At 44.0% G+C, this 144179-nt stretch overlaps 2 protein-coding genes across 6 annotated transcripts in view; one reads left to right on the top strand and one right to left on the bottom strand.

Moving 5' to 3' along the window:
- The first annotated feature begins 42600 nt into the window (after window positions 1–42600).
- On the top strand, window positions 42601–111337 carry CFAP36 (cilia and flagella associated protein 36). 2 transcript variants are annotated; one of them, XM_077486037.1, is made up of 10 exons: window positions 42601–42788; window positions 60303–60367; window positions 62046–62147; window positions 88667–88781; window positions 100224–100311; window positions 101376–101418; window positions 101502–101577; window positions 104283–104440; window positions 106692–106841; window positions 110887–111337. In XM_077486037.1, exons 1-10 carry the CDS (start codon window positions 42686–42688, stop codon window positions 110974–110976), a joined length of 990 nt encoding a protein of 329 aa, XP_077342163.1. In that variant the 5' UTR covers window positions 42601–42685; the 3' UTR covers window positions 110977–111337. The 2 variants fall into 2 exon arrangements, with proteins under 2 accessions (XP_077342163.1, XP_077342162.1); XM_077486036.1 differs by having other exon boundaries at window positions 42602–42788; window positions 104280–104440.
- Window positions 111338–123059: 11722 nt separating this feature from the next.
- PPP4R3B (protein phosphatase 4 regulatory subunit 3B) overlaps window positions 123060–144179 on the bottom strand; it is a 61319-nt gene continuing 40199 nt past the window's right edge. For 2 of the 4 annotated variants that reach the window (XM_077486041.1, XM_077486039.1), the window contains exons 14-16: window positions 141383–141567; window positions 140387–140589; window positions 123060–124692 (exon numbers count right to left, since the gene is read on the bottom strand). In XM_077486041.1, coding sequence (XP_077342167.1) covers window positions 124597–124692; window positions 140387–140589; window positions 141383–141567 — 484 coding nt within the window. In that variant the 3' untranslated portion in view covers window positions 123060–124596. Of the gene's footprint in view, window positions 124696–140386; window positions 140590–141382; window positions 141568–144179 lie in introns of all 4 variants that reach the window. The other 2 variants (XM_077486040.1, XM_077486038.1) reach the window with 1 other exon arrangement.

The following is a 144179-nucleotide window of genomic DNA, read 5'->3' on the forward strand; positions in this document are numbered from 1 at the left end:
CATGCGATTTTATGGTTAAATTATTTCTGATCCTTGGTTGTTCTGACCTTTAGTTGCTTTTTTGTACTTTTTTTGCACATGTTTGCACAATCTGTTTTACACTAACATACTGTTGAATATTAACATTATTTCCACTAATTTGCACATTTAATGAAGGTTTACATGTTTTTAGTAGGCTGATACGTATATGATAATTTAATACTCATTTTTTGTTTTTATTATAATGGAACATGAATGCTGACTCCACATTAATCACACACAATTTGTTTTGGATAAAATTGCTTTAGGATATATATTTTTTTCACGGTATCACCAACAGCTTTTTTCTTTTTCTTTCTCTTTTTATATAAAAAATCAAACACTAGGATTTGATAAGTTAACTCACCTCATCACTAATAGGGTTTAGCGCCATAACCTTTTTATTTCATATATAGGGACATCACCGGATGATGTCCCCGCCCATTATGGTGTCACAGTCCCAGAGGATGCTGGGACTGTGACATCATAATAGGCGGGGACATCATCCGGTGATGTCCCTATATAAGTCGCCGCGGGCCTTGTCCCCGTCATTGTGAGCAGAGAGAGCGACGAGGCAACATCTGAAGAGAAGAAGAGAGGAACAGAAGAACAGAAGGCGGCGACAGCGGCGACAGAAGGCCTGTAAAAGAGCTAGAAGAAGGCGCGGTGGCCCGGCAAGAAGAACCGAAGAGGGGAACAAGACCCCCGAAGTCGGAAGAAGAGGGCGGCAGCGAAGAAGAAAGCCGGGCTCCTCCGCTAGCAAAAGAGCTAACAGAAGATAGCGAAGGAGTCCAGCGAGAAGACCCCCGAAGACGGAAGACCCCCGGAGCTGTGCAATAAACTATTTTAACCCTTGTGTGTTGTGTTTTTTTTTACTTTTTTTTTGCAGGTGAATGGGTAGAGGTACATTGTACCCCATACTCATTCACATAGGGTGGGGGGCCGGTATCCGGGGGCCCCCTTATTAAACGGGGCTCCCGGATTCCGATAAGTCACCCCCCATGCGCTCGCTCGTCCCCCCCCTTTGCTGGCCGGCTGGGTAGCATGCTCAGACAAGGGTCTGATGTGGACCTGGGGGGGACCCCCACGCCGATTTTTTTCGGCGTTGGGGTTCCCCTTTAAGTCCATACCAGGTGACTACCTGGAGACGCGCTCAAAATGAGCGGACTTTCCTCCGCATGTGTGGGCGAGTCCGTTCATTTCAAAAGTACGGCGGATAGTCCGGCGGACTTAGTACGCCGTATTAGTCCACTGAAAAAGTGCCGTGTGTGGGCAAGTAGCCCGTTCGTAAAGTCCGGTGGACAGTCCGGCGGGAAGTCCGCCGGACTAAGTCCGCCACGTGTGTATGCGGCATTATGAATACCATTCCATATTTTAAGTAGCATCAGTCATCATTTGATCCAACCCTGAACCTCAGTGCTGTTGGGAATTTTAGCATGGCCCTCACAGGGTGGGTCAACCAGTCTGACTTTTCTATTCAAGCTAATGGATTTTTCCATTGTAATTTCTGAGAGCTTACACAGACAAAAATGTGGTCACTGAAAAGAGCTGTCAATGTATCATGGGCATGGTGGAAACCACTGAGACCAGCCAGGGACCAGCAATGTAAAAGGGAACTTTAACACCGATCACAAATATAAGGGGACACTTCCCGGTTACATTAATGGACTGTGGCAAAGTGGCCCCTATACATTGGTGGCCACTGGTAAAGTAGTGGCACAATATGGACACCAGGCAATCAGCCTGGAAAATGTCCGTAACTGCGTATTTTCGGTGCCAAAACTGTACAGTCCCAGTTGGCTGGTGGTAATGCACTAGTCAATGCTGAAAATCCCCTGGTGGTTCTTTTGTCATTTAATGTGATGTACAACCTTTCCAACCAATAGGGAGGCTCAGGAGTTATCTGTCAATCTGTAGCCATCCTTAGGTTCCACTAACCAATCCAGTGGCCAACACAGGCACCAATGAAGTTTTGAAGCTTAGTCCAATATGAGCAATTCCTGATTCCAAGCTGCTGTAATATCAACATTTGCCACAGCACAGGCAGGCAGATTACTAAAAACTAATCAGCCAACCCATGAATATACAAAGTGGGCATGTTGATACAAGAAGGCCCAGCAGCCACACATGAGGCATAGAGTCCATAGAAAGCCCAATGGAAATCAGTCACAGCAATATGACACAGGGAGATCCTAGGGCCATATAATATGGACATCGGCTACAATTATCATAATAGCACACCTCCCAACTTTTTGAGATGGGAACGAGGCACACCTATTAGCAAAAGTATGTAGGCAAAGGACAGACCCCTGGCATGCCACATGCTGACCAGGCCTTTTCTGGAACTTTTTGTTTACAAGTTTAAATTAGTATTTTTTGCTAGAAAATTACTTAGAACCACCAAACATTATATATGTTTGACCCTAGAGAATAAAATGGAAATCGTTTCAATATTTTATGTCACACTGTATTTGACAGCGGTCTTTCAAATGAAATTTTTTGGGAAAAAATACACTTTAACCACTTGACCACTGGGCACTTAAACCCCCTTCCTAACCATACCAATTTTCAGCTTTCAGTGCTCTCACAGTTTGACAATTACTCAGTCAGGCAACTGCATGTTGCCCATATGAATTTTTTGCCCTTTTTCACACAAATAGAACTTTCTTTTGGTGGTATTTGATCACCAGTGGGTTTTTTATTTTTTGCGCTATAAATGAAAAAAGACCGAAAAGTTTGTTAAAAAAAAGCATTTTTCTTTGTTTCGGTTATAAAATTTAGCAAATTAGTAATTTTTCTTCATAAATTTTGGCCAAAATTTATACTGCCACATATATACAGAATGGGATTTATTTACTAAAGCTGGAAAGTGCAAAATCAGGCTCACCTCTGCATAGAAACCAAGGAGCTTCTAGTCCCAGCTTGTTCAATTAAGCTTTTATAATAAAACCTGGAAGCTCATTGGTTTCTATGCAGAAGTGAGCCTGATTTTGCACAATAAACCCCATTGTGTACTTAAAAGTGGGGTATGCCTGTATATTATTTGGTATGTGTGAAAGTTATAGAGTCTACATGCTATGGTGGCAATCACTGAAAATGGATCTCACCTGATCACACCTGATGTACTGATGGCCTATCTCAATTCTTGAGACACTAACAAGCCAGGAAAGTACAAATACCCCCCAATGACCCCTTTTTGTAAAGTAGACAATCCAACGTATTTAGAAAGAGGCATTGTGAGTTTTTTAAAGTTGTAATTTTTTCCCACAATTCTTTGCAACATGAAGATCTTTTTTTCTTTTTTCCACAGAATTGTCATATTAACAGGTTATTTCTCTCACACAGCATACCACAAATTATACCCCAAAACACATTCTACTACTCCTCCTGAGTATGGCGATACCACATGTGTGAGACTTTTACACAGCTTGCCCACATACAGAGGCCCAACATACAGGGAGCAACATCAGGCGTTCGAGGGACATAAATTACACATTTCATTTTTTGACTACCTCCTTCACTTTGGAAGGCCCTGGAGTACCAAGACAATGGAAACTTCCACAAAATGACCCCATTTTGGAAAGTAAACACCCCAACTTATATTCTATAAGGCATAATGAGTCTTTTGAATGTGTCTTTTTTTTCCACAATTTTTCAGAATACGTGGAAAGAAAATGAAAAAGCATATTTTTTTTTTTTACAGAAAGTTGTCCATTTAGATATTTCTAACACATAGCATGTACATAGCAAAAATGACACCCCAAAATATCCTGAGTATGGCGATATCACATGTGGGAGACTTTTACACAGCCTGGACACATACAGAGGCCCAACATGCAGGGACATACATTTCAAATCTAATTTGACTACCTATTACACTTTTGTGAGACACTGATGGGCATTGTAGTGGCAAGGATGCGGCATGGATGATAACTGAGGTGGCATGGATTTGGCATGGATGAGCACTGATGTGGCACAGATGAGCACTGATGTGACATTGCTGTGGTAAGGATGAGCACTGCTGTGATATGGATGAGCACAGATGAGGCATGGAAGGACATGAATAAGCCATGGAGGAGCATGGATGGAGCATGGCTAAACATGGATGAGCATGGATGGAGCACGGATGAACCAGTGATAGCTGGAGCATGAATACCCTGTTTCCCCTAAAATAAGACCTAGCATGAGTGTCGGTGATGGCTGCAATATAAGCCCTACCCCCAAATAAACCTCATCCTCTTTCCCCAAAAATAAGCCCTACCCTGAGAATAAGACATAGAAGGACTTTAACTAGGGCTTATTTGGGGGGTAGGGCTTATATTGCAGCCATCGTCAACAATCACACTAGGTCTTATTTTAGGGGAAACAGGGTAAGCATGGATGGAGCATAGATGAGCACAGATTGAGCATGGATTGAGTATGGATGAGCATGGATGGAGCATGGATGAGCTAGGGATGGATGGAGCACAGATGAAACAGGGATGGATGGAGAATGGATGAGCACGGATGGATGGAGCATGGATGAGCCAGGGATGGATGGAGCATGGATGAGCCAGGGATGGATGGAGCATGGATGAGCCAGGGATGGACCACGGATTGAGCACGGATGAGCCAGGAATAAATGGAGCATGGATGAGCACAGATGGAGCACAGATTGAGCATGGATGGAGCACAGGTGAGCCAGGGATGGATAGCGCATGGGTGAGAATGGATGGATGGAGCATGGATGAGCCAGGGATGGATGGAGCATGGATGAGAATGGATGGGTGGAACATGGATGAGTCAGGGATGGATGGAGCATGGATGAGAATGGATGGATGGAGCATTGATGAGCCAGGGATGGATGGAGCGTGGATGAGAATGGATGGAGAACAGATGAGCCAGGGATGGATGGAGCATGGATGAGCCAGGGATGGATTTAGTATAGCTAGGCACATATGGAGCATGTATGAGCACATATGGAGCATGGATGGGCACACATAGAGCATGAATGGGCACATATGGAGCATGGATGGGCACATGTGGAGCATGGATGAGCACATATGGAACATGGATGCGCAAGGGATGGATGAATGGATGTGGCATGGATGGGCACAGATCAGCACTGTGGGCACTCCAGAGACAGCCCACAGCGCTACTGCATCCGGCTCCCTCCTCTCCTCGTACACTGTACCGATCGGCGCAAGGAGAGGGGAGGAGCTGCACCGGACAAAAGGTAAAGGGGCACTGTCATTGGCCTTTTACCCCATTCCGTGACGCTCCGGGTTACTTTTTATTTTGACACTACCCCTTTATTTATTTATTTTTTTAATCATTTACAGTCCTATTACAAGGAATGTAAACATCCCTAGTAATAGAAATAAGCATGACAGGTCCTCCTTATTGAGATATCTGGGGTCCAAAAGACCCCAGATCTCTCATTTATCTTTAAAAACAAAAGAAAAAAAAACACTTTTTGACACTTTGACTTAAAAAAATAATAATATTAATTTCATTAAGCCCGATAACCAGAAGTGAGGTCAGAGGTCGCATTGGTCCTCCAAGGGCATAGAGCCGAGTGGGGGCCATCTTGCCCTCACTCGACATCCTGCCTAGCCATTAACCAGATTGGATCACCTTTGGGTTTACTGACGGCTCTGATAAACCCCCCGCTGTCTAAAAGTGATCCTGTGGTGAATCCATCGCCAGGATCATTTTTAGCAGATGCTGAAGCGCCCACAAAAAAAAAAATATATATATATATATATATATATATATATATATATATATATATATATATATATATATATATATATACACACACAAAAATATGTGAGATACTAATGCGCACAACCTAATAGCTAATACCAATAAAAAACATCGGGAAGCTGCCAACATATAAAAGTGATCTCAGCACAGTGTCAAGAATATTTGTAAATGATATGTGGCGCTACCTCACCTACTACACTCCTTAAATTTATGAAAAAAAATTCCAATAAGTGAAAAATAATAATACCATTAATCACATGTACATAGTGAAATACAGTATATATCCTTAATAAGGATGAGCCGATTCAGCCGAACACCCCCCACGGTTCGTTTTGCACCAGAACCTGCGAACAGACCTAAACTTCATGTGAACTTTAGAACCCTATTAAAGTCTATGGGACTCGAACGTTCAAAATCTAAAATGCTAATTTTAAAGGCTAATATGCAAGTTATTTCCTAAAAAGTGTTTGGGGACCTGGGTCCTGCCCCAGGGGACAGGGATCAATGCAAAAAAAAGTTTTAAAAACTGCAGTTTTTTCGGGAGCAGTGATTTTAATAATGATTAAAGTGAAACAATAAAAGTGTAATATTTAAATTTCGTACCTGAGGGGTGTCTATAGTATGCCTGTGAAGGGGTGCATGTTTCCTGTGCTTAGAACTGTCCCTGCACAAAGTGTCATTTCTGCAGAAAAAAAGTAATTTAAAATCACTTGCGGCTATAATGAATTGTCGGCTCCCGTAATACAGAGAACACTCATTGAAAGTCATTGATTAAAAAAAAAAGTGTGGGGTTCCCCCAAATTCAATTACCAGGCCCTTCAGGTCTGGTATGGATATTAAGGGGAACTCCGCCTCAAATTTAAAAATTGACGTGGGGTTCCCCCTAAATATCCATACCAGACCCTTCAGGTGACCCCGCCCCCCCCCTCTGATGTAATGCAGGTTTCCGTTACATCAGAGGGGGCGGGGTCACCCATACGTCATTGGGGAAGCCTGGCCTCCCCCACTACGTCATAGGGGGCGGGGTCAGGTGACTGATGGCCCTGCCCTCCTCATATAAGAAACGTCAGGCCGCCGGGATCCCGCAGTGTCTCCGACAGTGGAGACAGAGGATGCATGGATGGACTGTGCTGGACTGAGAGATCACCCGTCGCTGGATCAGATCAGCCATCGCTGGACCCCAGAGAGATATCATCCGTCGTTGGATAGCAAGAGTGGATTACCACCGCTGGAATCTTTTTTTTATTTTTTTTATTTTTAATAAAGGAATTTTTCAAAGTGTGTTTGTCTTATATAACTATTTTTTACACTTTATTTGTGAAATGGTAGGGGTACTTTTGTACCCCTTACCATTTCAAACAGGGGGGGTGGGATCTGGGGGTCCCCTTGTTAAAGGGGCTTCCAGATTCTGATAAGCCCCCTGCCCGCAGACCCGCACAACCACCAGCCAGGATTGTGGGGATGAGGCCCTTGGCCCCATCAACATGGGGACATGGTGCCTCGGGGGGGCCCCAAAGCATCCTCCCAATGTTGAGGGCATGTGGCCTGGTACGGTTCAGGAGGGGGGGGGCGCTCTCTCGTCCTCCCTCTTTTCCTGCGGCCTGGCAGGTTGCATGCTCGGATAAAGGGTCTGGTATGGATTTTTTTTTTAATTTGACGTGGGGTTCCCCTTAATATCCATACCAGACCTGAAGGGCCTGGTAATTTAATTTGGGGGAACCCCACGCTTTTTTTTTAATTTTTTTATCAATGACTTTTAATGAGTGTTCTCTGTATTACGGGAGCCGACAATTCATTATAGCCGCAAGTGATTTTAAATGACTTTTTTTTTCTGCAGAAATGACACTTTGTGCAGGGACAGTTCTAAGCACGGGAAACATGCGTCCCTTCCATTATCACTATTTGCACTTTATTTACAATATTAAGGATATATATTGTATTTCACTATGTACATGTGATGATTAATGATATTATTATTTTTCACTTATTGGAATTTTTTTAATAAATTTAAGGAGTGTAGTAGGTGAGGTAGCGCCACATATCATTTACAATATATATATATATATATATATATATATATATATATATATATATATACTGTGGGCGGTCGGCAAGTTAACGAGAATTAAAAAAAAAAAAAGATTAATTAAACCCATAAGTGTTTTTTTTCTCCACTACTATTCCTTTATACTGGATTTTGACATTTACAAATGCAGCAATTTAGAATTTGGATGAAAGGTTTAGCACTGGGAAACACTTTTTGAAAGATGAAATATGCATTTTATATACAACTATATAGATCAGACCAAAATGAGGGACAAATTACTACATACTGCAGACTTATCTATTATTTAGTAAGTTGTTGGAAAAAAATAATAATGGGTATGGGCAGTGGTGGTTACTGACTATGAGATATCACCTTTCCAATCTGACTGGTAATTTAGCAGGTGGTTAACATGCATTTTTGCACTTTTTTAATGCATATTTTGGGGCAGTTTTTTTTTTACGTGCGTTGTGGGGAGCACTCTTTAAATGAGCACTTTGGCCCTTTTTTAAAGTGCATTTTGACGCAGGTTTTATAATGTGCATTTTGGTTCTTTTTTAAACACACATTTCAGTGCCTCTTTTGACATGGCTTTTGGCGCTTTTAATGCACATTTTGGCGTGTTTTTTATGTGCATTTTGGCAAACAGTGCATCTGCTAGCCATGTTTGGGTTGCCATTAGCAATTAATGGCACCACAAGCATGACACGTGTTTTACATGTGTTTCCAGAATTCTCTCAAAAATGCGTATTTCTCTAGATTCCTGGAATGCACAGGTGTGAATGGGGTGTTTAAAAAATGAGCCAAAATGCATGTTAAAAAAGGACCAAAATGTGTGTTGTAAAAAACGCCAAAATGCACGTTACACAAACTGCACCAAAATGTGCATTAAAGTGATTGCAAAGTCTATTTTTTTTAGTTAAAAATAACAAACATGTTATACTTACCTGCTCTGTGTAATGGTTTTTCACAGAGCACCCCAGATCCCCCTCTTCTCGTGTCCCCATCCGGAGCTCCTGGCCCTTCTCTCCTGTTGAGTGCCCCCATAGCAAGCAGCTTGTTATGGGGGCACCCGAGCCGAGCCGCTGCTCTGTGTGTCCATTCAGACACGGAGCCACGGCCAGGCCCTGCCCCCTTTCTCTCCTCATTGGCTGACTGACTATGATTGACAGCAGTGGGAGCCAATGGCGCTGCGCTGCTGTCTCAGCCAATGAAGAGGAGAGTCCTGGACAGCAGAGACTCTCGTGCAACATCGCTGGATCTAGATGGGCCCTAGGTAAGTATTAGGGGGGCTGAGGGGGGCTGCTGCACACAGAAGGCTTTTTATCTTAATGCATAGAATGTATTAAGATAAAAAACTTCTGCCTTTACAATCACTTTAACCACTTGCTTACTTGGGACTTAAACCCCCCTCCTATCCAGACCAATTTTCAGCTTTCAGCGCTGATGCACTTTGAATGACAATTGCGCGATCATACAACACTGTACCCAAATTAAATTTTTATCATTTTCTTCCCCCAAATAGAGCTTTTTGTTTTTTGTTAAAAAAATGTAAAAAGACCGAATTTATTCATTTAAAAAATAAAAAGTATTATAAAATTTTAAAACGGGTAATTTTTGTCCGTCATTGATGTATGCTGATGAGGCGGCACTGATGGGCACTGATGAGGCGGCACTGATGGGCACTGATGGGCACTGATGGGTGGCAGTGATGGGCACTGATGGGTGGCAGTGATGGGCACTGATTGGTTACACTGATAGGCAGCACTTCTAGGTGGCACTGATTGGCACCACTTGTGGGCTTTGATAGGTGGCACTTGTGGGTATTTATAAGTAGCACTTGTGGGCACTTTCAGATGACATAAATGAGGCATAATTGCCTCTTCCTTTTTGGGACCGATGTCCCTTTAACATGAGCCGGTGATCGGCTTTTTTTTTCTCCTCCGCTGTCAGCGTGAGAAGAAAAAAAACGAGATCACCAAGCTTTTGTTTTGATCATGTGATCAGCTGTCATTGGCTGACAGCTGATCACATGGTCAGGGGCCGGGCCGACCCCTTACTCGGATCAGTGATCATCTGAGTCTCAGTGACTCAGTGATCACAGTGCGCACCCAGTAGGGGGCACGCAGGGAGCGTGCACAGGGGAGGCCTTCATATGACGGCCTCCCGGGAATTCACATCCGTGCTGTGGCCATCATTTGACCATATCGCGGATGTCAAGTGGTTAAGAAAAGCAACAAAATGTCAAATTGAATCTATTTGGGCACGGTGTGTCGTGTGTTTGTTCAATGCACATTTTGTCATGTTTGTAGCGCATGACAAAATGCATCGCTCCCAACTGTCCCTGATTTTACGGGACTGTACCTGATTTGAAGCAAAGTCCCTCAGTCCCTCATTCCTCCTCATTTGTCCCTCATTTTGGTCTGATCTGTATAGTTGTATATAAAATGCACTATTTATCTTTCAAAAAGTGTTTCCCAGTGCTAAACCTTTCATTCAATTTCTAAATTGCTGCATTTGTAAATTTCTAAAGTCAATTAAAGGAATAGTAGAGGTAAAAAAAAAAGCCCTTGTGGGTTTAAAGTGGTTGTAAACCCTTACAGACCACTTTGACAAGCAAGAAATATCTCCTAAATCTACACGTTTAGGAGATATTTGCAAAAGACAGGCACCGATGGCGCGTAGGCGCACTGAACGTGCCGTTTCTAAAGGCGATCGTGCCATTAGTGGCAGCTACCGCGCGCATGTGCGGGAGTGACATCATCGTGGAGCCACGATACCCGGGAGGAAGATGGATGCTTCATGGAAGAGGGGACAGCAGTGACATCGCAGGCTCCTGTGTCAGGTAAGTGACACATAATGGGCTACTATGCGATGTATAGTAGCCCATTATGCTTTACCCTTGCAGGTAAACAAAGAGGAAGTAAAACCCATCAGGGTTTACTTCCTCTTTAAAGCGGAGGTTCACACAAAAATTGAACCTCCACTTTTCGGAACCCTTCCTCCGGTGTCACATTTGGCACCTTTCAGGGGGGAGGGGGGTGCAGATACCTTCTAAGATAAACGGGTATTTGCACCCACTTCCAGGCATAGACTCCCAGGGGAGTCTGTGCCTCTTCCTGTCTGCTGGGACGCTGCGCTGCGCTGTCTGCTGGGACGCACACGGGTCACAGAGACAGCAGGGACCATTCTGCGCAGTAGGGAACAGGGAAATGAAGCCACAAGGCTTAATTTCCTGATTCCCTTACCGAAGATGGCGGCAGCAGCATCCGAGGACCGAGGTACGGTTCGCCCTCGGGTGCCAACATCGCTGGACCCTGTGACAGGTGAGTGTCCTTATTTTAAAAGTCAGCAGCTGCAGTATTTGTAGCTGCTGACTTTTAAATTATTTTTTTTTTGCAGGACTCCCGCTTTAATATTTTATTTTTGTTTATTTCTCCTTTAAGGGGGCATGACAGGGGGCATGTCCTTTGCCTACATACTTTTGCTAGTAGGTGTCCCTCATTCCCATTTCAAAAAGTTGGGAGGTATGCAAAACGTGTGGCAAAATGCATGTCTGCTAAATTCATTTGAGGTGCCATTAGTAGTGAATGACAGCCAAAAGCGCATTACACATATTGATGCGATTTCTGCATTGCTCAGATTTGAACAGGGCCTAAAATATAGTGTTATTATGTATACCAATTTTTAACCCACACTTTGCATCAGCTTCTCTCCCAGATTCGCCACCTCTGAGCTGGAGAATCTAGGATGGAGATATTTCACACTAATGGCCAGTGAGATCTTCAGATCTCACCTTCATAAAGCGGCCGTCTGTATAAGGTGAATGACAAAATGGTTGTTGCGTCCTGTGATGAGGGGGGAAGAACACGTTCGCCGATCCTCATCTCAACTACATAAACTGATATACATGAGAGATAAGCTGTGATCATCAGGATAGTGGCTTTTCTCTCTTTCTTAGAAATTGACACAAAAGAAAATGTATCTTTTTTTTGCAATCACAGGGAAAACAATAGCAGGCAGGTCTTCAAATGCAGCAATACTGAAACATCCACAAGGTGGCAATGCTTGATAAATCATATGGTATGTAACACTGAATTCTGTGTAATTATATCATGTATGTTTATCCATTTATTAGGCATGTGTTGATACTGTATGTCTAAATGTGTACATGATAACACATGCATATGACCTAGGATCATATGCTTTGTACTCTTTCACACTGGCAACAGTGCTTATTTACCTCTGAACAGTGATCTGCAGTGGATTGCTTTTCGGAGGGCAGTATTGCAGTGGCTAGAAGACGTTCAGGAGGCACTACTACCACCTCCTAACACCTTTTTTTTTGGCCTAACTGCAATTTTATATTGAGGGACCGCATAGCAACCGCAAGATATGTTTGGGGTGCAGTCCCATTGATCTCAATAACCAAGTTTAACAGGTGGTGTTGCCTATGAAATGCTGCAGCCCAAGCTAAAATGGCCGAGCCTACCAAGCAAAGCATCGCGGCAGCGACATGTATACAGCCCAGGCTGAACTGTTATGCCCTGTACACACGATCGGACATTACGACAACAAAATCCATTTTTTCCTGACGGATGCTGGCTCAAACTTGTCTTGTATACACAGGGTCGCACAAAGTTGTCGGAAATTCTGATCGTCAAGAACGTGGTGACGTACAACAAGTACGACGGGACTATAAAGCGGAAGTTCAACAGCCAGTAGCCAATAGCTTCTGTCTCGTAATTTATTCTGAGCATGCATGGCACTTTGTGCGTCAGAATTGTCTACACACGATCGTAATTTACGCAATCAGATTTTGTTGTCATAAAATTTTATATCCAGATCCCAAACATTGTGTGTTGGAAATTCCGATGGAAAAAGTCCAATGGAGCCTACACACAGTGGGAATTTCCAACTATACGCTCCGATCGCACATTTTCCGCCGGAAAGTCCAACCCTGTGTACAGGACATAAAAATTATAGCGAGCAGTCAGACAACGGTACTGCCCCCTATCTGCCAGTGTGAAAGAACCCTTAGCCCTTGTACACACGGTCGGATATTCCGATGGACAATGTCCGATAGGACCGTGTTGTCGGATAATCCGACCGTGTGTGGGCTCCATCGGACTGTTTCCGTCGGAACATCCGACGGACCAAGTTTTACAGCTTGGCTATAAAATTTTCCGACAACATGATCCGATCGGACTTTGTCCGATTGTGTGTAGAGAATTCCGATCGGATAAAGTGCCACGCATGCTCAGATCAAATTCCTAGACCAAAGCTATTGGCTACTAGCCTGAACGTAGTCCCGCCGTAACTAAATAACGTCATCACGTTACGTACGATCAGATTTTCCGACAACTTTGTGCGACCGTGTGTATGCAACACAAGTTTCAGACAAAATCCGTCGGACAAAATCCGATGGATTTCGTTGTAGGAATGTCCGACCATGTGTACAAGGGCTGAGGGATGAGCATAATTGTACTTGGGTTCAGTTTGCGGTAGGTTCAGCAAACTTTACAGAATTGCAGGTACCAAATCCGAACTCCACTGAAGTCAAAGGGAGCCAAATGTTAAAACAGTAATGATAATTTTCTTGGTTAATGGGCAAGGGCATTGGTGTGTGTAGCCTATTGCATTAGGGTGGGCACCCCAGAGCTCAAACATACGTGCGTGTATATGAGCAGAGCAGTGGACGGTGTCAGTCATTTTTAGTTTTTATTATTTTTGACAATATTATTTTTTTACAGCTTTATTTTTTTCACAGACTTGTTGGAGGCATTGGTGAAATATCGAGAGTCTAAACAGACCCCTGATGTCTCACTTCTGAGACAGAGAAAGGGACTATGGACAGAGATTCCCCAGTCCCTTTCTCTGCAGCCTCAGCTGCACTGAACAGTGAAGGAATGGGAAGTGTTATGCCAAGGGGCTTCTTTTTCATTCACAAACTGAAGCCTAGTAAACATAGTTTACTAGGCTTCAGTTAAGAATGAACACAGGAGCGATCAGTGCAGAACACTCACTGTGCTTCCTCAGAAAAGGAAGGGGGTGATAAATTAAATATTTACTGACCCCTTCCCTTGCTCTCCATCCTGAAATATCCTCCGTGGCAGCCAGTGGGTGAGAAGAAGAGGGAAGCTGGTAGCACTGCAGGAGGAAGACGGGGAACCAGGAAGCAGGGGAAATCCACACCACACAAGGTGATTAGGGTGTGCCCAGGCACACACTGTGTGCATGCCTATGGGCAAGGAATTGCCACATAAGTGGCAAGGAGGGCATACGATCCTGTACAATGCCCTACGATACAAAGTAGCATGTCTGCATTAAATCACAGCTTGCTGTGAATGGGACACACAGAAAATAATTGTTGACCGGAATTTTACAATACAGTAAATTGATGATTACTTCACATGGTTTGAATACAGCCTAAGCCTTGTTCACATACTTTACAGTGCCTAGAAAAAGTATTCATACCCCTTGAAATTTTTCACATATTGTCATGTTACAACCAAAAACGTAAATGCACATAATTGTGAAGTGGAAGGAAAAGTATAAATGTTTTTCAAATTTGTTTACAAATAAATATCTGAAAAGTGTGGCATGCATTTGTATTTAGTCCCCCTTTACTCTGATACCCCTAACTAAAATCGAGTGAAACCAATTGCCTTCAGAAGTACTAATTAGTAAATAGAGTCCACCCGTGTGTAATTTAATCCCAGTATAAAGACAGCTGTCCTGTGAAGCCTTTAGAGGTTTGTTAGAGAACCTTTGTGAACAAATAGCATCATGAAGGCCAAGGAACACACCAGACAGGTCAGGGATAAAGTTATGGAGAAGTTTAAAGCAGTAGATTATAAAAAAAAAATATCTCACGCTTTGAACATCTCACGGAGCACTGTTCAATCCATCATCTGAAAATGGAAAGAGTATGGGACAACTGCAAACATACCAAGACTTGGCTGTCCACCTAAACTGATATGCCGGGCAAGGAGAACATTAATCAAAGAAGCAGCCAAGAGGCCCATGGTAACTCTGGAGGAGCTTCAGAGATCCACACCTCAGGTGGGAGAATCTGTCCACAGGACAACTATTTTATTTTATATTTATTTATATAAAATATTTATTTTATATAAAATATTTTATATTTGTGCACTCCACAAATCTGGCCTTTATGGAGGAGTGGCAATAAGAAAGCTATTGTTGAAAGAAAGCCATAATAAGTCCAGTTTACAGTTTGCAAGAAGCCATGTGGGGGACACAGCAAACATGTGGGAGAAGGTGCTCTGGTCAGATAAGACCAAAATGTAACCTTTTGGCCTAAAAGCAAAATGCTATGTGTGTCGGAAAACTAACACTGCACATCACCCTGAACACACAATCCCCACCGTGAAACATGGTGGTGGCATCATCATGGTGTGGGGATGCTTTTCTTCAGCAGAGACAGGGAAGCTGGTCAGAGTTGATGGGAAGATGGATGGAGCCAAATACAGGGCAATCTTGGAAGAAAACCTGTTATGCCACGTACACACGGTTGGACTTTTCCCGGCAGAAAAAGGACGGAATCATTTCATTGGATATTCCGATTGTGTGTGGGCTTCATCAGACTTTTTTTTTTCAAAAATTCTGACGGCCCTAGAAATAGAACATGTTTTAAACCTTTCCGACTAAATCAATTCCTATCCTGGGTTTTTTTATTTTTTCCTAAAAAAAAGACCAAAAATTATGAAAAAAAGGTTTTCTTAGTTTCTTTTCTGTAAATTTCCTTCACTGATAGGTGCTGATGAGGCTGCACTGATGGGCACTGAGGAGGTGGCACTTATTGGCACTGATTAGGCAGGACTGATGAGGAGGCACGAATATGCCGCACTTATGGGCACTGATATGTGGCAATAATGAGCACTGATAGGCGGCACTGATGGGTGGCACTGGTGGGCACTGGGCACAGATAGGCGTAAATGTTGGGCACAGATAGGCAGCATGGATAGGCGGCACTGATGGGCACTGATGTCCATTGATGGGTGGCATTGATGGGCAGCAATGATAAGCATTGTTGGGCATTGATGTGCAGCACTGATAGCCAGCACTGACTGGCATCACTAATGGCAACTGATTGCTGGCACTTGTGGGCACAGATTGGTAGCAATTGTGGGCACTGGTTGGCACTGATTTCTGGCAGCGTTGGGCAATCACTGCTGACACTGGTGGGCACTTAATTGTAATCAGGGCACTGATGATCAGTGCCCTGATTACATACCTAGTTGTCCCCTGTAGAGAGATGCCACTGATCGGCTCTCCTCTACTCACAATCTGTCAGTGTGAGACGAGTGGCGCCGATTACCAGCATCTCCATGATTACATGTGACCAGCTGTGATTGGACACAGCCGATCACATGGTTAAAGAGCCGCGGCTCTTTACACAAATCGGGGTAGCGTATCCTAGCAACACGGCGCAGCCGTGACCAGGGGTGCGCAAGAGCGGTCGATTGGGGAAGCCGTCATATGACGTCCACCCAGAAAGAGAGCCACATGGCAAGTTATTAAAAGGGGCCCCACAGGCACTATATTGGAAGGAATTTTTCATTTTTATGCTTTCACTTTAAAAATCAAACAATCACTGCTCATTTAGAAATTACGTTTTTCACAAACTTTTTTTTATTGGACATGTCCCCCAGGGCAGGACCCAGACCCCTATAACCATTGTATGCCCAAATTACCTGCATATAAGCCTTCAAAATGGGCACTTTTGATTTTGTACATTCGGGTCCCAATCCCATTGACTGGGGTTCGATATTCTGGTCCGAACTTTCAAAAAAATGTGAAACCTATTTATCATTTACTTCCACTTCACAATTATGTGCCACTCTGTGCTGATCTATCTATTGCATAAAATCCCAATAATATAGATTTATATTTTTAGTTGTAACATAACAAAATGTGGAAAATTTCAAGGGGTATGAATACTTTTTCAAGGCACTGTACATATGCCACGATCTACTGAGAGCAAGCCGGGATCCACTTGATTGTTTGATGTAGCTCTATCACTGCCATGAGGTTACCATGCCCATGTTTGCGATCCATCATCATTGTTTAATCAGAGGTTTTTTTGACAGTCCTGAATAAGAGGGGGGGGGGGGGGGGTAGGTTACTGGCATTCCGGTAAGTCTCTGGTGTGTGGATTGATTTTGGGTGTCACATTGGTTATCCCTGGATTTCTTGCTAAGCACACAGGAAGTCATTTTTGTGACTTTTCTTTTTACTTATTTTATTCTCACGTTGGAGGTGTATATCTATTATTGCATTCCATTGTATAGTACTGGGGCTTCTTCTTTGAATTTTTGCTGCTTATGATTGTTACACACTTATGTTTATAACATTGATGCATGCACTGAACTTTTGTTTTATTCTAACGGTATAACACTATTTGGAGCAGCGCATATCTTTTTTTACATGCTGTTTGGGTACAATGTGATGTTACAGCAAAGAACTAATAGAGGTTTGATACCCCCAATAAAAGAGCATTGGACCTGAAATAGTAGTAAGGTCACATACTGCACTTCTGGCGAGAGGATCATTTTACTCACAGTGTTAAAGTTTGGCACGTTTTCAAGAGGTTGAAGAATAGAAGGAAGATTTATGGACACTGTTTAATCTAATAGACTTTTCAGATATAATTTTTCATTGTAGGAGTTCCTTTTACTTTGTGGAGGGTTTATTATTATTTGGTTTATAACACTGCACAGACTAATTTTTATAGGGTGTCATGCTTACCTGACTTTCAGAGTGATGGTTGGGGGACAGCGTGATGGGAGGGGGGCAGAGGAGGGCAGTATGGGGGTGGCAGTGTGATGAGAGGGGGCAGTGGAGGGCAGTATGGGGGGTAGTGTGATGGGAGGGGGGCAGCAGAGGGCAATGTGGGGGCAGTGTGATGGGAGGAGAGCAGTGGAGGGCAGTATGGGGGGCAGTGTGATGGGAGGGGGCAGTGCAAGGCAGTTTGGGGGGTCAGTTTGATGGGAGAGAGGCAGTGGAGGGCAGTATGGGGGGGTTAGTGTGATGGGAGGGGGGCAGTGTAGGGCAGTATGGGGGGCAGTGTGATGAGAGGGGGCAGTGGAGGGCAGTTTGGGGGGTAGTGTGATGGGTGGGGGCAGTGGAGGGCAATATGGGGGCAGTGTGATGGAAGGGAGGCAGTGGAAGTGCAGTATGGGGGTAGTGTGACGGGAGGGGGGCAGTGGAGGGCAGTATGGGGGGCAGTGTGAGGGGAGGGGGCAGTGGAAGGCAGTTTGGGGGGGTCAGTGTGATGGGAGGGAGGCAGTGGAGGGCAGTATGGGGGGTTAGTGTGATGGGAGGGGGGCAGTGGGGGACAGTATGGGGGGCAGTGTGATGGGAGGGGGGCAGTGGAGCTCAGTATGGGGGGTAGTGTGATGGGAGGGGGGCACTACAGGGCAGTATGAGGGGAAGAGTGACAGTCAGTAGGACACCTGGACACACTATAACTTGCTGGGCAGTGCACTGTGTATTCTTTTATTCTGCTGTTGCAGAGATTGTATTTGTGGCTTACCAGGCAGAGCTGCCTCGGCGAGAAAGCCTTTCCCCTACCGTGCCCAGCGACAGGAATAGTCTTGAGGCAAGAAGCGGGGGCCAGAGTCGGAGTCAGGGGGAAGGGATGGCGGTCCTAGGTATTAAAGGCTGTTTGCCTCTTGTCAAAATTGTGGATACAGCTAGCACCAGGCGGATAGGAGGGCCAGCGGGGCGGCATATAGAAGAACTGATCTCACTCCATTTCCTCCTATCCAGGTGTACATAAATGTGACAGGGGAGCCACACGGGCCCCCTGCAGCATGGGCAGGGTCGCAATTGCGACCCTTGCGACCCTTATAGGTTACGCCCCTGGTAACAGCAGATCTATACTAGCCTCTCCTGGTTTTGTACAGTATTGTCTTGTGCAGCACGTCTTTAGGGCAAAAATGTAGCATGTGCACAGTCTCTGACCATCGTTTCATCTATTAGGTCTTCAGTCTGGCAGTACTCTCAAGCATTACACTTATTGAACATTATGTGCAGCCTAGAGTCGCACTGTTTTTTTACTGGCAAATACAAGTACTGGTACTTTTGGTCAAGTACTTGCAGATGCTGAGTACCAATACCTTTACGGTGCGATTTGAGCCTATACAAAATGAATGAGCTCAAATTTCACTGCAAAGAATCACATGCGATTTGAACAGGAATGTGGTGCAATTCCTGTCCAAATCGCATGCGGTTTCCTGGACCGCCGTTGTGTGAACCTAGTCTAAAGTCACTATGACAAGCCTTGGTTCACACAGGAGTGGTAGGGGAAACCCTGTGTGATTCTGCCAGAAATCGCACCATATTCCTATTCAAATCACATGTGATTCTTTGCAGTGCAATTTGACATGGTAATACAAATAACAGCGCCACAGATATGTGCTCTAATGGACAGCTGCTACTCTAATTATTGCTGGTCCGAACATCAACCCAAAAATCCTCAATCTTAAAGTACAAGTAATCAGAACATATATATATCACATATGTAATAAACAATAGAAGGAAGGAGGCTTCCATAGTGTAAAAAACATCTCACAGGCTTGTTAAAAGAATGTATGTAATCCACTCACATTTGAAGATTGCTTGCCCGGCACTAGGGCGGAACGTGTTCAGCTATTATTAGCCGTTCACCTCCAGACCTATCATAGACTGCGACTGTAAGCCAACAAACCCGATGTCATCAGCGTCCTTGCCCCGACCAAGGATGCCTTTTTTATCTATACCATGAACTACTGTGACGTGTGAAAGGGGAATCTGACCATAAAACTGTGATGTATGGGAGTTGGAGATCGTTTGGAGATATTGTGGTCTTCTGTCTGGTTTATCTGGCGAGTCCATTTTAGTGAGAGCGATGAGGGATTCACACAGTGGGGGGGCACTTGGTGCACTTATAAGCAAAGACTCTTTTACTTCACAAGTTTGAAATATTGTTCAATATTTTCTCTTTATATATTTGTTCATTTTTCATTTGAGTTTTTTGATTTAATGGACTGTTATATACTGTTAGCACTTTAATATTATTGCACAAAGATTTTTTTGTATTGCACTAGCACTTTATTCATATTTTTGCACAGAATTGGTTTGATACATATGTAAAAATATATATATAATAATTTTTCTGATTACTTACACTTTAAGATTGAGGTTTATTGTTTTTAATATCTGACCTTTTCCGTACTTACAGTGAATTTTATATATATATATATATATATATATATATATATATATATATATATATATATATATATATATATATATATTATATCTATACTCCTGATGAGTGAACGTGATTCGCGAAACACGTAGAGTTGTTTATTCATGTGATGCCAAGACAGTTTCGCTTTTCATCCAGCATGTATCTAGTTGTGTGTATATGTATAACTATGTATCATTATCGTATACAATGTATATGTCCATAGTATATTTGTACTATTATCTCAGCCTATTTATATTTGTTGGGTTTATGTTTTGAAAACTTTATCATGCATTTCTAGACCACGGAACTGCGTTTGATACAATAAAGGTTAAATCATTATATATATGCTCCATACACTTATTTACCCTGTTTCCCCAAAAATAAGACCTAGTCTGATTGTCGGTGATGGCTGAAATATAAGCCCTACCCCCCAAATAAGCCATAGTTAAAGTCCTTGTAGGTCTTATTTTCAGGGTAGGGCTTATTTTTGGGGAAACAGGGTAGGGCATATTTGGGGGGGGTAGGGCTTATATTGTAGCCATCACCGACAATCACGCTGGGTCTTATTTTTGGGGGGAAAACAGGGAATACAGTAACAAACCTTATTTAAAGTCCCACTCTTTCTCTTTTTTTTTATTGTCTATAGCCAGGGATGGAGGCTTGTTGCTGGAGACATGCCAGGTCACATTTTTTCCTTTTTTTACATACTGTACTTAAGTCTTTACCTAAGCACTTCTAATATTAACCTCAAGTGTCTAAATGCTAATCTTATTACCAATTAGCGGAAAGCGATATAATCTTATTACCTTTTTATTACATAACTCCTTCTGTTACTATGACCATACATTCACTTGTTGACTTGTTGATTTATTTCATTTTAATGATGGTTCCAAAAAATTATTAATTTACTGCAGACAAAATCGAAAGGTAAGTTAACAGGTTTTATATTGGGCGCACGGGAATGACTAGCATTTAGTGGGCAGGATTTTATGCCTTAAACACATCAACTGAAACAACTAAGGTCTGGTAAATGACAGGTTGCTAAAATGATGGTTTGAAAGCAAGGTTTAGGCTGTCCTTACAAAATCAACTTCTCCTTTGTTTTCCTGATGACTGACTCTTTAAGCTAGGAGAAACTGGCAGAATAAAACGGAGACACATTGAAAGGATCCTTGATTTTCTAGTTCTTTTTGTTGGTATGCTATGTACAATTTGAGTGCTATTGTCGGAGGTATGTTTTGCTTGAGGTTGTAATCAATTATCTGTTCTACAAGTATTTATCAGGCTACATGCCTTGTCTCTGTTTTTTCTCTGGAATTTGCTCTTGGATCTTTAAACCATCACATACTTATATGACTAAGATGAACTTAAAAAGTAAGTTAACGAAGAATGACCTTTATATGTAAAAATAGTAATTAAAGGGGTTTTGAGGAAATTTAAAATCTCCCTTCTGTATGAGATCCATCTATTTAGGTCCCAGGATTTTTCAAGACAGACGATTAGAAAACTTAGAAATTCTATTGGATTCTTACTGCTGTCTGTGTCACCATTTGGGTGTTTGCTCATCCCTTCAGTCTTGGGCTGACCAGCTTCAGCAGCTTTTCTCAACAAGGATATAGTAGAATCATAGGATACCTCCAGAGCAACCCTTTTCAACCATGGTTCCATAGAACCCTATGGTTCCTCAAAAGCTTTCTAGGGGTTCTTTGAGAAATTAGTAATTTCTGCCTCTCAGATAAGCAACCAATGTCACCAATGATATTTTTAGCTATATGTTAGAGGGAATCTTGCCAATGACCACAAATGTAAGGAGCATTCTTCCCAATGACCATCAAGCTATTGTACCTTAAGCTGTAGATCAGGGGTGCCCAACCAGTGGCCCGCGGGGCAACATGTGGCCTGCGGAGCCCTCTGATGTGGCCCTCGACCTCCTGCTCTAAGATGACAGGTTGGCAAGCCCAGATCATGGGTTGCCAACCTGCCATCCCAGAGCAGCAGTTTTGTGAATGAAGCCGCTGGTAGTGGAAGCAAGTGGCTGCGGAGCAGAGCCACATAAGCCAATGCTTCCTGTATAGCGCCCGCTCCTGTCACAGGCAGAGTGATACCAAATGCACTCCGCCTGGGACAGCAACAGCCAGCGATACCAGAATGGAAGACGGTTATTAAAGAGGAAGTAAACCCTGATGAGTTTACTTCCTCTTTCATTCCCTGCAAAGGTAAAGCATAATGGACTACTATGCATTGCATAGTAGTCCATTATGTGTCACTTACCTGACACAGGAGCCAGCGAAGTCACCGCTGTCCCCTGTAGTCCAGAGCATTCATCTTCTTGGTGGGTCTCGCTGCTCCGCCGCTGTCATTTCGCGAAGCCACGATGACGTCACTCCCACGCATGCGCACAGGAGCCGCCACTCGCGGCATATCGCCATTGACCGCGGCGCACTCAGTGCGTCTGTGCACCGCTGTCTACGGTGCATGCGCCATAGACAGCGGTGCCTGTCTTTCGGCAAATATCTCCTAAACCGTGTAGGTTTAGGAGATATTTCTTGGACCTACAGGTAAGCCTTAATCTAGGCTTACCTGTAGGTCAAAGTTGGTTGTAAGGGTTTACAACCACTTTAAAGGTAAGTTACTACTAAACTCACAGTATATATGGATATATCTGTTTTGCAGTGGTTAGTGCAGCTGTGAGTTACCTGCATTGAGCTATAGACTTCTGTTATTACCCGCGGGTTTGTTGTACCTTCAGAAAGTGTGCCACAGCTGCAGGATATAATAGAAGTTTACGGCAAAGTGCAGCTAACCCATAGAAAATCCACAGGTTCACTGCATTGCACCCGCGGTTTGGGCAAATCGCAGTGCATCAGTGTGAAAGCAGCCTTAGGCCCCTTTCACATGATTGGTCTGACCCAATCGGACTTACTATTCACCTCTATGGAGCAGCAGATGTAAATGGACTTGTGTCTGTGTACACCCGCCTACCTAAAAAAAATAGAAAGTGATCTGCCCCTTCCATCTGGTCGAATCGGTTTGGATTAGAGGGCCCATAGAGTAGACTGGGCTGTGTCCATGAACACGGATCTGTCATCCCCCCGTTCTGTTCATTGTGGCCCGCGACCATCTACCAATTTGCTTAAGTGGCCCTCACTCTTCAAAAAGTTGGGCACCCCTACTGTAGATACTGTAGATACAGTCTATTTGTTATAAGCATGGGCTCCCCTAGACTGAAAAGTTATTTCAAATGCTCCTCTGTGTTTGAAAAAAAAAAAAGGTTCCTTGAGCAACAAGCAATTTTTGCCTCTCTGATGAGTAAATACTGATAACAATGATTTTTTTAGCTATTTGTAAGGAAGAGGGGTGCGAGGTCTTTCCAATGACCACAAAATGTAAGCAGCATTCTTCTCAGTGAACAAGTGACCATCACACTAATGTACCATGAGTTGTAGATATAGTACTGTGTATATGAATCCCTAATGAAGCTAAGACATACCAATGGTATGTATCATCCCCAAAATCCGTAAGGGAAATGGGGAATAGAGAACACGGGGGTTTGTGAAAACCAAGGGTAATCCTTGAGGAAGACCATCAAGGTCGAAATGCATCAGTGCTTCTCGGAATCTTACAATCAGGAATATTGTTATATGTTGTACTGTATGAAAAGTTTCCTTTATTGTTTGTCAACGTTTATATTTACTTTAATATTTTCTAATAAAAAATGGTCTTTTATGCTACTCCCTATTTCCTGTGTGGATTTTGTTTTGTAGATGTAGTAATTATTAGGAGGGGTGCCATAGCCCAAAAGTCTTGAGGGTTCCTCCATGTTAAAAAAAGATGAGAGTGGCTGAGCTAGAGAGTGTGAGAGTGTGCTGGAAAATTTGCTATATTTTGCCAAAGCTAAAACAGACAACCACAAAACCCATTTTTCTTTATTAAAGTGGGAAAGCTAAGAACTTTTGTAAAATGGTAACAATAAAACCCAGACAGAATTTCTAAACTACACGTCCTACACTAATCAAAAGTAAAAAAAAAAAAATGTTTATTGGCATTGGGCTTTCACATGCTGGTAATATCTGGTATTGTAACATCACCTTAAAGTGGCTCTAAAGACAGAAGGTTTTTTACCTTACTGCATTCTCTGCATTAAGGTAAAAAAAACAAAAAACTTTCTGTGGGCAGTTCCCCCGCCTGCCCCCATACACTTACACAAGCCTAATCTTGATCCGGAGCTGTGTTCAAGGGCAGCGCCTCTCTCTGATCTTTCTCTCCTCACAGGACAAAGGGGCAGCAGCGGGAGCCAATGGCTCCCGCTGCTGTTAATCCAATCCTGTAACAAGGGAGAGGGGAGTACAGCCAGCATGGTTTGAGATCGAGCCCACAGGTGTGCCACCATGGCAAGCAGCTTCCTATTTGAGCCTCTACAAAATGAACAAATTGTACTGCATATACTTATCCACCCTCTCAGGGATTGTATTATGATGACCTGAACTTCCATTTAGCTGACCCCTTGATCTGGTTTGGGTCTTCCTGCCTCAGCTCCGGGCCGGGCATATGTTGGTGGCCCCCTCTTTCATTCCCTTTGTCCACATGTGAGCCGATACAGTTCTCGAGCTGATCTGTAAATATCAGTTTACTCATATTCTTTTCAGAAATGTTCCCCTCCCTCGATTTTTACAAAGGGTCTATTGTTTTTTACATCTGACCTTTTCTATACTTACAGCGAATTATTGCAGCTATACTCCTGATGAGTGACCGCGATTCACGAAACGCGTAGAGTTCTTTATTCATGTGATGCCAAGACAGTTGGGCTTTTTATCCAGCTTGTATCTAGTTGTGTGTACCGTATATGTATAACTATGTATTATCATTGTATACAATGTATATGTCCATGGTATATTTGTATTATTATGTAAGCCTATTTGTATATGGTTGTGATTATGTTTTGAAAACGTTATCATGCATTCCTAGACCATGGAACCGCGTTTGATACAATAAAGGTTTTATCATTATAAATGAGGTTTGTTACTGTAAAAATAAGTGCATGGAGTATATATATATATATATATATATATATATATATATATATATGTGTGTGTGTGTGTGTGTGTGTGTGTGTGTGTGTGTGTGTATATATATATATATATATATATATATATATATACTCCATGCACTTATTTTTAAAGTAACAAACCTCATTTAATGTCCCACGCTTTCTCTTTTTGTTTTTATTCTCCAAAGACTTAAGTACAGGACAATGGCTCCATGAATTAAGAAGACTCATGGAAAGAATAGAGAAGGGTCACTTTGTCAGATCCGGGCGTCAGTTGGATTGGGAAATGATTGTACGCCACCCCGCTAATCTTGATATATGTATAGCAGTGGAGTGAAGGATATATCTGCCTAGCCCTAGTTAGATTTTGACTATTAGTCAATGTAAGGAGTGTCTGCACTGTGCCCTATCTCCCTCCTAGGTCTAAGTTAGACAATTCTAATGAGCATATTTGTGGAAAGATCTATAATATTGCCCAACATATGCTTTAATGTATTATTTAAAGTGGTTGTAAACCTCATACAGTAAACGAAAAATAACAAAGCATATCCCTCTATAGCGTGTACTTGTCTCATTTAAGAGCACTAAGCATCATTACTGCTGCTTCATTCCTCTGCTATCAGTATGAATCACTTTCCTGACGCCAAGAGAAAAAAGGTGACAGGGGAGGGAGCTCCAGCTGACTGACAGTCTCAGCTCTGTTCCTGCATGCTATGTGAAGAGGAGGGGGGGGGGGGGGTTGTCCCTGCCCTCCAATCAGCTGTTACAGCTCTCCTCACTGAGCTCTGCAGAGTGTAATTTCAGCTCTCCTTCACCTTTTTTCTGACAGCTCAGACAGGCTTTATAAATTCTGTACTTTGGCTGTAGAGAAACAAAGACTGTAGATAAATAGGTACAATGTATGTAGAAGGATTAATTTCATCTCTGTGTATGACCAAAGGCCATTCATTGGGTATATGTAAGGCTTTACAGCCACTCTAATGGATCAATTGCTGGTGATATTCATATACTGATAATCAGTGACTTCTGGGATATTGTAATTAACTGCTGCCATGGAAGGTTATAATAAATTGCTACCCTGGATTAATCCTCATAATCATTTAATGCATTTATGGGGGGGGGGGGGGTTATGTTATAGTTGAACAGTAACTCCACTTTTGTTGAAAAAAACAATCCCCTCTGGGTGATCGATGCACATTGCAAGGATTTTAACAAACTTTGCAGCAGTTTGTTTCACCCTGTCCTTTGGATACTGATTCTGAATGGGAGGGACTGGTTCATTATAATCAATGGGTGTGCTCTCGGTGTTCTGATGAGAAAAGCTGCAGTGTCCGCAACCCTTTAGAAGTAATTAACTCTTTGGGAGTATCTAAAAAGGGAAATTTCTGTTGCAAAAGATGCCTAGAATCTATTTTTTATCTCAGTGCAGACTGGAATAAATCAGTGAGTGAATCACACAAGCATAAACATTTTTGGAGGTGTCTCCAGGTTGCCATCTTGTATTAAAATGGAAAGGAAATGTATAATAACATGAAATTCAATATGGCTTGTGTAGTATACCTTATATTCATTTTTTCAATGAAAGTGGAGTTACTCTTTAAATGTCACCAGGAGGAGAGCTATGTTATAATTAATTAAAGTGTATCTAAACTGAAGAACAAAAAGTTTATATACTGCTCACCAGCTCAATTTTTTTCAACTTTTGCAAATATATTCAAATATCTTCTGTGAACTATAGAACACCTCCCCCCCCCCCCCCCCCCACTATGTTATAGAGATGAGGAGAGGATTAGATGTTTGCAGCCTAATGCCGCGTACACACGAGCGGATTGTATGGCGTACTTAGTCCGTCATATAATCCGACGGACAATCCGTCGTAGTTTCCACTGAACGGACTTGACCACACACAGATACACAAACAGTCCGTCGAAAGCTTGCGCGATGACGTGTACAGCACGTACGACGGGACTAGAAATAGGAAGTCCAATACGCAGCAATGCAACCTTCCGCCGTGTAAATCCTTTCTGGGCATGCGCCATTCTTAGTCCGTCGAACTAGCATACTGACGACCGTATTGTCCGCTGAAACCAAAGTACGACGGACAGATTTTTGGAAAATCCGAAATTCTTAGTACTCCGGACTGCACGCTGAAAAAGTCAGCTGAAGCCCACACACGAGCGGATTGTCCGTCAGTTCGACCGTGTGTACGCGGCATAAGGCAGGAGTGAAGCCTAGGGAGACAACTCTGTTCCTCCATAGACACAGAAGGATGAGTGAATGTTGTCACCCTAGAACAGGAAGTATGTTATTTACATGCTCAATAGCTGACAAACCAATGTAGAACCACATTGCAGGACCTGTAAGCTGTAACATATTACTTTTTTTGCTTTTGGATCACTTTAAAGTGGTTGTAAACCCCCATGTGCAACTTGTACCTATAGGTAAGCCTATAATAAGGCTTACCTATAAGTACTGAAAATATCTCCTAAACATGCGTACCGTTTAGGAGATATTTACCTTGTAGTGCGCTGATGATGTCATCGGCGCATGCACTGTGAAGAAACGGCCCTCTGTGCCTTTTCTTCACTAGTGCTGTGACTGAGGGCTCCATCACGAATGTGCGGGAGTAACATCATGCGACTCTGGCCAGTCACAGAGCTGGAGTCTGAGGCCCCGGAAGGAAGTGGGACGAAGATGGATGCGGCCACCAGTGGGGACGGCTCAAGCTTTGTTTGCAGTTAAGTGCTACATAATGGGCTAGTATGTGAAACACTTCTTTGAATTTTAATGCACTAATATACACTATATTGCCCAAATGCTTGGCATAATATAAAAGATGATCTTATGCCAAGTACATAGATACCAAATATGACATGCTTTAAATTTGTGCACAACTGTGCAGCGGCGACAAACTACATACATTTCTAAAAGCTTTTAAAAGCTTTTACAGGTTACCAATTTAGATTTACAGAGGATGTCTACTACTAAAAGTACTGCCCTCGTTCTGGCGTTCGCGGTGATACCTCACATGCATGGTGCAATTGCTGTTTACAAATGACAAGAGGCAGACGCTTGTTTTCGCCTTTGCGCACAAGCACGGGGGAACAGGGATGCTTTTTTTCTTTCTTTTTTTTTCTTTCTTTTGCTTTTTTATCTTATTTTTACACTGTTCCTTTCATTTATTTATTAATTTTTTTCATTTTTATTGTTATCGCAATAAATATCCCCTATGATAGCAATAGGTAGTGACAGGTACTGTTTTTTTTTTTTTTTTTTAATTGGGGTCTATTAGATCTCTCCTCTGCCCTCAAAGCATCTGACCACACCAAGATTGGTGTGATCAGATGCTTTCCCAATTTCCCAATGACGCATTTTATATCCGACGAAACTGAAGTCATGAAATGCTCGTAGCTTCCGGTTTCTTAGGCTATAGAGATAATTAGCCGCTAGGATTGCTTTTACATGGAAGCTGACTGATGGCTAAAAAAGAACGATACCAAAAAACTAAACCTGCAGGCATCATTCTGGTATAACCACTCAAAGTCTATCAACAAACTAGTATGTTGCTGGTCCTTGTTGGGCATATATTGTAATGTTCTTTTTTTTCATGTAGCCTGTGGGCTGAACAAAAAAAAGATATTGATCGGTGGGTATGCCCACCATTAGAATACCGCCCTGCATCCACCCACTTCTAATGTTGGGCATACATGAACTGTTTTTCTTTAACTGTGATGGTGAAATCACCTCCTACAGCACTGGAGTCACTGATTTACATTTCGTGAGAGCAAACGCTGTTGCAGTCAAGATAAATAAATCAGTGCTGCAGCTGAATGGTGTACCTGAAAAGCAAACAATGGTAACAATAAAACATTAACGCAATAAAACAACAATCTGTGCCAAAAAAAGAGTAAAAAAGCAAGCTATGGTAGGAATTAAAGAAGCTGAGGACACAGGTCATTTTCCTACAAGAGGCCCATTTTACTCACCTGTCTACATCTAAATTACCCACACACGTGTACAATCAGTGGTTCGTCAGTACGTCCCCGGTTAGTAAATCTAGAGGTACGGCCATTGCGATGAATAAATTGTGTCCCTTCCAACCCACGGGAAATCAAGTAGACCCCAGGGATGTTATGTCTTTCTTAAAGGGACTATTGCAGATACAAAATACACTTTTGCCAACATATACGCTCCTCACTCAAACCAGCTAACTTTTCTCTATATGGCCCTGGAGTGCCTTGCCGAGTTTAGGGAGGGATCCCTGATTTTCCGGGCGACTTCAATGTCAGTCCAGACCCATCCCACAATACTTCACGAGCACATTACTATGTCAGACCATGCGCCGATCATGGGCCTGGTCTTGGCGATTAAATTAAAACCTGTTGGAAAACTCTGTAGCAGCTTCAAAGATCTCAGACACCTTGACATATTATTTTAAGGAAAACACAACAGATGACCAGTGATGATCTGGGAAGGCCATAAGTGGTGAGGGGAAAACTGATTTCCCTTGGCTCTAAACTAAAAAGGGAAAGCTAAGCAGACTTCCACAGGGTACTGACCACACTACAACAAGCGGAACTCAAACATAAGAATGGTGGAGACCCTGAGGCTTTACTAAAACTGACTGAGCTAAGGGAGCTGTTCTCACGCTTGCTAGACCGCTAGGCACAGTAACAAGTCACAAGTACTGTCACACAAGTACTATGAACAAGGCAATAAATGCAGCCGTATACTAGCTAGAGCTCTACATACGAAACACGCTGAGACATACATGAATAAATATTGCTCCCCTTCTGGAGAACTGGTATTTCAGTCATCCAAAATTGCCTCTGGTTTCCGTGATTATTATGCAGAACTGTATAATTTGGACCCTAACTTGATTCCCAATGCCAAGGCCACTAGGCTGACTGTAATTCGGGCCTACTTGGCTAGGACTGGCCTACCACCTTTGACTGACGACCAGCATGTTTACTAGGTTTATTTGGAACTCGCGGAAATCGTGCATTGCTCAGACAGTACTAAAACGTTCAAAGCATTCGGGTGGCTTGGGAATTCCAGACATAGATACTACCGGACTATAGTGCCACAGTGGATCCTGAACTGGCGCTTCCATATCCACTCTAAACTCTGGGTTTCTGTGGAGAAGTATATAGCAGGCAGAAACCTATCCTATGCCCCCTTACTTCTTTGGGAGCACATGGGGTACATGGGACCGTGTTAACAGAATGCTGGCTTTAGCTCCAGCTGTGTCCCCACTGGCACCACTGGGAGGGTTTCTTTAACTCCCTCCGGGAGAGAAATGGCTTTCTTTGGACCCTGGGTGGATGATGGGAATGATAGCTGTGGGAAACTATTGAGGAATGGCAAGCTGATACCCTTTGAGTCTCTGACAGCTAGACCTGAAGGTCCTCAAATTAACTTTTGGAGGTATAGACAATTACACCACTTTTTTGAAGTTCATGGGAGCTCCATAAGAGATAACACTTCAGTTACACATTTTGAAGGCCTTTTTATAGCTGATGAACCAGAGCCACACATGGTCTCAGAACTTTACCAATTGCTGGGGTCACTGTGGGTGGATTATATTTCTGACTGTGCCCAAGTGTCCTCGAGCCTAGATGTAGCACTGCTGGAGCTGGCAGAACTGGCCCTTAGACAGCGTACTCTACCTCAGTAGTAGTAAGAGTAGACTTCCCCTTGATTGGAGCACTGACTGAGAACATTGCCTCTTCCTGCCCTGGAGGACGATACAAATGCTCTACTGGTGGGAGCCCGGTGTGAGTAACGACAGTGACCAAGAGCTTATAGGTATGATCCTGATCCTGACCCTTATTTTCTCTTCCCTTTCCCTCTTTCCCACTCCTTCTCACTTTCAATTTTCTCCTGATATTAATACTGTATTGAGGTCAGGTCTACATGCCTCCTCAGGCTATCATGGATGATCAGTAGGATTAACCTCCAGCTGACAGGGGGTGGGTTGCCAAGTATATAGTAGTACTACTGTGCCCCCTTCTGGTGCTCTGGAGGGGCTTGGACGTGGCCTCGGCGAAGTACTAGGGGAGGTAGGCTGTAGGCACTAGTTGCACCCCTCCTTAGGTGTGAAGTCCAGGCTGGGTTGTGTCGGTGTCCATCTAGATCGGAACACTGGCTGAGGTCAGAGTGAAGCGAGAAGATGGTTTTTGTGTTGAGCAGCCCACCCCTGCTGGCAAATACATGGTTGACAACTGTAACCCTAACATTATTTTAAGTGGTGGACCGACGACGATAGAGAGCCCTTTAACATCTTATTAAAAGTTAATACCTTTTTACTATGTACGTTTTTATTTGTCTATTTTACGTTCTTGTTTACAATGGTGCATGTGTCACAACTGTACTGAATACTGCAAATGTATGTTAAGATATGTACTTATACCAAATAAACAAAGTTTTACAAAAAAAAAAAAAAGCAGCTCAATGAGATGAATTGGTAGCTACCTCTAATGCCGCGTACACACGACCGGACTTTTCGAGGGACTAGGTCCGGCGGTCTTTCCGACTGAGTTTTGGCGGAGTTCCGACGGACTTTCCGAATGAACGGACTTGGCCACACACAATCACACCAAAATCTGATGGATTGATGACGTACGACTGGACTAGAATAAGGAAGTTCATAGCCAGTAGCCAATAGCTGCCCTAGCGTCAGTTTTTGTCCGTCGGACTAGCATACACACGAACGGATTTCTCGGTCCGGCGGAGTTCCGGTGGAAAAATTTAAAACATGTTCTATTTCTAAAGTCCGCCAGATTTTAGGCAAGCAAAGGTCTGATGGACCCCACACAAGATCGAATTGTTCCGTCAGACCATTGCTGTCAGAAAGTCTGGGCGTGTAGGCGGCATTAGGTGAAATTGTGCTGCCAGATAAATTGGTAATTTCGCTGTAAAGTCATAGCTGACAGCCCTGTATATCTGCCCTACTGTACAAAAATGTATTTTTTATATACTGAATAGCGTTGTAAAACTATTGTTAAAGATAATATGTAACTAATGATTAAGTTGCCGGTTTCACCTTCTTGGCTCGTGCTATCCAACAAAAGCAGACAAAGGCCCTCCAACACTCGTCAATATTCCTCTACCTTTGCCCACACAAGGTACTTTGTTTCTATTATACATTGGACAATGTTAATGATTTTGTTGCAACATGCACTGCCCCGTTACATCTTGAACTTTTCTTTACACACTTTTCAGGTTTTGAAAAGCATGCTAATTGCTGATTCTGTGCACAGACAAGTATTTATTGTGCTTCGGCAAGTTTGTCAGCACTTAGCTTTGTAATCCTTTGAGTTATGTCCCAACACAAAAGATGCAGAGAAGTAAAAAATGAATTAAATCCATTTGCAGCTGGTTTCTGCAGATCTATACATTAATTATAGATGATTATTAGCACTATACATCATTAGGCTATGTTCACAATTGTGCATTGCGGGAATGCACGCCAAATCATACACTTTCCTGCAACGCACAAAACGCACTTTCCTTTTACAGATGTGTGGCGGTGCTGAGCAGAGGGTCATCCTGCTGTAGTCACATGATTGGATCTGGTATTTTATTAAGTAAACCAATCACAAGAGCAAGAAATTACAATTCTGAGGGAACCAATCGTTTTCAAATGCCAATGTTTTCATTTTTTGCCACTTTTATGAAACAAAAACAGAGCGATAATTTTGAAAAAAAAAACAAACATATTTTTTACTTTTTGCTATAATAAATATCCTCAAAAATGTTTTTTAAAAACTAATTTCTACATCCGTTTAGGCCAATATATATTCTTCTACATATTTACTATGGGAAAGATTTATGGCATTTTTATTGTAATTTTTTTTTTCTAGTAATGGCGGTGACCTGCAATTTTTAGTGGTACTGCAACATTGCAGCGAACAGATCGGACACTTTTGACACATTTTTGGTGTCTAACTTTGAGGGGATGGGACTGACTAGAGGAGCAACCAGATCATTGTTCCAACTTACACAAAGTTCTGGCTCTCGTGACCATGATCTCGAGTGGCCACGTGCATCGGGTCTTCCGCACCTGCTATCGCTCTTAAAGGGAAAGACGTACCCATACAGTGATTCGCTGGAATGCGCCACTTTGCCAACGTATATCGGCGTGAGCCGGTCGGCCGGTCGTCAAGTGGTTAAATCACCCTTTAAATGTACACATAATCTGCAGTCACAGAAGCAGTCATTTTTCCTATTCATTGTATGCATAGGCTTCAATTTCTTTATATTATTACTGGTATTTTTTTATTGCCAACTATTTACACAGCACTTTACATACTGTACTTTCATCAGTCCCTACCCTCAAGGAGCTGTGTTAATTTTGACTCATATTTCTTTTCTTTTTTTTTTTTTACTCATATTTCAATTTAGTTTTGACTAAAATGCCATTTTAATTGTAGTCATATTTTAGTCATCCAAATTGGTTTTAGTATTTCAGTCGACTAACATCTAATGGGTTTAGTTAAATTATAATGCATTATTTAAGCATTTCTCTAGAATTGCCAAACTCATATACTCCTGGAGTAAAAATTCAATAACATGTTTTTATTTATTTTATTAAGGTTTGCACTACAGACACAGATTTAGCCATTGTGATATAGAATGTCCTTTATAAATAAAACCAATTTTCATAAAGAAACAGAAATCGTGCTTTTTGACCTACAGAAGTGCAACTTTAATATATATATATATCACTGTTAACTCTATTGGCTATAATTGCCATTGCACACATTACCTGGATATATTACCAACATTAAATATTAAGAAAAAAAGAAAATAATTTTTCAAATTTTGTCTTTTTGTTTCAGCAGCTTAGTAGATGCCCTCTATGTATTCTTATGTGGTAGTGCAGAGTTCATTTTGACATCAAACTTCAATTTAGCTTTAGTCATTTCGTTTTTTTTTGTCTAAAATGCCATTTTTGTTTTAGTTTTAGTTTTGTTTTTATAATTTTCCTTTCCTGGTGCCTATCTATGGCAGCATACACATGGTTGGTTGCTCTGCCCCCAACCATGTATGCTGCCACTGGAGTCACCAGGAAAACAGAAAATTGAATACTTACCTTTCCTTAATTTTCCTTTAATTCCTGGTGCCTATCCATGGCAGCATACACATGGTTGGGGGTAGAGCAACCAACCATGTGTATGCTGTCATAGAGGCATCAGGAAAATATTTTTTCCTACGAAATTAACAATTTTTGCTCAACTCCACACGTCGTGTTTAGAGCAGCCTATTGATTTTAAATGGAAAACTTTCCTAAGGTCCCTATCTCGCATGCATACACTAAAACCTAGTAAGCATGGGTCAAATGTCAGCCGGCATCGGATGGGTCAATAGAAACTGGCAAACATTCAGCCTGTGTGTATGCCAGCTGGTCCGACATGGCCGGCTTCGGTTGAAGGCTTTTGACCAAAAGAGGCCTACCAACTGACTCCCTGAGAGCACTGACTGAAGTGTTCTGGGGGGGTATCCCCCTGTCAGAACACAATAGAACAGCAGGGGAGAACATTGGATTGTTAGTACAGCAGTTCCTCCTGAGCGGTCAGGTTTTAAAAATTGATTAGTGTGTGGATGAGGCTTTAGGCCAACTGGAAAGCAGCCAGTTAAAGGGGTTGTAAACCCTCATGTGCATAGGACGCATTAAGGTGAAAAAACTTTTGTCAGTCACCAGCCCCCCTCCCCCCTTTTACTTAACTGAGCCCTGGAATTTCCAATAGCGAGGATGCTTTGTCCCTCTGCCCGGGGTTCTCTACACTTGATTGGATAGATTGATAGCAGCGCAGCCATTGGCTCCCGCCTCTATCAATTAAATCCAATGATGTGGGTGCCGGGGGGCGGAGCCGAGTCCGGCATTCGTGTCTATGGGAGCCCGCCCACAAGGTAACAACCTAGGGGCTTCTGATGTGGGGAGGAGCCGCGAGAGCCACCAGGGGGGACCCCAGAAATTGAGGATCAAGGCCACTCTTTGTAAAGCGAGCTGCGCAGTGGAGGTAAGTATATGTTTGTTATTTTAAAAAAACAAAAACAAAGCTTTACAATCACTTTAACCTATCGGCATATCTTTGAAGTGTGGGAGAAAACTCACACAAGCACAGGAAGGACATGCAAACTCCATGCTGATAGTATCATCATGACCAGGACACAAACCAAGGACCCCAGTGCTGCCAGACAGAAGTGGTAACTAATTGGTCTCAGCTTCCTATTTTACCGTACATGCATTCACATGACATTTCCCCAAGACTGCCTGAACACTACTATACTTTAGCATTCCCAGAGCGACAATTTTGAAAAACCAACAATATTGTTTTACTTTTTGCTATAATAAATATCCCCCAAATTTCTTCCTTAGTTTAGGCTGATATGTATTCTTCTACATATTTTTGGTAAAAAATATTGCTATGAGCATATATTGATTGGTTTGTGCAAAAGTTATAACGTCTACAAAATAGGGGATAGATTTATGGCATTTTTATTACTTTTTTTTTTTTTTTTTACTAGTTATGGTGGTGATCTGCGATTTTTAAAACGATGGCATGCGCATTGTGTCAGTCGTTGTGCCACGGGTGCTCCCTAGTGTTCTAAAAGCACCCGACGTACAGCTACGGTGGCTCGTCCAGGGGAGCCAACCTGCCGCAGTATAACTGCGGCGGCCGGTCGGGAGCAATTAAGTGCTCAGACTGCGCCAAGTTTAATGTCAGCAGCCTTCTGACTATGTACATACATAAGCGTGCCATTAATCTGGCAACATCTGAGCAGCAAGCTGTCACCAGAAATTTTGGCAGCTCTCTTCTCAGCTCCATAGTCATTAGAGTGGGCTGTCTCTGACATCTGTCTATTTTGAAATCATGGTGGTGGAGCCATATGGATTTGTTTTAGTAACATTTTGGAATTGTGTTTTTTTTTGTGTATGTCTGTGTAAATCCTTTCCATTTCTATCCAAAATTAGAAAAAAATTTTTTTGGGCTTGACATATATAATGTATGAAATTTTTTTTAACTATCCACGGCATATTTGCCCCAATGTTGTAAAGCGCTGCGTAAACTGTCATAAATCCTGTATAATAATAATAATAATATTTGCACATCATGACACTTACTTTGCAAAGCGATCCCCTGCAGCGGCTCAATGTCCACGCTCCCCTCTGTCACTGGTGTTTCCATCTACACTCGCTCTTATTCCACGTTAGGAGTCTTTGGCCATCCCTAATGCCTGGGCAAGGGTGATGTAACTCCTGTCCTGTGCATATGCTTAGGAGTTGCTTTGTCCTGCTACTAATTGTGCTGAGACTGTATACTGAATGAGCCCTACAATCAGGGTTTGCTCCCACCAACTGCACTCCCCAGTCCCAGTGTAAGACAAGGAGAAAAGCTTAAGACCCCTTTCACACTGGAGGCGTTTTTCAGGTGCTTTAGCACAAAAAATAGCGCCTGTAAAGCGCTTAGAAAAAGCCTCATCTGCAATCCCAGTGTGAAAGCCCGAGTGATTTCACACTGGGGCGCCACACTGGCAGGACGGGAAAAAAAGTCCTGCAAGCAGCTTCTTTGAGGCATTTTAGGAGCGGTGTAAAAACCACTCTTAAAGTGCCCCTGCCCATTGAAATCAATGGGCAGCGCCGACGAGGTGCCTGCAAAGCACCTCGGCAGCGTTGCTTTGCGGGCGCTTTTAACCCCTGCTAGCTGGGGTTAAAAGCGCTAGTGCCTGAAAAGCGCCGCAAAAACAACGTTAATGCACCACTAAAACCACCGACGCCCCCGGCGCTGGCAGTGTGAAAGGGCTCTAATGGTAGGTACACTCTAACTAAAGCCTAGTACTTAACCAATTGCCGACCAGCGCACGACGATGTACGTCGTCAGAATGGCACGGCCAGGCAAATGGGCGTACATGTACGTCCCTTTAAATTTGCCGCCCTGCCATCGGGAGCGCGCCGCCTGCGGCGCGCTCCCGCGCTGGTCGGGACCTCCGTGAGTCCGGTCGCAGGACCCGCGGACTCGATCGCCGCGGGCATCCCCGCGATCGTCTCACGGAGCGGCCGAATGAAGAAATGCCGTTGTAAACAATATTTCTCCATTCTGTCTAGCAACTAGTGACGCTGATCTCTGCTCCATGTGATTGGAGCAGAGATCAGTGTTCACTAAATGAAAGCCCAACCCCCCCACAGTTAGTAACACACCCCTAGGAACACTTAACCCCTACACTGCCACCCACTGGTTAACCCCTTCACTGCCAGTGTCATTTACACAGGAATCACTGCATTTATATAGCAGTGATTATTGTATAAATGACAATGGTCCCAAAAATGTGTCAAAAATGTCCGATGGGTCCCCCACAATGTCGCAGTCACAATAAAAATCGCTGATCGCCGCCATTACTAGTAAAAAAAAAATAATAATAAAAAATGATTAATAAAAATGCTATAAAACTATCCCTATTTTGTAAATGCTATAACTTTTGCGCAAACCAATCAATAATCGCTTATTGTGATTTTTTTTTACCAAAAATATGTAGAAGAATACGTATCGGCCTAAACTGAGGGAAAAAAATGTTTTTTTATATATTTTTGTGGGATATTTATTATAACAAAAAGTAAAAAATGCGTTTTTTTCAAAATTGTCGCTTTAGTTTTGTTTATAGCGCAAAAAATAAAAACCGCAGGGGTGATCAAATACCACCAAAAGAAAGCTCTATTTGTGGGAAAAAAAGGACGTCAATTTTGTTTGGGAGCCACGTCGCACGACCGCGCAATTGTCAGTTAAAGCGACGCAGTGCCGAATCGCAAAAAGTGGTCTGGTCTTTGACCAGCAAATTGGTCCGGTCTGAAAGTGGATATGGACTGAATGCGGGCGACATCGGCCGGTTCAACAAAAAACGGCCAACATTCGGCATGTGTGTATGGCAGCCGGTCCAACAGAAGCCGGACGAGCATGCTGGGAAACCAGCAGCCGACTGGCTCCCGATCAGCACTCTCAGCCAATGTTCTGGTGCGGGGTGTCCCCCTGTCAGAACACAATAGCTCAGCAGGGGATATTGTTGTACTAACATTGGATTGTTAGTACAGTGGCTCTGATATAAGCTGTCAGTTGAACAAAAAAATAAACTGATAGTGTGTACTAGGCTTTAGTCACTTTCGGTGGAGTTCAGACAGACTTTCCAATCAAACTGTCTTGGGGACACACGAATGTACTAAGTTCGTTCGAAAGTCTGTTAGTTTTTAACGTGATGACGTAAGACGGGACTAAAAAATGAAATTCAATAGCCAGTAGCCAATAGCTTCCCTTGCGTCATATTCAGGGCCGTCTTTAATATTGATTTGACCCTGGGCAAAACTTTTCTTGGGCCCCTCCCCCCCCCATGCAGTGATGATTTGAGGGATATGAAGTCAGGGGGGCATAATATACATATCAATGCTGCCGGCCGCCGCTTTTTACATATGAATTGCACCGCTATTTACATGTGAATGCTGGTAATTTACATGTAAACACAGGGTCTGCAGGTGAGTCATCTGTACACAACAATAGGGCAGAGCTGGGCAGCATTAGTAGCAGCACTTCACGCTGAGATATTGGGACACAGCACACAGCACAGGACTAAAGGGATCAAGGGATGAGGGAATTTTTAACTGGGATAGTTGGCAAGTATGAGGCAACTGCTTTGGGCCCCACAACAATGACAGGGCCCAGGGCAGCTGCCCCTTTTGCCCTGCCTTAAAAACGGCCCTGGTCGTATTTGGTCCCCCGGACCAGCATACAGAGAATCGGTTTTCCCGATGGGGATTGAGTCCGTCGGACAGATTTGAAACATGTTCTATTTCTAGGTTCGTCAAAATATTTTGACGAAAAATGATCGGATTAGCCCACACACAATCGGATTGTCCAAAGGACTGATTCTGTTGGACCTAGTCTGCCGGAAAGTCCGGTCATGTGTATGCGGCATTAGCTTTCCTAAACTGTTCGATGGTGAATGGGAGCTCCAGAGCTGCAAATGCAGCCACCTTTACTTGTCCCTGGACAGCGTGTTACAGAATGAATTAACCCAATCAAAGAGTCTGAGACTGCATTCATTCTTATGTAGACCAACAATCACATGATTTTACGCATTCACAAAACATGCAAAAAAACTGCATTTCATGCTGCTTATGGTGCCTCTCATTGTTAATGGCACGCCAAACACTATGCTTCTAAAAGCCAATTTTTTCCTGCCCCTGTGCATGAGGATTCATAGTATAATTGTGTGCGCAGGAACCACTGATGATGGTCAGTGCTTGCGGTGCTCACAGGGCTGGAGAAGATGTAGGAAGTGCCAGGACCCCTGTAAACCAGCTTGGATACAGTTATGTTAGCTTGGGGACAGACCGCTGCAGTAACAGGCTACACACTTGGAGCTTGCGAGCTCCTTCTACATACCTATACATCTCCTCCAGCCCTGTGAGCACCGCAAGCGGCCGTGGTTTTCCATCATTGGCGGGTCCCACAGTATGGGGACACTGCTGTGGTCCTGCTGGGAACTGCTGCTCTACTGTAATGGGCATTACTAGGATCGTAGAAGTTCTTGTAATGGGCATCACTGGGGTGAGAGGTTCTTGTAGGCATCATTGGGGTCATAAAGGTTCTTGTAATGGGCATCACTTGGGTCATAAAGGTTCTTGTGGGCATCACTGGGGTCATTGTGGATCTTGTGGGCATCACTGGGGTCTTCGAGGTTCTTGTAATAGGCATAACTGGGGTCATTGAGGTTCTTTTGGGCTCTCACCAAGCAGATGAACGTCCCCAAATCCACGATGGAAACTCCTGAATCCTCTATTTTGTTCATATGCCTGAGGTTGCTGGGAGGAGAGAACAGTTTGTTAGATGCAAAAAAAATGCTAAAACGCTCGTGCAATTCTGCCCCCCCCCCAAAAGTCATGTGCTTTTTCGTGCAACAAGCAGCAGGACGACGCTCAGGTGCGAGTGGACACCACTGAGTATAATGAGAATGAGAATGTTTAGCATCGTTGTGCTTCGGGAACCTGCTCAGGTGTGAATGGGGGGCTAAGGGCCCCTTTTGATGCGTTTTGGGGGTAAAAAAAGGCAGAAGAAAAATGCATGAAAAATGTATGCCTTTAGATCCTATGGAACTCTTCACACCAGTGCACTGTGGGTGCAGTACATTGTTTTTTCTTTCTCAATTACATGTACATTTTTAACCACTTCAATACAGGGCATTTTCACCCCCTTCCTGCCCAGACCAATTTTTAGTTTTCAGCGCTGTCGCACTTTGATTGACAATTGCTACGGTCATGCAAAACTGTACCCAAATTAAATTTTTATGTTTTTTTCCCCACAAATAGAGCTTTCTTTTGGTGGTATTTGATCACCTCTGCGTTTTTTATTTTTTGAGCTATAAAAAAAAGAAGAGCAAAAATTTTGAAAAAAAAAAACACAATATTTTTTACTTTTTGCTATAATAAATATCCCAATTTAAAAAAAAAAAAAAAAATGTCCTTACTTTAGGCTGATACGTATTCTTCTACATTTTTTTGGTAAAAAAAAATCACAATAAGCGTATATTGATTGGTTTGTGCAAAAGTTATAGCGTCTACAAAATACGGGATAGATTTATGGCATTTTTATTTATTTTTTACTAGTAATGGCGGAGATCTGCGATTTTGTTCATGACTGTGACATTGCGACAGACATATCGGACACTTTGATACATTTTTTGGGACCATTCACATTTATACAGCGTTCGGTGCTATAAAATTGCACTGATTACTATGTAAATGTGACTGTCAGGGAAGGGGTTAACACTAGGGGGTGATCAAGGGGTTAATTATGTTTCCTAGGGAGTGATTCTAACTGTAGGGGGCAGGGACTCACAAGGGGAGGAGACCAATCGGTGTTCCTCAGTACTGAGAACACACCATGTGAAAAGACCATACGATTTTCTTGCGGCTGCATTTTTGAAAAGGTGCATGCACCTTTTTTTTTTTGTGGAAATGCAGGCGGGGCAGCCCATTCATTTGAAAAACAGAAAAATGCATAGGCGTGAACCTAGCTGTTAATAGGGTTGCCACCTGTCTAGAATCAGGGTTGCCAACCGCCAGTAAATTTACTGACCATTTGTAAAAATCTGTGTTTTACCACTGCCAGTAAATATCAGTGGCTGATAATTTCATGCTGTGTTGACTTTTTAAGTGTAAATCAAGCAAATGACTTTGTTCTAGGTATTGTCAGTGTTTCCATATCATGTTTATACTGTTCAAATATTCACTGTGTTAGTTTTCAATAGGAGTTCTGTAATTTCTCAGGTTGCCAGGAAAAAAAACGCGCTCCGCCAGTAAATTTTCCATGTTTTGTCAGTAAAAAATGCTGCGGGAGTTCGGCAACCCTGTCCGGGATTCACCCAGACAGTCAGGGTTTGGAAATATGTGTCCGGGTTTCAGTCTGCCTGAAACCTGGACACATTATTCAGACTGTGCTGTGGCTCCCCAAGTAACTGAGATAGTCACACAAAATCTATGCGCTTCATTACCACTCTCTTTGGGGCATCTATAATCTTTTATAATCCTATAGTGTATACTATGGAAAAAAATGTGCCATGTGCCGCTAAAGTGTTCGGGTGTACTTGAAGAAAAGGTGGCAACCCTAGTTGTTAGTGTGAACGCACCCTTGGTGATGAGCTCAGGCATATTTCGAGGGATATGCAATTAGCGGACCTCCAGCTGTTGCAGAACTACAAGTCCCATGAGGCATAGCAAGACTCTGACAGCCACAAGCATGACACCCAGAGGCAGAGGCATGATGGGACTTGTAGTTTTACAACAGCTGGTGGTCCACTAATTGCATATCCCATGTGTGTGCCCAGCAGCTGGATGAGGGGTACAGGTATAGGAATGCCCCGGTGTTTATGGCGACCCATCACATTTGGCTACCCGCTGGACTGCGCATGCGTGATGCCACCATATGCGTTCCACCCCTGAGTCCAGGTTCAAGCCCCAGCATCCAAGTGGACATAGAGTTCGATTATAATTATGCCGAGTGAAGCGTGGCCGCAAGGGGCCCTGTGCTGGAAAGCATATGGCGGTGTCGCTCATGCGCACTCCAGCGGGTAGCAAAATGTGATGTGTAGCCGAATGTGACACCGGCCACAGATGATTGGCCCCTGCAGGTGACCACTTCCGGGTTCTTCTGTTCCTGGTGGTCCTCACACACCCCCCAGCTCAGGACTGCTCACATTGGTCACTGCTAGGACCTGCACAGTTCTGCTTTGGTCCCTTTTTATCATCACACATTCCCTATCGAACACTGACAGCGCAGGTTCCCTACACCGTTCCCTACACGGCTCCCAGGCGTCCCGCCATAGCCCGGGGTAAGAGCGAGCACAATGAGCAGGCAGGGATTGTGCAGGGGGCGTGGCCCGCGTGTATACTACACATCGGCATGACGTTGGTTGCCACGGAAACGCATTCCGCTCTGACCTCCTTGCGCGTTCCCGCCGCCCTCCCTCCATCCGGGCTCCTGGCTCGCCACACAGCTGGAGGAGCAGAGCGGGCGGCCCCATGGCGGAGGATGCGGAGTGGGTGCTGGACAGTGTGCTGGCCTTCCTGAGGTGTCCGCTGTGGACGGGGCCGGTCACCGACTTCATAGAACAGAAATGCTCAGGTAGCGGGGACAGAGGGGGGCCCCCTTATCTCACACTCCCACAATGCTGTGCGGCCCACAATCAGGGGTTCAGCGGAGGAGGCAGCTGTGTGCGATGTATGGGAAAGCTTCACTTCACAGCGCAGGCGTGCTGCTTTCATTTATGTTGCAGTGCATTGCGTTTGTGTACATTTGGATGAGTTGCATTAAAAACAAAGTAGCACATTCTGTAATTTTTCTAAGCGCTGGGCAAATGCAAAGCAACACGCTGGTGTGAATGGCATTCGTAGGGAACCATTACTACTTTGTTGCCATTCTTTAGAAATGCACTCACAAATGCTCCCCAGCGAGCGCATCTGGTGTGAATGACTCCTGATTGGGTAGGGTAGTAGGTGGTACCTCCTTCGTATGCCCCTCACTGGGCACCAAGCAAGAGTCACATGAAAGCCCTACTCCGGGGTGGGTTCTTCTGTGCTCTGTGCTTTGTACGGGGTTGTTGTGCTATATAGTGTGTGTGTGTGTGTGATCTCTATATATATATATATATATATATATATATATAACCAAAAGTATTGGGATGCCTGTCTTTACACACATGATCTTTAATGGTATCCCAGTCTTAGTCCATAGGGTTCAATATTGAGTTGGCCCACCTTTTGCAGCTATAACAGCTTCAACTCTTCTGGGAAGGCTGCCCACAAGGATTAGGAGTGTGTCTATGGGAATGTTTGACCATTCTTCCAGATGCGCATTTGTGAGGTCAGACACTGATGAGAAGAAGATCTTGCTCTAATTCATCCCAAAGGTCAGGGCTCGAGTCCTGCGGGAACGCGTGGGAACGGCGTCCCTGCACTTTTTTCACAGCAGGAACGCCGTTCCCTTTGTAGGACCAGAGCCGCCCGAGGCTCTAGCACAGACTGCTAGCTGTGTTGTCTTCACAGAGCTGACATCGGAAGAGCAGCACAGTGATACACGGAGGGCAGGGGCTGGCTCAGTTAACTGATTGGTTAATGGAACTGCTCTGCATTCTATCAACCAATCAGTTAACTGGGGCAGGTCCCGCCCTCTGTCCATCCCTTTGCTGCACTTCCGATGTCATCTGCTGTGCTGTGTCCTGTATAAGGTAAGACAGGGAAGAGGGCACTGTTATGAAGGAGGGAGGGGGAAAGTATCAGAAACTGAAAGGAATGAGGAGAGGTGATATAAAAGGGAGGCAGGGCAGGAATGTGAAGGGGGGTTCTACAAAGGGGGTGAGGACAGGAATGTAAAGGAGGTGCCATAAAGGGGCTGAGGACAGGTTTAAATTTTAAAACTGGCTACTTGGTCATCTTCCGTACTATGTCGCATTCACAGTCTGGTCATCTCCTATAGTCGCATTCGCAGTCTGGTCATCTCCTGTAGTCGCATTCGCAGTCTGGTCATCTCCTGTAGTCGCATTCGCAGTCTGGTCATCTCCTGTAGTCGCATTCGCAGTCTGGTCATCTCCTGTAGTCGCATTCGCAGTCTGGTCATCTCCTGTAGTCGCATTCGCAGTCTGGTCATCTCTTGTAGCATGTCGCATTTGCAGTCACTGTATTTTATGTGAAATATATATATATATATATATATATATATGCATATGAGTGTATCTTTTTTTTTTTTTTTGGTGGGGGAGTGGATCTTGGGTGGGAGTTCCCACACTTTTTTCCCCAGGACTTGACCCCTGCCAAAGGTGTTCTATCGGGTTGAGGTCAGGACTCTGTGCCCAGGACTGACAGGTGCTCTCCCTGGCTAAGGTTTACTTTACCAAGCTGGCCAATCGCTACACAGGCTGCACATATAACACCCAACAAAACACCAGTGCCCCCCAACATTCAGTTCTGTCCTCATCTCCTGAGTGATAGCCAAATTATTAACTATCTGTGGGCAGCTCAGCTGCTTTGAGCCCCACAAAAATGACTGATCCTAGGGCAGCTGCCCCTTTTGCCCTGCGTTTAAAGATGGTGTTGGCAGCAATACACTAATGTGTGCGGCAGCGTGCTGACAAATATGCTACACACACCTCTTTTGGTGTGTAGGGATGAGCTCAGGCCTGTTCGCATGGTCCACGTGCAGAGCCCACCAGGAAGTCGGCGCAGCTCTGCGCTAATCACAGGCAGTGAGACATTGCCCCGATGCACGGCTGCAGAGATCGGGCAATGTCTCACTGCCCGTGATTAGCACAACGCTGCGCCGACTTCCTAGCAGGCTCTTCACGTGGACCATATGAACACGCCTGAGCTTATCCCTATTGGTGTGTTGAGCAGGCCTTTCAAATGAACCCAACAAATGTTAAAGCGGAGGTCCACCCTAAAGTGGAGCTTCCGCTCATTGGAACCCTCCCCCCCGGCGCCACAATTGGAACCTTTCATGGGGGAGGGGGGTGCAGGTACCTGTACAGTACAGGTATCTGCACCCACTTCCGGTGTAGATTCTGCAGAAGCTATGCCCCTTTCCGCAGAATCTACGCCCCTTTCCGAAGGTCCCCCGCTGCCTGCTGGGAAACACACGGATCCCAGAGACAGCGGGGACCATCCATATTGCACATGTGCAGTAGGGAACTGGGAAATGAAGCCGCAAGGCTCCACTTCCTGATTCCCATACCCAAGATGGTGGCGGCAGCACCCGAGAGACGATCGAGAGATCGGCTTCGGGTGCCGACATCGCAGGCGTGCTGGGCGGGTAAGTGTCATTATTTTAAAAGTCAGCAGCTGCAGTATTTGTAGCTGCTGGCTTTAAAAAAAAAAAAACGGCGGACTCCCGCTTTAATGCAGCACAGTACTCTGACTGTGCCTTTTAGACTTTGTTCATGCCTTTGCCCTTTGGGTTGCATGTTGTGGGACTGATGTGCCATTATTGTTTAATGGTATCCAACACACCTTGCCACTACGTGTGCATTTTAGTACACCACACTGCTGTGTATTGCAATAAATTGCCTTAAGGCTACTTTCAGACTGGGGCGTCGTGGGCGTCAACGGTAAAGCAGCACTATATTTAGCGCCGTTTTAGCTGTGCTATTCGGCCACTAGTGGGGCAGTTTTAACCCCTGCTAGCGGGCGAAAAAGGCCTAAAACCGCGGCATAGCTTTTAGGAGTGGTGAATACACCGCTGCAAAGATGCGGCTTGCAAGACTTTTTGTACCGTCCTGCAAGTGCACCGCTCCAGTGTGAAAGCCCCCAGGCTTTCACACTGGAGACACAGGAGAGGCTCTTTACAGGCGCTATTTTAGTGTTGTAGCGCCTGTAAAGCGCCTCAATATGAAAGTGCTCTAAAAAAAGAGCATTTTAGTGTGCTTGAGAGCCCATTCAAAAGAATGAGCTGCCCTAACGCAACACAAGTCAAAGTACCGCAGAGTGGTGAACATAACCTTATGTCGGCTATATACAGAGGGGAAAATTATTATTTGATCCCCTGCAGGTTTTGTAGGTTTGCCCACCCACAAAGAAATGAAGGGTCTATAATTTCTATCATATGTGTATTTTAAATGATAGAGACAGAATATCAACCAAAAATCCAGAAAAAACACATAAAACAAATGTTATAAATTGAGTTGCAGTTCAAGGAGTATAAAGCCCCATACACACTATCAGATTTTCTGCTGATTTTTATTTATTTTATTTTTTTTTCAAATTTACCAAAACCATGTAGTGCAAGGGCCTGCCTGATTGCATACAAATTGAAACTCCTAAGGTTTGATCTCATATTATATGGTTTTGGTAAATCTGAAGGAAAAAATCTGATAGTATGTATTAGAGGTCGACCGATATGGGTTTTTCTCTGGCCGATGCCGATATTTAGAAATCATGGCGGCCGATAGCCGATATATGATGCCGATTTTTTTGGGCCGATATGTTAGGCCGATTTTATTTTATTTATTTTTAATCCCCCTTGATCTAACGCACCTTTCCCACTGTGGCGTTTTAAGGCGCTTTTGGGCTAAAAATAGCGCCTGTAAAGTGCCTGTAAAATGGCTCCCCTGCAGTCCGTGTGAAAGACAGAGTGCTTTCACACTGAGGCGATGCGCTGGCAGGATCTTAAAAAAAAGTCCTGCAAGCAGCACGTTTGGAGTGGTGTATACCGCTCCTCCACCACTCCTGCCCATTGATATGAATGGGCACCACTGCCGAAGCGCATGCAATGCGATTTGGCAGCAGTGCTTCATGGGCGCATTTAACCTCTTCCTTGGCCGCTAGCTGGGTTATATGTGCCCCACTAGCAGCCAAATAGCACCGCTAAAATGATGGTAAAGAGCCGCTAAAACTTGCGTTTTACCATCAACGCCTGCCCGCTCCAGTGTGAAAGCAGTCTTCATAAGTGATACAGAAAATTTCTTACACTTAAACATTTATTAAACAAAACAAACCTCCAATCAGTTTACTTGTATGTATGATTTAGATAAAAAATATATATATATATATATATATATATATATATATATATATATATATATATATATAAAATAAAAACAGGTAGTCAAAACTTTTGGACAAAAAAAAAAAATGGGCTAACTTTACTGTTTTTATTTTATTTTTATTTTTTAAATGCTGTATTTTTTTCCCCAAAAAATGCATTTGAAAGACCTCTGTGCAAATGCCGTGTGACATAAAATATTGCAACAACCGCTATTTTATTCCCTAGGATCTCTGCTAAAAAAATATATATCATTTTTGGGGGGGTCTAAGTGATTTTCTGGCAGAAAATACAGGATTTTTACTTGTAAGCAACAAGTGTCAGAAAAGATTTAGTCTTTAAATGGTTAAACTGAGAACTTCTACACAGAGATGACTTCATTCATTCAAGTGTAAACATTGTATCTTTCTGTTCTTTTCTTGGCAGTCTGCCCAGAGAGGAGGAAAGGGTTGCTATGACGACTCAGTCAACTTAGACTGACTTCTATACAGAAGTCATTTCAAAGTCTGCTGTAGTTCTAAATCGGCTTTTTATCAGCACAAATCGGCCGATGCCGATTATTTAAAAAACGGCAAATATTGGCCGATATATCGGTCGACCTCTAGTATGTATGGGGCTTAATAAGTATTTGATCCCCTACCATCCAACAATAATTCTGTCTCCCACAGACTGGCTACAGTATGTGCTCATTTGGTGCACAGATTAGACCTGCCAATTGAAGAAGGTGCTCCTTACAACATCTCGTTATGTGTATAAAAGACACCTGTCTACAGAAGCTTTCTTCCATTCAAGCCTCACCATCATGGGCAAGACCAAAGAGCTGTCAGAAGACATCAGGAACAAGATTGTAGACCTGCACAAGGCTGGAATGGGTTACAAAACCATCAGCAAGAAGCTTGGTGAGAAGAAGACAACTATTGGAGTGATTATTCACAAATGGAAGAAATAAAAATGAACCATCAATCGCTCTCGGTCTGGAGCTCCATGCAAGATTTCGCCTCATGGGGTAAGGATGATCATGAGAAAAGTAAAGGATCAGCCTAGATCTACACGAGAGGAGCTTGTGAATGATCTCAGGGCAGTTGGGACCACAGTCACCAAACAAACCATTGGTAATTCAATACGCCACCATGGATTGAAATCCTGCAGTGCCCACAAGGTCCCCCTCCTCCAAAAAGGCACATGTACAGGCCCATCTGAAGTTTGCCAATGAACATCTAATGATTCAGAGAAAGATTGGGAGAAGATTCTGTCAGATGAGACCAAAATTGAGCTCTTTGGCATTAACTCGAATCGCTGTGTTTGGAGGAAGAAATTTGCTTACTATGACCCTAAGAACACTATCCCTACAGTCAAGCACAGAGGTGGAAACATGCTTTGGGGCTGTTTCTCTGGTAAAGTTACAGGTTGACTTTGCTACATTGATGGGCCAATGGACGGGGCCATGTATTGTAAAATCTTGCATGAGAACCTTCCGACAGCCAGAACACTGCAGATGAGTCTTCTAGTGTGACAATGACTGGAAACATACTGCCAAGGCAACAAAAGAGTGGGTCAAAAAAGAAGCACATTAAGGTCATGGAGTGGCCTAGCCAGTCTCCAGACCTTAATCCTATAGAAAATGTATGGGGGGAGCTGAAACTTCAAGCGACAGCCAAGAAACCCTAAAGCCCCGTACACACGAGCGGACTTTTCAACATCCAAAGTCCGTCAGACCGAGTCCGTCAGACTATCCGATCGTGTGTGGGCTGCAACGGACTTTAGCTTCGCAAAAGTCTGACGGACTTTAGAAATGAAGCATGCTTCAAATTTTCCCGACGGAACTCCGCCGGACCCGGTCCCCTTCGAAAAATTCGCTCGTGTGTGTGCTACTCTGACGGACTAAAACCGACGCTAGGGCAGCTATTGGCTACTGTCTATGAACTTCCTACGTCGAATCCAGTCGTACGTCATCACGTTCGACTCCGTCGGAGTTTGGTGTGATGGTGTGTGGTCAAGTCCGTTCGGTCGAAAAGTCCGCCAGAACTCCGTCGGAACTCCGTCGGAACGCCTTTGGAGGTCTGTCAGACTTAATCCCTCTCGTGTGTACGGGGCATTAGGATTTACAGAAGATCTGTAAAGAATAGTTGATCAAAATCCCTCCTGAGACCTCCACCAAGTACTAAGTCATGTTTTGCTTGGGGATCAAATACTTTAATTTACTCACTGAACTGCAACTCAATTTATAACATTTGTATCATGTTTTTTTTTTTTCTGGTATTTTGGTTGATATTCTGTCTCTATCATTTAAAAATACACCTATGATAAAAACTATAGATCCTTCACTTCTTTGTAAATAGGCAAACTTACAAAACTTGCAGGGGATCAAATAATTATTTTCCACGCTGTACATAACTAATCGTGACAAATATAGTATTAATTGATACACCATCAATTTAACACTCGGTACTGTATTACACTTTGCATTCAACTAAAAATATTGATTACAAATCTGATCAGTTATACATGGAAATGACCTAATATATAAATGATCACTTAATTGATCTGAATTATGATCGGTTCTCAAAACACACACAGATATTTGGTCGAGCCATAAGACGTAAACCCTGCCACAACCAATCATCTGGGCAGAGCTGAAATTAATCTTTGGTTTGCGACTTTTATTTTTTTATAAAAAAAATGTATGAGCAAGCCCTAACTAATTTTAGTTCAGTCAATTTTAAAATGCAGGTTTGCCCCCCCCCCCCCCAACGGGATTCATGAATTTTCCATTTACTCGTCAATTCTTGTCTTTAGTGACTAACAGCAATCCCATAGGAGTGAATATAAAATCTACTGTGCATGCATAGACTTGTTTTGACTTATTGAGCAAATATAAATTGTTCATGGGTAATACTGCACAATTATACTAATTTAATTGATGTAATAGGGTTATAGCATATGTTGTGATTGGCTTTTGACCCTACATACATTGATCTTATACTTTTTCTGTATAATTCAACAAGCACTGGCGCTGACTTTTGTAAAAATAAAATAAAAATGGCAGTTTTTCCGCATTTTTACTGCTTACCTTGAGGTAATACTTGATGTGACCTTCAAATTTTTACATGCCTGATCTTATGTTTTGTTCTTGTATTAAATATAGAGATTTATAGCTAGAGGGAGCAAGCATTCAATTTGAAATCACTCCGCTATATATGTCCCACCCAGGGAGTGCATTGTTTTTAATGATTTGACCGATAATTGATTTGAAAATGAGGAAGAGCCCAAAAAAGTATTCTCACTACAACTTTTAAATCTGGAAGTAGGACCTGTTCAGGAGCAGATATGGCATCCACTATGTACATATGTCCTTTTTTGGCTTAAAAAAAACTTTGTCAAGTTTTTATTTGTATCTAGTTTATCTTTTTTCAAATGTACATTTCATTACTTATACCTGCCTTTTTTGATTGCTCCCTTGCCGATTTGTTTGGCTTTAGGGATTAAAGAGAATAATCTGGTGTTTCTGGGGACTTTCTACTAGGATGCAGCTCTGGGTGCTTGTCACGTGAAGATATGTACTTTCCAATGAGTACCTTGGAGCTTAATATAGGCTTGTTTCCCTGGTGTTTGTTGTGGGGGTGTGAAAGAAATATTAGCAGGTATTTCATGCCCCTCCAAAAGGTGTGTGTGTGTGTGTGTGTGTGTGTGTGTGTGTGTGTGTGTGTGTGTCTTTCTGCTTCCAGCCCCAGGGATGTGGGCACTGAGAGAATAGAAAACATTTAAATCTGAGGTTTTATTGCTGACCAGACCTTCCTGTTCTGGTGACCACCATTGCCATCATTTCTTGCCCTGCTATCACAGGGCATAAAATTTTTTACTGAAATCTAAATAGTGGATCCACAGCCGGCAAGAAAAGTCTGAGGTTGTCATAGTTCCCCATGTTTTTCAAATGTGTTGCGCGTTTGTTTTTTTTTTTGTTTTTTTGTTTTTTTTATTATTATTATTGGCTTATCAATGGCTGCAAGCGCTGATTTAGCAGGACTATTAGACAGAAACAAAAAAGTCAGCCCGTTCAGCTTCGATATATGTACAACAAAACCCATCCAATAAAAAATGTAAAGTATATAAAAGGTCTTTATAAATTTAGGCCAAAATATATTCTGCTGCAGTTCATGTCTTAGATTAAAAAAGGAAAAAAAATAAAAATAAAAAAATCCCTGTAAGAGTATATTGATTTGAATTAAATTATATCGCCTACAAACCATGGTGTGTGTGTGTGTGTGTGTGTGTAATAAATATATATTTAATATTTTGGAATTTTTATTTATTTTATACTACTAATGGTGGTGATCTGTGACTTATAATTGGACTGCAATAGTGCGGCAAGCGATCTGACGCTGGAGGGGAAACTGATTAACTATTACTGACATCAGTGACATTATTTCAGTGATAATATTTGTCACTGTACTAATGACACTGACTGGGAATGGGTTTCCATCTAGGGCGATCAAAGGGTTAAATGTGTGCCTAACTATGTATAAAGTGTGCTGCTTTACTAATAGATCTATTCAGTTCAGAGAGATTGTTCCCTCTGTACAGAGCCCATTATGAATTGAGCTTCTAACCTCAGCTTGTTCACTTAAGCATTGGTAATAAAACCTGGAAGCTCATTGGTTTCTATGCAGAAGTGAGCCTGATTTTACACTTTCCATCTTTAGTAAATTAACCCCATTGTGTACTTAAAGTGGGGTATGCCTGTACTATCACAGCGAGTGCGGGCAGAGATGTACGGGTACATCGCTTTGCCTCTGCAGGCCGACCATTTGCAATACATTACAGTTGAGTGGTCCACAAGTGGTTAGTATGGTGAGAGTTGAGGGTGTATTTATGAAAAAAATGTGCATAGCCAATCATCCAGCAAATCTGCATGTACATCTGCATTTGTGCTTTGCCAACTGGGCAAAAATGAGTTCTGAAGGAATGTTCTCTTATTATTGGCAGTGTTAAAATAATGCATTATAGCCACTAGATGGAGCTGAGGAACATATGAAAAGTCTTTAACAAGAAAAGCGATGTATCAGTTCTAGACAATATACAAAAGATACAATGTAATGGTTGTTTGCTAATTCCCTTTAGTGTCGGTTCACACTGAGGCAGCACGACTTGCAGGGCGACTGCCGCGGTGACTTGCAAAACGACTTCTCTATAGAAGTTAATGCAAGTCACTTCAAGTCGCCCCCAAAGTCATACAGGAACCTTTTTCTAAGTTGGAGCGACTAGTGTTTTAATACTGCCCATAATACAGTGGCGGGAAAAAATTATTTGATCCCTTGCAGGTTTTGTAAATTTTGCCCACTTACAAAGAAATTAAGGGTCTATAATTTTTTTTATCATGGGTGTATTTTAAATGCTAGAGACCAAAAATCCAGAAAAAAAACACATGATACAAATGTTATAAATTGAGTTGCAGTTCAGTGAGTAAAATAAGTATTTGATCCCCAAGCAAAACATGACTTAGTACTTGGTGGAGAAACCCTTATTGGTAAGCAGTTTCTTGTTTTTGGTTACCAGGTTTTCACACATCTCAGGAGGGAATTTGGTCCACTCTTCTTTTACAGATCTTCTCTAAATCCTCAAAGTAGAACTATGGGCAAAAGTTTTGGATAGAGTAAGGAATGGTTATAACCCCTGTCAGATTTTTTTTTTTTTTTTTTTCGCTATCTCTGTCCCATTGCGGAGATTTCACTTCATTTCCTGTCCCATAGCCAAACAGGAAGTGAGAGGAAATCTCTGAAGAATTAAAGGAATTTCTTGAGGACCCCCAGCTCACTAGAACTAGTGTGACCATTGGAAGATATCCCGTCTGTTACAAATAGAGAGAGAGAGGGTGAATCTCCTTAACGGGGGCACAGACGGCAATAAAAAATTTACAGGTGTTCTAATCCCTCTCCACTCTATCCAAAACGGAAAAAAATTTTTTTTCCTTTTTAGGTATACTTTTAATGTTTCTTGGCTGTCGTTTGGCAACTTGGAGTTTCAGCTCCCTCCATAAATTTTCTATAGGATTAACCACTTCAGCCTAAGGACCAGAGGTCTTTTTACAATTTCGCACTGCGCTGCTTTAACTGGTAATTGCGCGGTCATGCAATGTTGTGCCCAAACGAAATTTGCCTCCTTTTCTTCCCACAAATAGAGCTTTCTTTTGATGGTATTTGATTGCCTCTGCGATTTATTTTTTTATTTTTTGCGATATATAAATGGAAAAAGACCGTCAATTTTGAGAAAAAATATATTTTCTACTTTTTGTTATAAGAAAAATCGAATAAACTCAATTTTAGTCATACATTTAGGGCAAAATTTATTCAGCCACATGTCTTTAGTAAAAAAAAAATGTCAATTTGGCTCCATGCACACTGAAGCTCAAAAAAGCAATTTCTGGATGCCAGATTGCTGGCAGAAAACACTGGTTGAAAAACCTGCTTTTAACAGCGTTTTATACTAGCGTTAATGAGCGTTAATGAGCGTTTTACAGCGTTAGCGTTAATGGGCGTTTTTTATAAAAATACACAGAGGACACTCCAAAAATCCCACAATGCATTGAAAAATAGAATGCCGAACACTAATGAACGAGCGTTAATGAGCGTTAATGAGCGTTTGTCGTTTTTTGCCGCTGAAAAACGGCACTTTGAACGCGAATTTCTGGCGTTCAGAAAAAAGCCCATAAACTCCACTGCTCATTAAAGCTGAAAAACGTCCATGTGTGCATGGACACATAGGCTAACATAGAGTGGAGTTTTTGGGCTTTTACAAAAAACGCCCAAACGCCAATAAACTGCAGTTTATCAGCTTCAGTGTGCATGGAGCCTAAGCGTATATTTATTGGTTTGCGCAAAAGTTATAGCGTCTAAAAACTAGAGTACATTTTCTGGAATTTACACAGCTTTTAATTTTATGACTGCCTATCTCATTTCTTGAGGTGCTAAAATGGCAGGGCAGTACAACCCCCCCCCCCCCCAAATGACCCCATTTTGGAAAGTAGACACCCCAAGGAAATTGCTGAGGGGCATGTTGAGCCCATTGAATATTTTTTTTTTTTTTTTTTTTGTCCCAAGTGATTGAATAATGACAAAAAAAAAAAGTTTACAAAAAGTTGTCACTAAATGATATATTGCTCACACATGCCATAGTTATATGTGGAATTGCACCCCAAAATATATTATGCTGCTTCTCCTGAGTATGAGGATACCACATATGTGGGACTTTTTGGGAGTCTAGCTGCGTAAGGCACCCCGAAAACCAATCACTGCCTTCAGGATTTCTAAGGGTGCAAATTTTTGATTTTACTTCTCACTACCTATCACAGTTTCGAAGGCCATAAAATGCCAAAATAGCACAAAACCCCCCCAAATGACCCCATTTTGGAAAGTAGACACCCCAAGCTATTTACTGAGAGGCATGTTGAGTCCATGAAATATTTTATATTTTGCCACAAGTTGCAGGAATATTAAATTTTTTTTATTTTTTTTTTATTTTTTTGCACAAAGTTGTCACTAAATGATATATTGCTCACACATGCTATGGGCATAAGTCAAATTACACCCCAAAATTCTGCTGCTTCTCCCGAGTACGGGGATACCACATGTGGGGGACTTTTTGGGAGCCTAGCCATGTACTGGACCCCGAAAACCAAGCACTGCCTTCCGGATCGGGCCTGACTCTGCGATCGCTGTAGTTATGTGTTTGTTTGTTATGTGATCGATACTGCACTTGGGTGGGCTGGGCAGAGGGGCAAAACGCAGGTGCCAGCAGGTATCTGGGCTGATCCTGCTAACAATGCGTTTTTTTTGGAACCCTAAACTGCTGGGGACGCTAGTATAGATCTGATCAGATATTGATCTGTTCAGATTCTATACCACTATGGGAGGTTTATGCTTTGCGTGTGGGTGTTAGCGGTACTGGCACTAACCTAGCGCTGCCTGGGGCGACGCAGACCCTGACCCTAAAACCTAATTGATATCACCCGCCGGGTGATCAGGGGGTTAAACCTTTATTGGGTGATAAATGGTGGGTGCCCTGATGCTATAAAAAGCAAACCAACCAGAGTCACCCGTAACACTTATACGGTGATCACTGGTGAAAGGGTTAACTAGGGGCAATCAGGGGGTTCAAATTTTTATTGGGTAGTATATGGGGGTCCCTGGCGCTATATAAAAACCTGATGGGGAACCTAAATAACTGGCTAATCAGCGTCACCAGTGACACTTATACGGTGATCGCTGGTGAAAGGGTTAACTAGGGGCAATCAGGGGGTTAAAACCTTTATTGGGTAGTATATCGGGGTACCTAGCGCTATAAAAACCTGGCGGTGAACCTAAAAAAATAACTAGCTACCTAGCGACACTAATGCAGCGATCAGAAAAATGATCACATAGTGACACTGGCAAAAGGGGGGGGGGGTTAACTCTAGGGGCAATCAGGGGGTTAAACCTTTATTGGGGGGTGGTAGGGGGCTACCCTGGACCTAACACTAACTGCCCAGACACTTTTTTTTTACTTTTACAACTGAACAGTGATCAGTAAATAAATTATCACTGCAATCAGTGACACTGTGACGGGGGGGGGTTTGTGTGCCTACATGTCAGTGTAGTGTTGGTGCACTTACTTTCTGTCTTCTCCTCATAGTCTGGTCAATAAGACGGCCCCGAGGAGAATGACATCACTTCCTCCCTGCCTGTGTTTACTATACACAGCGAGGGAAGCTTCTCATTCGTCAGGAGCGATCGAGAGGGGATGGCCAGAAACCAACGGCCATCCCCTCATCCCGGACCACTCCTGAAGCGAAACGGACCGCCGTATCCAGTGAGAGGGGGTCCGATTGGACCCCCCACCCGCTGGAAGGCAAGCACGTACATGTACGTGCTTGTGCCTGTACATGCCATTGTGATGACGTACATTGGCATGCGGCAGTCCTTAAGTGGTTAATGTCTGGAGACTGACTAGGCCACTCCATGACCTTAACGTGTTGCTAAACCCACAACAGTAAAATCTGTCTGTATATGTAGCATAGCATGCTTGTTATACTCACTGTGGCACTTATGGGCTTAAGCCTCTTCACTGTGTAAAAAGGCTGTTTTATCCTCTGTGCACAGATATTTCCCTCATGCACTGTCTATATGGGGACGACCAGCTAACACAGGCAGAGTAGCCAACCTGCTCATGCTTGGTTGTGTCTTTTATGCTGGAGAGAATAATTACTTGTTCTAAGGGGCCCAAAGCATAACGTTTCCACCTCCGTGCTTGACTTTAGGGATGGTGTTCTTGGAGTCTTAGTCAGCATTTTTCTTCCTCCAAACACACCGAGTTGAGTTAATGCCAAAGAGCTCAATTTTGGTCTCCTCTGACCACAGCATATTCTTCCAATCTTTCTCTGAATCATTTAAATGTTCACTGGCAAACTTAATTTATTTCAGTTAATGGCAGCGTACTGTGCTAAAAGAGGGGATAAAAATCTATGAAAAAAATGTGTGTGTGTGTGTGTGTGTATATATATATATATATATATATATATATATTATTATATTATATTATATTATATTATAGATTAGACTGGGGACACGGTACAGGAGATGGTCAGAGACTGGGGACATGGTACAGGAGATCAATGCAGCCTCACTGTGCCCAACAACCTGCCAGTCATGCATCCTGCCTGTGCATATAAACACACACACACGTGCATACAAATATAATCTATCGCCTTTTTAAAAATTAGCAGCTGCAGCTCTGTACCTTCAATCTCAATGTCGGGCACTGCACTGTAGGGGGAGGCAGAGAGCACAGCACACACTGTGCTAGACATCTCTCCCTTGCTTTCACTTTCACTGTAAACAGAGTGACCGAGCTCCTGCACAGCCGATTTATATATCGGCTGAGGATCCATATGCAGCCACCGCTCAGGGACATTATATGGAGTCCCCACGGTCAGCATGGGCGAGGAGGGAGGGGAGGAGGAAAGCGTAAGGATGGGCGATCCAGAATGACATCCCCCGTGATAGGGGCGGGGCCCCTCCCAGCAGGGCCCCGCCCAGCAGGGCCCACCCAATTTTCAACGCCATTATCGGCATGAATTGTCTTTCGGCAAATTGCAGAAAAGACCATTTTAGGCCGATATGTTGGTGTGTTTTTTTTTTTTTTTTTTTTTTGTGTGTATAGGCTCTTGCTCGAGGAGGTGAATGCCTTATTGGGGGTGATCTATGAGATGCTAGATATCAAAGAAGAGCAGGCCTCCTTGTCCCTACATGACCAGATGTATCCGACCCTGAAAAAAGACCAAAACAGGGTATTTCTGTTACACAGCACACAGACTATCAAAACAATCCCTGCAGTATCATTGGCAAGGGCCTATTTTAGGTGTCTCCAGACCAATATCCTGAACAGCCGAGACAGAGCGCAGGAGTCGCTGGACACGACCTTCCGCCTATCTCCAAAGACCAAGAGGTCTCTGTGGTGGTGGAGTGATGAAGAGAACCTTGTGCAGGGTCTATTATGGTCTCTTCTGGTGTCCGTCCGCATCACCATGGATGCCAGTGCCTGGGGTCCCCACTGGGGGTCAAGAGTAGCTGGGAGAAAGCACAGTCCCAAAGATAAGCCAACTGGAGGGAGTTGCAAGTGATCTGGGAAGCACTAAGGGCATTTGCCAGAGAGCTGAAAAGTCACCACCTATACTAGTCCTCTTGGACAATGTGGTAGCAGTCTCTTATTTAAATAAACAACGGGGAACAAGGTGTCCATCCTTAATCAGACTAGCGAGCGCCATCTTTTCTTGGGCCAAGAGGAACCTGAAGTCAATATCTGCAGTCCATCTGAAGGGAGTGGACAATCATCTGGCAGACTTTGAGCCGACACCAAGTGTACGAGTCAGATTGGTCTCTAAACGGGCAAATCTTCCAGCTAATGGTAGAGAAATGGGGCCTTCCAGAAGTGGATTTGTTCGCCAACAAATCAAATGCCAAGGTTCCAGTGTACTTCTCTCTGGAAAGAGAAGTAGGGGCCAAGGGGATAGACACCTTGGCCCAGAAATGGGCATTCCGCATTTGCTACACCGTTTAAACATATTCCTCCTGGTCCTGAGGAAGTTTATTCAAGAGCGCACCACAATGATCCTAGTGGTCCCACATTGGCCGAAGAGGCCGTAGTTTTCCACGCTGTTACGCCTGATGATGGAGCCTCCCCTCTGGCTGCCCAAGAGTAAGGATCTGCTGTCCCAGGGCCCAGCTCTAGTACTAAAAAGTCAGGCCCTGAAATTGTCAGCTTTGAGTCTGAAGAAAGCCTCCTGAAGTCTAAGGGGCTCTCTGACAGGGTGGTAAACACAATTCTTTCTAGTAGAAAGAAGGTAACCCAAGCAATTTTATGTTACATTTTGGAAAGTTTTCAGTTCATGGTTAGATACCAAGAAGGTGTCTGTAGGTATTCCAGCCGTCTTGCAGTTTTTACAAGATGGTGTGGCTCAAGGACTGGCCATTAGTACATTAAAAGTGCAGGTATTGGCTTTGTTTGTTTTTTTTTTTTTTTTTTTTTTGGAGCAACCCCTGGCGTGAGATCCGCTAGTTAGCAGGTTCTTTAAGGGGTTAACTAGGATTAGACCCGTTCCATTCAAAATTCTGCCAAAAAAATGGGACCTGTCGACAGTATTGCAAGGTTCGATAAAATGGTCCATTGAAAGAGCTGTCCTTAAAATGGGTCACGCTCAAAACCTTTTTAGTCTTTTTAGTGGCCATATCCACAGCTAGACGCATTAGCGAGCTGTGGGCACTTTCCATTAAGGAGCCTTTTTGAAGACCAACAGGTATTGCATGCAGACCCAGGGTTTTTGCCTAAAGTGGTGTCAAAATTCCACAGGACTCAGGAAATATTTTTGACTTCTTTCTGTGGGACTCCAAAGGAAACCAAATTCCACCAACTGGCTGTGAGAGTCTGTGTCTTTATGGTATCTAGAATTGTCAAAAAGACATTAGCAAGTCCTATGCTCTATTCATTTTGCATTCGGGAAAAAAAATTGGGGTTCCAAGCTTCAAAAGGCACAATCTCGAGGTGGATTAGATTAAACAAGCTATTGTGGAAGCTTACAAGATTTAAAAAAAGGAATGGTACCAATGGTTTGTTTGGTGACTGTGGTCCCAACTGCCTTGAGATCATTCACAAGCTCCTCCCGTATAGTTCTGGGATGATCCCTCACTTTTCTCATGATCATCCTGTGGCAAAAATCTGGTGATTGATGATTATTTTATATTTCTTGCATATGCAAGTAATTGTTCAAACAGTTGTCTCCTCATAAAGTTTCTTGATGATGGTCTTGTAGCCAATTCCAGCCTTGTGCAGCTCTAAAATCTTATCCCTGACGTCCTTTGACAGCTTTTTGGTCTTGTCCATGATGGTGAGGTTTACATGGAAGATTCCATTCTGGACACTCTGGACAGCTGTCTTTTTTTTTTTTTATAAACATAACGAGTTGTCGTTAGGAGCGCTCTCTTAACCACTTCCCACCCAGCCTATAGCAGAATGATGGCCGGGCGGTTATCCTGACTGGGCGTCCTATGACGTCCAGCAGGATAACTGCCAGCGATCAGTAGTGCAGCGTGTCAGTCTGACACACTGCACTACTGATCGCCGGCAGTTATTCTACCTGACATCATAGGCTGCCTATTCAGGATAACCGCCCGGCCAGTGTCCAGAATGGAATCTTCCATTCAAACCTCACCATCATGGACAAGACCAAAGAGCTGTCAAAGGACGTCAAGGACAACATTGCAGAGGCACTTTGAATGATGGCAGGTGTGTACGGACTCCTATTTAACATGAGTTTAAATGTGATTGGTTAATTCTGAACACAGCTACATCCCCAGTTATAAGAGGGTGTGCACACTTATGCAACCACATTATTATAGTTATTTATTTTTACTTCCCCCCCCCCCCCTCCCCAAAAGATTTAATTTTGTTTTTCAATTGAGTTGTACAGTTTATAGGTCACATTAAAAAAGGTGGAAAAAGTTCTGTGTAAAAGACTTGGAGACATCTATTTTGTAGTTTCAATTCTGCATTATAAATTAATTTTTTTTTTTTTTTTTGCAGTTTTTGATGATGATGAAGAAAATAAGTTGTCATACACAGAGATACACAATGAGTATAAAGAACTGGTAAGCAAATTCTGTTGCTAAAAAGGGCAGACAATACATATTAACACAATCGCATCTCAATAATGAGACTAAGAACTGCTACTTGGTGACCTCCATTGTAACCAGATGTCTGAAGGGAGTGTCAGGGGGAGAGTCTTAAGCCGGTGTGCTATCAAGAAATGCCCTCCGTAGAAAAATGTCTCTGATGGGTCAGCGTATGCACAGTGCCAAACGTCACTTCAGCTGATATGTTAAGCTGCCGTGACATCAACAGAACACAAGGCACACATGCAAAACTAACATTTACCTCCAGCAAGGCTTTTTAAAAACGCCTAGACATTTTCAAAAAACATTATCAAAAAACATGGGGATTTGGTCACACCATATTGCTACATGGTGCTTAAGCCCACTTACTGTGACAACATGGCAGCACCATCTTTATGCATTTTTTTTTATTTTTTTTAGGGTGTGCCCCCCCAAATATCTTGTTTATCAACACAACGCATGTGCAGATCGTCTGAGGCATTATCCGACTCTATGCAAACAGTGGGGGAACGTACTTGTCAGATTGAGCCTCACTGTTGTGGGGCGGGTCATGTGTGTTGCAACCCACCCTTTGACACAGGCAAAACCCGCCCTGCGACACAGATAAAGCCTGCCCTTCAGCACATGGAAAACAGGCCTGCAAAAGCGAGGTACAATCTGACAAGTACATTCTCCCTGTTTGCATAGCTTTGAATACTGCTCATCGAATACTGTCTCCCATCGAAAAATGCCTCAGACGATCTGCACATGCGCTGTGTTGACGTCACCCCAGCTGATTAACATATCAGCTGGAGTGACGTTGGGTACTGCACACGCGCAGATCCATCAGGGGCATTTTTCAGCAGGAGGCATTTCTCGATAGAACACTGGCCATACATGGGTCAAAATACAGCAGGGAGCGGCCGAATTGCGGTCCATGTATGGGCAGGCTGTTTTTACCCAAGTCGATCCATCGTTTTGGCATGCAATTACTTCTGGCGGCTTTATTGTGTTCGGCCAGCTGAGTTGATTTCAAATGGAAGCATCTATATAATAATCTTATGCAAGTGAAATCGAAAAATGAATGAAAATGAATAATTTGGAGTCCTCTTTTGAAATGTTAAGGAGTGCATTCTGGTATGCCCCTTCTTGGAATCATTCCAGATCCATGGAGCTACACTGATATACTAGTTTGGTTTAAGACCCCTTTCGCACTGTGCCGTCAGCGGTAAAGTGGCGCTATTTTTAGCACTGCTTTACCGTCATTATAGTGGCGCTATTCGGGCCACCAGTGGGGCGGTTTTAACCCCCGCTAGCGGCCAAAAAGGGGTTAAATCCACCCGCAAAATGCTCCCGTAGCGGCTTTTTGCCGGCGGTATGACAGCGCTGCCCCACTGATTTCACTGCTCCAAAGAAGCTGTTGGCAGGACTTTTTCTGACGCCCTGCCAGCACAACTCTCCAGTATGAAAGGCCTCGGGCTCTCACACTGGAGTGAATGGAGCAGCTGTTCTGGGGCGGTTTGCAGGTGCCTGCAAAATGCCCCAGTGTGAAAGGGGTCTAAGAGATAGAAACATTGTAAGATAACTGTTTATACATTTTGAATTTATTTGTATTCGTTTGTTGCCAACCTCTGTGTAGGGATTATTGAATCTGCTTATGACATTATTTCCACAGGTGGAGAAGCTGATACAAGGGCATCTGAATGAAATGGGAATTAGTGAGGCACAATTTCAAGAAGCATGTTCGGCACCATTTGCTCATTCTCCAGAAGCTAAGGTGACCTTTCTTTGATTACTCGCCATCATCATGTTTGTAATCAGATGCACTGCTCTCCATTTTTATATCAGTTGTCATCTGTAATCAGCCTGTGCCTAGCTGGCAATTGTGGGTCACTATTGGACAGGCTAAATTTTTAGATAAGGACATTGATTCTCATCTGGCTTAAAACCTGTACCCCTTGATAAGCACAGTGTGTGGTTGTCCATGTTTTTTGGTTATCACAGGCCAGGTTGATGGGTAAATCCTGGGAAAACACAGATTGGTGTTTAGATCAAATTATATAGCCATCCACCATATGCAAAAGATGATTGTTGGGTTTTAGTAAGCAATTCTGTCACCTAACAATCTTTCCCCTGCAGGAAACATAGGTATATACAGTATGCTTGGATCATATACAGTAGATGCGGCTTACAGCTTCAGCAATAAGCTCATGTTCAATAAAACACCTACAGTTAGTAGGATTTTTCCTCCAAAAGAAGTCTGCTGTGGTCTGTCGGAGGTTCTAGAACTCGCAATCCTCACCGAATCCTTCCAATTTTATTGATGACAATTGTATAAGATCTACACATTTTCAAATGTGAACCTATCTGAACTTTAAAACATTCAAATGTAAAAAGATCCTGCCTAAGCAAACACCACAATATGTTTGCCATTATTGCCTTTTTTACCCCAAAAAATTCTCTGGGGGTTATTTACTAGAGGAAATTTTACTTTGCACTGCAAGTGCACTTGGAAGCAAAGTCGCTGTAGATCCGAGGGGGACATAGAAGGAAAAAACAAACAAAAAACAGCATTTTAGCTTGCACATGATTGGATGATAAAATCAGCAGAGCTTCCCCCTGGAGTGACTGTACTTTCAGTTGCACTTGCAGTGTGAAGTGGATTTGCCTTTCGTAAATAACCCCCTCTGCATGCCTCTCCAAAACCTGCCATCTCCTCTCAATTCTTTGGGGGTTATTTACTAAAGGCAAATCCACTTTGCACTTGGAAGTGCAGTCACTGTAGATCCGAGAGGGACGTGCAAGGAAAAGAAAAAGCAGCATTTTGGCTTGCATGTGATTGGATGATAGAAATCAGCAGAGATTCCCCTCATTTCAGCTCTTCCCCCTCAGATCTACAGTGACTGCACTTCCAAGTGTACTTGTAGTGCAAAGTGGATTTGCCTTTTGTAAATCAACCTCTTTGTGTTGTAAGGACAGAATTGAGGTAACATTTTCCCAACAAGCATACTTCTAAAATGTGTCAGATTTCAAGCATTCTTTTTTTTTTTTTTTTTCTTTCTCAAGCAAAACGTTTAGTGGCTTCATTAGATGTAAAATAAGATTAATAATTGTTCTAATGCATAGTTTGTTTGACATTATGTAAAAGGCATTTTTTTTCTTGAATGCATTCTTTGTAGTTATTGTAGATTTTTATTTATTTTTTTTTTTATTTTTTTTTATGGCCTGCAGTTAAAAGGAATGAAAAACATACAGTATGCATGCTTTCAAACTGTGCCATAATTCTTTCCGGAAAATCTTTACCAGGGAGAGGATAATGTAGATTAGTAGATAATACAATTGTAATCTTCCCATTGACCTTACTTATGTTAATCTGCTTTGTGACGTTGTCTTTTGATTTATTTTAAACAAGTTCTGTTGTTGGTAACAAATGGCATCATTTGTTACCTCACCATTACTCTTTATTTTGAGTATAAAGTACATTGGTTTTATTTTTATTTTTTCTTTAACCATTCATGAACAAAGGATGTCTTAAAGTGATCGTAAAGGCAATTTTTTTTTTTTTTTTGCCACATTAAAAAAAGTAATTAAAAAAAAAAGTGTGCACCACCTCCCAATGCGCAACAATCTGACCTATGCACCACAGAATAAAGAATGCTGCAAATTGGTGAACAAAATAGGTAAAGATAAAAAATATTAAATCATTATCGTGATTGCTATCGCTTATTAAAGAAATAAGAGTGTTAATGGGTTCACCTCTAATGATAGGGTAAATAGTGACACTATCATAGATTACCCTTATCAACAAAATAGGAAAATAATAAACCTTAACAAGAAAATCGCCCCGTGCAATAATATTCATAACCAAAAGTCCATATAAAAGTCCCACTTATTAATCCCAAAAAGGACTCTGTGTGAAATCTTCTAAATATTGTGCAGTCTTGTGCAGTACAATTTTGTCCACCTCCTAATGGAACACTCACCAGATTGATTTGCCTTGCACTCTCGTGGTTGGTAAATTCCACCATTGATACTCTTCATACCACGCTTCTCATAAGCATAACAGTTTATCTCATATAGAGGGGGGAAAAAAAAAGAAAGGGAACTCCAATAGTGTAATATATTAAAAACACCTTTTTCCCAAGTGTTCTTCCAGGACAGCCCTTGAGAGATGGAGCTCCTCCCATCGACACAGGAAACACATTGCCACAGTTCAAAAGGCGGTCCCTCAGGTCCCTGGTCAGTCATTTGTGTTTCCTCCGTCGGAGGAACATGTTGCCAGGAACCTGGAGGCCCCTCTCAGGGGCTGCCTGAGAACCTGCAAGCCTAAGGGACCGGGTCCTGGTTTATGGCTGCAGTTTGGGTCCATACCTTTTTTCTTTGGCTCGGGTACCGTCCAGCTGAACCGGAGCAGACCCGTTACCCTCCTCCTTCCAGTGCCGAGGTGGCCAGGGGCAGAATGACGCCGGTTTCCCCCAGGAGTGGTGAGTGGAACCTTCCATCTTCCCTCCTCGTGCAGGGGGTCGGAGACGCCGAGCGTTCACTTCCGGCGGAACCGCGTCATCACTGCGTGCCGAGACTTCCGGTTCCGGGTCTCTAAGGGTACAAGGAGGAGAGGGAGAGCCAGCGCTGTGCCTGTGAAGCCCGACCAGCGTCCAGCTATACCGGATTAGCGGCGGGATTCGGAGCGTCAGAGGGGGACCATGGAGGCTATTCCCCAGGATACTCCGGCGGAGACAGGCACCAGCCAAACCCAGGTAGGCTGCTGGGCATGCTATTACTCTGGTGGAGTGGTGGTGTTTGTAGGCTGGGCCCTGTAGTACCCCACGGTGGCGGTTTACTCACAGTGAGGTTGTTTGTTAGTGGTGATTCTAAGAGGGACATGGTGCTGACGCTAAGAAATCCTTTGTCTTCTTATTTTCAGGCTAAAGAGATGCCAAGGGAAGACAAGACAGGCCGCAAAAAGTGCCCTAATTGTGGGAATAGGTTGTCCTCTGGCTCTAACAAAGCCCTATGCAAGCAATGCATTGCAAGCTTGCTTAAATCTGAGGCAGATTCCCCTTTAGCAAAGTTTTTGGGCTCCTTTAAAGAGGAAATGGCGTCGACTTTTAAGTCCCTCCGGGAGTTAATCACTGACGTGGGATCAGCTGCAGCTGCCTCCACGAGTAAAACGACTATAATCTCATCCTCACCATGCCTTACAACACCCAGCTCAGGGGAGCCCCGTATGGTCAGGGAGCCTAGCCCCACGTTGATTAGCCCCGAATCCTCTGACACTGACTCGGGTCAGGAAGAGGATCAAGCAGCATCTAAAGCCTCAAAATATAGATTATCTCTCGAGGAAGTAGATGAGCTAATGGGGGCTATCTATGATACGCTGGAAATTGAGGAGGAAGAAACTCAGTTATCCAGACATGATCAAATGTATGAGGCTCTGGGGAAAAAGAAAGCAAGGGTTTTTCCTATACATAAGGTGCTTTCTGACCTTGTCCTTAAGGAGTGGTCTGAACCAGACAAGAAGGTTTTCTTTCCTAAATCCCTTAAGAGAAGGTTCCCTTTTGATGAGAGCCCAGAGGCGGTCTGGAATAAAAATCCAAAACTAGACGCCCCTCTGTCCAAAATCTCAAAGCAGGCTGATCTGGCCTTTGAGGATATGGGCCACCTGAAAGATCCCATGGACAGGAGAACAGACATTGTCTTAAAGAGGGCCTGGGATGCCTCTATGGCAGGCTTAAAACCAGCTCTAGCCACTTCCTGTGTAGCTAGAAACCTGGAGTTCTGGTTATCGCAACTACAAGAACATTTAAAGGCAGGCACTCCTAGGGGGGAGCTTTTGAAATCCTTCCCTATGCTTTTTAAGGCCACCAGTTTCATCTCTGACGCCTCCACGGACTCCGTTAAATTTACGGCTAAATCTGCAGCACTTTCAGTGGCAGCAAGGAGGTCAGTATGGATGAAAACCTGGGGGGGAGACACGGCGTCTAAAACCCGCCTGTGCAGCGTCCCTTTTACAGGAGACTTAGTCTTCGGGCCTGAATTAGACTCCGCCTTAGAAAGGACGGCGGACAAAAAGAAAACCTTTCCCGCAAAAAAGAAATTTTCAAAGGAAAATTTTTTCGTCCCTTTAAGGAACCCTCTAAATCAGAGAAGAGTTCAAGCCCCAAAAAACATTGGTCGGGACATAAAGGAAAAGGGGGCATACTGTTTAGCCGCCCCAATCAGGATCCCAAACCACAGTGACGTCAGGGTTCCTGTGGGAGGAAGATTAAGCAAATTTCTTCCTCAATGGGAAGAGACAACCTCGAACGAGTTTGTCTTAAATATAATAAAAAGGGGTCATGCGCTGGAATTTCACAGCAACCCTCCTTCCAAATTTCTGGTGACAAAGCTTCCAAGTCACTCAGAAAAGGCCAGGGCCTTACCTTTACTAATAGGGGAAATGGTAGATCAAGAAGTATTGACACCAGTCCCTATTCAGGAACAAGGGGACGGTTTTTACTCGCACATCTTTGTGGTAAGAAAACCGTCAGGGAGATTCAGACTAATTATGAACCTCCGTCCACTGAATCGCTCCATCCGTTACAAGAGATTTCGGATGGAGTCCATTTATTCCATAAAGAATCTCCTGCAGAAAGAGACATTTATGGCAACCCTGGACCTAAGGGATGCTTATCTGCACATTCCAATAAGGGAGGAATGCCAGAAATTCCTTCGGATGGCAGTGCAGATAGACACAAAGGTTTACCACTTTCAGTGCAGAGCACTTCCCTTCGGTCTATCATCCTCTCCGAGAATCTTTACCAAGGTTCTCGGAGAGGCTTTAGTTCCTCTGAGGCTTCAATCAGTCTCAATTATCCCCTACCTAGACGATCTGCTCCTAACAGCCCACTCAGAGAGTCGTCTTTCTCAGGACCTAGAATTGACTCAACTCAGTCTGAGTCGATTGGGGTGGATTGTCAGTCAGGAGAAATCCAAGACAACCCCAACACAGGAGATCCTGTATCTGGGGTACTGGATCAAGTCTGTAGATCAGAAAATTATACTGCCGGAAGAAAAGATTTTGAATCTGTGGCAGAGAATATCTTTTCTTCAATGCAGCCCCAAGTGTACGGTGAGGGAAGTAATGTCGGTCTTAGGTCTTATGACGGCAGCCATTCCAGCCGTACAATGGGCCAGGTTCCATCAAAGAGAACTTCAGGGTTTTCTGTTAGAACAATTAAAAGGCAGAGATCTGGAGGAGGAGGTATCGATCCCCTCAAGGGTAAAACGCTCCCTCTGGTGGTGGAAGGACAGGGAGAACCTAAACAAAGGGGTTCATTGGGTCCTTCCTATCACTTCAACACTAACAACGGATGCGAGCAGTTGGGGCTGGGGAGCCCACCTAGGCTCAAGCTGGGTCCAGGACAAGTGGACCCCGGAGGAGAAATGTTTCTCTTCCAATTGGAAAGAACTAACAGCAATCATGAGAGCTGTTCTAGCTTTCCACCCCGCAATACAGGGTCACCATCTACAAGTCCGTTCAGACAATACGACGGCTGTAGCATACATAAACAAACAAGGAGGAACCAGAAGTCCTCGTTTGATGTTGGTAGCCAGACGCATTCTCCAGTGGGCAGAAGCCAATCTGGAATCCATTTCTGCAGTTCACCTGAAAGGGGAGCTGAACAACAAGGCGGACTTCTTGAGTCGACAGAGGATTTCGAACCAAGAATGGTCCTTACACCCAGAGGCATTCAATCTCATAACAGCTCACTGGGGAGAACCAGAGGTAGACCTTTTTGCGAGCAAGAAAAATGCAAAGGTTCCCAATTTTTTCTCGCTAAACCCAGGAGATCAACCCCTGGCGGTAGATGCCTTGCAAACTCCATGGACTTTCAGTCTGGCGTATGCATTTCCCCCTCTTCATCTCATTCCGAGGGTCCTAGCAAGATTCCTCAAGGAGAAAACCTGTTTGATTCTAGTAGCACCTTTTTGGCCCAGGAGACCGTGGTTCACAACGTTGCTACAATTGACAGACTGTCCGCCTCTAAGACTTCCCTACAGACAGGACCTCCTGTCGCAGGGACCTCTTTACCATCCGCAGGTCGCCACACTGAAGCTGTCAGCGTGGTTACTGAGGAGGAAATCTTAAGGAGTAAGGGCCTGTCAGACGAGGTAATTGCGACCTTACTACAGAGTCGCAAACCAGTCACGAGAGCTATTTACAAAAAAGTCTGGAAAAAATTCAATAGCTGGCTGAATGGCCGGGACATAAATACGGCTAATATTCTACAGTTTTTACAGGAAGGTGTAAACAAGGGTTTAACCCTAAGTACTATTAAAGTACAGATAGCTGCCTTAAGTGTATACCTAGATGAACGCTTACAGGAAAATCCTTTTGTCGCTAGATTCTGTAAGGCAGTCGCTAGACGCAAGCCAGTCAGAATCACAAAAGTCCCATCCTGGGATTTAGCAGTTGTGCTAAAAGCTTTCTTGGGGTCACCCTTTGAGCCTATCTCAGAGGCCTCCCTAAGGCTTATTACCTTTAAGACAGTTCTCCTGGTGGCAATCACTTCAGCCCGTAGGGTCAGTGAAATCCAAGCACTTTCCATCAGGGAACCATTCCTACAGATCCTAGAAGACAGAGTCATTCTAAAGACAGACCCTGGGTTCTTACCAAAGGTAGCATCTAGCTTCCATAGGTCCCAAGATATTGTCCTCCCTTCATTTTGTCAAAATGCAGCAAATGAGAAAGAGGAATGTTTTCATTTATTGGATGTGAGGAGATGTATTCTAGAATATCTTAAAATAACAAATCCATTCAGAATCTCAGACTCCCTTTTTGTCCTTTTTTCCGGACAGCGTAGGGGACAGAAAGCTTCAAAAGTAACCATAGCTAGATGGATTAGGCTAGCTATAGCAGAGGGGTATAAGGCCTTGAATAGAGATCCTCCTGAGGGTGTTAAAGCTCACTCCACAAGAGCGTTGTCTGCATCCTGGGCAGAAAGAGCTGGTGCCACCCTGGAGCAGGTATGTAAAGCAGCCACATGGTCAAGCTTTTCCACCTTTACAAGGCATTACCGACTGGACTTAATGTCTAGTCAGGATCAGGCCTTTGGGAGGAAAGTCCTCCAGGCCGTGGTCCCCCCCTAATCTGGTAAGTACTTGGGGATCCTCTCAAGGGCTGTCCTGGAAGAACACTTGGGAAAACTGGAGTTAGTACTTACCGGTAACTCCTTTTCCGGTGGTCTTCCAGGACAGCACGATCCCACCCTTTATTTGATTGTAGTGATGTACTAATGTTATTACCTGTTATGGTTTATATGTTTTTCAGTTCCATCCTTCGGTTCTTGGTGAATGACTGACCAGGGACCTGAGGGACCGCCTTTTGAACTGTGGCAATGTGTTTCCTGTGTCGATGGGAGGAGCTCCATCTCTCAAGGGCTGTCCTGGAAGACCACCGGAAAAGGAGTTACCGGTAAGTACTAACTCCAGTTTTATTACCCATCCGCCTCATATAAAAATCTTTAGAGCTTATATTTCCTGGACCTCCCCATGTCAGCCTACTATGGATCAGCTCCGCCCCTCCGACCCCTCCAGGACCACCTTTTTCTTATCCCACACCAGTGTTCTCTTTTTGTCCTTGCTCCTGGTGCTTTTTTAAAGTTTATTTTTATTTATTTTATTTTTTTTCTCCATGCACCATCCATCCTGTTTGGGTTCAGCCTGAGGAGGTGGGTTCCCGTGGTGCTGGGATTGTATGGTACAGTATAAATGACTGTGTATTACTGGCAAAGGTCACTGGCACTATAAATGACTGAATATACCTTCGTTAGGCAGGTGCTGGCACTCTCTCTCCTTGTTTTTGTGTGTTCAGGCAGTGGTTTGGCTTGCTGGGCATAGATACTGGGCTTCCTACAGATGTTTTAGAGGATATATAGGGGAGCTGTTGGCAGCAAGGGCCAACCTTCTGGTTCCAAGGCACAAAGTGGGTCAAAGAGTATATTCCCCTCTGTTTTTAGTCCCATAGGCTTCAGGGGGTTTTGGACCAGTTTTTGACCTCAAAGTCCTGAATTCTTACATGAAGGTTCCACCATTCAAAGTGGAGTCATTGGAAATGATCATTTCAGTTGGGGACTCGGACTGTATGGTTTCCATCGATCTGGCGGATGTGTATCTTGTTTCCATAGACACATCTCACCATTTCTCAGGTTTTCCGTGGAAGGCTCTCATTTTCAATTTTAATGTCTCCCATTCATTTTCTGCACGACTCTGAGAATGTTCTCAAAGCTACTGTCTGCTGTTGTCACGACTTTCAGGGTCAAGGGATTGCAAATATGCCATTATCTAGACGACATGCTACTTCTGGGTCCTTCAAATGAGCTCCTTCTACTTCATGTGAATTTCCCCTGCAAAACACTAGTTTGTTTCGATTGGTTGTTCAACTTGCGGAAGAGCCAGAGGCATCCGACCCAAATGTTGGAGTATTTAGACCCCTTTCACACCACACCGCCCATGTCGTTATTTTTAATGGTGTTTTACCGCTAGATTTGCGGCGCATTTCAGACACACACACACACACACACACACACACACACACACACACACACACACACACACACACACACACACACTTTATATCATGTTATGTGTGTGTGTGTATATATATATATATATGGGTGTTTTTACTTTTTTAATATTTATTTCCCTGTATTGTTGATATTAATGGGTATTTGGAGGATTTTTCTGCATGATATTTGTTTTATCTAAGATAGCACCACTATTTACCCTATTGTTAGAGGTGAGTCGGTAGAAGGGCACGTACAGGCAGAATTGCGTACCTGTACGTTGCCCTTTAAGCGGCGGGGACACGCCAGAAGGAAGCTCCATGAGTCAGGTTGCGGGACCCGCGGACTCTATTGCCGTGGGGATACCTGCGATCGCCTCACGGAGAGGATGAACGGGGAGATGCTAAAGTAAACGAGCATCTCCTCGTTCTGCCTAGCAACAGTGACCCTTATCTATGCTCCCTGTGATTGGAGCAGAGATCAGTGATGTGTAAAACACAGCCATGCCCCCCACAGTTAGCAACACGCCCCTAGGACACACTTAACCCCTACACTGCCACCTAGTGGTTAACCCCTTCACTGCCAGTGTCATTTACACAGGAATCCGTGCATTTGTATAGCGATGATTGCTATATAAATGAAAATGGTCCCAAAAATGTGTCAAAAATGTCCAATGTGTCGCAGTCACAATAAAAATCGCTGATCGCCGCCATTAAAAAAAAAAAAAATGCCATAAAACTATCCCCTATTTTGTAAACAGTATAACTTTTGCGCAAACCAATCAATAATCGCTTATTGCGTTATTTTTGGTAAAAAAAAATAATGTAGAAGAATACGTATCGGCCTAAACTGAGGACATTTTTTTAATATATTTCTAGGGGATATTTCTTATAGCAAAAAGTAAAAAATGTGTGTTTTTTTTTCAAAATTGTCACTCTTTTTTTCCCCAATCGTCTTTCAGGACAGCCACCTTTGAGAGACACTGGCTCCTCCCCTCTTAGGAAACACCGCCTTCATTTTCATGATTTAAGCCTCCTCCTCCCTTCGTTCCTCAGTTATGGTGTTTCCTCCGGTGGGGAGACATCGCTAAGGAACCTTAGCTGAATTCGGTTGGTGAGACTGAAGCTATCCGAGCGGAGCCCCGGCCCCACTCGGTTACCCGACCGTCTATCGGTCGGCCCTTGACAGTCGGATCAGCGGGGAGCTGAAGCGTTCGTACTGTCTTTACACCCTAAACTTCGCTTGGGGAAAGCAGGAAGTTTTACAGGGTCGTCCGTCCGTTCACCCGCGGGTGTTTTAACGGAACAGGCAGTCCGGTCGGCTGGGGAAGCTGAACTTTTGACTGACCTTTTTTCTATATACGCACTCCAATCTTCGCTTGGGGAAAGCAGGAAGTTTTTGGGGAGGTTCATCCCTGCGTTTCGCCCAGTGGGGCGCTGCAACGAGGACGTCCAGGGCCCCCCTGTGTATCCAGTCGGCTGGGAGCCAGAGGCCGGACCGGTTGGCGGGCGACGTCAATTCCGGTGGGGGCGGACCTCTTCGTTGGATCCGCGTCTTCCGGTTCCGGACGCGGCACGTGGAGGGGAACCTAGCGTTCGGCTGGTGCAGCCTTTCTTTCTACAGTTGCACAGGTAGCTGTTGGAGGCACGTTCGTACCACTCTTCCTCAACAGGAGAATGTCCAAAGCAGTGGCTTCGGGAGTTCCAGGAGTAACGGCACCAGCCACTCAAAGGTAAAAGCCCTGGCGAGGGGTTCCCTTACCTTACAACCAGTAGCTCCACTGGTGTTTTTTCCCCCTAGGTGGTCGGGGGGGAAGGGCAGTGCGTCTGGGATCCAGATGGAGATTGATCCTAGGGGAGGGCACTCCCGGTGGTCCTCTTAAGTAGTGCTGGTGTTTCTTTTGTTTAGGATTTTATGCTGCTCTTTTATCTCTAGGTCTCTGAAGGACATGAGCAAGTCTCCCCTTGGTTCTAGGAGGGAGCGTCCTTCATATAGAGCCTCTTTGGGGAATCCCTGGTTCAAAGGCACTTGGTAAAGAGTGTATTGAAGCACCGGATAGCTCAGTCAGACCTTTAATCTAAGGTTCCAGTGGCCTCAGAGGGTTCAGGTCCCTGTTTGAGCGCCATCAGGAAACAGGCAGCAGAACACGGTGCATATCTGGCGGCTTCTGGGAAGGTTCCAGTGGCCTCAGCTCCAGAGCACTCTTTCACCAGCACAGCAGAGTGTTCCACCTAACCCGATGGATGTTCCTCCTGCAGGTTAAGGGAGAGTCTAGAGGGTTCCAGAGAGGAAGTTGAGGAAGAAGTTGACAGTGCCGTCTCAGACTCCCAAGGGAATCTGATAAAGGTGAGGGCTTGGGTGGGGAACCCAAAAGAACCCCTCGATATAAACTTCCCCCTGGATGAAGTGGATAAGCTCTTGAGAGCTATTCATACCACTTTAGGAAGAAGGCATTGTCACCCCACGATCAGATGTACTAGGACCTGGGGGAAGCGGGTGTTCTCGGTTCATGATGTCTTGATCGATGCCATCAGGAATGGCGGGGTCCCGAAGGAAAATCTTTCTTTTCTGGTGCATTAAAGTAAAGGTTTTTTCTTGGGCGGAAGAGGAAGCTCTTGTCTGGAATAGAATCTCCCAGGTTAGAGACTACCTTTCTTCAGACGTCCAGGCATACTGACCTGTCCTCAGGGACATGGGAATGCTTTCAGACCCTATGTTTGAAATGATGGACTCACTTCTGAAGGATGCATGGGCTTTTTCTCTTAAGAAAATATCTAAGCCTGCCATAGCGGCCACAGTGGTGGCTCATAATATGAAGTGTCGGCTTAGCCAGATTAATGCATGAAGCAATGACGGCAGAGGAGACTTTCTATCCTCCTTTCCCATGCTGCTTAAGGTGTTGGCATACGCTGCTTCGATTCAATCCAGGCGAATGTATGCAAGATCTTCGGCTCTGACCAACTCAGCCTGGAGGGCCTCAAGGCTGAAGACATGGCAGGGGGTCAAGGCATGGCAGGGGGACAAGGCGTCCAAAGCAAAGCTCTGGAATCTTTTTTACAGGAGGCTGCTGTTACTGCTACTGTTTACTGCTGTTTGGGCCAGGTCTTGAAGCAGGGCTAGATCGCACGGCTGATAAGAAAAAGGCCTTTCCCCTTAAGAAGAAATATGGGGAGCAGTAAAAAAGAGGCCTTCCTCCCCCAGTGGGAGATGATCACCTCCAATCAGTTTGTGTTGGGGATCATCGTAAGAGGTTACCGTTTGGAGTTTTCAGAACTCTCCTCTTTTGAGACTCCTTGTCACTGAGCTGCCAAAATGTGCCCTTCTTTCCTCTTCAGGAGTTAGAGGAACAGGAAGTGGTAATACAGGTCCCAGCAGGATATATAGAAAGGGCTCCTATTCTCACATTTTTGTGGTTCACAAGCCTTGGGGAAAAAAGTTCAGGCTCATCCTGAACTTGAAACGTCTGTGTGTCTTAGTCACCTACAGATGGCTTTCGTTGGTTTTGGTCACTGGGTGAGGGCACCTCTTCCACCAAAACTGTTTCAGGGCATGGATAGTATGGATGCATACCTGCATATTCCCATTGCAGAGAACCACCAGCGTTTCCTTAGGCTGGCAGTGATAACTTCTGTAGGGGTGCTACACATTCAGTTCAAAGCACTTCCCTTTTGGGCTATCCCTTTCCTCCTCCTATCTTCACCAAAGTGATGGTAGAAGTTCTGGCATTCCTGCGTCTCAGGGGAGTCTCGGTGATCGTGTGTCCTGAAGATCTTCTCCGGTTTGTACCTTCTCTGACGCAGTCGATTTGGGATCAACAGGTAACAAAAGACCTGTTAGTGAGCCTGGGTTGGCCTCTGAACCTAGAGAAACCCAACTTAAATTCCTTACCAGGGGGTCACCTTCCTGGGGTAGGTGCTGGGCTCAACAGAACAAAAGGTCTTCCCTCCTTGGAGAAGATCCAGAAGAAAGACAGAGCACTGTTGTTTCTCCAGGGCAACTGTCAAAAACTCAGTTAGGCAGGTTGAGTTTACTGACAGCCACGCTCCTAGCAGTTCAGTGGACGGGGTCATGTTACCGTCCTCTGTAAACTATTCATCTTGAAGCTTTGGGACCACAGTCAGGGGTCTTGGGACTCTTTGGTTCCAACTCAGGTAAAGAGGTCCCTTTGGGAAAGGGAGCACGTTTGTTACAAGACCTAGAATGGAGTTTCCCAGTATCCAGGGTGGTTACAACCGATACGAACGGCTTAGGTTGGGGTACACACCTAGACTCCTGTTTGGTACAGGAAGGAATCTAAGAGATCCTCAAATTGGAGGGAGTTGAGAACAGTAGATCTGGTTCTCAGGACCTCTCAGAGTTCTCTGGAGACTTCATGTAAGAGTCATGGAAACAATCCCTTGGCAGTGGCTTGCGTCGACAGGACGGGGACTCCTGGAGCGGATCCTTATGGGTCCTGGCGAAGGCCATCCTCAGATGGGCCGAATATTAAAATCCTGTCTTTTCAGTGATCTGTCTTGAAGGAGAGCAAATCCTGATATTAGATTTCCTCAGAGCAACCAGGTTCTCAAGCAGGAGGTTCTTCGAATGGATCACCCAGAGTTGGGGGATTCCTTGCATAGACCTCTCTTTTTCTCAAGGGAAAACGCAAAGGAAGCCATCTCCTGTTCCATGAACAGGGGAGATGGGAGGTCGGGAGCAGACACACTAAAGCACAGAGTTAGGGTTTCTCTAAGTGCTATGCTTTCTCCCCTCCCGTTCTGATTCCTGCAGGGTCAGGGAAGTTTTCAGGTGGAGATTACTACCTATTTTCTAATCACACCTCTTGGGCCCAGGAGGCCGTGGTTCTCCATTCTGAAGGGCCTGTCAGTAGAACCCCCCCCCCCCCCCCCCGGGTTTTCCCGGTCTAGGAGTGTCCCTTCTCCCAGGGTCCAGTCTGCGGTCCCCAGGTGGAGTCTTGCAGCTTGGCTACTGAGAAGGAATTGCTGAAGGGCAAAGAGGTCTCAGACTGTTTAATAGCCACTCTTCTGAATTACAGGTAAATAGAAACTCAGACCATTTTCTTGAAGGTATGGAGACGGTTCAACAGCTGATGCTCAGAGAACTCCTTCAATGTGCACAGCCTTGTAGCCGTTCTAGAGTTCCTGCAGTCGGGGGCAGATAAAGGTTTAGCCCCATAAACATTGAAGAGTCAGGTTTTCGCTTTTAGCGTATTCCTGGAAGGGCATCTAACATCAGACCTTGGTATAGTAAGGTTCCTAGAGCCTTAAGTAGGCAAAGACCAAGCCTTTGGTCGCCCCCTTCCCAGTCGGGGTCACTCATTAGTTTTACAGGTTCCCACAAAGGAACCTTTTTCAGCAATTGGAATCTGGCTGGTTATGGTTGATCACTCTCAAAACTGTGTTTTTTGTGGCGATCACTGCGGCAAGGAAAGTGAGTAAACTCGAAACCCTTTCTGTTAAGGCACTCCCTTTCCAGACCATTCAGTTTTTAAGATCATTCTGGCCTTTTTACCTAATGGTAGTCTCTAATCCTCAGAGAGTCCGAGAGATTATGCTGCCTATTTTTCGTTCAAAACCAGTGAGCGAACAGGAACACATCTTCTTGGACGTGTCCTTCATTATTTTGGTTACACAAAGCCAGTTCAGGAAGTCTGATTTACCTTTGGTGTTACTTCCAGGGGCTAGGAAGGGTTCCAAAGCCTTTAGACGTACGCTAACCAGATGATTAAGGTCAGCCATTGGGCAGACTTGCGCGGTTGGGGTATTAAAGCCTCCAGTTAGAATTAAAGCACACTCAGCCAGGACAGCGGCAACTCCGCAGACAATGTGGGCTGGTGTGTCTCCTGAACAGATCTGTAGAGCCGCAACGTGGTTCAAGTTTTCTACGTTCGTGAAGCACTATAGATTGGATCTTCTCTCAGCCAAAGACCAAGCCCTTTGGTCACAAGGTGCTGCAAGCAGTAGGTCCCACCCTAAGACAGGGTACTCGCTTATCCTCTCAAAGGTGGCTGTCCTGAAAGACGATTGGGGAAAAATGGAATTACGTACCGGTAATGTCCTTTTCCAGGAGTCTTTCAGGACAGCACCGGTTCCCACCCAAGTTTTTTGCAGATCATCGGGAACTCATTACATGAGGCCGTCAGGTAAGACTTAAAGGTTTGTTTATTTGACGTGTTCTTGTGTCTCCCCAGTTGGCCGGAGGTACTCTGGAAGAACTGAGGAACGAAGGGAGGAGGAGGCTTAAATCATGAAAATGAAGGCGGTGTTTCCTAAGAGGGGAGGAGCCAGTGTCTCTCAAAGGTGGCTGTCCTGAAAGACTCCTGGAAAAGGACATTACCGGTACGTAATTCCATTTTTTGTTTATAGTGCAAAAAAAAAAAAAAAAAAGCAGGGGTGATCAAATACCACCAAAAGAGAGCTCTATTTGTTGGGGAAAAAAAATACATCAATTTTGTTTGGGAGCAATGTCGCACGACCGTGCAATTGTCAATTAAAGTGACGCAATGCCGAATCGCAGAAAGTGCTCTGGTCAGGAAGGGAGTCAATTCTTCCGGGGCTGAAGTGGTTAAGATAATAAAAAAAGGTTGTATGTACCTGCAAAATTGCACAAAGCGACCCATTAACCTCCTATTCTAGAGAGAGAATCTCCCTTGTGTTTACTCCAAAGAAATGTAGATTTAAAAAAAAAATTTGCTGTCTGCCTACAGTGGCTTTGGTCACCTCCAGCCATTTGACCCTCATCTACTACCAGCTGTCCATGTTTCTGGAGTACCTAACTCTCTTACATTTCCTAATTGCCACATACTCGCAATATGTCTGTCTGATTCTGGACATGAGGACAGTCCTGCTGTAATTGGTGACTAAGCACATACTTTACTAATGGCTGCTTGCAACTTGCCCATTGATGGAGCCAACATCAGCAGCCTGGAATTGCAGTATGTTGCACTCTGCGCATAGGGTTTATTCTCTCATTGAAGTCCTCTTTGGCTCTGTTGGGTGTAGCTACTTCCTTGGCCCTTTTTGGCTGAGGCTTTTACTACAGTCATGGAAGACGTTGTGCAAGAAATTACCCAGTTATATGTAGATTTTGACTGTAATTTCCATATTTGATCTACCCATAGCCTTGGCAGCATCTGAGCCATCAGCCACATTGATTTTCTCCAGGCTTTGACTGATGAGCTTCTTCCTGAAGAGTTGTAATCCACTGCCATTATTTCCAGCCATTTTGGTTGTTACTGATGCAGTGCGCCCTCTCTGAAACTAGAGAATCGGCCTGTTGCTTCTCAAAGCAATGTTTCTAGTCTTGGGTCCCTTATTGCTTCTAAGGCCACAAAGACTTTTCCATTGCACTTGCTGTTCCAAGGCTTTGTACAGAGATTTGAAACACCCTGACAAGCTGTTTGCTCCCTCCAAGCACTTATTAGCCTATTTGTAATAGAGGGGTCTATGCCTACTGTGTGGATCCAGCAGTGTTCCACTTTAACAAAGCAACTCCAATACTGTTGAAGAATGCACCTATCTTTAAAGAGCCATATCTATAACTCTGTTCTTGTTGGCAGGTCCTATGACTTTGTCAAACCGCAAGGTCTGCCGCTCAAAGGTGAGCCCCAACTTTCAAGAGTTGGGACATTTGTTAACCTTTGCAGACACTTGCATTTCAAACACTTGGGTGCAGGAAGTGGTATACCAGGGATGCAAGATACCTGTGATGCCACTCCAAGGTCCTCTACACTACCAATTTCTGGCCTTGCCCTTTTGACCTCTCATTTTCAGCTTGGGTACTTGCCAAAGTATTGACCCCAGTAGTAGCTTTGTAGCATCCCCATTGTGGGATACGTAAACCATCTCCTGTTGAGGGGAAAGTTTGCTCGGGCTCTGTCTGACAACATGGCTTTGACTGTCCAGACTTTACAGTGGTTTGGATGGATCCTGAACAATCAAAAATTGCCACTGGAACCAAATCATTTGAAGTATCTGGGTCTAGTCCTGGCTCTATGCTCTTGCAAGAGAATCCTAAGTCTGATAGTAGCCACCTTCAAGGCAGTTCAGTTTGCCCAGTTTTACTACAGACTGCTGCTATGTAACATTTTGTCATTGTGGGGTAAGTCCATTAAGTCCCTGGATAGGCAGATTTTCTTGGAAACAAGAAACAAGTTGTCCCTGGCTTGGTGGCTCAGGAATCCCGCTCTGAAGTTGGGGAAATCCTTCCTCCCCATCTTGACAATGGATGGTCCGTTGGGCCACGGAGAAGTCCCTGGCAACCTGTCAGAGCCAGGGGCTTGGTTGTCGTATAAGCCTTGATTCCCAATCAACATCCTGGATTTGGCTGTCTCATTCTACTGGAAGGTCATCTGATCCTGATTCAGTCGAACAGTGCCACAATAGTGGCATACATCAACCATGAGGGAAGAATTGGATGTCTCACGGTGGTAAGAGAGGGAGATTGGATCGGATCCTGTTCTGGGCAGAACTTTACATTTAATCTTTGTCTGCAATGTACGTTCCAGTCAGAAACCATTGACAGGCTGACTTCCATAGCCTGGAACCAGTGGAATTGCCCCTACACCTTAAGGTGTTTCAGGACCTATGATTCTGGTGGGAGATGCTGGATGTGGATTTCGCAGCCTACAGGTCCAACAGCAAGCTGGACAGCTCCAAGAACAGAGATCCATTAATGGATGCTTTGGTGGCCCTGTGAGATGAGAATGCCCTGATCTATGCCTTTCCTCCTCCTGTGTCTACTTTGCCATGTCATGATGGAGGGCATTCTAGTCATTGCTTCAGACTGACCCATGCAGATGTGGTATGCTGACCCACGAGACTACACTCAGGGGCACTCAGTGGGTCCTTTCAGATCTTCAGGATCTTTTGTCAGAAAGACCAGTTTACCATTCTGCTTCATGGTTGCTGGTTTTAACAGGGAGGGCTAAAGCCTATTGGGAGAGACTTCATGAACTTAATATTTACAGTCTGGAGGAAAGAAGGGAAAAGAGGGACATTATTGAGAAGTTTAAATACATTAATCATCAATAAAGCATCAAATTATTTTTAACCCCTTCGTTCCGAAGCCTTTTTCTGACATTTGTTGTTTACAAGATGAAATCGGTATTTTTATTTTTTTGATAGAAAATTATTTAGAACCCCCAAACATTATATATAATTTTTTAGCAGAGACCCTAGAGAATAAAATGTCAATCATTGCAATATTTTATGTCACATTGTATTTGCACAGCGGTCTCTCAAATGCAATTTTTTGGGAGAAAAATACACTTTCATTCATTAAAAACAAAAGCGTAAAGTTAGCCAGATTTTTTGTATAATGTGAAAGCTGTTACACTGAGTAAATAGATGCCTAACATGTCCTGCTTTAAAATTCTGCACACTTGTGGAATGGCGACAAACTACAGTAATTAAAAAAAATCTCCATAGACAATGCTTTTAAAAATGTCTACAGGTTACCAGTTTAGAGTTGCAGAGGAGGTCTTTTGCTAGAATTATTGCTCTTGCTCCAATGATTGTGACGATGCCTCACTTTGTGGTTTGAACATTTACATTTGCAGGCGTGACTTATGTATGTGTTCGCTTCTGTGCACGAGCACAGAGGGATGGGGTGTTTTAAATTATTTTTTTTATTTTTTTTTACACTGTCCCTTTTAAAAATTATCTGATCACTTTTTTTGTCAGAAGGAATTTAAACCTCCCTTGTGACAGTAATAGGCAGTGACTCTTTATGGAGGGATCTGGGGTCTATAAGACCCCAAATCCCACCTTTGCACTTAAAAGCATTCAAAATGCCAAGTTTGGCAGTTTTGAATACTGTAATTTTATTACAATTTGGTGCTCTTAAGTCTTCAGTAAACTGGAAGTGGAGTCATGACATTGCTTCCGGGTTACTAGATCCTGAACCCGATTTAAAGCCGATTTTAGCTTTGTTTGGGTCTCCAGCCAGCCAGCGGACATGCTGGCTAGCCGCTTGGGCCTCCCAATGGGATGGGGGAGGGGGGGGGAGAGATGTCCACTCCCATTGCTTGGCATTCATATTCTTAGTCGCATCGCTTGTTATCACAAGAAAGCCGACCGCACATCTAGAGACAAATTTTTGCCCATTCTTTGCAAAATAGCTCTGTCAGATTGGATGGAGAGCGTCTGTGAACAGCAATTTTCAAGTCTTGCCACAGATTCTCAATTGGATTTAGGCCTGGATTTCGACTGGGCCATTCTAACACATGAATATACTTTGATCTAAACCATTCAGTTGCAGCTCTGGCTGTATGTTTAGGGTCTTTGTCCTGCTGGAAGGTGAACCTCCGCCCCAGTCTCAAGTCTTTTGCCATCTCCAACAAAGTTTTCTTATAAGATTGCCCTGTATTTGGCTCCATCCATCTTCCCATCAACTCTGACCAGCTTCCCAGTCCCTGCTGAAGAAAAGCAACCCCACAACATGCCACCACCATGTTTCAAGGTGGGGATGGCGTGTTCAGGGTGATGCGCAGTGTTAGTTTTCTGCCACACATAGCGTTTTTCTTTTAGGCTAAAAAGTTCAATTGTCTCATCTGACCTGACAACTGTGGGGGGGACCAGCGTTGTCCCCAACATGGCGTCCCGAAAAAAAAAATCAGGACTTCTCGTGGCTTTCTTTCAACATTGGCTTTGTTCTTGCCCTCTTCCATAAAGGCCAGAATTGTGGAGGGCACAACTAATTGTTGTCCTGTGGACAGATTCTCCCACCTGAGCTGTGGATTTCTACAAATCCTCCAGAGTTACCCTGGGCCTCTTGGCTGCTTCTTTTATTAATGCTCTCCTTCCCCGGACTGTCAGTTTAGGTGGACGGCCATGTCTTGGTAGGTTTGCAGTTGTGCCATGTTCTTTCTATTTTCGGTTTATGGATTGAACAGTGCTCCATGAGATGTTCAAAGCTTGGGATATTTTTTATACTCTAACCCTGCTTTAAGCTTCTCCACAACTTTATCCCTGACCTGTCTGGTGTGTTTCTTGGCCTTCATTATGCTGTTTGTTCACAAAGGTTCTCTAACAAACCTCTGAGGGTGTCCTAGAACAGCTGCTTACAAATTAGGTGGCTTCTGAAGGCAATTAAAATGTGATAAATGAATTATGTGGTGCTACCTAACTATTATAAAAATAAATATAAATGTATAAATAAATGTAAAAATCACATCAATATCAAATAAATAAATATGTTCAAATATAAGTGCAATGTGCATCAATAAACTGCAATAAATGACTCAGAGTTAACTGATATATATATATATATGTGTATATATATGTATGTATGTGCAGTTCAAAGTATGTGAGTTCAGATCCTCAAAATCCAAATAATTTTCATGCAGTGAAATCAAGATGAAAGCAACCACCAACACTGATATTCTACCGCAAACCGAAACTTCAGTGCTCTGTGCACCCCTTATTTGCCCCAGCCTCTCACCTCAAAGATAGACCACTGAGGGTCATATAACGCTGTAGATATACTGATGGTGTTCACAGTCTTCCTGAATCTGGGGTGTCCTCCTTCCTCCTGGTTGTGACCCCTGTTCCCCTTCTTTAGGAGATGGGGGGGGGGGGGTCCCTGGTGTGCTCAGACGTCCCAAGTCTTTGCTCCCCTTAGATCGGTCATAACAGCAACAAGTTGACCAGCAACTGGTTCCACTCAACTTTAGTTAGGGGTATTGGAGTAAAGGGGGCTGAATACAAATGCACGCCACATTTTTCAGCTATTTGTAAAAAAATTGGAAAACCATTTATCATTTTCCTTCCACTTCACAATTATTTTCCACATTGGGTTGGTCTATCCATATAAATTCCCAATAAAATACATTTACGATTTTTGGTTGCAACATGAGAAAATAGTGGAAAATTTCAAGGGGTATAATTAACTTTTCAAGGCTGTGTGTGTGTGTGTGTGTGTGTGTGTGTGTATATCAAATATGCACACCCTTAAACTAATACTTTGTTGAAACCCCTTTTGATTTTATTACAGCACTCAATCTTTTTGTGTATAAGTCTATCAGCATGGCACATCTTGACTTGGCAATATTTGCCCACTCTTCTTTGCAAAAACACCCCAAATCTGTCAGATTGCGAGGGAATCTGCTTTGCATAGCCCTCTTCCTACAGATTTTCAATCTGGCTGGACCATCCAAAATCTTTAATCTTCTTCTGGTGAAGACATTCCTTATTTGACTTGGATGTTTGCTTTTGGATCGTTGTCATGCTCAAAGATGAAGTTCCTCTTCATGTTCAGCTTTCTAGCAGGAGCCTGAAGGTTTTGTGCCAATATTAACTGGTATTTGGAACTGTTCCATAATTCCCTCTACCTTGACTAAGGCCCCTGTTCCAGCTAAAGAAAAACAGCCCCAAAGTATTATGCTGCCACCACCATGCTTCAATGTGGGTATGGTGTTCTTTTGGTGATGTGCAGTGTTTTTGCACTAAACATATCTTTTGGAATTATGGCCAAAAACCTTGGTTTCATCAGACCATAACACATTTTCCCACATGCTTTTGGGAGACTTTAGATGTGTTTTTTGCAAAATTTTAGCCGGGCTTGGATGGTTGTTTTTCATAAGAAAAGGCCTCTGTCTTGCCACTCTACCCATAGCACAGACATATGAAGAATAAGGGAGATTGTCACATGCACCAGACAGCCAGTACTTGCCATATATTCCTGCAGCTCCTTTAATGTTGCTGTGGGCCTCTTGGCAGCCTCTCTGACCAATTTTCTTTTGGTCTTTTCATCAATTTTGGAGGGACGTCCAGTTCTTGATAATGTCACTATTGTGCCATATTTTCTCCACTTGATGACTGTCTTCATTATGTTCCATGGTATAGCTAATGCTTTCAAAATTCTTTTTTACCCTTCTCCTGACTGATAACTTTTAACAATGAGATCCCTCTGATGCTTTAGAAGCTCTCTATGGACCATGGCTTTTGCTGGTAGTTACGACTAAGAATGTCAGGAAAGACTACTGAAGCAGCTGAACTTTATTTGGGGTTAACCAGAGGCACTTTAAGACCCCTTTCACACGAGCTGCCCTGGGCATCAGCGGTAAACTATTATTTTAGCAGCGCTATTCAACCGCTAGCGGGGCTGTTTTAACCCTCGCTATCGGCCAAAAAGGGGTTAAAGTGGAAGTAAACCCATCGATTTTAAACAGTTAAAAAAAAAAAGGCATGCCGGGAATGCTAACTGCACATTGGCTGTGCTCTCAGCCAAACTATCAAACCATCCAATGGCTGGTGTCATAACGAATCACATGTGCAGCACCATAGCAGTTGAAGATTAAACAGAGGCAAAGATGGCAGCTTCCTTGGCTGAAAACGATAGGGGAGTTTACTTCCACTTTAAATCTGCCTGAAAAAATGCCTCTGAAGTGGCGCTTTGCTGGCAGTATAGCAGTGCTGCTCCATTGTTTTCAATGGGGAGGAGCGGTGTATTCACAGCTCCTACACCGCTGCAAAGAAGCTGCTGTCAGGACTTTACGTGATGCCCTGCCAGCGCAGGGCCCCAGTGTGAAAGCACTCGGGCTGTCACACTGAGTTTTCAGCTGAGCCTTTTTTCAGGCGCTATTTTTAGCGCTGTAGTGCCTGAAAAAACGCTTTAGTGTGAAAGGGGTCCAAATGATGGTAGCTGTGTATTGACACGTATTTAACACGAGTTTGAACATGATTGCTTAATTCTGAACACGGCTACATCCCCAGTTATAAGAGGGTGTGCGCACTTATGCAACCACATTATTTTAGTTTTTTATTTTTTACTCGCTGACCCCACCCCACCCCCAAACATCTCAGATGCTTTGGATGCTGGAGGTGATTTCCAGGGCTTCAGGGTAGAGTTTTCCTCCCAGCCCCCTCCCTGGTTAATTACTCCCAACACTGCACACATTAGAAGATACAGTTCCCAAACCAAAAGAGGGCATCTGCCCCATCTTGGATCTGAAGGTCCTAAAGGTCTTCGTCTAGGCCCAGAGCATCAGTGATTCCTAGCTTTCCTGTAGACCCTCTTCCCATTCCTGTTTGTAGCCCTGCCATTTGGCCTATCTTCTGCACCTAGGCAGGGGTTGTTAAAGTGCTGAACCTTGTGCTAGGCCTGCTGCTCTCTCAGGGCATCCCCATTAAGGGATATCTAGATCACGTCCCACTAGAGGAACAGTTAGCATGGGTTCTGGCATAAAATTTAGCCCTGACCATCCAGACCTTGCCGAGGCTGATTCCTAAACCTTCAAAAGTTAACTTTGGAACCAACTCATTACAATATTTGGGTCTAATCACAGACACAGTTCAAGCCAGAGTTTTTTTCTTCCAGAGTCTACTTTACTTCCAGATTCAACTTTTCAGTCTAGAAGTCTCCTAAACTCTTTTGCTGATGGTCCCATTTGCACTCCAGACTCCTACAACACAACATCCTGTCTTCCAAGGATCATCCAGTACTCGGAAAGACTGACTTGTCTGGCTGCCAATCAGCATGCTGGAGCTTTTGACAATTTTAGTTGTCTCTGAAATGCTGTACCTCCATGCTGGAGGGTCAATAATCCAGATTTAGTTGGACAATGCTACAGCAGTGACATACATTGACCATCAAGCAGGTCTTGCCACTGCACAAGAGTAATAGCAGATTCTGTCCTGGGCAGAACTTCACATTTCTGTTTTGTCGCCTGTTTTTAGCCAAGGCGTAGATCATTGCCAGGCAGACTTCCTCAGCCTAGAGACTAAATCCGGGGGAATGTACTTTTACACTTTGATATGTTCCAGGACCTGTGATGCAGGCAGGGAGACTCCCAAATGTGGACCTCACAGCCTACAGGTTCAACAACAAATTGGACAGAAGTGTCTCTGTACAGTGACCCTCTAGTGGAGGCCGTGGATGCTCTGGTGGCTCTGTGGGTCAGTGAATCCTGATCTACACCTTTCTTCTCCTGAATCTTATTCACAGTATCACAATGGAGGAAATTCCTGCCATCCAGTTGCTCTGTACTGGCCCAGGTGGATGTGGTATTAAGAGGTATAGACTCCAGAGACGGACATAATTTTGCCCCTGTACAAATCATTAGAAAGCCATAATCTGGAATTTGCAGTTTAGTTTCGGGAACCTTTTCACAAAAAGGATATTGGAGAACTGAACCTTTTCACAAAAAGGATTATTGGAGTGCAGATAAGGGCAACAAAACTGATGAGGCATGAAGGAGCTTGGCTATGAGAAGATTAGCTGAACTACATTTATACTCTTTGAAGGAGCGATATGATCATCATGTATAAATAAGCGGTCAATATGAACTTGATGTTGAGTTATTCACTTTCAGATCATCTGGAGGAAAAGAGATTTAACCTCCACATACGGAAAGGCTTCTTCACAGTAAGAGCTGTGAAAATGTGGAATAAACTCCCTCAGGAATTAGTTCTGGCCAGATCAGTGGATTGTTAAAAAAAAAGCTGGATGCATTCCTATATGCACAAAATTATAAGTGGATACTAAGATTCATAGTTAATAACACCAGGGCTAGTTTATCCAAGAAATATCCAGTTGTTTCTTGAGGAGGGGGGGGGGGGGGGGGGTTGCCTTCCTCTGGATCAACTGTGGGAATAGGATAGTGTATGTATATGAATGTTGTTGTGTTTTTTTTTTTTTTTTTTATGTAACCTGATAAGACTCCTGATCTACGGTTGTTTTTGTTTGGCAGTGTCCAGTCCTTCTAGATGGCAGTATAACACAAAGGTTAAAGAGGAAGTAAACCCTGATGGGCTTACTTTCTCTTTCATTCCCTGCAAAGCATAATGGACTACTAGGCATCGCATAGTAGTCCATTATGTGTCACTTACCTGACACAGGAGCCAGCGAAGTCACCGCTGTCCCCTGTAGTCCGGCGCATCAATCTTCTCGGTGGGGTCTCGCAGCTCCGCTGCTGTCATTCGGTGAAGCCGCAATGACGTCACTCCCGCACATGCGCACGGGAGCCGCCACGCGCAGCATCTTCGTCATTGACGATGCCGCGCTCAGTGCGCCTGCGAGCCGCTGTCTACGGCGATCTGTCTTCGGGCAAATAACTCCTAAACCGTATAGGTTTAGGAGATATTTCTTGGACCTACAGGTAAGCCTTAATCTAGGCTTACCTGTAGGTCAAAGTGTGTTGTAAGGGTTTACAACCACTTTAAGACTTCTTGTGTCATTGGCTCCAATAAGGGATTTGGAAGCAGCTACAAACATCCTATAATATATATTTTTTTCATTAGTGGAAAAAAACTGCTGCTCCTGAGCTTCCAGCCTAGGCAGTCTAGATCACGTTTCCCTGCTGCTGCATGCATTAATAGGATTGCTAACATTAGACCTGGACTCTTAACCACTTTCAGACCGGACCAATTTGCTGGTCAAAGACCAGACCACTTTTTGCGATTCGGCACTGCGTCGCTTTAACTGACAATTGCGCGGTCGTGCGACGTGGCTCCCAAACAAAATTGACGTCCTTTTTTTCCCACAAATAGAGCTTTTTTTTGGTGGTATTTGATCACCCCTGCGGTTTTTATTTTTTGCGCTATAAACAAATAGAGCGACAATTTTGAAAAAAACGCATTATTTTTTACTTTTTGTTATAATAAATATCCCCCAAAAATATATAAAAAAAACATTTTTTTCCCTCAGTTTAGGCCGATACGTATTCTTCTACATATTTTTGGTAAAAAAAATCGCAATAAGTGATTATTGATTGGTTTGCGCAAAAGTTATAGCGTTTACAAAATAGGGATAGTTTTATAGCATTTTTATTAATCATTTTTTATTATTATTTTTTTTTTACTAGTAATGGCGGCGATCAGCGATTTTTTTTTTTTTTTTTTTTTTTATTTTTTTTATTGTGACTGCGACATTGTGGGGGACCCATCGGACATTATTGACACATTTTTGGGACCATTGTCATTTATACAATAATCACTGCTATATAAATGCAGTGATTCCTGTGTAAATGACACTGGCAGTGAAGGGGTTAACCAGTGGGTGGCAGTGTAGGGGTTAAGTGTTCCTAGGGATGTGTTACTAACTGTGGGGGGGTTGGGCTTTCATTTAGTGAGTACTGATCTCTGCTCCAATCACATGGAGCAGAGATCAGCGTCACTAGTTGCTAGGCAGAATGGAGAAATGTTGTTTACAACGGCATTTCTTCATTTGGCCGCTCCGTGAGACGATCGCGGGGATGCCCGCGGCGATTGAGTCCGCGGGTCCCGCGACCGGACTCACGGAGGTCCCGACCAGCGCGGGAGCGCGTCGCCAGCGGCACGCTACCGATGGCAGGGCGGCAAATTTAAAGGGACGTACATGTACGCCCATTTGCCTGCCCGTGCCATTCTGTCGACGTACATCGTCGTGCGCTGGTCGGCAAGTGGTTAACCACATCTAAAAAAAAAAGGTGAAAAAGAGTAATGGCATGATAACATTTTTACATATTCCTATCAAAGAGCGTTTTGGATTTTCTGTTTTAAAACCGATACGGCTGTCCAGCATTGGTTCTTATACTTTTGTTGGGACCAGAATAAATGCCTAACCTAGTTGTTGCCTTGCAAAGGCAGTGATTGAATATTGGGAAGAAGTGCACATAGAAGAGCACCTATGTGGGAATTTCTTTCTTTTAAAGAAGCTTAGAAACTCAGAGGATTTCCTATATAACCTTGTTAAAACCAGAGAACAAAGGATTACTATCATCCTAAGTGATATTTTGTTTCAGGCCTCTACCTCTTGTTTTTACTTGTAGAATATGTTGCAACCTGTGTTTGCCGTAGAAGATTTTGTAACTTTTAAAGAAATGATGCTGCAGAAGAATATCGAACTACAGTTACAAGCTATTCAAATAATTCAGAAAAGAAATGGTAATGTTATGTTTTTATTTCATGCAGTTATATACCTTTCAGTTGTACTTTAAATGGTAATTAGTATTGGTATCTAAATGGGTCTTTTATATCAGTCCCTGCACAGCAGCGGGAGGGCCAGCACTCTCAGCCAGACAGACTATACTGCAGAGATTATATTCTGACAATGAGAATCCTGGCGGGTAGATAATGAGAATGTACAGAAGCATGACCTTATTTCTGTCCTACTGTTGTCAAACTTTCAGACCTCTACAATACAACATTCTTTTCCTTTTCATGGAACATCACTATTGCCCCTGACCTAATGACTCTGGAATTGAGCTTTGAAATCAGAGGAAGTCCTTCGATAAATTTAAGCCTGTTGGGCTGGAAAGGAGTCTCGGGTATCCTTTTGGTGCAGGGGACTTGGTTGTCAGAATAATTTTGTCACCCAATCGGTATCCTAGAACTTTGGGTGATTTGGCTGTCAGTGCAGCATTGGACCATCCTGCAGGAAGGTCATCTGAACTAAATTCAATCAGACTATGTGATGGTGGTCGCCTACATCAACCATCAGGATTCTGTCCTGGGCAGAACTTCCTAATCCTTCCTTGTCCACCATGTACATATCGGGCATAGACAATTGACCGAGATTGTTAGAATCTTTTTTTGTCTCGAGGACCATTTTACAAACCTGTTTACAGTTTCTGCCTTTAACGGCACATGGCTGTTGAAACCCAGGTTTTGGAAGACTGGCATCTCCAAATTTGATTCCTACAATGCTAAAGAATGGCATACTTCACTTGGTGTGAGTCTCAGGGCTTCAAACCCAATTGGTTTCTCTGTGGGACAAATCCTCTCCTTCATGCAGAGGCATCTAGACTAGCATTTTGTCTCTTAGCACTATCAAGGGCAAAGTTTTTCTACCCTTTTCAGTCTTGTTTCTTTGATTAAGACCTATCTACAGGGAGTTTCCATGTAGCTTCTCCTGTTCATTCCCCTTGACTCTATGGTATCTGCATCTGGTTCCCACTGCACTTCAGAATCTCTGTATGACGTTCTCCTCTTGCCCATGAGGTGGTTTTCCTTGTACCCATCACCTCTGCAAGAGGAGTGTCTGACCAGGGTGCCTTGTTCTACATTGAACCCCTTTTTAGCTTTGGATAGGGACAAGGTGGTGCTGAGTGCCAGGACTACTTTTTTTCCCTATGTTAGTTTTCTCCCTTTCACCTCAACCATGACATTGTTCTCTTGTACCTATCTGGCTGCAGTTCATCAAAAGGAAATTGCTCTCCTTTGTCAAGATGTAGCTGGGGCTGTTATAGTCTCTCAGCCACGGCTTCATTTTAGAATTCCCTTTTTTTTAATCCCAGATGGACCCTGTAAGGGTGCTCTGTCTTTTTGTTCCACTATGTCTAGGTGCCTCAGACAGCCCATAATCCAAGGTTATGGTTCCAAGGATCAGGTTCCACCCTTTCTTGTCATGGCACGCTCAGTCTTTCTTAGTAAGATCTGTGCTTCTTGGACTCTTTGGTATCAAGCACTTGTTACTCAGATTTGGAAGGCTGCCACCTGGTCTTCTGTTTTTATATGTTCTCCAGGTTCTTCTAACAGGTAAATGGTTTTAAAGTGGTGTTGCCACCAAAAAATAAAAAATGGTTTAAAATTCTTTACAAAAATGTAAAAAAAATTGGAAATTTTTTTTTTTTTACTCACCTCTAAATACCTGTTGCTAGGGGGTCCCTTGTAGTCTGCCTTCTTCCTTGCCCGGGCTGGTAACATCACTTCCCCTCGTGCCTCACAGTCACCTGGGACCTGTCACGTGCCCCAGGTGACTGTGCGGCATATCACGGTGCCCTGCGCCGCTCACTTATGCGCAGTGGGTGCCCGGCTGTGAAGCCACAGCCGGATGCCCACAGTACAAATGACGGCGCCGCGAGCGGAGCGGGGAACGTGTGGGGGGCTTCGTTCCCCTGCATTGGTGGATCCTGGGACAGGTAAGTGTCCGATTATTAAAAGTCAGCAGCTGCAGTATTTGTAGCTGCTGAATTTTAATTTTTTATTTTTTTTCAGGGGGCACCCCCACTTTAAAGCGGGAGTCCGCCGGGACTGCAGCTGCTGACTTTTAAAATGGTGACACTTACCTGTCCAGCGCGCCCGTGATGTCGGCACCCGAAGCCGATCTCTCGATCGTCTCTCGGGTGCTGCCGCCACCATCTTGGGTATGGGAATCAGGAAGTGGAGCCTTTCGGCTTCATTTCCTGGTTCCCTACTGCGCATGTGTGAGTCGCGCTGCGTAATAAGGATGGACCCGCTGCCTCTGGGATCTGTGTGTTTCCCAGCAGGCAGCGGGGGACTTTCAGAAAGGGGCATAATCTACGCCCCTTTCCGCAGAGAGCTATCCCGGAAGTGGGTGCAGATACCTGTACTGTACAGGTACCTGCACCCCCCTCCCCCCTGAAAGGTGCCAATTGTGGCGCCGGAGGGGGGGAGGGTTCCGATGAGCGGAAGGTCCACTTTAGGGTGGACCTCCGCTTTAAGCATAATCTGATTTCATAAAGCCCTTTAGACAGCTATTTGAGCTGCAGGCAGTCCCAGTTTTACTGCTGGTCCTTCTTCTTCTCCCCCCCCTCCCCCAAAAGTTAGTTAATCCTCCCTCCTCCCTCCTCCATATGGACTGCCATTACCCACCACTTTCAGTGGATGAGGTGATTTTTTTTTTTTTTCTTTTGTACAATCCATGTTCCACTAAGCACCAGTCGGATTAACATGGTTTTCTGGAAACTCTAGATGATCCAAATTACATGCATTTGGCTTGCTTTTGAATGTCCTGAAGGTATAAGATGTGCAATGTCCATCAATGGACAGAAAGGAAATTCATTGTAAAATTATTTTCTGGGAGTCTATTGACAGACACTGGTCTGTTTATGATTACATTCTGCATCCAAATAAATCTGAAGTGTGCTGGTGGAATATGATATATTTTTTGTCCATTCCTTCTCTAGGTGTCAGCATAGCTTTAAAAGGTTAAGACTTTCCCCATCCCTTCCTGCTTGCTCTTCCCTCCGTTTTTGTGCTTATATAATGTTTCCCAATTAATGTCCAGCTGTTATCTGATGTCTTTAGTCATCTGGTGAAAAACGGATGCAGCGCTCACTAGGGTTGCAACTAACTATTTATTTTCATAATCAATAAATTGGCCGATATTTATTTTATTTATTTTTTTATTATTTTGATCAGATAAAATCATAAACGAAAAAATGGCATAGTCATTTATTTTTTTATTTCGAATAATAATGAAAAACTGACTGTTACACTCAAACTGCATCACAACATAACTACTAAAGTACATTCCTCATTCACTACTGACAATGCAGTGAGAGGGGACCGTACTGGAGGGTGGGAGGGAGTTGGCTAGTTTGGAGACCAGTCTTTGGAGGGCGTAGGTCGGGAGGGAGTTTGGAAGAGAGGCATGTGGGAGAAGAACCGGACCAGAGGGAGTTGCGATAGAAAGGGAGTTTGGTTGGACAAGGGACCAGACCCAAAAGGGGGGAGTGGGCTGGATGAACTGGACCGGAGTGTGGGAAGGAGAGGTGGCAGCTCCAGAGTGTGGGTGGCAGAGGTCTGTGTATTTTTCAAACTTACACCAATGATGGGGCACTATTCCCCCCCCCCCAGTAACACCAATGATGGGGCACTATTCCCCCCCCCGGTAACACCAATGATGGGGCACTATTCCCCCCCCCCCCGGTAACACCAATGATGGGGCACTATTCCCCCCCGGTAACACCAATGATGGGGCACTATCCCCCCCGGTAACACCAATGATGGGGCACTATCCCCCCCCGGTAACACCAATGATGGGGCACTATCCCCCCCCGGTAACACCAATGATGGGGCACTATCCCCCCCGGTAACACCAATGATGGGGCACTATCCCCCCCGGTAACACCAATGATGGGGCACTATCCCCCCCGGTAACACCAATGATGGGGCACTATCCCCCCCGGTAACACCAATGATGGGGCACTATCCCCCCCCCCGGTAACACCAATGATGGGGCACTATCCCCCCCCCAGTAACACCAATGATGGGGCACTATCCCCCCCCAGTAACGCCAATGATGGGGCACTATTCCCCCCCCCCCAGTAACGCCAATGATGGGGCACTATCTCCCCCCCCCCCCCAGTAACACCAATGCTGGGGCACTATCCCCCCCCCCCGTAACACCAATGATGGGGCACTATTCCCCCGTAACACCAATGATGGGGCACTATTCCCCCGTAACACCAATGATGGGGTACTATTCCCCCGTAACACCAATGATGGGGTACTATTCCCCCCGTAACACCAATGATGGGGTACTATTCCCCCCCCCAGTAACACCAATGATGGGGTACTATCCCCCCCCAGTAACACCAATGATGGGGTACTATCCCCCCCCAGTAACACCAATGATGGGGTACTATCCCCCCCCAGTAACACCAATGATGGGGTACTATCCCCCCCCAGTAACACCAATGATGGGTACTATTCCCCCCCCCCCCAGTAACACCAATGATGGGGTACTATTCCCCCCCCCAGTAACACCAATGATGGGGTACTATCCCCCCCCCCGTAACACCAATGATGGGGTACTATCCCCCCCAGTAACACCAATGATGGGGTACTACCCCCCCCCAGTAACACCAATGATGGGGTACTATCCCCCCCAGTAACACCAATGATGGGGTACTATCCCCCCCCAGTAACACCAATGATGGGGTACTATCCCCCCCCAGTAACACCAATGATGGGGTACTATCCCCCCCCCAGTAACACCAATGATGGGGTACTATTCCCCCCCCCAGTAACACCAATATGGGGTACTATCCCCCCCCAGTAACACCAATGATGGGGTACTATCCCCCCCCCCAGTAACACCAATGATGTGGTACTATCCCCCCAGTAACACCAATGATGGGGTACTATCCCCCCCCAGTAACACCAATGATGGGGTACTATCCCCCCCCCCAGTAACACCAATGATGGGGTACTATCCCCCCCCCACAGTAACACCAATGATGGGGTACTATTCCCCCCCCCCAGTAACACCAATGATGGGGTACTATTCCCCCCCCCCCAGTAACACCAATGATGGGGTACTATTCCCCCCCAGTAACACCAATGATGGGGTACTATTCCCCCCCAGTAACACCAATGATGGGGTACTATTCCCCCCCCCAGTAACACCAATGATGGGGTACTATTCCCCCCCCCCCCCAGTAACACCAATGATGGGGTACTATTCCCCCCCAGTAACAGCAATGATGGGGTACTATTCCCCCCAGTAACACCAATGATGGGGTACTATTCCCCCCCCCAGTAACACCAATGATGGGGTACTATTCCCCCCCCCCAGTAACACCAATGATGGGGTACTATTCCCCCCCCCCCAGTAACACCAATGATGGGGTACTATTCCCCCCCCCCCCCCCAGTAACACCAATGATGAGGTACTATTCCCCCTGTAACACCAATGATGGGGGTACTATTCCCCCCCCCCAGTAACACCAATGATGGGGGTACTATCCCCCCCCCCCCAGTGACACCAATGGTGGGGTACTACCCCCCCCCCAGTGACACCAATGGTGGGGTACTACCCCCCCCCAGTGACACCAATGGTGGGGTACCACCCCCCCAGTAACAATGATGGGGTACCATCCCCCCCCCAGGAACACCAATGATGGGGCACTTTTTTAATCGTACATAACGGGACACAGCCATAGTAATTACTATGTGGGTTATAGGCAACCTTCAGGTGATGGACACTGGCACACCCTAAGACAGGAAGTCCACTCCCTATATAACCTCTCCCACTACTGGGAGTACCTCAGTTTTTTCGCCAGCGTCTTAGGTGTTGGTTACGAGTAAAGATGTGCTGAGCTGAGCTCCACTGGAGCAAATCTCGCTGGGGCTAGCTATGCAGCCGGATCCATTCAAAGTATCTTTTTAGGCTGAATTGAATGGTACCCGAGCCTTGTGGTGGAAGAAACGAGGTTTAGCCCATAACGCTTCTTTTTTTAGAGAGCTGGACCCCAGGATCCAGTACTTTTTTTTGGTTTTTTTTCAGCCATAAGGTTTTTCTGGCAGAGTCTTTTATGGGTCCAGTAGTGTGGATCCCCTGATTAAAAATGGCTCCGGTTCCTGAAGGTTTTTAAATGGAGCCCACCGTGAGAGGTGAAAATTGGGTCTGTTGGTTTCACCACCGAAATCCCTGTGGCAGGAAAGGTAAGTGGAGATTTCTAAGGAATTTTTAAGTTTCTTATAGATTGTCTCCTTTAAAAAAAGGAAATGTTGTCATGCCTAAAATTCACCACTGGGGGCTGTATAGAGCACGTACCTTGTCATGCTTTCCTCAAAGATCACACTGTCTCAGCAGAAGCTGCAGATTCCCGCTGGCGAACAGCCCAGGCCTCCAGTAAGATTGGGGGGGGGGGGGGTTTCTTACAAAAAAAATACCCCCACCTGGGCAAAGCTCTCCCTGGATAGGGGAAAGCCGGAACGATCGGCGATGCCGCTCCGTTTTTTTACTGCCCCTGCACGGTGGTATGCTTTATGCAGCTGTCGGAGGGACAGGAGCAAAAAGGGGCATGTAGGAGGTTTGGTGACGCAGGCATTCCCTTGGCACATTTACTGAAAGCATCAGACTGAGCGTTTTAAATGGCAGTGGCAGTTGCTGGATTATTTGCTCAAGCAGTGGATATGATTTCTTCTGGTAGTACCTCTGCATTTGTGCATTGGGCTATGGTCAGAAGGGGGGGTAGAAACACCCCTAAAAAGGGCTCAAAAAAGCTTAAACTCATCTCCACAATGGCATCCTCCCCTGAGAGATCTGAAGTGGCTGGTCAGAGTGAGCCATCGGGCAAATCAGGTGTTGCAAGTATTTCCAACACTGCAGCCCCTGTCTGTTACTGAAGATGCTTTTTCCTCAACCATATTAGGATTGGAGCAGAGGTCAGCAGCTTTAATTGCATCCCAGAGTGGGACGAAGTGCGATAGGTCCCCGTCCTACCCAGGACCCTCAAACTGAGGAACCACGGGTGGGAGATGATGAATTTTTTTCAGGGGACCGGGAAGAGGCTGATGACTTCTCTTCTGAGGGGGTCAAATGCGGAAGGATCAGGTTCACAATCTGAAAGATTGATGGTATAATCTCTTCTTGAATTGGTCCGCTCCACATTTATGCTACCCTTAATGGAGTCTGTTGACAAGCCTACTTATTGTTTGGGTTCGCTAAAGCCTCCCCAAGCTGTGCATGCCTTTCCTATCCATTCATTGCTGGAAAAGCTTATGTATTCTGAGTGGGATCACCCAGATGAGCATTTTTATCCTCCTAAAATGTTTTCAACACTTTATCCTATGAAGGAAAAGTTTAATAAAAAATGGGAGATACCAGCAATTGACGCTGCTATATGCTCTATGAATAAAAGTTTGACTTGTCCGGTAGACAATTCTCAAATGCTTAGGGATCCAACGGATAAGAAGTTGGAATTCCTATTAAAAAACACACTTTTTTCTCTGGCAGGTTCAATAACTCAGCCTGCGCTGGCAGAAATTGGTGTATGTCAATCCTTGAGAGACCGGTTTAAACAGGTGCTCAAGATTATTCCTGATCAGCAGGCCCAAGATTTGGCCGAGCTTCCAGGAGCGTTATGTTTTGCAATAGACACTATGAGAGATTCTATTCTCCAGGCCTCACACCTCACGCTTGGGCTGGTGCATATGCGTAGAATACTATGGTTGAAAAATTGGTCAGCCAAAGCGTCCTGCAAAAAGCTCCTGGCTAGTTTTCCCTTTTGCGATGAATGGCTGTTTGGGGATGATCTGGATAAGTGCATCCATAGAAATTTTTAATGGGAAAAGTACCCTTTTGCCAGTTAGAAGCATATTTCATTTAAATGAGCCTCTTCTCCAGTGCCAGGAGCATCAGCCTCCAGGCAGTATCAACGGCCTCTACAGTCAAATTCAAGAGGTAAACCTCAGGGTCAACCCCAGGGACAAAAGAAGTCCTGGAGAAGGAAACCTACAAAACAAAATACTAAAGCTTCCTTATGAAGGGGCGCCCCCGCTCGAGTGGAGGGAAGACTTCTGCAGTTCTCAAGGGTCTGGCAGGAAGAGTGTCAAGACAAATGGATGGCTTCCTCAATTACTCTAGGGTACAAACTAGAGTTCCGAGAGTCCCCGTCTCTTCATTTTCTCAGATCAATTGTTCCCAGGGATCCAGAGAAAAAAGCCTTTCAAGCATTGGACCATCTTTTGTCTCAAAAGGTGATATTGGTGGTCCCCATGGAAGAGCAGGGATTGGGGTTTTATTCAAACCTTTTCACGGTACCAAAACCAAATGGAGATGTCAGACCCATTCTCTATCTCAAAGATCTAAACCGGTTTTTGAATATCCGCTCTTTTCGCATAGAGGGCCACAAGGGCGCTGATTCAGGTAGTCAAGGCAAAGAAGAATTCTTCTATTCGACTTTGTATGAGGTTGTTGGGAAAGATGGTGGCTTCATTCGAGGCCATTCCTTATGCTCAGCTTCATTCAAGACTGCTGCAAAACAGTATCCCATTGGCCTGGAACAAGAAGGTCCAAGCTCTAGATTTCCCAATGTGTTTGACTCCAAAGGTGTGCCAGAGCCTCAGTTGGGGTTTGATAACCAAGAATCTGGAGAAAGGAAAATCATTCTTACCAGTTACCTGGAATGTGGTAACAGATGCCAGCCTTTCGGGTTGGAGGGCAGTCCTGGAAGAGGCGACGGTCCAAGGGAAATGGTCAAGGTCAGAAATTACCTTGCCCATCAATATTCTAGAGATTCAGGCAGCGTGCTTGGCCCTGAGGGCCTGGATGTTTTGGATTATGGAATTGTCCTGTCCGTATTCAATCCAACAATGCCACAGCCGTGGCCTATATCAATTGCCAAGGGGGCACGAGAAGTCGTGCGGCCCAGAGAGAGGTGAATCTTATCCTAACTTCGGCAGAAAACAATGTACCTTGCCTGTCAACAGTCTTCATTCCAGGAATAGAGAATTGGCAGGCGGACCCTTTGAGTCACCAGCAGAATGGTCTCCTCACCTCGATTTCTTCCTGACAATATGTCAAAGATAGGGGATTCCGAACATAGATCTATTTACATCCAGGCTTAACAAAAAGATCGACAACTTTGTGTCAAGAACAAAAGATCCGCTAGCTTGCAGAACAGATGCCTTGGTATTCACGTGGAATCAATTTTAACTGCTTTATGCATTCCTTCCTGTTCTGCTGCTTCCACGACTTCTTCGCAGGATCAAGCAGGAAGGGAAGTCTGTGATTCTTGTGGCCCAGGAGATCTTGGTTTGCAGAGATCATAAACATGGTGGTGGGGGACCCATGGACCCTACCACTACATCCAGACCTTTTCTCTCAAGGTCCAGTATTCCATCTTACCTTACAAACACTACATTTAACAGTTTGGCTGGTGTGAATCCAAGGCTTGGCACCCCAAGTATGTCATAGGTAGAATCCTTGACTTTCTACAAATGGGGTTGGTCTTGAGTACTATCAAGGGCCAGGTCTCGGCCTTATCGGTATTATTACAGCAAGCACTTGCTTCACATTCTTTGGTTCGTAGCTTTATTCAGGGGGTAACGTGGCTTAATCCTCCGGTTAGGTCACCCCTGATTCCTTGGGACTTGAATTTAGTTCTGTCAACATTACAGAAACGGCCCTTTGAGCCGATACGACTTATTCCCCTGGTTCTTTTGACAAGGAAACTAGTTTTCTGGTAGCCATATCTTCTGCAAGAAGGGTATCGGAGTTGGCTGCTCTTTCTTGTAAAAAGCCATATTTAATTATTCACAAGGATAAGGTAGTGTTTCGTCTTCATCCTAACTTTCTACCGAAGGTAGTGTCAAGTTTTCATTTAAAGCAAGATATTGTTCTACCTTTAATTTTTTCCAGAACCCAGTTCTATGGAAGAAAAGTCATTATATTCTCTTGATGTGGTGAGAGCAGTCAAAGTCTACTTGAAGGCGACTGCTCAGATTCGAAAAACTGATGTTTTGTTTGTATTTCCTGAAGGTCCTAAAAGAGGACAGGCAGCATCAATCTAATATTTCCAAAATAATTCGACAAGTATTTGTTCAAGCTTATGGTTTAAAGAAGAAGATTCCACCTTTTTAAATCAAAACGCACTCCACAAGGGCTGTTGGTGCTTCGTGGGCAGTCCATCACCAAGCCTCCATGGCTCAAATCTGCAAGGCCGCAACTTGGTCTTCAGTCTATACATTTACCAGATTCTATCAGGTAGATGTGAAAATTCACGAGGATATCGCCTTTGGGCACAGTGTGCTGATCCTCTGATCTCATGTTGCCCTAATTTTGTTGTCTCCCTCCCTTCAGTTGCCATTGCTCTGGGACACCCCACATAGTAATTACTATGGCTTTGTGTCTCATGATGTACGATTAAGAAAATAGGATTTTTATAGCAGCTTACCTGTTAAATCCTTTTCTTTTGAAGTACATCACAGGACACAGAGGTCCCTCCCTTCTTTCTGGTATACACGTGTATTGCTTTGCTACAAAAACTGAGGTACTCACAGTAGTGGGAGGGGTTATATAGGGAGTGTACTTCCTGTCATAGGGTGTGCCAGTGTCCATCACCTGAAGGTGGCCTATAACCCACATAGGAATTACTATGGCTCTGTGTCCCCTGATGTATACTTCAAAGAAAATTTATTTTACAGGTAAGCTGCTATAAAAATCCTATCATTGGGGCGCTATTTGCCCCCGTCCAAGAACACCAATAATGGGGGGACTATTCCCCCCCTCCGGGAACACCAATAATGAGGCACTATCCCCCCCCCCCGCTCCAGGAACACCAATGGTGGGGCACTATTCCAATCCCCCCCCCAGAAATAATTATAATGGGGCACTTGTCCTCCCAGAAATACCAAAGTGAATGCTTTGCCGAGTTCACTCGCTGTATTTTAAAAAGCAAGCTACCTTATATCGCAGCTCATGTGACCGGCTGCTCTCTCCCTCTATTTGATTCTTTAATCCATGCTAGGGACACTCACAGCTTGAATTTTTGACCAATTCAAGCAGGAATCGGCCACGAATGTAAGCAGTGTATGACCAGCTTTACCTTCACTCTGTTCCCAGAAATAAAAGGTACACTATATATCTTTTTTTTGGACAATGGTTGCGTTATACATTGTTTTAATTGTTACATTACCTCAAACTCTTTCTGTCACAAAAATGTGCAGTGTAGACTTCAATCCTTCACATGAGTAGAGGCTTCAAGTAAACGCCACTTTCCTCCTTTATATCATTTACTTCTTGATGCACTTAAATGTGTGTATTTATTTTTATTTTTATTTTTTTTTTTTTGCTATATGATTGCTCAAATCTTATCTCCTTTTTTTTTTTTTTTTTTTTTTTTCCTGCAGGTGTGCTTCCAGAATGTTTGCAGAATGGTAAAGATAATATGTCTGACCTTGAACAACAAGAGATGAGACTGCTATCTGAAGCATTAAGGTAAATTGTTATTTCAATTTGTGTGGTGAATCGGGTATCAAAGTGAGTGGTGAATGGCAAGTTTACTGACTACAAAGGGCCTGATGTGTGTTAAGTAAATATTGTTTCACAAATATTTAGGCGTATCCATTTGATTGTAGTACATTTGAAAGCGTGCATAGGTATATGTATGAACCAGCATTTATACCTTTTTTATAAGGCAGCTTTCAGTGCCATTCCCCCATGTGCTCAGTCTTCTAGGTTGAATGACCTATGTGTCATACAACCCAGAAGTCTGAGGATGTTTTTATAGCAAACAATGTGCTGTGGGGAACAGCTTTTGGATCGAGTATCCGAATGATGGCTACAGTGTGGTCGCACATTGCCAGGAGGGCGTCCTATATCGTCCTCGCGTGATCACGCTTTTCGCACGCCACCTGCGGCGCGCTTATGCAGGCATCTATGATTGCTGTGTCCTTGAGACACAGCTGATCACAATATCGTGGTAAAGATGATAAAGAGACAATCATATCGGCTCTTTACATGATTATCAGCTGTGATTGGACACATTGATCACATGGTAAACAGGATTTGCCGGTTGTCGGCATTCCTCTCCTCATGCTGATAGCGTGAGAGGAGAGACGATAACGGGCAAATCCACACGGGACCTCTACACTGATAATCAAGGCACTGATCATCAGTGCAGCCCTAACAATCCCCACCAGTTCTGCCTATCAGTGTAGCCTCCTCTGCGCACATCAGTGAAGGAGAAAATTTTACTTTTTTATTACAAAATTTTACAACAAAGTAAGAAAAAACGTTTTTTTTTTTTTTTTTCTCTTTTTCATTTGTTTATCAAAAAAAAAAAATTAAATGCCACCAAAATAAAGCTCTGTCTCAAAAAAATTATAAAAATTTAGTTTGGGTACAGTGTTGCATGACTGCGCAATTGGCCTGGGCAGGAAAGGGGTAAAAGTGCCCAAGTGGTAATGTGTAAGATGAATCATTCAATCTTTTGTGTTTTTTAACTGTGAAAGTTTTAGTAAGGGGACGTAATATATGTAAAATGTTTTTCCACCTTTCAGAATATCAAGAGAGGAATATGAGCTTGAACAGTTGCACAGGAAGGTAAGTAAAGTCTAAAACTAAAATAATTAAAAAAATGAAGAAAAACCTTAGAGGTTTTTGTCATTTTATCGTATTGTTTTCAGGAAAGAAATGTAGCCAGCTTAATAGAAAATCCTCCCAAAACTTCCATTTCCGCTGCAGTCGCAACTTCACAGAAAGGTAATAATATACAAATGTAGTTCACCATGTCTGAATAAAAAAATTATATTTTATGTTTAACTCGGAGAGATGATGGATATAACTTGTACAAAACAATAAAGGTATACAATGATTATTTCTTGGCGGATTATTCATTGCACTGGGCAACAATCACATCTATATTAGTACTTTTTGACTGTAGTAGCCACCCTCAGCTGACAAACAGTGGGGAGCATGGTCATTTTAATTTGGTTGCTTTTTTTTTTTTTCTCAGTGATTCCTATTGTCCTTTGGAGATTAAGTGGTGTGTGTGTGTGTGTGTGTGTGTGTGTGTGTGTGTGTGTGTGTGTGTGTGTGTATATATATATATTATAGTGGCGGTAAATTAGGAATACTTTTAGAAATAGAAGTGTTTAATAGTTTCCATTTTTTTTATTTGAGTAAAAAAAATAAAAAAAAAAACAGAAGAGAAATCTAAGTCAAATCAATATTTGGTGTGACCACCCTTTTGCCTTCAAAACAGCATAAATTCTTCTAGGTACACTTTTGCAGTTTTTGGAGGAACTCTGCAGGTAAGTTGTTCCAAACATCTTGGAGAACTAACCACAGATCTTCTGTGGATGTAGACAACCTCAAATCCTTCCGTCTCTTTATGTAATCCCCAAAAGATTTGATTATGTTGAGGTCAGTGCTCTGTGGGGGCCAAACCATCACTTCCAGCACTTTGTTTTTCTTTATGCTGAAGATAGTTTTTAAAGCGGGGGGGGGGGGGGGTTCCCACTTAAAAAAATAAAAATAAATAAAATTTAAAGTCAGCAGCTACAAATACTGCAGCTGCTGACTTTTAATAATTGGACACTTACCTGTCCCAGGGTCCAGCAATGCGGTGGATCGAAGCCCCGCTCGGCGGCACCGGCATTTTAACTGTGCGTGCCTGGCTGTGCCTTCACAGCCAGGCACCCACTGCGCATGCACGAGCCGTGCCACGCACCATCGTGACCGTTCCTAGATGATTGACGAGAGGGAGGGGGGAGAGGCCATCTCCGTTCCTGCGCCGAGGGAAGTGACGTCAGGAGCCCAGGCGCCAAAGGAGGCAGACTGAGGGACCTCCTAGCAACAGGCATTTGGAGGTGAGTGTAAAAAAAGAAAAATTTCTCAATTTTTTATTTTTTTTAAGCACATTAATATTTTTTTTTTTTTGGGTGGAACTCCACTTTGATGTTAGCTGTATGTTTGGGGTCATTGTCCTGCAGAATAAATTTGGGGCCAATCGCACGCCTCCCTGATGGTATGGCATGATGCATACGTATCTGCCTATATTTCTCAGCCTTGAGGGCACTATTGATCCTGACCAAATCTTCAACTCCATTTACAGAAATGCAGCCCTAAACTTGCAGGCAACCTCCACTGTGCTTCACTGTTGTGCCGCTGTCCAGCCCTTCGCTAACAAACTACCTTTTGCTATAGCCAAATATTTCAACATTTGATTCATCAGTCCAGAGCGCCTGCTGATGTTTTTTTGCACGCCAGTTCTTATATTTCCATGCTTAGTTGTGTCGCTTAACTTTCTTTCCGTGTCCATGGTGGGCATTGAAGGGCGATCATGAGGCATTTAAATGCAGAATAAATGCCACATAAACACAGGGTATTGACACACATGTGTGAACAAGCCCTTAGGGTGGCAGAATGTGGCCAGTGAGAAGGAACAATGTCCAGTATTTGGTGTCAGTGAGAAAAATAGTGCAACATTTTTGGATTTGTGACCCATTGTTGGTGTCAGTGGACGTAATAGTTCCCCATTGTTAGTGTCGGTGGGAGGGATAATGCCCCATTATTGGTGTCAGTCAGAAGGGGTTAATACCACCTGTGTAGCGCGGCCAAATCACTTTAGCAGCACTGCCCATTCATTTCAATGGGCAGGGTGTTTTATCAGTGGTGTATACACCGCTTCTCCACCACCCCAAAGATGCTGCTTGCAGGACTTAAAGTGCACCGCCACACTGTGAAAGAACTCGGGCTTTCACACTGGAGTGACAGGAGGGAGGCGCTTTACAGGCCCTATTTTAACGCTAAAACGCCTGTAAAGCGCCTTTGTGTGAAAGTGGCCTAATGTGTGTTGGGAGCGTTGACTGACTTGCACTTGAGAGTTGGCTACATTGTTTCGTTGATTCGCTGACTCTCCTTAGGCTAGCTGTAGATTTCACTAAGGGTTTTCACACAAGACGTTTTTCAGGTGCTAAAGGGCTAAAAATAACGCCTGTAAAGCGCCTGAAAAACACCTACCCAATGTGAAAGTGCTTTCACATTGGGGCACTGCGCTGGCAGGACGTTTAAAAAAAAAAAAAAAAAAAAAAAAAAAAAAAAATTCTGCAAGCACCATCTTTGGGGCGGTGCAGGAGCGGTGTACCCCCCCGCCCATTGAAATGAATGGGCACCGCTGCTGAAGCGCCTTTCGGCAGTGCCGATGCACAAGCGCATTTAACCCTTTCTTCGACCACAAGCGGGGGGTTAAAAGTGGCCCGCTAGCGACCGAATATCGCCGCTAAAACTAGCGGCACTCTACCGCCCCTGGATCAATGTGAAAGGGCTCTAATAGAGGATCCAGTTTTGTGTACGATTATTGTAAAAGTATACTGAGACTTTCATCTTACACAGGTTTTCTTAATGTCCCCATCTGTTTATGTATGTGAGACTCTAAGCTTTTCTCTTTTTTTTCTTTCCAGCAGAAACCGTGTATTTGGAATCCAAAAAACAGCCAATAAAAATAGAAGAGCGCCCTTACAAACCTTCAGCTACTCCTATTACAGAGCTGAGTAGCTCAGAAGCGGCTCAGGCTTGGATGGAGCAAGCAAGAAAAGAGGCTGGCATACAGGGCTCTGTCACTGTAAGTACCATTTTCAATGAGTAAACCTGACCTACTCTAAAAGTAAAAATGATTCTGTATCGCAAGCACCTTGTTCTGCTAGCAAATATTCTTTATTTAACACAAAGCAACAATGCTCTTAAGACCAATGCAGCTCCAGCCTCCACAACTTCAGAGCTCATCTATATTTACTGCAAGCAATCCAAAGAAAGGAGCAACTGCCGCACAACAGTGTTAAGTGCCGTCAACCGCTTTATTGATCCAGATGGTTCAAGTATATCCCCAGCAGTATCCTCATAATCTGACACATTTCACATGCTGACAGGGATCAAATCTGAATATCGGGCCCAGAAATGTTCATTTAACTACTTCCCACCTGGCCACTGTAAAAATAAAAAAAGTGGCTGGGCGGACTAGCATTTGTTCTAGGAGGACTGTGCACTCTGTAGACACAGTGGATCACAGGTTGGGGGTATAGGGCTGCTGTGATTGGCCTTGGTATCATGTGATTGTTGTGACCAATCGCAACGATCTCATTACTAGTAAACAAGTGCTATCATTCATGATGCCATTGTTTACTACTGTGATCTTTGTGATTGGTCAATCACAACAGCCTTGTACCATGTGAGAGCTGTGGTCAATCGCAGAGATCGCAGTAGTACTCAGTCACCATAAGGACTTGTTTACATGACATTTAGAGAGCATTTGACAGGTAAGTGTTTCATACCACTGCCACCATGCCTCTGGATCGCCTGAAGGTGCTCCTTAGATTTTGGACCCCCTCGCATGACTAGGCTCATGCATGTGGTATTGCCATACATGTGAGGAGTGCAGAATGTGTTTTGGGGTGTAATTTGAAGTATGCCATCATGTGTGTTTGAAATATCTTATTAACTGATAACTATGTGTAAAAAAAAAAAAACATTTTCTGCATTTCCCAATTTTTAAAAGACTCATTATCACCTTCTGAAAATGCATTAGAGTGTTTGTTTTCAAAAATGGGGTTCTTTTGTGGTGTTTCGACTATCCTGGTACTCCAGGGCTTCCATTTATGTTTAAATACCAGCATTTGTCATGTGGTAGAAGCGATTTTTGTGCCCACTCAATAAACTATTTGAAAGCAGCCAGGGTAATGTGAATAAATGGCACCAGGCCTTTGGCTTAATAAATAACCCTGCACCACAATTGTTAGATAAACTAGCTTATCTGGTACTCCATAGCATGACAGCCAGCATTCTTTTAATTCTGTTTTCCCTTTGGAATACACATAAAGACCTTGTATGGACCGTTGCTGTTGGATCCTAGTTGCAGTTCCTCAATTGTTGTTAGTAGGGCTGTAACCACAACTTAATGATAAAAAAAACGGTTGCCATCATTTTTCACTATCGATTACTTCTGCATACAGAATACATTTGTTTACATGCACACATGCAGCTCAGTACACCATCCAAACATGTCAGTAAGTGTCTGAGAACTTGTGAATGTACAAGGAGGCAATGCCTTACAGGACAAGTAGTTCTGGGCAGGATAAGGAAGTGATGTAAGGGCCCTGTGCAGGGAATGTCAGCATCTGAACCCAGAGAAGCTAGAGGCTGATAGACTAGCGGTAAAGTCTGTTTGTTATTTTAATAAAAAAAATTTAATAAATGTTCTACTCTGCTGCTCTCTGCAGTGGTTTTGCACAGAGTGGCCCCAATCCTCTTCCTTTTATGTGTCCCCATAGCAAGCTGTTTGCTATGGGGACAAACTGTGTGTGTTCGCTCCCAACCTGTGTGTCTATGGAGCTGCGCTCCATAGACTTACACAGCGGGACTTGGGCCCACCCCCACTTCCTCTTCGGTGCATTGATTGACAGAAGCAGGAGCCAATGGCTCCTGCTGCTGCTCGAATGCGGTGTGAAGAGGAAGAAAGGGAAGTAAAGAGTGAAATCTCCTCCTTCAGGAATATTCAGTGCTCGGCCGGACACTGCATTATATCACGTGACTGTTGTATACCTATCATCTAAAAAGGTATATAGCGGTATTATTTTAATGGAAAAAAAACACATTTATAGGTTGTGGGTACTGCAGGGGTGCGGATGTGCTATTGTCATATTAATTTGTTTAGTAACACTTTAAGGTTTACCAGCACTGTGCGTTATACTTAAAAATGATTATATGATTATATCCATGCAAAAAAGTCTGAGACTTTAGTACTACTTTAATGTAAAAAAGATTTATGTTTTTTTTTAAACTAGAACCTGATGAAAGATGTTTATTAATTTTCTTTCCAGAGCCTGACCCAGGTAGAAAAGGAACAACTTAGAGAACGTGCTGAATACCTGAAGCAGAGAAGAGCTGAACTTTTATCAAGAAAGTTGGATTCCAAGAAAAAGCCACACATCCCTGAAGAGTGCAAAGAAAAGGCACAATGTTCCAGCCAGGTAACTTGCTCAGAACACTAGTTTATGGAATCACCAAATTATCTAAGATCAAAGTGTGTAGGGATAGCAGCAAGGATTATTTAAACTACAATACTGGCAATATGAGTTGCCATAGCAGTCTCTAATGCCACGTACACATGTCCAGACTTTTCGACGGGCTTTCAAACGAATGGACTTGACCACACACTATCACTCCAAAAGTCCTCCGTATTCCAGCATGATAACGTAGAATAAGGAAGTTCATAGCCAGTAGCCAATAGCCACCCTAGTGACGGTTTTAGTCCGTCGGAATAGCACACAGACGACCAGCTTTTTCGACCGGACTCGAGTCCATCGGAAAGATTTGAAGCAAATTTTATTCCTAGGTCCGCCAGGATTTTTGGGAAGAAAAAGTCCGCTGGAGCCCACACACGATTGAATTGTCTGACGGATTCCAGTCTGCCGAACCAAGTCCATCAAAGTCCGGTCGTGTGTACGCGGCATTAGACCTCTCCAAATACAAACCTATTTTCTATTTGGATTGCAGTCATGAAGAACACTATAAAATTTGTATAATTTTGGTAAGTTTGGAACATGGATGCTAACCATAGAGTAATAATGCAGTGAGTCCCTCTGGTTAGGGGGAAATAGCCCATAAATATTTAATGCAAAATGTCCCTGCTGAGTGGAATAAACAAAAAAAAAAACACACTTGCTAAGACATGAAAGTCACAACAAATCTCTGGATTTAGGTCCAGTGTGATGCTGTTGGAACAGAGGCTAATTGCAGGGAATATCTCAAAGGCTTGGGAGCCCAGTGTGGCAGTGCAGGGATCCAGGAAAAATACTCTGGTCAGGCTAGACCCATCTGATGTCAACAAAAGCATGTTGGTACAGGACCCTAAAACTCATGAAAGCATAGAGTTGTGAATGCACCCCTACAGTATTGGAGATCATTTACACTTGCTTCAAAATGTGGTAATTGGACATGCTTTTTTAAAGCACTCTGAATGCCAGTCAAAGCTCCTGTCGCTAAATAAAATGGTTAGCTTACAGTCCTGTTTACACATTGTATTTGCCTAGCTTTGCTTCAAAAATTATACCCCATGTCACTTTCTTGGTGCTTCAAAGCATCTTGAAAGCCTCCATAGAAGTTTATGACAAAGCTGACTTGCAGCACCTGCATCTTTTGAGAGGCTTTTATTCAGCTTTGTCATCGCTTTGTTTTGGAGGTATTGCAGCTACTGTGAGATATCCCAGGATGCACTGAGAAACCAACAAGTGACAGAACCATAATCGGGATTCGCTTCTGGTTCATGTGTATATATTGTGGGAATGTCTGGTGCAGACGTTGCATCTGGTGTGCAGCGTGGAGCTGCAGGAAGGTGAGCGGGGTCTGGACTGGTACAGAGCAACTAGCAGACAGCACACGTGGTGTGAAACATGGGAAAGCTATAGTGGAAGGAGTGAGGAGGATCATCAGAACTAGGGAGGGGTTACTACTGAGTGGGGCATCATCAGTATACTACTGAGCAGGGGATCTGCTGAACGAGAGTACTAATGAGCTGGGGAGCTGCTAAGTGGGGGGTACTACTGAGCTGGGGTCCTACCTTAAAACCGAAAATCAACACACACAGCATTTGCCAAGCTTAAAGTGTTACTAAACTCACAACCAACCGTAAAATCAGTCTGTATATGCAGTAAAGCATGCTTGTTATACTCACTGTGAAACCTAAGGGCGTAATCCTTTGCATTGTGTAAAAAGGCTGTTTGATTCTTTCATCACTGATACTCCCCTTCTTCCACTGTCCCCAATCCATCTCCTGATAGTACAGAGCCTAGGGGGGAACTCTGCACATGTTCACTTTGGTGTGTATTTTTTTCTTGGGAAGGTGCATGTGATCAGCACAGGGCCCATCACCACTGTCCATAGAGAGGGTCAGGAGTCCTGCAGCCTCATAGGACTGTCAGAGTGGAATGAAAACTCCTCCTAAAAGCTTTAAGCAGACACTGATAGAAGTCATAAGACTGCTATATACTGCAGATGAGAAAAGGTATTTAGCAGTTTACTAAAATAATTGTGTTTCTGTGTACTGGGGAGACTAGATATTGTGAATGCAGAGTCCTGGGTTTAGTAACACTTTAAAGTTTCAAAAAAGCACCACCAAAGCATTAAAAACACATCCAAGAAGCATTTTGATGTGGTAGGCACTTTAATGTGTATTAAAGTCGAAGCAAGTGCAAATGAGTCCTTAGAGATCAATAGGAATCGCCTGATGGGAGTAACAGTGCTTACCCAGTAGTGCTTGGGGGATCCGGTTCACACCTTAGCTGTTTGGGTGTGTCATCTCTACCAATCAGAATTGATAGATATGGTGCTGTCCACCTTCATGTAAAAACTTCTCTAAATACAGTGGATAGAAAAAGTCTACACACCCCCGTTAAAATGTCAGGTTTCTGTGATGTAAAAAAAAAATGATACAAAGATAAACCATTTCAGAACATTTCCCACCTTTAATGTGACCTATAAACTTTACAACTCAGTTGAACAACAAACTGAAATCTTTTAGGTGGAGGGAAGTAAAAATAAAAAATGATTGTAGAAGTGTTCACACCCTTAAAACGAATACTTTGTTGAAGCACCTTTTTGATTTTATTACAGCACTCATTTTGGGGAACCTATCTATCAGCATGGCACATCTTGACTTGGCAATATTTGCCCACTCTTCTTAGCAAAAACACTCCAAATCTGTCAGATTGCGAGGGCATCTCCTGTGCACAGCCCTCTTCAGCTCACACCACAGATTTTCAATTGGATTCAGGTCTTGGCCATTCCAAAACTTTAATCTTTTTTTTGGTAAAGCCATTCCTCTGTTGATTTGGATGTATGTTTCGGGTTGTTGTCATGCTGAAAGATGAAGGTTTTGTGCCAACATTGGCTGGTATTTGAAACTTTTCACAATTCCCTCTACTTTGGCTAAGGCGCCCCTGTTCCAGCTGAAGAAAAACAGCCCCAACGCATGATGCTGTCACCACCATGCTTCATGGTTGGTATGGTGTTCTTTTGGTAATGCGCAGTGTTTTTGTGCCAAACATATCTTTTAGAATTATGGCCAAAAAGTTAAACCTTGGTTTCATCAGACCAGAACACATTTTCCCACATGCTTTTGGGAACTTCAGATGTGTTTTTGCAAAATTTAGCCAGGCTTGGATGTTTTTCTTCATAAGAAAAGATTTCCATCTTGCCACTCTACCCCGTAGCCCAGACATATGAAGAATACGGGAGATTGTTGTCACATGTACCCCACAGCCAGTACTTGCCAGATATTTTTGTAGCTCTTTTGATATTGCTGTAGGCCTCTTGGCAGCCTCCCTGACCAGTTTTCTTCTCTTCTTCTTATCAATTTTGGAGGGACATTCTTGGTAATGTCACTGTTGTGCCATATTTTCTACACTTGATGATGACTGTCTTCACTTTGTTCCATGGTATATCTAATGCCTTGGAAATTCTTTTGTACTCTTCTCCTGACTGATACATTTTAACAATGAGATCCCTCTGATGCTTTGGAAGCTCACTATGGACCAAGGCTTTTGAGACTAAGAAAATGTCAGGAAAGACCTACTAGAACAGCTGACCTTTATTTGGGGTTAATAAGAGGCACTTTAAATGATGGTAGGTGTGTACTGACTCCTATTTAACATGAGTCTGAATGTGATTGCTTAATCCTGAACACAGCTACATCCCCAGTTATAAGAGGGTGTGCACACTTATGCAACCCCGTTATTTTATTTATTTATGTTTACTCCACCTGCCCTCAAACCCCCAAACCCCCGCCGCAAGATTTCAGTTTGTTTTTCAACTGAGTTGTACGGTTTATAGGTCATATTAGGTGAAAAAAGGTCTGAATTTCTTTTTTTTTTTTTTTTTTACATCACAGAAACCTGACTTAAAAGGGGGTGTATAGACTTTTTATATCCAGTGTGTGTGTGATATTTATTTCTCTTTCTATAGATATCTATATTTATTTATATGATTATTATTATTGTTTTCTCTTTATTTTTGCAGGAAAAGGAGATGGATGAAGAAGAAAAGAAAAACCTACAGAGAAGGAAGCAGTTAGCTGAAAAACTTAAAGAAGAAGTAATTAATAAATAAGCCAGCCACTGCACCGCACATTTCTTCCATTAATCTATTGCCAAAGCTAAGCGTCTGTGTATGCAAAAAGTGCAATATATATAAGTGCAGCGCAATCACATGTTAAATACAACATAAATTAAACCATAAGCAAAATACAACACCTTGGACTCACTTAAGGGGTTATCAGCAGTCTGCCTTTGTTATTAGACAAACAATCATTTTTGGTAGACATTTGCACATATATTTGAGTTATTTGCGCTGATTATATTTCACCATACAGTGTGTATATATATATATGTATGTATTTGTGTGTGACACACATTTTGTATGCCTTAAATAAATAGTCACCGTTGCTGGGAAATATTTTCATGCAGTTGAACATGACAGCGTAGCTGGTGTGTACACACACACACACACACACACACACACACACACACACACACACACACACACACACACACACACTCTCTCTCTCTCTCTGCAGCCCCATATTTTGATATAATTTTTACGTTTTACTTTTGAGGGGTTCTAAAGTGAAAATATAAACCATCTTAAGATATCGGGGTTAATGTTTATTGCCGGAGGTGTGATTTTACTCATTAATGCAAACTTTCATATTGCTAGTTTTGCCATTGGCATTACTGTTACACATTCAAGAAGGGAATGCTGCAATAAAGACATACAGAAAGAATGGAGAATTTGGTTACACAGATTGTAGCCAGTCAGTGAAGTCTGCTCATGAGTTTTTATTTCACAAAATTTCAGTTTTATGCAATCCATGCTGTGTAGAAAAAAAAACAAGCCAGGTTCACACTGGCGCACTGCGGTTTGGGTGCAGTGTATTTGGCTTATACACGTGGTTTTGGATGTGCTCCCATTGACTTCTATTAGACTGCGTTTTCTGAAAGCGCATCAAAGATGCAGCATGCAGCACTTTAATGTGTTTTCTTGAAAACTTATGGTTTGTTAGAAGTCAACGGGAGTGCACCTAAAACCACATGTGAAAAACATGACCGAATTGCTCTGTACCCAAACTTCAGTGCACTGGTGGGAACCTGGCCTTAAAGCTCTGTTCAGGCAAACTTCTAAATACACAATTGAAATGCATAACATTATGGGGTCTGCATTAATATTTATGTCCATCCAGTCCTTAAATTCACACAGATCAGGTTGATGGCTTGAGTTTTTTGTATGCTGCAGTTTAGCAATACAAATTAATTACCACCAGGTATCCAGCCTGTGGAGTGCTGGATCATGAAGGACAGCTGTGGGCTAATGACTTCTCATTCTGCTCTGTCTTGTCAGTAAATGTGTATGCAGCACACCTGATTGGCTCATAGTGCTGCTCCTCCTCTGCCAGTCTGAGTGCTCCTGGAGAAGGTATTAAGAGGCTAATACCAAGTAAAATTCAGGTTCTTGAAGTGGTTGTAATTCCTGTTACACCACTTTTAACTACAGGTAAGCCTTCTTATACAGTTTAGGAGATATTCAGTATATGCGCTGCTGCCGACGTCATCAGGGCATGTGCACTGAAGAAACTGGCTGTTTGTGTAATTTCTTCAGGAGTTGTGCTGTGACCAGCGGCTCCCGCGCGCATGCGCCGTAGTGGCCTCATTGCGGCTCAGCGCCGGAGCCGGGAACCCAGAAGTAACTCCGGTGGAAGATGTCCGCGCTTTACGATCCACGGCATCATTCTAAGGTATTTCATAATGCCTGTGTCTTGCAGGGTTCCCCCCCCCCCCCCCCCACTTTACAACCTCTTTAACACTTGTTGAATTTAAAAATAAATGTAATACTTTTTAAAACCTACTTGCTTTAATTGGTGTTTATTTTTGTGTTTTACATTTTAAAATGATTTTATGTTGGGTGAAACATCCTTCCTATACTTTGTTTTTCTTCTGGCATTTTGCTGATATTCATTGTCAAGTGAAATCATGGGTTGAAGTTAAGCCTATTGCAATGTCTGAAGTACAAGTATGGTTATGTAGTCAGCTATATGATTCAAAAAAGAGTCGCTCTCATTGTGTGTTTATTTAAAGCAGGACTTCACTCTTTTAATCAACACAGACTATAGTTAATCCTTAGGGCCGGTTCACACTGCGGGCGATGCGAGGCGACACGACTTGCCTCGCCGCGTTCTGACAAGTCGCCCCCGTTCTGTACAATGGAACCGTTCTGAGAGGAGCGACTCGAGTCGCTCCGACTCAGAAAAAGGTTCCTGTACTACTTTCGGGCGACTTGCATTGACTTCTATACAGAAGTAATTTGCAAGTTGCCGCTGAGGTCGCGGCAGGTCGCGGCGAGGCAAGTCGGTGTCGCCTCGCATCGCCCGCAGTGTGAACCGGCCCTTAAACTGCAAGCATTATTAAATAGTGAGGAAACTCTATAATATTTACTAGTTTTAAACTTTTTTTTATTTTTATTTTTTTACATTTCTTCAGTAACTTTGTGATTTTCAGCCCTAGGCAAATGATGTTACACATCCCAAGAGTCTTGGGGAGGGGGTTTTCTCAGCCAAAGCACACCCTCCCGCATGCATGTCTGAGCTAAGGGCAGATGGATAACAGGAAGTAAATGCAGCTTGAATCACCTGCCCTTGCTCAAGATGGCAATGGCCAGAAGTGCTGGGGGGGCGGTGTTTAAAAGATTTTTCATGAAAATAATGCATTGAGACATGGATTGGTTAGTTTGTTTTGAATATTAACAATTAATTAAAAAGCATTTTTGGTTTGTAGTGTTCAGATGCAGTGTAGTTCCACTTTAACGTATACTGTATTTAAAATAGCCCATTCAGTTTAAAATGGAAATGAAAGGCAAAACACTTGTGTATACATATAAAAATTGTAAATGCCTATTTTCATAGAACAGTACCTACCCACATGGGTTAAAGTGCTGCTTGCCCCAAAATATATATAACAAAAATTGCTCCCAAGGGCTTTCAGACAGCAGAAGAAATCTGACTGATAGGAAAGAGTGTGTGTAATAAATAAATATATATATTTCTTTTTTTTTAGTATTTAATATTTTTTTTATTTTGTTAGAAGTGATCAGTCTGAAAAGGTTTTCTTTATTGTATATCACAGGATACAGAACAGTTTCAAGAAATACTGAGTTGTTGGTCCTCACCTTTACAAGGTGGACATTAAGGCTGCTGAGGATGCTGCTTTTTACCGCAGTGTTTTGCAGGCCACTACATAAGCAGGTCTGACCTTTTGATTGTTTTGTCTTTGGGCCCTGTTGGTTTGTTGCCCTCCCCTAATTTGATTACTTTGGGACATCCCTGATGTAAGGATTTCTTGAAGCTGCTCTGTATCCCGTACTGTGGGAAAAAGAAAAGAAAAAATTATATTTGTCTTACCTGGTAAAGAATCTATTTCTTGGATCACAGGATACAGAGATCCCTACCTTTACATTGTTGGTTTATGGCTTACTACTAAACTGAAGCCTTCCTGGCAGGAGAGGGGATATAACTGTGAGTGGGCTTCCTATGTTTTTTTTTTTTTTTTCCCTGCCCATGTCCAATCACCTATAGGTGGGCTCATAAACCTGATGTAAGCATTTCTTGAAACCGCTCTGTGTCTTGTGATGTACTCCAAGAAATGTATTTTACAGGCAAGACAAAAATCCAGTTTTTGTTTGCACTTACAAGTTAGCTAGCTACCTGTGCCTTGCAAGAGGATTGACCAAATCCTAACCAGGTATTCATTCCTCCAAAACACTGGAATGGAAAATGAGTCTACAGAAAAAAATTGTCCAGATAGTGGATCCCGCATTTGAGTCCACTCAATAGTTTCCCTAAATTGATACCTTTTGTGCCCCCAAAATTCACAAGATCTATCATCATTTTGCTCAGATGTTCTGGCATCAGTGGACGTCCAGGATCCCTATCTGTACAATAGTCTTCACAAAGCAGCTTGCTCCACTCCTGGTAACATCTCCCTAACATCTCAGGACTTCCATGTCCCAGGATACCTGGATGAACTACTGCTAATTATCCCTCAGCCAGTCTTTTCCGCCATGGTTCTATCAACTATTCAGAGGACAATTCGGTTCCTTCAAACTTTTGGATGGATGATTTTCAGGCAATGGGAGAGCTGGAGGGCAGACTTCTTGAAGTATTTTGGGTGGATCCTAGACACAGCCCAGACAAAAATGTCTCTTCCTCAGGAAGAGATTACTTTTGAGAGTATAGTTATATGGCTCTCAGGTCCACTAGATATCCCTGGACACATTTCTGCATGAAGGTTTTGGGCCTCATGATAGCCTCTATCCCAGCAAGGTGGTTCTCTTTTGCTCAGTTCCACTCCAGACCTTTGCAGCTCAGCATTCTTATGATGTTGGGACAAGCTGACCCTCTCTGGATCACCCTCTACTGTTGTCCAGTCAGGCAAAGATCTCCTTGTTATGGTAGAATTCCAAATTGGCTCTAAAAAAAATAAAAAAAATCCAGGTCATCTTGCTTTCCCTCTCCTTGGAAGGTTGTAACGACCAATGCAAACCTTAGGGATGGGATCTACTATTCCCTAACTGTACAGGGAACTTGGTCCCCACACAAAATGAGACTCGCCATCAACATTGTGGAATTGTGAGCCATAAGACTACCATTCCTACACTGGAACCCTCTCCTCCATGGTCACCCAGTAAGTGAGCGGTCGGACAATGCCATTAACTGCTATCTTCATAAACCACAGGGGAAGGGAACCAAAAGCTGGGCAATCCTGAAGGTAGGCAGCCTAATTAATGGACCATGTTCCAACTTTCTTTGTTATCTTCATCCCAGGAGTGAAAAATTGACAAGTGGACTTTGAGTCGCCAATGTCTGGACTGGATCATGTGCTTTCTGTTCTTCAAAGTCCTTCCTGTAAACCATTTGGGGATATTGCATTGCAGGATCTTACCAATAAACTGGGTCAGGTGTGAACAAGGCCATTATGACTGAAATGTGTTAACATCTGCTGTACACATGCATCTTTTATGGAGATACAATAAATCTGGACTGATTTAAGAGCATGTATGGAGTTGTGGATTGTCTTTCATTCATTCATTACATTGCCAGCTGAGCAACTGTAAATCCTGCACCTGACAGCTCAGGAGGATCCTCATTAATCTGGTACACACGATCTGATAATCGGATGAAAAATACAGTTTTCGATGTGACCGTTCGATAAGCGGATCCTTAGTACAGAGCTTTCGAGAGCTGATCATGACAATTCATCTGATATTATACAACCGGATAAGCATGAAAATTTTCCTTGTAAGACACCAGATTGTACGATTTTCCTTTAGTTAGTACAGTTGTCATTTGAAAATACAATACAAATACACTACAACACATGACATCACTTCACATTTTTTTTTCTGTCGTATGAGAATTTTCATGACTTTAGTAACCTATTCAATTTCTACTTGCGACTATTAACGAAAAAAAGTCGTACGATATTTGGCTTGTGTGTACGGGCCATTATAAAGAACCTTATCTTGCAGGTAAGGTAGGTGGTCCTGAGAGTAAGACCCTCAGAAGGAGGGTTTTCCCTCCCAAGGTGGCGGTCTTACTTCACCTCAAATGAGAATATTATCCCTCTGTCCTGTAGCAAGATTTCACTCCTTTATCTGGATGTGATCAGAGTAGTTCGGGTTCTCTAGCTCCAACATCTTCCTTCTAAAAACTCATTCCTTTCTGTCTTCCCTGAAGGCCTTTTAGTAAGGGATATGTTGTTGATAGCTAGCTGACTCTGCCAGCTCGTTTCCAGGGCTTATGTTTGCAACAAAAGGGTTCCCCCTTCCCCATCAGGGCCCACTTTGCCCAGATCTGTTGCCGTTTCTTGTGCCTTTTGGTGTCCATTTTAAAAGTCGGCACCTGTTCTGGTTATGCTGGGTGGATCTCCAGGTCTCTGCTGTTGGGTGCTTTGGCCACAAGGTTTATATAAAAAGTCAGGTTTCTTTGATGTAAAAGAAGTGACAAAGATAAATAATTTCAAAACTTTTTCTAATATGACCTAGAGGCTGTACAACTCAATGGAAAAAACAAACTGATTTTTTTTTTTTGGGGGGGGGGGGGGTTAAAATGAAATAACAAATGTGGTTGCATAAGTGTGCACACTCTCTTATAACTGGGGATGTAGCTGTGTTCAGAATCATGGAATCGGTACCCTCCAGCTAATTTTCCCCACCGCTGTACCCTCCTGCTCATCTATGATGTGTGATATGCAGAGTGGTGAAAGGAAGCAGAGAGGAAGCACACTCATCCTGCTGATCCACCACTAGTGCTTGTATGTGTGCGCAATGATGAGCTCAGGTCAGGGGCATTTTTTTTTTTTTTTTAAAGCAGTGGGCCTGTGTGTAAGATCATAAGTTGGGCCCCCACAGCTGAGGAAAAGTATGGCGATCTGCGCCACAGGAAAAGCTGGGTGTGATTTTCATTGCCCTGAATACTGGCTGTGGCTTAAAGGGACAAAGAGTTCAGTAGTAAGTGAGGCAAAGGTTCAGGAATAATTTTAACAATGTTCCCAGATGCATAAAAATAATTCCACAAACGGTCACCTGATTGTGGTTTTCTCAATCACAGTGAAAACTCTTCTGTCTGAGATTGGTAGTGGTAACCAAGCAAGTCATCTTCCTCCAGATGGTGGGTGGGGCTAGCAGGACTGTGATTGGCTTTATCAGTGGCCAATGACAGTCCTCCTCCTGAAAACAGGGACCGTGCCCCCCCCCCCCCCTACCCTCAGCAAAACTGCACCCAATCTCTTCCCCCATCACAAAAGGTGATAATCGCAGCTACAACAAAGAGAACCAAACAATGTTTCCCAGCTTTCACAATGTGTGGGGGCGCAGTCCCTACCCCCTCAGTGCAGGTGTGGGGAACTCTGAAATTGGAATACATTGGTGTCTCACTGACACTTCCCTGCTCTGCTGATGGTGAGGTAGTCGAGTTCCGGCAAGAGAGGCTGTGTGTGCTGTGGGGTTGCCTACCCCTGCCCTAGTAAGTCCATCATTATATTTAACCCTCCTCATAGCAACTTGCAATGTTATCTTTAGATGTGTGCCCATCTCTACCTGGGGGTCTTGCTTGCCTTTCCTGCACTCATTTGATCTACTTATGTTCGTCGTAAGTACTGCCCCGACTGTGATGTGTTTGTACCTTACTTAATATTATTTTTATTTATTATTTTTGAGATATTTAACCACTACAATACAGGGCACTTTCACCCCCTTCCTTCCCAGCCCAATTTTCAGCTTTCATCGCTCTAGCGCTTTCAGTGACAATTGCGCGGTCATGCTACACTGTACCCAAATGAAATTGTTATCATTTTGTTCGCACAAATAGAGCTTTATTTTGGTGTTATTTATTCACGACTCCGTTTTTTTTTTTTTGCGATATAAGCGCAAAAAAAGCGGAAATTTGGAAAAAAAAACAATATTTTCTTTTTTCTATTTGAAAAGAAATCCAATAAAATCAAAATTTGTCATAAATTTAAGCCAAAATGTATTCTGCTACATGTTTTTGGTAAAAAAAATTCCGTTAAGTGTATAATAATTGGTTTGTGTGATCACGGACATATGTATGCAAATGATCATGTACATATGTGTGCAGGTGATCACGTACATATGTGTGCAGATAATCATTGGGACATGTGATTTTAGTGGGACATATGTGGGGGACATGTTTTTATTATTAGGGACATGTGTTTTTATTATTTGGGGACATGTGTGTTTTGGGGACATATGTGGGGACTGTGTGGTGTGTTTACACTACACTGATGATCAGTGAGTAAAAAGCAGCCCATACTCACTGATCATCAGCCGGCTGCAGCGTTCTGCTCTCCTCAGCGGTGACTTCCGTGTGAGGAGAGGAGAGCCGATTGCCTAGCAACCGGCTGTTTGTTTACATCACATGACGGCCGTGATTGGACACGGCCGTCATGTGATCAGGAGGGCCAATCACAGAGCCCTCCTGCCGATCTGAGATGTGCCGTGTCCGGGTGACACGAGCACATCGGGATCGCGCCGCTGCGCGGGCACGCTACTCCTGAATGACGTTCCTGAACGTCCTATCAGGAGTAGACGGTTCCCACCCAGCCGTATATATGCATTGGCCGGGTGGGAAGTGGTTAACTATGCAATTTTTTTTTGCGATACTGCACTGACAATTTAACGGTTGTACGACATTGTACTCAAACAAAATTGATGTGTCTCCCTCTCTTTTGAGCTAGACATCATCACCCTTCAAAAAGCCACCATTGGATACCCAGAAACTATGGTTGTTTTCTGTATCCAATATGTGTTTTACTTAATTGAGGGCTCCCTACCTACACTTTAAGGGTTGATGGTGATACCAGTAAAATTTACCTGGGCCTAATAAGAAAATATAGTGTGATACCCATGCAATAGGGTTACATATCTTTGTAGGATTTAAAAATATTTATAGAATTTTAATTTTAAAGCTGTGGTGCCATTACAGTCAAATTTTTTTCCCTCTACTCACCCAATATCACTACATTAGGCAGAGTATACTCGTCGCAATACCACTCTGTGTTGACATTAATCCTTGAATTATAAACACTGTGGTTGTGTCTTTGAGCCAGCCATGTACCCAAAGATGCCTCCTGCTGAGGACTAATCTACAGCAGATTCCCAATTCTCAATGACTTCCTCCTCCTCCTACAAAAAGAGGAGAGCACCCATGTTTGCAGCCCAACCATGCAAGAACCTCTGTATAATGACTGTACAGTCCAGCTTTGGCTGTAATGAATTCCTCCCTAGATACAATGGAAGAGGACAGCACCCTTGGAAGAGTGGAGATAGAAGATAAATGGCAGGCATTCTGCCTCACCTTTCTGAGGGATAATTAGACCTATATATTCCAGGAGGAACATGCTACTCAGCTGAGAGATGTGTTGGGCCTTGAACACTTGTGTAGCAACACCCTCCAAAGCCCAATGCTCCTGTACTTATTGTGCCTAGATGAGCCGGCATCAGGGCAGTCAACAGAGGTTGGAGGGAGGATGGTGAAGATTCAGGCTGAATCCTGCTGAGTTATAGAAAATTTGTACCAGAGTCATCCACTGTACTAGGCCACCCTTTTATACACCACCACTGCCTCTATAGTACCCATAGGGAAAAACAAAGTATGCTACTGCTCAAAGCCTCCACAAAGCCAAGAGACACCACAAGGGACTGCAGCAGCTCCACATTGCATTCACCACACTGCAGGACCATATCAAATTCAAAATTCACACATGACAGGCGGTGTGGCACATGGGGCCTTTAGGGACTCAATTCCCTTCCAGGAGAATCACCGGCCTGAACCTCTAGAGCACCCTGCCAACAAGGCCACTGCATGTGCAACAGTGATGCCATTCCCCGCTGGCCAATGAAGAGGTCCAAAGACCCACACTTAGAAGAAGATGCTGGACAAGGACCCTTTTAAAGAAATATTTAGGTGCTGTGTGAATTGGAACACAAACCGTGGTGTTTTCTCAATTTTGGACTGCAAAGGTTGAAATAGACTGAACAGCAAATGCTCTGGAAAACTTGGCACTTAGTGGCCCCAAGAGTCTTGACAAGGGACAGCACTGGTAGAAGCTACTGTTGGTGTTGGGCACACTGCAGGTAACACCAGGAATCTTTAGTAGAGTGTGCTGGAGCTCCCCAGTACATGATGAATATCCACCAAGTGTCTAGAACTAGGCATGTTGCACCTCAAGGCAGAATGCAAAAGGAGTGCTAAACTAGGCCTTTGATATTCACAAATCTGGATGCAGGTAGGTGGAGGGTAAAGTGGTTTAAAGTGATTCACACTGTTTGGGGACTTACACACAAGGATGTCATATTGGGACAGCAGCTGCATTTGTGACATCAATGGGGCTGCTTGCAGAGAACACCTGTACATCACCATGTGGGTAAACATGACTGAGGTGGCATACAGTATAGCATGGAAGTCTTTGTGTAGGTAAGCAGAGAGGAACCAAAGAGTCCATGTGTCATCTGTGATCAGTGCAATAAAAACGTTTGAGAATTAAACAATATGCACTCGCATGATCCCAGCAGAGGTGTGCACCTTCCACAGCCTATCACCGATGTATGGCTATAGTACTGGCCAGAGACACAGCCTGCTAAACACCAGTAGAAACCTCCTGGACTGCTAACCAGCAAGCTTGCAAGACAGAGAACTCTGGCTCCTGGATTCTACCAATCCCTTATAGGGCTCCAAGCAAGAAGCTATACCGAGTCCCCTCTACAGGGTGAATCACAGGTCACTCCCACACATCAGGTTGCCATGACAACGTCTTGGTCCATTAACAGACATGGCTTCTTCTCAGTTTCACTGTGCTCCTTTCTTCCTACTGCTGGTTACAGCTAAGCAGACTTGGTATGGGAGGCCTGTTTTTTTTTTTTTTTCTTGCCTCAAGTCCAATCTTCCTGTAGGTGGCTGGCAGTATAGCCAATGGTATCCTAATGAGATTGCGGGGTCCCTGAATTGGAATGAGAAAGGGATTTTACACACAGCATAAATTATTATTGGGCATCTCCACAGCATGGTGTAGGGTGAGAACACGGGCTACTTTGCTTCCTCTGGGGCTGGTAAAAAAAAAAAAGTAGGTTTCACTTGCTGATGAACTGTCACGCCATGCCCTTTGCTCACCTATAATGCGACAACGTATTAAACCTGAAAGGACAGATGTCTAAATAGCACATACTGAATGTCTACAGTAGAGGCATTGGAGACATCTGTAACAAAAGCTACGGTAGGTCATTTCAAACCCTGGTAATGCCCTTTCAAATCTACAGTAACCACTTGCCAGCTCCTGTACATATACATTGGCACTTTGAAGATGGATATCTCGGTAGCGGCAGCACCTGCTGCCACAACAGAGATATCCATCTTTTCAGAAGCCGGAATTTTTTTTTCAAAGGTCAATTTAAAAAAAAAAAAATGTTATTGCATTTTAGTCCAAATATGAGATCTGAGGACTTTTTGACCCCAGACCTCATATTTAAGAGGACCTGTCGTGCTTTTTTTCTATTACAAGAGATTTTTACATTCCTTATAATAGGAATAAAAGTGATCCAGATGTATTTTTTAAAACAGTGAAAAAAATGAAGTAAAATAAGATTTTTTTCTTTTTAAACCGCTCTGTCATGACGAGCTCACACGCAGACGCAAACTCATGCGCAAGTAGCATTTGCATATGAAAATGGTGGTCTAACCACACACGTGAGGTATCGCCGCAATCGTTAGAGCTAGAGCAATAATTCTAGGCCTAGACCTCCACTGTAATTCAAAACATGCAACCGTAGAAATTTTTAAACGTCACCGATGGAGATTAAGGGTAAAAGTTTGAGCCCGCTTGTGGAATGGCGTCAATTTTGAAGCGTGACACGTTGGGTATCAATTTACTTGGCCTAACATTATCTTTCACAATATAAAAAAAAAAAAAAAAAAAAAAAAAAAATGGGCTACCTTTACTGTTGTCTTATTTTTCTCATTAAAAAAACGTGAATTTTTTCCCCAAAAAATGCTCTTGTAAGACCGCTGCGCAAATATGGTGTGAAAAAAAAGTATTGCAATGACCGCCATTTTATTCTCTAGGGTGTTAGAACCCCTAAACATATATATAAAATATATATATATATATATATATAGAGATATATATATATAGAGATATATATATATATAGAGATAGAGTAGGCCTTAAGTGGTTAAAGAGGAGGTAACATAATAGTTTATTTTGCTCTTCCCTGTAAAGGCATAATGTGCTAGTATGCATCGCAAATGAAGCCTGCGTTGTCCCCACTGCAGGCCGCATCCATCTTCACCCGTCTTCCTTCTGGGGCTGCACTTCTGCTCATACACGCGGGAGCCATGGGTTGCGCCCCACACGCTCCTAAAGAGATGCCACGGGCAGCCGTTCCTGCCGAGCGCATGCGCCAATGACATCAGCGCAGTATATATCTCCTAAACGGCTCACGTTTAGGAGATATTTACAGTACCTATAGGGAAGCCTTACCTATAGGTACAAATTACACAGGGAAGTTTACAACCACTTTAACAATCAGGTTAAAATCAGCCCCTACACACTAAATCAAGCAAACCAAAACCATTTTTTGGAATTACAGGGTCACATTTTAATTCCTGAATTTTACAGTTCAGCATTAATATCACCACATGTATACAAATGGTGTAGAACAAGTACAGTGGTATTTAATACAAAATAAACTTCTGTTTTCTTATGGAAAAAAGAACTATACTTCATATCTACACAGACAGCCCATCTTTCCAACCAATAGCTAAAATTATAATTAAAACTACAAAATCTCCAAAATTAGGAAACCGCTTCAACTATTTCCAAGAAAAAACCGATTTGCTGACGTGACGAGAGGACGAGTAAGGTTCCGAGGCTGTCCGGGGTATGTCTCAAATGATAGAGGGAATACGCTCTTCAGCATGATCTCAGATCATATACTGGTGGATATTAAATTATTTACAATTCGGGTTAAAAAAAAAAAAAAAAAAAAGTGTTTAACTACAAAGCCATCGTTAATTTATCATTATCCATTTACATCCATGGAATGTGCTGTGGATTCCTATGTATAAAATGACGGATTAAAAGCAGCTGTATTACACCTTTTGCTGAAGATACTGTGGGCTGCATATATTAGTCTCAATGTTACTGAACAAAATGGCTGCTGGTAACTCTCTGCTTGCGGTATTAACCCTTTGGTATAGTTTTTCACAGCCATGTTGAGTTCAGTCCTAAATGTATAGCATGAACAAAGAAAAAAAAACACAGCTATGATGTTCTCAAACCAAGGGAACACAACAAATACACATTGTTCATGTAACATAAAACGTAACACTGCAAGAGATTGAGGCACTGGTAAGGTGGCCGACCGGGCAGTTTCCAGACTTAAATTCGGAAGCTACTGATCCTTGGCATCAGTATTAGTGGAAGTGCAGTAATGCAGGACGGGCTACTTATTACATCTGTCTGTTCTTTAGATTTTTTTTTTTTAATAAAATACACACTGAAAAGATTCTTCGTTCTCTTTAAAACTTAACATGCACTACAATGCGTCATCCCCCTCCCATCCCTACCACTCCAGGCGGGAATTGAATTTACAAAGAATGGTCCCGAGGTTATACTTCCATTGTGTTTTTTCTTTTGCCTTCAGTGATAGATTTCCTTCCCTTAGGTTTTTTTTTTATACATATATATATTTTAATATAAAATAGGCAACTGATAAAACACTATGGCCAGCACCATTAAAAAACTAAGATTACCAGTATGCAACTGAAAGCGCTTCGCTTTTATTTCATCTAGTTGACATACATTTTAGGGTAACCCTGCAACGTTAAAATAGATGTCCTTCTAAATGATCCATTCCTTCCCCATCCCAGACGCAAGATGCTGGAGTTGCACTAAAGCAATCTTGGTTGTCGTTGCTAACCCATCATTTAAACCCCTTATAACCCTACAAGGATTCGCTGGAAGGGCTCCCAGGAAAGCTTGGCTTTGACAACCTTCTAGCGGAGTTTGGCTACTTCCATATTGTTCAAGGGAAATTGTCCTGACTCGCACTAAACACTCAGACATCAGTTGCCGTGTTAATCCACAACTAATGTTGATGAGCATCAGTTTAAGATCCAAGCCGTGGTCTCTTTCTTGGGGACGTGTCTTCTTCCTCCTCTTCCTCTTCATCATCAGGATAATCCACCAAGCCAATAAGACTTCCCTGCTAACAAAAACAATGTCAACTTGATGATATTCATAAAAAAAAAAAAAAAAAAAAAAAAAAAATTCTGTTTGGTTCAAAAACCATTCAAGTGAAGAATGACATAGCACCAGACACATGTAACTAGACGGGACCCCACAGGAAAATTGTAAAGCCGCCTCAAGCTTACTGGTAATACAATCACAAAGTATTCTGAAAGAAGCTTACCGGTCTTTTTTAGTTACAACTAAACTTTTTAGGATTATACAATCACAGGGCCTTGGTAAAAGTTCCCACCCTTTCTATCAATACCAAGTGCTGAAAGAGGTGGTCTAATAGTCAAATAAATAAAAAAAAGTTGTAGCAGCAATAACCACACTGATCTTATTATTGACAACTTTAGGACATATTTGTTTTTGTATTTTCTTTTGCACACAATTACTTTAAAGTGGAACTAAACTTTTTTATACTTACCTGTCCAGTTGCCAGCAGCTTCTTCTGTGTGTTGGTCTTCTGGCCTTTTCATTGGCTGGTGGGAGGAGGTGGATGTGGTATGTCACTCCTGCGCATGTGCAGGTGGTGTCATCCTACCACTCAGAATGACCTAGCACTGTAAATTGAGCTATGCATACAGAGTGCCGGAGGAGATTGAAGAGGCAGTACATGTCTCTTGTGCAATAAAAGCCTGCCTTGCTCTACGTTTTTTTTACAGCGGGACATCAGTTGCACTTTAACCCTACAACAAACTTCTTTAACCACTTCCCGCCCGGTCAATAGCAGATTGACGGCCAGGAAGTGGTTCTGTTATCCTGACTGGGCGTCATATGACGTCCAGCAGGTTAACATGCCGGCGCGTGTGTCAGTCTGACACCCTGCATCTCCGACCATAAGAAGCCTCTGTCAGAGGCTTCTTACCATGTGATCAGCTGTGATCAATCACAGCTGATCATTATGTGAACCAGGAAGTGCCGGCGGCTCTCCCTGTCGGGGGTGGGGTGAGGCCTGTGCTTATAATCAGCACAGACCCCCCCCCCCCCCCCCCCCCAGTTGTGCCAATCACCTGCCCAGTAGTGATGGCCGAACGGTTCGCCCGGCGGTCGTTTCGCGGCGAATTTCCGACATTCGCGGTCCGCACGTTCGAACGCCTTTTTCCGTCGTTCGCCGCGGCGGACTTACGTGTTTAATGTATACAAGAACTTTAACCTTTGGTGACACGTTTATCATGTGATACAGGACAGCCAATTGAGACATGACAGCACATGGACACTTGTACATTCCCCCTAACCTATAAATACACCCGATCCGGTGGCCATTTTACATTCTTTCTTCTGTTAAGATAGGGACAGGTTCCTGTGTGGAGTAGGGAGAGATAAACCACTAGCTATTTGGTACACAAAAGTTCTTTTCAGGACTGGTATAGGTGTTAGGTGTTGATAGGTTTGCTGTGCTGCTGATTCTTGCAGCAGCCTGAGTGTCTTTTGTTAGTTTAGAGAAAGGGAAAGGACGGTGTATGCTACAGGGACAGCCAGATTAGTCTTTCATCATCATCATCATCATCATCATCATCATTAGCTGTTACTATCAAGGTCCACAAAAGAGCTGTTCCAGTAACCACTAATCGTTCTCTTTTTTTGCCAATTTGTATAGGGACAGGAAGGAAGCAGTGTTGTCAGGCAGTGAGGGTAATTTTAAAGACTTGCTGTTATTATTAGTTCCACAAAGGTTCTTTTCAGGACTGGTATCAGTGGTACAGTAATAGGCTTGTACATGTATAATATTCTTTCTTCCAAATATAGAAAGGATATTATACTTGACTGCTGCCCTTCTGCTGCAGTCTGCTAAACATTCACAACTCACTTGTTCCACAAAAGTTCTTATAAGGACTGGTAACTTGGTATAGGGTGCTACGGTACATAGGCTTGAGTGCGGTACAGTCTGCTGTTCTGTAAGGACCGCTATCGGTCCACAATAGATAGGGTTGACGTGCACCACTGCTGACCGCTGCCCTATACTGCAGCAGTCCTTCAGCGGTATAGGGACTGACGTACAGTCTGCTAATCACTAACACACAACCTGCTTGTTCCACAAAAGTTCTTATAAGGACTGGTAACTTGGTATAGGGTGCTACGGTACATAGGCTTGAGTGCGGTACAGTCTGCTGTTCTGTAAGGACCGCTATCGGTCCACAATAGATAGGGTTGACGTGCACCACTGCTGACCGCTGCCCTATACTGCAGCAGTCCTTCAGCGGTATAGGGACTGACGTACAGTCTGCTAAACACTAATACACAACCTGCTTGGTCCACAAAAGTTCTTATAAGGACTGGTAACTTGGTATAGGGTGCTACGGTACATAGGCTTGAGTGCGGTACAGTCTGCTGTTCTGTAAGGACCGCTATCGGTCCACAATAGATAGGGTTGACGTGCACCACTGCTGACCGCTGCCCTATACTGCAGCAGTCCTTCAGCGGTATAGGGACTGACGTACAGTCTGCTAAACACTAATACACAACCTGCTTGGTCCACAAAAGTTCTTATAAGGACTGGTAACTTGGTATAGGGTGCTACGGTACATAGGCTTGAGTGCGGTACAGTCTGCTGTTCTGTAAGGACCGCTATCGGTCCACAATAGATAGGGTTGACGTGCACCACTGCTGACCGCTCACCTATACTGCAGCAGTCCTTCAGCGGTATAGGGACTGACGTACAGTCTGCTAATCACTAACACACAACCTGCTTGTTCCACAAAAGTTCTTATAAGGACTGGTAACTTGGTATAGGGTGCTACGGTACATAGGCTTGAGTGCGGTACAGTCTGCTGTTCTGTAAGGACCGCTATCGGTCCACAATAGATAGGGTTGACGTGCACCACTGCTGACCGCTGCCCTATACTGCAGCAGTCCTTCAGCGGTATAGGGACTGACGTACAGTCTGCTAATCACTAACACACAACCTGCTTGTTCCACAAAAGTTCTTATAAGGACTGGTAACTTGGTATAGGGTGCTACGGTACATAGGCTTGAGTGCGGTACAGTCTGCTGTTCTGTAAGGACCGCTATCGGTTCACAATAGATAGGGTTGACGTGCACCACTGCTGACCGCTGCCCTATACTGCAGCAGTCCTTCAGCGGTATAGGGACTGACGTACAGTCTGCTAAACACTAATACACAACCTGCTTGGTCCACAAAAGTTCTTATAAGGACTGGTAACTTGGTATAGGGTGCTACGGTACATAGGCTTGAGTGCGGTACAGTCTGCTGTTCTGTAAGGACCGCTATCGGTCCACAATAGATAGGGTTGACGTGCACCACTGCTGACCGCTCACCTATACTGCAGCAGTCCTTCAGCGGTATAGGGACTGACGTACAGTCTGCTAATCACTAACACACAACCTGCTTGTTCCACAAAAGTTCTTATAAGGACTGGTAACTTGGTATAGGGTGCTACGGTACATAGGCTTGAGTGCGGTACAGTCTGCTGTTCTGTAAGGACCGCTATCGGTCCACAATAGATAGGGTTGACGTGCACCACTGCTGACCGCTGCCCTATACTGCAGCAGTCCTTCAGCGGTATAGGGACTGACGTACAGTCTGCTAATCACTAACACACAACCTGCTTGTTCCACAAAAGTTCTTATAAGGACTGGTAACTTGGTATAGGGTGCTACGGTACATAGGCTTGAGTGCGGTACAGTCTGCTGTTCTGTAAGGACCGCTATCGGTCCACAATAGATAGGGTTGACGTGCACCACTGCTGACCGCTGCCCTATACTGCAGCAGTCCTTCAGCGGTATAGGGACTGACGTACAGTCTGCTAAACACTAATACACAACCTGCTTGGTCCACAAAAGTTCTTATAAGGACTGGTAACTTGGTATAGGGTGCTACGGTACATAGGCTTGAGTGCGGTACAGTCTGCTGTTCTGTAAGGACCGCTATCGGTCCACAATAGATAGGGTTGACGTGCACCACTGCTGACCGCTCACCTATACTGCAGCAGTCCTTCAGCGGTATAGGGACTGACGTACAGTCTGCTAATCACTAACACACAACCTGCTTGTTCCACAAAAGTTCTTATAAGGACTGGTAACTTGGTATAGGGTGCTACGGTACATAGGCTTGAGTGCGGTACAGTCTGCTGTTCTGTAAGGACCGCTATCGGTCCACAATAGATAGGGTTGACGTGCACCACTGCTGACCGCTGCCCTATACTGCAGCAGTCCTTCAGCGGTATAGGGACTGACGTACAGTCTGCTAATCACTAACACACAACCTGCTTGTTCCACAAAAGTTCTTATAAGGACTGGTAACTTGGTATAGGGTGCTACGGTACATAGGCTTGAGTGCGGTACAGTCTGCTGTTCTGTAAGGACCGCTATCGGTCCACAATAGATAGGGTTGACGTGCACCACTGCTGACCGCTGCCCTATACTGCAGCAGTCCTTCAGCGGTATAGGGACTGACGTACAGTCTGCTAAACACTAATACACAACCTGCTTGGTCCACAAAAGTTCTTATAAGGACTGGTAACTTGGTATAGGGTGCTACGGTACATAGGCTTGAGTGCGGTACAGTCTGCTGTTCTGTAAGGACCGCTATCGGTCCACAATAGATAGGGTTGACGTGCACCACTGCTGACCGCTCACCTATACTGCAGCAGTCCTTCAGCGGTATAGGGACTGACGTACAGTCTGCTAATCACTAACACACAACCTGCTTGTTCCACAAAAGTTCTTATAAGGACTGGTAACTTGGTATAGGGTGCTACGGTACATAGGCTTGAGTGCGGTACAGTCTGCTGTTCTGTAAGGACCGCTATCGGTCCACAATAGATAGGGTTGACGTGCACCACTGCTGACCGCTCACCTATACTGCAGCAGTCCTTCAGCGGTATAGGGACTGACGTACAGTCTGCTAATCACTAACACACAACCTGCTTGTTCCACAAAAGTTCTTATAAGGACTGGTAACTTGGTATAGGGTGCTACGGTACATAGGCTTGAGTGCGGTACAGTCTGCTGTTCTGTAAGGACCGCTATCGGTCCACAATAGATAGGGTTGACGTGCACCACTGCTGACCGCTGCCCTATACTGCAGCAGTCCTTCAGCGGTATAGGGACTGACGTACAGTCTGCTAAACACTAATACACAACCTGCTTGGTCCACAAAAGTTCTTATAAGGACTGGTAACTTGGTATAGGGTGCTACGGTACATAGGCTTGAGTGCGGTACAGTCTGCTGTTCTGTAAGGACCGCTATCGGTCCACAATAGATAGGGTTGACGTGCACCACTGCTGACCGCTGCCCTATACTGCAGCAGTCCTTCAGCGGTATAGGGACTGACGTACAGTCTGCTAAACACTAATACACAACCTGCTTGGTCCACAAAAGTTCTTATAAGGACTGGTAACTTGGTATAGGGTGCTACGGTACATAGGCTTGAGTGCGGTACAGTCTGCTGTTCTGTAAGGACCGCTATAGGTCCACAATAGATAGGGTTGACGTGCACCACTGCTGACCGCTCACCTATACTGCAGCAGTCCTTCAGCGGTATAGGGACTAAGAGTTTTGTCACAGGGTCATTTAAAAAATGACATGCAGAGGAAGAGGCAGGCCCTTCCGCAGGGGTGGTAGGGGTAGGGCAGGAGCAACAGGCTTGAGCCAAAGTGGGAAGTTGCAGAAGGTGCGTTCAATTACTTTAAAGGATGCACCAGACTTGGTTGAGTGGCTCGCTCAGCCTTACTCTTCTGCACCCTCCTCATCCTCTCGATCTGCACCCTCTTCTTCACTCTCTGCTATGTGCACCCCCAAAGACACTACCACCAACAACACGACCACCACCACCACCACCACATACCTTCCGCTTGAGTCACTGGAATTATTTTCCGATCCATATCAAGAGGACATTTCTGATGCGCAGCCACTCTTGGTATTGGATCAGGAAGAGGAGGTAGCAACAAGCGCTACTCAGCAGTCTGACGCCAGTACCCAGATCAGCCCAAGGAGGAGGTTGGTCCCCGGTGTTGCTGCCTACTCTACTTATAGCGGTGGGGAAGGTGACGTTGATGATGACGTGTCTAGTGATGTCACGTGGGTGCCCACAAGAGAGGAAGAGGAGGGGAGTTCAGAGGGAGATATGGACCAGCAGATAGGGAGGAGAAGCAGCAATGACTTACATTGCACAGCAGGGACAAAGCAGACTGCAAATGTATCAGGAGCGAGTCATCGACCATGTACGGTCACATCTGGCGCTCCCAGGACACCGGCACATGGCTCCGCAGTGTGGGCTTTTTTTAACGTGTCCGCTGCTGACAATAGCGTTGCCATCTGCAATCTTTGCAGTCAACGCGTTAGTCGCGGTAAGCCCAATACTCACCTAGGGACGACCGCCTTAAGAAGGCACATGAGCAGCCATCACCGAGCCCAGTGGGAGCAACGGAACACACAAAGCCACACTGCAGGCTCTCACCGTCCAGCCTCGTCTTCTACTTCTCCTTCTCCTCTCTCCTCACAATTGTCCTCCACTCCACCTTCCATCACGCCAAGCTCACATTTTTCTGCAAAAAGGCAGGCTTCCGTGGGCCTAATGTTTGAGCGTAAAAAAATGATGACGCCGGATAACCCTCTTGCCCAACGGTTGGCGGCTGGCTTGTCAGAACTCATAGCCCGCCAACTACTGCCATATAAACTGGTGGACTCGGAGGCCTTTCGCAAATTTGTGGCCATTGGAACACCACAATGGAAGGTCCCAGGAAGGAAGTATTTCTCAGAGAAGGGCATCCCAGAGCTATATGGCCATGTTCAGCGGCAAGTGAATGTATCTCTGGCACACAGTGTCGGTGCCAAGATACATCTGACCACAGACACGTGGTCTAGCAAACACGGGCAGGGAAGGTATATCAGTTTTACTGCCCACTGGGTGAACCTTCTGACGGCCGTCAAGCATGTAACCCGTGGCACCCGTGTAGATTTGGTTTTACCGCCACGGATTGCATGCAGGCCTGACTCTTCTTCTCCTCCTCCTACTCCATCCTCCTCCCTCTCCTCCTCAGCTGCCTCCTCCTTTTCCGCTGCTAGCGTCTCTTCCACTGCACCGCCCAAGCTCCCCAGAACCTATTCCACATGCCAGGTGAGACGTTGCCATGCCGTGCTGCGTCTGTTGTGCCTGGAAGCAAAGAGCCACACTGGCCCGGCACTCCTTTCAGCTTTGCGTTCACAGGCAGATGAGTGGCTAACACCGCTCAATTTGACAGTTGGTAAAGTGGTGTGTGACAACGGTGCCAATCTGCTTAGCGCATTGAAACAGGGCAAAATCACGCACGTGCCGTGCATGGCACACGTCTTAAACTTGGTCGTGCAGCGATTCCTTGTCAAATACCCTGGGGTCCAGGACATCTTGCGGCAGGCAAGGAAAATCTCGGCCCATTTCAGAAGATCTTACACGGCCATGGCTCGCCTTGCTGACATTCAGCGGCGACACCATCTGCCGGTCAGACGTCTTATTTGCGATTGCCCGACGCGATGGAACTCAACCTTCTATATGCTTGATAGGCTGCTCCAGCAGAAACGTGCAGTTAACGTCTACCTGTATGAACTCTGCGAAAGAAACGGTTCTGGGGAGCTGGGTTTTTTTTCACCGCGCCAGTGGCTGCTCATGCGCGACACATGCAGACTTCTGCGGCCATTTGAGGAGATCACCAAACTGGTCAGTCGCAGCCATGGCGCCATCAGTGACATGGTACCTTATGCCTTCTTTCTGGAGCGTGCATTGCGTCGTGTCATTGATCAGGCTGTGGAGGAGCAGGAGCGGGAAGATGAGGAAGTCGCAATGCTGGATGAATTCCCAGGGGGGGCTACTCTATCTGAGACAAGTCAACAACAGGAGTCTGATGAGGAGTCAGAGGAGGATGGTGCCGGGGCGGATGAGCAGGAGCAAGAAGAGCATGCTTTAAACCTTTCTGGGATCCCTGTTGTGCGAGGATGGGGAGAGGAGAATGAAGAGGACGACATTATCCTGGATGATGAGCAGGAGCCAGGCCACCACACCGCTTCCACTTTAGTGCAAATGGGGGCCTTCATGCTCCAGTGTTTTAATAGGGACCCCCGTATAAAAAGCATGAGGGTCAAGGACCAGTACTGGGTGGCAACGTACTTAGACCCCCGGTACAAACACAAAATGGCGGAAATGTTACCGCCGTCGCAGAGGGCTGTCAGAATGCAGCACTTCCAGGCCTTGCTTCGAGAAATGCTGCATTCTGCTTTTGCGTGCGCTGGCAGAGGAGCAATTCCCACTCCCAGAGAAGGATTTGCGGGTACCAATCCAACAGCGCCTGCAAGAAGAGGCCGGTTTGAAGATGTGTTGGTGACTTCGGATATGAGGTCATTCTTTCAGCCGACCCATCGACAGGTGTCATCCGGATCCAGCATCAGGGAACGCCTAGACCGTCAGGTGTCCGACTACATTGGGTTAACGGCCGATGTGGACGCTCTGAGGAGTGATGAACCCCTAGACTACTGGGTGGGCAGGCTTGACCTCTGGCCAGAGCTTGCCCAATTTGCAATCGAACTGTTGGCTTGCCCCTCATCCAGTGTCCTGTCCGAAAGGACGTTCAGCGCAGCAGGGGGGATTGTGACCGATAAGCGTACTCGCCTAGCTCACCACAGTGTTAACTACCTCACATTTCTAAAAATGAATGAGGCATGGATCTCGGAGGAATTCAACACATGTGATCAGTAGACCATGTATATGTCTATAAACAATTTTTGGAATCAAGCACACAGACCTTCTTAATTCATTTGGCTCACTTCCCTGACCCAAAAAAGCACACCGTACTATATGCCCCTACCCTCCTCTTTGAAGAGGTTGAGCGGTGTCATATTTCTACTGGGGCTGCTTATTATGAGGGGTTCCCACCATCCCTGTGCTGTGCTGACTTCCTCCTGGGTGTTCTTATTATGAGGGGCTCCCACCATCCCTGTGCTGTGCTGACTTCCTCCTGGGGGTTCTTATTATGAGGGGATCACACCATCCCTGTGCTGTGCTGACTTCCTCCTGGGGCTGCTTACGGTGCTGCTGTCAGCGCTGTATGTCACGGAGCTGCTGTCAGCGCTGTATGTCACGGAGCTGCTGTCAGCGCTGTATGTCACGGAGCTGCTGTCAGCGCTGTATGTCACGGAGCTGCTGTCAGCGCTGTATGTCACGGAGCTGCTGTCAGCGCTGTATGTCACGGAGCTGCTGTCAGCGCTGTATGTCACGGAGCTGCTGTCAGCGCTGTATGTCACGGAGCTGCTGTCAGCGCTGTATGTCACGGAGCTGCTGTCAGCGCTGTATGTCACGGAGCTGCTGTCAGCGCTGTATGTCACGGAGCTGCTGTCAGCGCTGTATGTCACGGTGCTGCTGTCAGCGCTGTATGTCACGGTGCTGCTGTCAGCGCTGTATGTCACGGAGCTGCTGTCAGTGCTGTATGTCACGGAGCTGCTGTCAGCGCTGTATGTCACGGAGCTGCTGTCAGCGCTGTATGTCACGGAGCTGCTGTCAGCGCTGTATGTCACGGTGCTGCTGTCAGCGCTGTATGTCACGGAGCTGCTGTCAGCGCTGTATGTCACGGAGCTGCTGTCAGCGCTGTATGTCACGGAGCTGCTGTCAGCGCTGTATGTCACGGAGCTGCTGTCAGCGCTGTATGTCACGGAGCTGCTGTCAGCGCTGTATGTCACGGTGCTGATGTCAGTGCTCTGTATTACGGTGCTGCTGTCAGTGCTCTGTATCTCCTGCACCCTCTTGTTTGCCTACCCTGGTCCCTGACCTTCCCTCTCCTCCATTGCCTTCATTAGCTCCATAGTCCTGAATTGTCAGAACAATTTCCCAAATAAAAAAAAAATGCTTGTAGTTATCGATCCCAAATTCACCTCATACATGTATTATGCTATTGTCCAGGTGGTGGGACTACGTGCTACCCCCTAATAATTACCCCGTGGCCGCAAATTCGACCTAAAGGTTTGCGAAATTCGCCTCCCATTGAAGTCAATGGAGCCCGCGGCGAACGGTCGTTTTCGCGAACGTTTGTGTCCGTTCGCGTTTCGCGTTCGCGAAACGTCCCGTCGGAAGTTCGTCCATCACTACTGCCCAGCAATAAACACAATAATAAAGTCCACCAGTGCCCACCACGGTGCCAATCAGTGACCACCACAGTACCTCATCAGTGCTGCTCATCGGTGCCACCTGTCAGCGATCAGTACCTCATCGGTGCTGCCCACCAGTGCCCCATGTCAGTGCTGCCTACTGGTGCCCATCAGTGCTGCATATCAGTGCCCATCAATTCTACATACAAGTCCCTCCTCATCAGTGCCCATCAGTGAAGGGGAAAACAAAATTTTATGACAAATAAACGTTTTTTCCCCAAAAACTGTGGTCTTTTTTTTTTAGCAAAAATAAACACTCCAGATGTGATCAAATACCACCAAAAGAAAGCTCTATTTGTGGGAAGAAAATGATAAAAATTTAGTTTGGGTACAGTGTTGTATTGACCACACAATTGTCAAAGTGCGACAGCACTGAAAGCTGATCTGAGGCTCTCAACTGTACATCACAGAATTCTTCATATGGACCTGGTTGCACTGCTACCTCCAGGTGAATGGACACTGTCCAGAAAGAACCAGGCATATACCTGGGATTTGGGTCTTCTTGGCTGCCTAATTGCAAATCTTTTCCTATGCATCCACACTTGCAGGAAGTGATGAACAATTGGGCTCACACGCAGAAGGCCTTTTCGAATCTGAAGCATTTTACTCAGCAGTTCCCATTTGGAAGCAGTCCACAAGAAATGCAAATGTTGCCCCAGCCATTTGCTACTTAAATAAGATCCGACAGTCACGATGGATGAGATCCCAGTCTTGAAACAAGCAGCTAAGGCCACTGTAGGTCCAGTTCACATGGTTGCCAATAAAGCCCTGATAAAGGGGGTGCTTGGACCCCCAAAACATGTTGGCTACCTTTTTGGATTGTACCCCTGACAGTTAAAGGAATAAAGTTGTACCTGGAGCTATTAGCAGTGGCGTGGCACTACAATTTCCATTCCAGTTACAAGCCACAGGAAATGGCAGTTTTGAGACTCTGGGCTGAAGTAATAGCTACCAGAAAAAGAACCTTCCTAGTCTGAAGGATTAAAGAAATATCCCAGAACAATACACATGACCCCTTACACAAAAAGCATTCACCAAAGAATATGAAGCAATTTATTCCTGAAAACAGGATCCCCAGGGCCAAAATGTGACCTTTTGATCGTACTCAAGGGTAGCCCCTGATCAACTGAAGACTGGAGGAAAGTCCATGCAAGAGATTTCCAAGTCCAGTGTTAAATCTTCCATGAAATAGCCTTCAATAAATAACTGGGACTGTCAATGTCTTGTTTAGCCAGGAGGCCACCAGATCCACTGAAGGCATACTCAATTCATGTGAACGCACTTTCCATGGAGTATTGCTGAGCAAACCTTTTTGGGCGGAATGAACACCTTTGTCAGGTGAACCCAGTCCACGTACAAAACATCCTTTAACATGAGGCTAAAACAGAAAGGATTAACCACTTGCTTACTGGGCACTTAAACCCCCCTCCTGCCCAGACCAATTTTCAGCTTTCAGCGCTGATGCACTTTGAATGACAATTGCGCGGCCATACAACACTGTACCCAAATGAAATGTTTATCATTTTTTTTCCCACAAATAGAGCTTTCTTTTGGTGGTATTTAATTACAGCTGGGAGTTTTATTTTTTGCTAAACAAAAAAATAAATAAATCATGTTTAATAGTTTGTTATAAAATTTTGCAAACAGGTCATTTTTCTCCTTCATTGAAGTGCGCTGATGAGGCGGCACTGATAGGCTGCATTGGTGGGCACAGATAAGGCGGCACCGATGGGCACAGATAAGGCGGCACCGATGGGCACAGATAAGGCGGCACCGATGGGCACAGATAAGGCGGCACCGATGGCTGGCACTAAGGGGCACTGATAGATGGGACTGATGGGCACCGATAGGTGGCACTGCTGGGCGGCACTGATGGGCACTGGTAGATGACACTGGGGTGCAGCACCTTTGTTGAGGCAGATTGTGGGCACTGCTGGGTGGCACTGATGGGCACTGGTAGATGACACTGGGGTGCAGCACCTTTGTTGAGGCAGATTGTGGGCACTGCTGGGTGGCACTGTGGGCACTGACGGGGGGCACTTATTTTTTATTGAGGTGGCACTGGCAGGGGGCAGGTGGGCACTGGCAGGGCTGGCCGTGATCGATTACCGGCTCCGTTGTATCACATGATCATCTGTCATTGGCCGACAGCTGATCACGTGATAAGGGGTCGGGATCGACCCCTTCCTCGGATCGGTGATCAGGCGAGTCTCAGACTCGCCGATCACAGAGCACGCCGCGCGCGCCCCTCAGGGGGCGCGCAGGCCGCTCGTGCACGTGGCGATGTCAATAGACGTAGTCCCAGCAAAGGAGCTCCGCGCTGTAGCAGTCATTCGGCTATAGCGTGGGTCTCAAGTGGTTAAGGATGTTGTGGTGAATACCATGATTCAAATCCTGTAACCTTTGGTTGGAGCAGAGGACTGGGAAGCTGTAAACTTACTAAGACCTTCTGTGTCTGAGCAAACACCTGACCCTGGGGATCCTCCGGAATTGGTTCCCCAGATGAAGTTTCTTCCACATCCCCTACTACTGGAAAATGCTTGTCCTCCTCCTCAACCATTATTTTATTATGGAGGAAAGAGGTGACGAATATTTCTGCTTTTGACAAAGATGATCAAAGACAGACAATATTCCAGAAAGCTGGTGTAGTAAATCAGTAATGGCAGATAAGAATTCCTCCCTTAACACAAAAACTGGAGGAAGGTGCCCTGGAAGTAGCAGAAAGGGGATTCAGCTAACCAACTGACCCACCCCAGGGGATCTATTGCAAGGGGAGCTACTTCCTCCATTCCTGATAAAGGTATTTGAGATCCCTCGCCCCCCAAATCCCCTTCTCTGCTGCCACCAAGATATGGTAACAATAGGATCCTTGCGGTGAATTAGCAGTCTCAAGTCAGCCAAAAGTGAACTGCACTATAACAAACACGCTGTTACCCTGGGAATAAGCCTCCTACCAGTCAGCTTCCATCTTCACCAATACTCCACCTCCCCATTAGTAAAACCGCCATGCACGTTTCTTTACAATTGGGTTTGCAGTGACCTGTAGCCCCCACAGCACTGCTCTGCTGTTGCCACATGCGATTTTAAGCAAGTAGCTCTGTCCCACTTGTGATGTAATGGACCATACTGAGCATGCACGTGGCCTAACTTGGCAATAGATGAATGCAGAGGACAGAGAAAACATTGTTCATTGAATTTGTCCCCAGGAGCTTCCCTGACCTCCCCTAAAAACAGCTTTTGCTGTTTAGTGCTCTGGTAGGAATCCTTATTACAGTGCATTAAAATGTAAAGTACAAAAAAAAAAAAAAAAAAAGGGGGGGGGGAAAGCAGAAAATAACTAACTGTCCTGTCCTACCCTGGGGGGATAGGTAGGTGAGAAGGTGTCAACAGGGCTACTGCCAGGACACTCATTGTTCCACACCTCAGGACCCCCTCTTGGAGGGAGGGAGTTGAATCTTCACCCATCTGGGAATCATTGCCCTGTACCTGTATAGCACCCTGCTGGTCCACAAGGCATTATATTACTGCACAGGGTCCAGTCATGCAAAGTCCAGTGCCAACCAGCATCATCACATTCCCTGCATGTCCTGAACAAGGCTTGGGTACCATCCTTCTGTGCATAGTAAAGATGTGGGCAATTGATGCAAGTTTATGTGATATATTTAAACAAAAACCCCTATACTACAATGTGTTTAAAGAGGAAGTACCGTATTTTTCGGACTATAAGGCGCACGTAAAAGCCTAAATTTTCTCCCAAAAACGACCGTGCGCCTTATAGTCCGGTGCGCCTTATATATGACCTGTTGACATCGCTGGAGTTCTTTGTTAACAGTATCTGTCATCTTGACGTAAACCTTCGGACTATAAGGCGCACGTAAAAGCCTAAATTTTCTCCCAAAATCGACCGTGCGCCTTATAGTCCGATGCGCTTTATATATATGGAAATATCCATGTTATCAGCCGGTCGTTGCTAGTGCGCCTTATAATCCGGTGCGCCTTATAGTCCGATGCGCCTTATATATGGAAATATCCATTTTATCAGCCGGTCGTTGCTAGTGCGCCTTATAATCCGGTGCGCCTTATAGTCCGAAAAATACGGTAAATGGCACGTTCAGTGAGCCTGCGCCCGATGTCTACGGCGCATGCTCCGTAGACATCGGTGCCGCTATTTCTGCAAATATCTCCTAAACCTTTTAGGTTTGGGAGATATTTCTTGCACCTGCAGGTAAGCCTTAATCTAGGCTTACCTGTAGGTTAAAGTGGTTGTAATGGGTTTACAACCACTTTAAATTATAAGCTGCTGACCCAGTGTAAATACACATTATAAATCAAAAAAAATAGGGGGCACTACATAACTATATTAATCCCAAATGTCCTTTCTAGTAACAACATTCCAATACAAAATGAGAACTACCAACCCGCACTAAAGAGACATACATATATATATATATATATATATATATATATATATATATATATATATATATATATATATATATATATATATATATACACACACATACATATATACATATACACACACACACACACACACATTCCATAAATAGATACACAAAAAATACAAAAATACATGTGTATACATTGCTCTGCTGATTTTATCTTTTCCACCTTTTGTGGATTACTAATATTGTTAATACTGCTTTTTACTTCTGTATTGATTTCTGTATTTTTCACAAATATATGGTATATGTGTATATAGTCACATATATGGTATGATTTATTTGATTCTTTTGGATGTTTTTTATGAATTTCCCAGGAATTTCTATGAATTTGGTACCAATAGTATAAGCAAAGTATATGTATGGGCCACCGTAGTACTAGCACTTATATGCACACACTAGACATATTAAAATAATTTTTGATAGCACTGTTAAATTAAATGTACATATATTTTTATGCACAGAGTTGCACATGCATTGGGTTTTAGCGCCATAGCCCATTTTTCAATTCTCTACATATATATTATACAGATAAGTCTTTTAGGGAGATTGGTAAACGAGAGTTGGTAGTTCACATTTGGTACTGAATTTCTGTCACTAGTAAGGATGTTTGGGATTGATACATTTGTGTAGCGCCCTCTACTGGTTTTGATTTATAATGGATGTAGAAAAGCTAGTCTTCTAATCCCAGATGGATCAACTGAGAAGTTAGCTGATTTTTGGCAGAGATTGCACTGACATGACCTTCATCTAAGATACTGGCAAAAATAACCCAAGTCTTGCCTAGCTGGGAAAGGAATTTCCTGTCTTTTTGCCAGTGTCCAATCACCATGATGATGCCCTGGGATGCACAATATAGAAACTGGATTTTTCTGTTTGCTAGATTCCAATACTTTTGTAGGTTGCTGTATAAACTAGATTCCTGTCTCCTTCATGCGACAGGTTCAACTGAAGTAAGAGTTTTTGGGTGGATTGACCCTTTGAAAATGTATAAAGGTTTGGGAAGGGTAACAGAATACCTAGTACATGTAACAATCCCAAGCATGTGATGAGCCAGCGGATATATAAAGTCTTACCTTGGCAGATGCTACGGTGGTCGTTAAGCTGATGTTTTTGGAAGATGAGCCATTAGACCCTGCTGCTGGTGTCTGAGCTGCCACTGATTTACTATTCGCAGTATTTGCTCCATTAGCCGAACTGCCCGAGTGAGAAAAAGTGAACTTAAAACCTCCTACTGAAGTCCTTTTTAGAAGATTTTCCTTGTCTTCGCTTTCTTTAGCTAAAAATAAAAATACATCATTTTTTGAGAACAAAGCCAAATGTCTTTTAGAGAAATATTAAAACGACTTCATACAATATCTAATCAGTTTTTGCATCTCCTTCCCAGCAGCATTATAATCAACTTTCCTCCCCACCATACTGCACAATTTTAGCCACTGAAATGAAGTACTCAGCACAATACAGGTATGAGCAAGCATGTAACTCCCTCCCCTCTCGAGAGACAAAGCTTGGTGCCTGAAAACCTGCCCAACGCTGTCACAAGTAGCCAGGACAGTAGTCTGCGGCCCTGCTAATACAGGGCTTTCCAGACTAGGCAGGAAAGAATGTGCTGTAAGCAAAAGCATAAAAGTGTTACTAAACCCAGGACCCTGCAGTCACTAGATCTGGTCTCCCACAGTACACAGAACATGAAAATGCAATAGCTTTAATATAAAAACGGCCAAATACCTTTTCTCATCAGCAGTATATAGCAGTTTTATGACTTCTATCAAGGTCTGGTTAAAGCTTGTAGGAGTATTCATTCTCCCCCGGCTGCCCAATGAGGCTGCGAGACCCCTGACCCTCTGTCTGGACAGTGCCGATTGGCCCTGTGAAGATCACATGCAAAGGCCCCCCCCACCAAGGCCGGTAACCATGGCTGTTTCACAAAGCCACACTCGGACACACCGGTCTTGTTGGTGGACAACTCCCATCTGAGATCTCAGGCAAAGTAAAAGCACTGTCAGAGGACCAAATCCTGCCAATCAAAAGAGCCGTTTGGGTAAAGTAGCTCTTTAATAACAAATCTTTACCTTTTTTTGTTTCCATGAATTTCTCATAACTGTCAGGAAAGTCATCCTCTGCTTTAGACTTTTCAACAGGCGGTACGACAGCTTCACCCTCTTCATCCTCCTCTTCATTGAACCATAACTCTTCATCTTCGTCCAGCGCTCTGGCATCCCTGCGAAATCTGTTGCTGCGCAATATAGATGGTACACTATACAAGAATAAAGAATAAAAGGGGTTAGCGAGTTTTCAAATCATCACAAATAGTTAAAAAGTCTATCTAGAGCCAACAGCTCTTGTTCCCTTTAATACAGTAGTGAAGGCATAGAGCCATTGTTAGGTTTATATTGCTGCCAGTGTCCCTGCTTTGGAGATCATCCTTTCACCCATTTGTCCTCTGTCACCAAGACAGAAAGTGATAGGAATTTCAACATTTTAAGTTGTCACCAGAACAGAAAGAGGGGGAATCCTCAAAATGGAGCAACTTCTCTTTTACCTTACCAAAAGTGGAAGATAAATACATAACCATTAAATCCTATAATGCTTTTCACACTGGTGGCGTTTTTCATGCATGTTTGGTGAGGTAAAAAAAAAAAAAAAAAAACCACACCATACCACTCCATTGATACAATGTGAAACCACATAAAGTGTCAAAAATGCACCCACGGTTGCGTTTGAGTTGCAGGCCCTCATTTTCACAGGAGCAAAATGCAACGGAAACGTGGCAAAAACGCATATGCATTTTTACCACTTTTTGCAACAAAACTGTGAAATCAGCATTATTCTGGTGACAACTGTGCAAGAGGGATTTATCTTACTTCAGAGAGCTTTCCTGTAACACCCTGTTTGTGTTAATGAGACAGAAGTGAAAGAACTCCGATGGAACCCAGAAAACTGACACGTCTCCTATCTAAAGATGAAGACACTTTTCCCTTTAAATCGTGTTTTATGATAGAAACAAAACTAACTTTTGCTATATGCTGCCTTTTTATAAACTGAATATAAAGCAAAAAGTTAAAAGAAAAGTGTCATCAGAAAACCTGTATAAAAAAAAAAAAAAAAAAAAAAAACCTTGAGAAAATAGTTGTCAACAGGACAGGAAACCCTCCCAAAAAAGACCCCACAGATGTTTTAAGAATTTCCATAAAAAAAAAAAAAAAACCATTTGGCTTTAGATATATTTTAACCACTTCCTGGCCGCCTTATTGTGAAAATACAGCCGTGGGGTGGTTCTCCAGTTCTGGGAGGGCATCCAGGGACATCCTCCCAGTCACGAGCAGTGGCATTAACCTTGTGACTGGTAATCGGTAGCTGCGAGCAGCCCAGGTGTCATGTGATCGCTATGACTGATCACATAATAACATGTAAAACGGTCATGAATGGCTTTGCTTAATATTGTGCTCTCTGATCGGTCACAGTACATTAGTACACGGCAATTCACAGCAGCCAAATCACAGAAATAATAGTATGCAAGCTGTCATGCATAAAAGTCATTCATAACAGCTAAAAAGTTTGCCGTTACAGTGACCCTCACTAACAATCGGTGTGTTAAAAAATAAAATCCAGATCACCTTTCAGGAGTAGTGCAGAGTCACTACGGTGACACATATGCCACAAATGCAAAGCCAAGCATCACAGCCATGGCAGGTGTACACAGCTAAATGGGGTAGTGGTCGAGGGGTGGTAAAACGGACTAAACTTTGAGGATTTACCACCCCTCAACCTTACGTGTAAATGAGCCCCAATAGCGCAGCCTTTCACCAGTTTTCGATCACCATCACGCCAGCCATAGTGTAGCTAGAGTCAGTGTTCCCAATTTGCCTATTTATTGAGCTCGTTTTTGCTTGTTGCCTGGACCAATCCTTTGCCTGTATGCTGACCATGTCTCTGCCTGGGTGTGAACTGACTCATCTACATGTCCAACTGACTATGTTCCTGCAAGACACCAGTCCCAGCCATCCCCCGTGGACAACTGCACTCCTGCTACCAAAGAAAAACGATTTTCTTCTTTCTTTAGCCTCATTTACTTCCTGGCCAGTAAACCTGGCATTCCTAGGGGCAGTCATGTACCAGTAGGCTTGTCTATAGTCCCTGACTGCTCGTATAGAAGGTACCTTTAAAGTACATTGATTTTAATACGACTGGTTGATTTGTGGGATACATAAGATACAATGTCCGGTACATAATCAGTCCAGACAATGAAAAAGTCTCACACATGTGGTATCTCCATAGTGAGGAGTATCTAAGGAGTATAATAATGTGTTATGGGTTGTAATTGTAGTATGCCCATGCTGTATGTGAAAAATATTTTATTAAAATTGACTGTGTAAAAAAAATACATTTCATTTTCATCATGCATTTTCCAAGTTTCCAACATGTGGCAAAAAAAATTAAAGTCTTTAAAAGACTCATGCCTCTTTAGAAAATACCTTGGACTGTTTGCTTTCCAAAAGGGGGTCATTTTACAGCCAATTCTAATGTCCTGGCGCTCCAGGGCTTCCAAAAACGCGATAGGTAGTCAGGAACTTAGATGCATTATTTAAGGCCGCTTAGAAAGTCTGAAGGTGCTCCTTTGATTTTGGGTCCTCTCTAGGTGGCTAGGCTGTGAAAGTCTCACATTTGGTATCTCATCTCCATACTGGGAGGAGTAGCAGAATGTGTTTGGGGTGCAATTCTAAGTATGTTTATGGTGCGTGTTAGAAATATATCTTAACAACTTTGTGTAAAAAAGGAAGTGTTCAGTGGAATGGCATATTCATTTACAGCAAACCATTTCTGCTGAAAACAAAATGTCAAATCATGCTCAACACTTTAGAACTCTGC

The sequence above is a fragment of the Lithobates pipiens genome, unplaced genomic scaffold (genome assembly GCF_037356315.1).
Source record: "Lithobates pipiens isolate NorthernLeopardFrog02 unplaced genomic scaffold, aLitPip1_a1.2 Scaffold_18, whole genome shotgun sequence".
Taxonomy (NCBI): Eukaryota; Metazoa; Chordata; class Amphibia; order Anura; family Ranidae; genus Lithobates; species Lithobates pipiens.

What these genes read in the sequence shown, in the direction of transcription:
- CFAP36 (XM_077486036.1), top strand. Translation starts at nt 42,686, where the DNA reads ATGGCGGAGGATGCGGAGTGGGTGCTGGACAGTGTGCTGGCCTTCCTG. An exon ending in AATAATTCAGAAAAGAAATG is followed by an intron (nt 88,782 to 100,223) that starts GTAATGTTATGT and finishes TTTTTCCTGCAG; the next exon opens with GTGTGCTTCCAGAATGTTTG. An exon ending in AGTCGCAACTTCACAGAAAG is followed by an intron (nt 101,578 to 104,279) that starts GTAATAATATAC and finishes TTTTCTTTCCAG; the next exon opens with CAGAAACCGTGTATTTGGAA.